The sequence below is a fragment of the Myodes glareolus genome, chromosome 16, assembly GCF_982192425.1.
Source record: "Myodes glareolus chromosome 16, mMyoGla1.1, whole genome shotgun sequence".
NCBI lineage: Eukaryota > Metazoa > Chordata > Mammalia > Rodentia > Cricetidae > Myodes > Myodes glareolus.
The window spans coordinates 70,140,272-70,284,450 of record NC_142041.1 but is presented as its reverse complement, the minus strand read 5'-3'; positions in this window follow the sequence as shown (position 1 = coordinate 70,284,450).

Sequence of the window (144,179 nt, the reverse complement as noted above, 5' to 3'; positions counted from 1 at the left end):
GTGCAATCACCCACTGATACAAGGGGACTGATCTAATGAGAGTTCACCAAGGCCAGTGGACTGGGACTGATCCAACCAGATTTTCTGAATGTGGCCGGATTCTCTGAATGTGGCTGGCCCGGAGCCTTTCTGAAAAGCCATTGACAATGACACTGGGACTTGTTTCCTCTGCATATACTGGATTTTTGGGATCCAGTCTGTTTGGATACTCACCTTCCTGGACCAGGAGGGAGGGGGGAGGAACTTGAACTTCCCACAGGGCTGGAAGCCCTGACTGCTCTTAGGGATGGAGAGGGAGGAGGGTGTGGGGAGGAGGAGTGGAAATGGAAACTTTCATAATTTAATAAACTTTAAAAAAAAGAAAAGAAAAAAAAGAGTTTAAAGAAAGAATAAAGTAATATAAAAGAAAAAGCCACTCAAAGATGAAAAAAATATATGGGGAATCTGGATCCTGTATGCTGTTTTGTTGTCTTGGAATTTTGTGATTTCTGATGAAGGAAAGGTAGTTACTAAGACACATTGGATTATGGAAAGTGCTGGGTTAAACAAATTTATATATTTTTAAAATGTCTTCATTTCAAAATATGAGTAAAAAGATATGTTACTTTGGGGGAAAATGTGTGCTTATATTTTCACAAGAAATAGAGGGAATGGATTAGTTGATATGGATCAAGTTTGTCTGGGGAAAACTTACGGAATATCCTGGCTACAGACATAAAGAAATAAACCTAGAAGAACTAAGACATGTGATGTATATTTTACCTGCTCGAAATTAAAACAAAAAATAATCTTTCATTGACTTATGAAAAATGCATTAATGTAGATATTGCATTACTTTAAAAAGTTAATGTGTTTTTAGAGCAAAGAGACCAGACACCAATAAAAACAGATGGCCCAGGTGATCCAGCATTGAAGACATTGAAAAATTTGGCTTATTGATACAAATTTAAAGTTAATTTTATTATACTCATGTTTGGGATATTATGTTTATGTAGCTCATTTAAAATTGGAATGTATGATTAATAGGTAAAGATTAATAATCATCGATAATAGTCAAATTTATAGTCATATTAAGTATGTTTTCAATGTCATACACAAATATATCAAGATAGACAGGTGGTCGTTAGGCACTGTAAAGGCCTACAGAATATGGCATTTAATATGTTTAATAACATAAGTTTTTTATTTTTGATGGAGAGACTTGTCTGCTCTGGACAGCACCAATTTATTTCAAAAAATGATGGTGAGCATCAAAGGAACTCTATTTTTGTATGGTAAAATTTGGTCATTTGGACAAAGAAACTGCCCTTGCCTCAATTTCTGACAGTATACTATCCAAATTCGACCAACAGGATACAAAAAAGGGCAACTGCTAAATTTTGCCGAGACAAGGTAGGAGCTCTTCAAAATTTCCTGCTTCTCAAAAATGTCTGTAAAATAATTAGGCCTGTAGGCCAAACTTGGAAGCCCCAACATTATTAGAGGAGCCAAGGCTGAATGTTCAAACAGACAGCTATTTCTGTCATTTCTCTTAAATTTAGAGACTGCTTGCTCTATAATTCCTATTTGCACAGGTAATATTATATCCTTCTCAGTTCTTTGATGGGGTTGAAGACAAGAGAGTTATAGTTACAGTTTTACCTCACCATGGTAGAAAGAAAATTGGGTATTAAATTTTGGACTCTTCAGAAAAGAACAGCCTATGGTGTATTTTCTCTATTTAGCCAAATGCAAATAAACTGGGTATCACAGTTGTAATCCTTACTTGATTACTATTTGTGTTGCAAATAATTTTACTATGTTAAAGTTAAAAACCTTCCTCTTTGACAAAGACAAAAGAGGGGAAATGTGGAATATTCCTTTACAATGTGCAAATACACATCAGACTAATTGCTTTAGTAAAGAAGCTGACTGGCTTATAGCTAGGCAGGATAAGGTTAGGCAGGAGAACCATGCTAAAAGAATGCTGGGAAGAAGAAGGTGGAATAAGTTGTCAGACAGATTTGGAAGAAGCAACATTGAAAGTACATAGATGAGGCAAATGAGCCTCTAGGCACATAAATTAAAAGAAATGGGTTAATTTAAATTATAAGAGCAGTTACAAGTAAGTCTAAGCTATAGATCAATCATTTATTTTTAACACAAGTCTCTGTTTATTTGAGAAGTGATTGGAGAGACAGAAAAGTCTACTTACAAACATTCAACCTCAGTAAGGTAATCCTGACTCAGAAACACCAACAGAGTAGGCACTAATAAGCAGATATTAGCAGTAAACTAAAACATAACCATGCTAAATTCCACAGAAGCAGAGATGCGAGATAACAAGTAATGCTCTAATTGGGGCACGGAGATATCCCTGGAAGGGGAGTCGAATTGATGACTATGGGTGAGTAGGGATAGGAACAGGAAGAAAGAGGCTAGGGGTAGAGGATGAGAGTGCTGGGAATGGCGACTGACACTGGAGGGCATTTGGGGAAGGGGTGATAGGAAAACCTACTCAAATAGAAATTCTCATCATTCCATAATGGTGGCCATAGTAGGTATTACTAGTTATGGTGAATTCAGAGCCTGAATCACCCATCCTCTGTAGTCAGGCAAGACTTCCAGAAGTGTGATTGAAACAACAACCAAGTCATATAACTTTCAACACATAATCTACCCGGCCTGAAAGATGTGCTGGGGGCCTGAAGGCACAGAGCTTGTGGGAATGGCCAGTCAACGAGGGGTCTATTTTGAGGCCCACAAGCCCCTAGAGGAAACCATGCCTGACACTGCCTGAATGAACAGGAATTAGAGACTGCATGTTCTAGACCATCTATGACAAAAGAAATCAATGAAATGATTCCTAACGATATCCTATATACTCATAGAGAGGTACCTAGCCTAATCTTCATCAAAGAGGCTACCACTGGCAGATAATGGGAGCAGGTGGAGAGATTCATAGAAAAACATCTGGTGGACAGAAAGTCAAAACTGAAGATGCCCTTTGCTTCTCTCTACTTGGAGCTCATGGAACTCCATGGAAGATAAGAAGGAAGAAATGTAGAAGCCTTGAGGACATCAGGAGAACATGGCCCAAAGAAAATCAACTAAACAAGCTTCATAGGGCCTCACAGAGATGGAAGCAGCAACTACAGAGCCTTCATGAATCTATGATATGTTTTCTGAATGTATGATACACTTGTTAGCTGTTAGTTTGGAGTTTTTATGGGACTGTGGGAGAGGGGGTGTCTCTTACGTGTTTGTCTATTCTTGAGATGTTTTCCCCCTACTGGTTACTTTGCCCAGCCTTGATATGAGGATTTGTGCCTAGTCTTATTGTATCTTTTTATGTCTACTCTTTTCTGAAGGGAAATGGAGGGGTGGATCTGGGGGTGAGGAAGGTGGGGTGAGGGAAATAAAAAGAATGAAGGGAACTTACAGTTGGGATGTATTAAAAACAAAACACAAAAAATATATTTCATGTAATGATACAAACAATGTCTCAAGAGAATTGTTTACAAACACTGCATATATATTTTATCTTACCATTAGAATCAACAAATTAAAAATATAAAGAAATAATTTTCCCCAAAACACAGTAATTACCATTGCAAAGGTTCAGCTAAGGATCCTGAATTAAAGAAATTAATTAAAGATCTACCATACAACATACATTGTTAAAATTCTCACATCTAAAACTGTAGGCATGCACAAGTTAAAGTTCATGTCTCACATTTGTTAAAAGTTTAACTTGAAGCAAAGTCATTCAATCTATTAGTATTAGATTACTTGGAAAACAGGAAAATGATTATAATGACTATTTCATCAGTTTAGTTAATAATGGAATTCATCTGTAGAAGGGGGTAGAATTTTAATGTAACAATTCATTTCTCAATAGTATTTCATATTTGTAAAAATATTTATAAGTTTCATTATTAAATACCAATTTTATTGAATTTCTATAATAAATAATATACATAGTCGATGCCTCTTTCTTCATAAACTACAACTTTATTTTCATAAGTTTACTGAACATATAATGCTAATTCCAATGCCAAAATGTTTAGATCAATATAGCTTCACACAGCCTCCTGAAGCTTGATCATGAGTAGCTTTCTGATACTTTGGGGAAAAGGAAATAAACCTTATCAAAATATATTACATGGAAATTTTTAATTAAAAAAATTTGCCTATTTCTCAGAAGGCAGAAGCAGGTGGAACTCTGTGGCATACAGATCATGTCCCATGATGGCAGGGATACACAGAAACCCTGTCTCAAAAATACTAAAAATTATGGAAAATTAAAACTTGAAAAAATGTTCTAAAAGTTGTTTTGACTGACTCTACAGACTCAGAATTTCCATATAAACATTACAAGCATCATTTTGGCCTTTTCTCAGAAGCATTTTTCAGAGAAGATGTCTCTGGTTTATCATTTGTATGTGTGTGAGTACATATATATATATATATATATATATATATATACATATCAAAATGAATAAGCTAAATAGAAGTTTTTAAAGTTTACGGCAATTAAATATATATATATATATCTTTATGTACATTTGTGTCTCTCTTCCTTTTGTTTTTGGTACAGAAATCTTACACAAATTCTGATAAATATATTCCCATTTTCATTTTAGTTGTTAAAGCATTTTTAATCATTTTAACTTTGAATTTTCACATAGGGATTAACTCTACATTGTCTTCTAATGTTCAAAACCTTTTCAACTTGAGAATTGAGCCTCTACATTTGTCAAAAAAACTCTTTTGCCCTTCTTCAGCTTCTAACTACCATTCTGCTTTATATTTTTAAGTATCTCACATAACAGAATTCTACAACATTTGTACTTTGTGACTGGCTTGTACCGTTACACATTTTTTTCTGTGATAGGAGTGTCATCACTGTGTTACTCAGGTGCAAGATTCCCCAGAAGCCTTCCTTCCTGTGGTGGGCTATTTCTCATACCACATGAATGGTCACTGTCCTTTCTGCAGGATAGAATTGTTATCTGTAACAGTTTTAAAAGATTTAAATTCATGTTCTTTTCTATTTTGCTTGTTTTCCATAGTATACACACCAGGAAATTAAACCACTCCCGGTCTGCATCCTCAGCTCAGCATTTATGTCCTTAAAAGTTGAAAACCCAAATCTGTTCTTAGTTCACAAGCCATTGCTAAGTGTTTCTCATTTTCCTCCTCTAAGAAGCCACCCTCTAAAGCACCTAATCAGAACTCTACAATCCCTAAGCATATGAAGCTTTCCAACTGTGTAGGTTCCATCCTTATCACCTCTTGAAGCACTTCTCAGGAAAAAATAACAATGGCGGTGATGATGAAGATGATGAGAAGAAGAGAGGAGACAATAAGAAAGAGAAGAGATAGCTCAAGAATGGTGAGGGAGAAGAACATGGAAGAGAAGGGAGAGGCCAGTGAGAGACAGGTAGGACTTTAAAATTAAATTAGTTCTGCAGGAACTTACTCTGCCTTTGTGGGATGTTAGTAAGGAATAATTGGTTTTAATTAGTATTAGTATTAAGGTGGATGCCCTCTTATGTTGGTGAACTGCACTGCATTGGCCTAAAGACTTGAAATCACTATGATTAAACTATTCATTCTTCTACAGGCGATAACTTTCTGAAAATATTAAAGCTATAAGCAAGATCTTCTACAGGTCTATGAATGGTTATCCTCCAACTTTCCGTGGTTCATGAATATTATTTATTCTCCAGACATTGCTTCACAATCTACCAGACAATACCCAAATTACCCCAATTCTGGGTAACAGTGGCAAAAGATCCTAGGACTTTAAAATGAGCAAATCTGGAATGAGTGAGATGACTCATTATGTAAAGGCTTTTGCAAGCAAAACTGGTGACCTGAGTTTCAACCCAATAACCTACCTAGTTAAAAAGAGGACTCATTCTTGCAAGTTTCCTCTTACTTCCAGATATTCACCATGTTATACCCTCATAAAGAAATGTATAAGATGTAATGAAAAGACTGAACCTTTATGTATACTAAAGATAAGATTCTTTGGAAACAAAATTTAGAAGTAAAAAAACAATTCTGACATCATCTGACTTGTTAAAAGAATATTTACCTGGATATATAAAAATGATAAAACTTCAAATATTTAATAATTGTTCTCATGGTGAAAAATCACAAAAAATAACTCAACAATAGATAACATATTCTGTCTGCCAGAGATTAGTAAAGTTAACAGAGAGAAAAGGAAAATTCCTCAAGCACAAACACTCAATTGTTTTGCCTGTAGTCATTTTAAAGAAGATAAAAATATATAGCTTGTAATCACACACACAGGCAAGGCTAATGCAACTGTACCAGTTCCCTTGGGTTGATTCCCAGAAAGTACATCCCACAGAAAGATGCAGGACCCAATTACAAAGTTCCTAAATTACAAAGACAGATAATAAATCTACAGTGAATGCATGTGAGGAGAAAAATTGTAAGGAGAAAACTGCAAGAACAATAAACAAGATACAAAAAAAGAATGCATCATGGCCACCAGAAAACACAAAGGAGACAACGGCTCCTAGTGACTGTGGGGAATCAGGAATGTTCTTTCACATTACGTAATTATCTAAGCATATTTTATATGACTTATAAAAAGTCACACGTTCATCTCCTAAATCACAGTCATGTGACAACCCCTTAATCGCAGATGATATTGTGAGACAGCATTGCCTGAGGAAAATGCATTTTGTGTTTTTTCATCATCATGTTCTTTTATTGAATATTTCCCTTAAACAATGATTCAAAATGATGGCAACACATTAAATCACCAACTGGGGCTTCAAAACTGAGGACCCTGTGTTCCTCACTAGATATTCTGCTCTGATCCCTAAGAGGTAACGGAAGTGCTGACCTGTCAGGACATGTTCTTCATGATTCTTCACTGAGCAGCCGCAGCTCCTGCCACTACTCAAGAAGTTTTGTTTTCCATTTCTTAAACTCTCTAAATTGAAAGGTAATTTTAAAATTATATTTGCTACATAACTTATTTCCATCAAAAATAACTATACTGTTATTTTTAATGCTGACTGTGAAAAGGTTCATCTCTGTTCATTATTTGGGTACGGCATTTGTAGTGGAACATATTTTTTCTAATTATGAAAATTTCTTTTTTAACCTTATTTTACTTTTTAAAGGGAGAACAAGTTATCTTTTTTCATATGACATACCAATTCCAGTTCTGACTCGCTCCCCTCCTCTCATTCCCTCCAACTTCCCCATGCTACCCCTAACCACTCCCCCGGGAGGACATGATCACTACTCAGAGAAAGGACCAAGACCCTCCCCATTTATCCAGACTGAGCAAGGTGTCCATCCAAAAAGAATGAGGTTCAAAAATCTAGTACAAACAGCAGGGACAAATCCTGGTGCCACTACCAGTGGCTCCACAGTCTGCCCCAGCCATACAACTGTCACCCACATTCAGAGGGTCTAGCTTGGTTCTATGCTGGTTCCTTCCCTGTATAGCTGAAGTTGATGGGTTCCCATTAGGACAGGCAAAATGTTTCAGTGGGTTTTCCCATCATAATCTCTTTGCTCATATTCTTCCCACTGTTTAACTGGACTTTGGGAGCTCAGCAGTGCCACCATCAAATTAAATGGAGAGAAACTCAAAGCGACTCCATTAAGTCAGGAACAAGACAAGGCTGTCCACTCTTTATATATCTTCAACATAGATCTTCAGTTAAGGCTAGAGCAATTAGAAAACAAAAGAATGTCAAGGGAATACAATTGGAAATGAAGAAGCCAAACTTCTGCTATTTGCAGATGGTATGATAGTATACATAAGCAACCCAAAAAATTCATCAAGGAACATCTATAGCAGAAAAATACCTTCAGTAATGTGGCAGGATACAAAATAAACTCAAAAAGAAATCAGTGGCCCTCCTATATTCAAATGATAAAAAAGCTGAGAAAGATATCAGAGAAACATTGCCCTTCATAATAACCACAAATAACATAAAATATCTTGGGGTAACACTAACTAAAGAAGTAAAAGTCCTAATCAACAATAACTTTAAGTCTTGAAGAACAAAATGGAAGATGTCAGAAAATGAAAATATCTCCAATGTTCTTAGTTAGGTAGCATCAACATAATAAAAGTGGAAATCCTACCAAAAGGAATCTATAGATTCTATCAAATCCCTGGCAAAATCTCAACACATTAATTCACAGACCTTTAAAGAACAATAATCAACTTCTTATGGAAAAACAACAAAAAGACACCACAGAATAACTAAAATAATCCTGTACAATATAGGAACTTCTGGAGGCATCACCATCCCTGACATCAAGCTCTATCATAGAGCTACAGTAATAAAAACAGCTTGGTATTGGCATAAAAACAGACAGATTGACCAATGGAATTTAACTGAAGACCAGGACATTAATCCACACACTTATAAATACCTGATTTTTGACAAAGCAGCTAAAATTAAACATTGTTAAAAGAAAGAATCTTCAACAAACGTTGCTGGTGTAACTGTATATTATCATGTAGAAGAATGCAAATAGAGCCATTTCTTTCCCATGTACAAAACACACGGCAAAATCAATTAAACACCTCAAATTAAATATGAATATATTGATCTTGATAGAAGAGAAAGTGGGAAGTAATCTTCAATGCATAGGCACAGAAGACCACATCCTAAACATAACCCCAGTAGCACAGACACTGAGATTAACAATAAATAAATAGGAACTCCTGAAACTGAGAAGCTTCTGTAAAGCAAAAGACACAATCTTTAAGACAAAAAGGTAGACTATTGAATAGAAAAAGATCTTCACCAACCCCACATCAGACAGAGGACTGATCTCCAAAAATATATAAAGAACTCAAAAAATTGAAATTACAAATAATCCAGTTACAATTTCTGTTTAATGTATGTGATTCTGGTGCACATTTTGGCACATGCACCCTGGCTGATATATGGAGGCCAAAAGATAGCTTCATAAAGCAATTTCTCTTATTTTCCCTTTACATTAGATTTAAGAAGAACACTCAAGTTATCAGTTTTTCAAGAAGTAAACATTCCCCTTTGAACTATCGCACCTTCTCTCAAATCAGCAAATAATGTTGAGATGAGTTCAATTTGATGGTCAAAGTCATACAAACATACGTCCTGTCAACAGATGTTCTGCTCTGAACAAGTGAGTTTTCTTCTCTACTTTAAAACAGATAACTTATATTTCTTCATTTGTATTCCCTGCCTATATATAAATTTCAAAATATAATACTTTGTAAGTATATTTAAATACTTCTGTTGGTCACCCTTATCTGATTTGGAGTCTTTATTTGTAATTAAAAGGATTAAAATGTGGAATTTCCAGCCTATTTTTAAGATAGAAGCACACACATGTTCACAGAACGAACGCACACCCCTTCCTTCCTCCTCTCTCCTCAACATCCTCATTTTCTTCACTACTTGTCATTTTTCTTTGAAGTAAAACAATTCAAAGATGCAAAAGTTTAGCTATTTTAACCTCATGCAATGATTAGAGAAATGAAAGAAATTCACAAGAAAGAAAACTTAAATAGAGATTGAGAGAGGTTATAAAAAATAAACTATAATTAATTCAAACTCCATAAACATTCATTAAAATTTCTCCAAGGTAATAATGACAGAAACCAATATATATATATATATTATACATATGTGTATATATACACATATTATATATATATGTACATATATATATATATATATAATTAACAGTGGCTCTCTACTTGAGGTTCCTAAAATTTTCTGAAAAGATGACCGATGTTCTTCTCGCTGACATGTGCCTTTTGAACTTTCAACACATAGCCCCATATTGACAGATTAACACAAGCATCACAATGATAGAAGAATGAACTGGCAGCAATACAAAGCATTCCACATTATATTAAATTTATAGCTTGAGAAGGCTTTTAAAGCAAGAAGATAGGTCTTTAGAATTACTTTCAAAAAGAAGATTTTCAGAGAAGACAGTTAGTGGAGGGAGGATGTTTGGGGGGTATTGTAGAGTATATTCCCTCACAGTTGATAGCCTGAATAAAGGCCCATAGTAGAAGCTACACAAAGCATGCCAGGCATTTAATACACAGGGCCCTTGCTCAGAGAACAGTGTGCCTTTGGTTAAAAAACAGGTTCTTCACATAGCATTGTGGGGCATCAGTTTAAGAGTTATAAATATCAGAGAGAGAACACATCATGTACTCCTCTAGTCCTAAGATGTCATAGAATATACAGAGCAGTTTCATGAGGAGATCACAGGTGAATAGGGACCCTGTTAGACAGAAGAGTGATGATAGGCACGAATATAGAAATGTCGTTACTATGAGTGACAGACTATACATTGAATAGATTACTCATCAAGGTGAGTAACAGGCAAATCACTAGTTGATGAAACATGAGACATGAATACTCTGTGGTTTCAGCTTCTGATTGCAGATAGGGAATGTCAACAGCTCTCAATTTGCAATAAAGATATGTCAAACATGATATTTAAAAAAAAACATTATATAAAATCTGGTTGAGAGTCAAATCTTGTTTTTAATTTTTTATTGATTCTTTGTGGATTTTGCATCATGTATTCCAAGCCCACTCACCTCCCTGTAACCTGTTCTCCACCATTTGCCTTTGCAGCACCATCACAATAGTTCAGTGATACTTGCTGTCCAGCCCCACAACCGGAAATCAATCCCTGGGTCCTACTGGTGGAAGGAGGACCTGTCTCCTGAGAGCCAAATCACAGAGGAGTCGTATGTACACTTAATGTTTATTCAGAGAAAAACACAAAAGAATGGAACGATTACAGTCTAGAAGATGAGTGTAGTTTCTTTCATTTGGGACCAGACATGGTTATTCACCCCTCTGTTACACTACAGCACATGCCTGTCACCTTTAAGATACAAGTTCCAGTTAGGTGTGTAGATACTTTGCTTATAGTTTAATTTCAAAATTCTCTTTGCTTCAAATGCTTCTGCTAACTACGTCCTGCACCATGATCATTCCAACCATGGTGTGAGGAGTCAAAGGTCTGGAGAATATTAGGCATAATGCATATACTATTTGGGAAATTTAAAATAACTTCTAAAGTAGGGCACATAGGGATAAGGCTGAGAGATGGGGTAGAAGTTAGTAAATAATCTTTACATTTAATATGCTAAGTCATTTTTTATTTCCTATATCATGTGAGTTATTTTAGGTAGGAAATATTTTTAGAAAAAGGATCACCTAGTCAGAAAAGCTCCTAAAAACCATTATACAGGATAGTTTATATGCAGACTAGAAGACTGTAAATGCTAAATACTGAAGCCACTGCTTGAGTATTGGAAGAGTGGATGAAGATGAGGTGATGGGATGTGTTGAGAAGAAAAGTGAAAGATGCGCTGAATCACTTGAGAGTAATGACTGACTGTATGTGAAATCAGGGTGTGGGGAGAGGATGGAGGCAACACAGCAACTCAGACACGGCACTGACCTAATAAACACAAACAGTGCATGCTTTAAAGTGCCTTATGTATCATGTTGAGAAATGTCTCTAGAAGTTTGTCAAAAGTCCAATTCGCTCTTTCCTTTATATAAAAAAATAAAGCATGCATGATAATTGCTTTAAGGCTTCAAAAAGAAAGAATCAAATTTATCTCATTTCGTGACCAATAATTCCTATTAAAAATAGATATCACAATAAAATGCATGATGATGAGAATGATGTCTTGTCTCTTCTGAGCTTTCCACATCAGGGTTTCAAATAGTCTTGCTTTGATTTTCTTCTTCATTAAAGGTGTTTCATTGGATTGAATTTAATCTCTGTGCTGATCTAAAATACAATTTACTAGACAGTGGTTATAAAGGAATTCACTGGTATCAAGTTCAGAGTCAGAGTAGTCTTTGACTGAATCTCAAGCACTGCAGTGTGCTGAAGATTCCAGGAAACTCAGTTCCTTACCACCGCCCATCTCCATTCACTTGAACTGAGAGAGATGCTATGGATATCTGTTCATGGATAAAGGTGGGAAAATGGAGGCTTCTTCCTATTGTATCCACTTCCTTCTTGGATCTTCAGAAGCATTTCATAACAACCAATCTTACCGAGCATCTTTATGTGCTACATGTTCTTCTCAATACATAAGTGATCTTTGGTAGCAGAATTATCTCTGTCCTGTAGATGAGGCCAAGGGAGTTCTAAGTTGCTTCAAATGACAGGTTCATGGAAATGTGTGGCTGGAATTAAAACTCTGACACCCCATCCTATAGTTTTTTTTTTTAAATTTTGGTTTCATTTTACTGTGTGTCTCTCTATCTCTGTCTCTTCTTTGCTGTCTCTCTGTCCTTTCTCTGTGTCTCTCTCTATTTCTGTTCTTGTGTCTCTGTCTCACTCATTACCAGGGAGTGTGTGGATTCTCCTGGAGTCAGAGTGAGAGGTGGTTGTGATCCTCCTGAAGTAGGTAGAGACAAATGTCCTCTGAAAGCACAAAATGTACTCTTAATAGCTGCGACCTTTCTTTTAGTCCAGTTTTGTTTTACTATTAAACTGTGCTGAATCATTTATCTAGACAAACTGTGCTATGTAACTTAAAATATATTTTCACTGTGTAACATGTAAGAATTTTTAAAAGAGGTGTTCTGTCTTACAAATTAAAATAAAATATGTTCTCTGACCCTTTTTTAGTTGGACGCATCCTTTAAAAGATCATTTCTAAATTCAGGCTGAACTTTGATTTTTTAGTCTTTATCCCAATCAAGTTTAGATAGCTAGAAATGAATTTTTAAGACTAAACAGCATAAGTCAAAACCAAAAGAAATGAAATGAAATGCACCTGAAATGCATGAATCATGCTAAAAAAAATAGTTTGTCAATAGGATAAAAATAGAAAACCCAGAACAGGAAGTTTTGTATTTGTGACTGAGTCTGCCCATCAGAAAAGGAAGTAAAATCATTGAAAATGAATGACAGAATGTCACTAAAAGCACATTTACAAATGTGACAGTACTTTAATCACCTTTACTGTAGCCTTGGAGCCCATGATCTCACATTTCCACAAGCAATTTCAGTGTGGACATTTGAGTTACTTTGGAAGGGAATAAAATATATGATCCGTTTCTACTCACTTCCTACATTGCTTCAAGTTTAGGCAAAGCATCCATCTGTAATTTTTAAAATATTTTATTATAAATCATTTCTCTCTGTGGCCCTTTCCTTTTTTCCCCATCTCTACATTTATTGGGCCTCGGGGAATTATGTAGCTCTGGCAGCCAAAGGCTTACACTTCTACTTGCATGATAAAATACACCATCTCTATAGTCACAGTGTATTCATTCAAGCATTTCAGACTTAAACACAAATCAGTCTTTAGCTGACAGACTGTATTACACTCCAGGAGAGAAGCAGCCCAGTGCTGGCCACTGATTTCATGCTACATTAGAAAACACTTCCAAACTCCTAGCCTTCCTCACTATTTCCCATAGCACATATTTGGGGTGAAAGAAAGCTGGGGTGAATATGACCAAAATAAATACTAAACATGAAATTTTCAAGTGATAAATAAAATGTAGAAAAAAAAATAAAAATTACAGATTGGACATTTTCAGTGAGAGAAGAATGATGAATAACTACACCAAAATGATGGTAAAACATCTATATCAAACACAGAAGAGGAGAAAACTCACTACAAAACAACCAAGATTTACTCAAATAGCTAAAAGCACTTCAAGTTAATTGCCTAATTTTAAATTATTTTCTTTTAATTTTTGAAATAATTATTAAATTTCTCTCTTTCTTTCCCCTCTACAAGTCTTCCCACATATCCCTTCTTGCTCTCTTTAAGATTCATGACCTCTTTCATCAATTTTTTATTACATGCACACACATATATGTCTGTTAATATTTACATACATATCATAAAATTTGCAAATCATATTTATTTAAGAGTATGTTATATTTAATAATATGTTCCAAAATATAATCTGTTCACTCTGTACAATGGCGCTTGTACGCATGCTTTCAGGGATGACCGCTGGATAATGGGTAAGCAATGAGCATGTTTGTCCCTGGGTAAGTTCTTGCCCTGTCAGAATTTCTTGGTTGCTTGTAGATGGTTGTGTGGGGTTGAGGCCTCTTTCCGCTTTCCTTATCCAATTTGGCATGTCTATTGTTGCCATCCTTCAATGTAACTATCATTTTTATCTGATTTTGAGTAAATATCATATTGTTTTCTGCTACAGGTGCACCTTTCTACAATTTCAACAGTGTTAAAGGGTTCTAATTTCTTCAAATCTTTGCCAACTGTCATGAAATTATATTAAATCATTTTTTAGTATATTTTGCTCTTTTTGTTTTTCCTTAGAAACAGGGTCTGGCTGTATATCCCAACTTAGCATCTAAATTGTGACACTCCACCTATGACTGGCATATGCTGGGACTCTAAACATGTGTTGCCACAAGGACACTTCTTATTTTGGATGTTTTAAAGTGTACCTATATTAACATGTATAAGATAATATTATAATTTTGATTTTTATTTTCCTATTGTGTTAAGTTATGTTATGTTAAGTACCTTTTATGGGCTTAGAAACTATTTGCGCATCTTAGTATAAATTAGCTATTCAAACTATTTACTCATGCCTGAGTCTATTCTCTTATTGCATTTTAGGATTTCTCTGTGTATTCTGGAAACTTGTTTCTGTGTTATATGTTATTAAATATTTTTCTTCTAATGCATTGCTTTTTACTTTTGGTTATGCTTCTTCATGCCCTTATTTTTTTAGCTGTTAGTGTTCTGAAGTACTATTTTACTTTATTTTCTTTTTGTTACCTATACATTTAGCATTATCTTCAACAAACTATTGACAAATTGGATAAAAATGATTGCCCTACATATTTTCTAAACATTTTACAAGATATATCTTACATTTAGACCTTTGATGTATTTTGATTTAGTCTTTTAGATGGCCGTAGAGAAATAACCAAACTCATTATTATTCAGGAGGGTTTTCAGATTATCTAGAACTAGTTCTTGAGAGGAATTCTCAAGACATAGGCACAGGAGACCACTTCCTAAGTAGAACTTCAGTAGCACAGACAATAAGAGAATCAATGAATAAATGGGACCTCCTGAAACTGAGAAGCTTCTGTAAAGCAAAGGACCCTGTCAGTAAGACAAAAAGGCTACCTTCTGACTGGGAGAAGATCTTCACCAACCACTCATCAGACAAAGGTCTGATCTCCAAAATATACAAAGAACTCAAGAAACTAGACACTAAAACTCTAATTAACCCAATTAAAAAATGGGGTACTGAACTGAACAGAGAATTTACAACAGATGAACTTCGAATGACCAAAAGACACTTAAGGTCATGCTCAACCTCCTTAGCGATCAGGGAAATGCAAATCAAAACAACTTTGAGATACCATCTTACACCTGTCAGAATAACTAAACTCAAAACACCAATGATAGCCTATGCTGGAGAGGATGTGGAGTGAGGGGAACAATCATCCATTGTTGGTGGAAATCTTTTGGAAATTTTTGTAACAAAATAATTTTCATATGTGTGTGAGTGGATTTTGTGTCTTACTAGTTTATTCAATTTGTCTACATGGTTGTCTTTGTATTAAAATCCCCATTATTTTAATAATTGTGAATTTGTATTGAGTTTTGAAAAGACACCATAGCTAGGATGTGGTGACACACACCTTTAATCCCAACACTTGGAAGGGAGTTCAAGGCCAGCGGGGTCTACAAAGTTAGTTCTAGGATAGGCATCAAAATTACAGAGAAACCCTTGCTCAAGACCACTATACTCAAAGAAAGAGACCATAAATGTATCATTTTTTTTATGTACAAAACCCTCCCAGTTATTTAAGGTTCTTTAAGATTCCATGCAAATTTCATAGTGTTTTTTTTCCATTTCTTAAAAAAATATCATTAGGATTTTGATGAGGATTGAATTAACAGATTGTTTTTGGTATTGTTGACATGATAATAGTTCTTCCCAATCCATGAACTCTTGAGATGCCTTTTAATATTTATGGTACTTTAATATTTTCAACAAATAAGTTTTACACTATACAATTTCCAACATCTTTGGCAAATTCCTAAATGTTATATTAGCTTCCAAATAAGTTGTTTTAATTTAATAGTTGCTAATTTTTAATTTGTAGAAGCACAACCAAAGTTTTCATGTTAAATGTTATCCTACCCTGTTGGTGAAATTTCAATACTTTTGTGTGTGTATGTGTGTTTATTTTTACACTCTTGGTATAAAATTATGTAATCTATAAGCAGAAAGTTTTACTCTTTTCTTTCCTCCTTTGTAACATTTCTCTTGCTTAATTTCTGTCTGACAAGTGAAGATGTGGAATAAAAGAGGTAAAGTGGGTAATTTTGCCTTGGATACACAACTTCAACAATGAAAAGAAAGCAATATTATATTAATTATTTCAATAAGAGATTTTAAATATAATTTTGGCAACTAAAATTCAATACATGATTTGATCTATGTTCTTATTAACCTTGGTGAACCATTTCAGATTACATGAAGATAACTGAGAAGTCATTGATAATGACACTGGGACTTGTTTCTACTGCATGCACTGGCTTTTTGGGACCGTAGTCTATTTGGATGCACACCCTCTTAGGCCTGGATGGGGGGGGGCTTGGACTTTCCACAGGGCAGGGTACCCTGCCTTCTCTTAAGACTGAAAGGGGGAGGGAGAATGGGGAGGGAGGAGCAATGGGAGGAGGGGAGGAAGAGGAAATTTCTGAATGGAAAAATAAAATTAAAAAAAAAGAAAACAAAAGAATTTGTTGGATTTAATGCTTTCTTTGACCTCATCTATTAAAAATTAACAATTTAAGAGATAAGCTCTATTATTTAGAGTTGTTAGAAAGGACACTTAGATAAGCAGATCCAATGAAATTACAAAAAGTTACAATAAAGTAATATATAGCACACACAAAACACGCTTTGGTTGTTATTTCCCACTGTACTTAGGTCAGAGAAATATATGTACTGATATGAGCTAATAAAATCTTTTAAATTGCATTTTACATACATTGGCATTTACCAATGCCAGTATCAAGTAGCATATGCCATTGTCATCACTATAATAAAATATTTAAAAGCAGTAACTTGGAAAAAATATTTAGGTGCCTCACAGTTTCAGAGTTTTGGAGCATGGCTGATGCTACTGTAGCTTATGGTAAGGAGGAATACCAGGGCAGAAGGATGTGGAAGACCAAACTGCTCCCAACATGGGGGACTGGAAAAAAAGAAACAGAGTAGTTCCAGAGAAGCTTACACATTTTAAAGACATACTCCCTGCAAAAGATGTAATCTCTTTATCCAAACTCTACCTTCAACTAGAGCATGCTCTAGAATAAGTAAATAAAATAGGACCTTGAAGTCAAAAGCCTCATGATGTAATCTTCTTTAAAAGTTTATCAACTGGAAACAAAACTCAGAATATATGAACCAAAATGGCCATTTTATAATTCCAACTGTAGTAAAATTATCTCCACAAAATGGCTGTTGAAACTTCAATTATCAATGCTAAGCTGATAGAGATGCTTACTCATCTGAAAGTGCTGCTGGAAAACAAGAGAGTGTAAAAATATCTATTCCAAATATTCATTTCCAGAATATTAGACTCCTTCATTATCTAAGGCAGAGTACCAATATGTCACTCACCAAGTCAAAATGTCAGTCTTTATTGAGACTAATTATAATATATTATAAAACATGCTTAATTTGACAAAGCATTTTTACAATAATTTTCAAATAATTTATACCTAATATTAATTGATTTAAAACTGAGTCAAGGAGTGATACAATTATTCTTCACATTGTCAGTGAGTGAAAGAAATGAGTGTTCAATGAAGAGAGGACGATAACTATATTGATTGAAAACTGAATCGCTGTTGAGAAGAAACTTTTATTTGTTTTATCATAGAAAGGAGTAACTATGTAACCACATAGTGACAGAAATTTACAATTCTTCATAATTGTTAGGCATAATGGGATTTATAAATTCTTTAAATAGTTTGTGATATAATGCTTTGATGGAGAAAGGGTAATATGGGGCAGAGATACTTAACTGCAGGAGAAAGTAAAGAACAACACAGTGGGTAAAGGAGGAAAAGGAGTAAATAATACTGAGGATATATGAAAAATCCATAGTGAATTATTATCTTATGATTACTTAAATTTACATATATCTGTGTATGTATTTTTTAATAAAATTATACCACTTAGATAACAATGCTTTCTCCAAACTTCATAGAGTCTACCTAACAATAGCAGAAAAGAACAAAATTATCAAAAAAATGTACAAGGCATGAGAAAACTTCATTAAGTTGTCTGTCAGGGGAGTCCAAAAGAAAGCCCTCCCCAGTTAAAAATAGAGAATATTTTAAACTGTTGTCATTGCTGTTGGTAACTTCCAAGGACTTGAAAGTAATATCCTATTGTTGAAGACACTTCAGCTAGAAAAATTAAAGGACTATAGCTGCAGGATACCTCCCCAGTGAAGACTAACCCTTAATACTGCCGCTTTCCTAAACCAGTATACTTTCTGACTACATTCTAAGTATTTATCATTTTATTGATGGATAAATGTAGCACTTCCACCTCATCAAAGAAACATATTTTATTTTTTGCAATAATCACAGACTATTGAAGAACACCATAAATGGTCAAATTGCAGACAAAAAGAGACACGGGTGTGGCCTTCCCCAATTGATACGTTGTCTTTATTTTCTGACAAGATTTTATTCTTCAGAATCACTTTAATGATTTGTGTTCCATCACAGTATGACAGTCAACCAATAAGAGAGAGTCTTTCAAATTCAGCATTGTCATCAACATGAGTATAAATAGCCTGTGGGAATGGTTTTGACCTTCCCTGGGTAGACTTTCTTGACCTTCCCTGGGGAGGGGGGGTTCACCATTTTGCAGGATTTCTTGGTGGTGGAATCTGGACTGCAGCCAATCTCAGAGGAGAGGGCATGGAATGGAGTTGGTATTTTGTCATTGTTGCTATTGCTGTTGTTTTTGTTGTTGTTGCTTTACCCAACATTTTAAAATAGATGCCAGGGGATTAGGGTGAAGCCCCACAACTAAAGAGAGAGCATGGCAGATTCCTGCTGCCATACACAGAGATAATTCCAGGCCACACAGTGTGCTGCATGGCAGATTTATCTATTATTCAGATAAAAAAGGTTTATGTGCTGCATGCTCCTTCTCAGAGTTAAACTAGTGAGTGTCAGCTCCTACCTGGCGGGCCCAGAACTGGTAGTAATGGTGTGTCTGCCATTTTGAAAAGTGGAGACAGGAGGAGTTAATAACCAGGGCTGCTGTGACCAAGCTGCTTACCATTTTAGAAGTGCTCCTGGTCAGAAACTAATTATATATATGACAGATTCAGATAGATATATACCTCCAAATTGGTCACAGAGTTGGATATATGTATGTATGGACATAGGCTTGGGAGAGAGAAGGAAAAGAATATAGACATGTATAAAATGAAGTAAATCATTTATAAAAAAATAAAACTAAGTCTTTAAATAGACAGAGTACAGACAGTCTTCAATTAAAGGAGTAAAGTTAATAAACTACATATCAAAAAGTAATAGAGTAAAATCAAATAAGCCATATAAAGATGGAATATAAACAGAGAGTCTGGATTATGCAAAATATTGTGTTTTCTTTGAATTTTTTGACTGCAGAGAGAAATTTAATTCTAGTGACTGCTAAACTAAACCAACACATATGTTTTAAAGGTTTCTTGACCTCAAAATTTGTGTCTAAGGTTATATTGTTTTGAAAAAGAGGTTCTTCTTTTGTTTCTCAAAAAAAAATGAGAACCTGTGGATTAATTTCAGACTAATGTGGTTTAATATACCATGACCGTCTCAAAGGTCACCTTAAACACCCCCAAAAATTATTTCACCAAACAAAAAGCAGAAAGTGGTTTAGAGAGAACTATAACCAAGTTCCCTAGATGATTGTTTATAAATGTTTGTTTACATTTAAAGGAAAATATGCTATAGAGATTTGCATTGGTATGAATCTTGGCTTATTGACAAAAATTTAAGATTAATCTTATATATATATATATATATATATATATATATATATATTTCTGTTCCTTATTAAGGTATATTGTTTGTACAGCTCATTTAAAAATGTAATTTATAATTAAGAAATATAGGTTAGTAGATAGTGATCTATAATAGTCAAGCTTATACCATGTTAGTTAGGTTTTCTAGATGTACAGAGATATATTTTAGAAAGAAAGATATTCTTCAGATATTTCAAAGACTACAGAATATGGCATTTAAAACATTTTTAAAAATTAAGACTTTTCATGACAATTAGACACATCTGCTCCAGGCAGCACCAAACTGCTTCGAGAGGAAGATGGACATTGAAGAGACTTATGAAGTTTGCTAGCCATTTGGACAAGAAACTGCTCTTCCTTGGACTACTTGATATTATGCTGTATGAAGTGAACATGCAGGACCCACAAAGAAATCACTGCCAAACTTGCCTAAAAGTGAGACCATCCTGCAGGGTTCCAGCTTCATGAAAAAACAAAAAGTGTCTGCCAAACTTTCTGCAGGACACAGAAGGAAGTGACTGACAAACTGCCAATTATATAGGCATAACTGTCTGAAATTTCCTGTTTCCTGGAAAAGTCTGAGGGATACTATGGGTCTGTAGGCTGAAGATGGATGCCCCAGTGATACAGAAGAACTTTGGATGACTGTCCAGGCAGCAATGTCTCTGTCAATTCTAGAGTTTTGAAAGTTGCTGACAATACACTATCTTTTTTTTTTGTATCTTTCTGGAGCTTTTGATGGAGGTGAAGAATAGATAGTTGTAGTTTTCCTTAGTTTTGAGAAAAGATAAATATTGTGACTGTAATTCTTGCATGATACCTGTCTTATTATATAAAATTTTACTATCTTAAAGTTAAAAACTTCTTTTTTACTTAGACAGAAAAGGAGAGAGGGTGTGGGAAGTCTTTCTGTATATGTGTTGCTTTTATTATATAATGAATAAAGAAACTGCTTTGATCCTATAGCAGGGCAGAACAGAGAGAAAATTAAACACAATTCTGGGAAAAGGAAATTATAGTTGAGAGACACCATGTATTTGCCAGAAGGGAAAGACATGAGCTCCCAGCTGGAAACTTGCTGGTAAACCACAACCACATATTGACATATAGATTAATAGAAATGGGTTAATTAAGATATACTTGCTAATAAGAAGCTAAAGTTCATGGGCCCAGCAGTGATTTAATTGGTATAGTTTTTGTGTGGTTATTTTAAAGCTGAACAGACAGGAACAAACAAGTGGCATCTAACTCCCTGGGGAAGAATATTACCCCAGCTCTCAGTATTTCCTATTTGCCTATAGTTCTTCATTTAGTGTTATTACCACATGGGTAGACTATAATCCCTAGATATCAAACAATCATTAAATAATTTAAAATGTAGATGTTACTGCTATGAATACTGACAAGAAACTGATGATAAAATAGTTAGATATAACAATATGAATCACCTGATCCAAGAGGGATGTTTTAATAATACAAGGGTGGTTTCTCATAGGAAAAATAAATTCTGCCTGTAAACTACTACTTCAGATTTATCCGAGGAGTTTCCAGTCTTCCATTCCTTTAGTTACTGTTGTGCTCAACTTGCCCATCTGGTCTCTATAATCAAATAAGCCATTTCTTCTCTATAAATTCTAATGAATCACGTTGTGGTAGGAGAATGTTGGTTTCCTAGTGTAATAAAAACAAAATCATTTCTGTGACCTGAGCTGTATCCTAACAGGATACAGAATTTCACATTTCTTGTACTAGATTTTATCTCTGTTTATTTAACTGAGATATCTGATATTTGCTTTTTAATGATGCTGTAATCTTTTTGTTTGGTTGTATGAGGTTTGAATTGAGGATTTTGTGAAAGTGAGACACCTTTTCTATCACTGATCAGTTCTCACTGTTCTGAAACATGATTTTGACATATAACTCAGGCTGAACTTTGCATCAGCACAGTGCTGAGCTGTGTCCCAAATCCTGGGATGGAAAATGTGATCTACCACTCTAAGCTTAGTTTTAATGGAAAGGTAAACAAAACTTTGAGCTGAAAAAGTTGTTTATGTCTATATCTAATTACAAACAATGTATTAAATTATTCATTGCAAGCAATGAAAAATTTATTGGAACAATTTAATCCAAGCAAAACAATTATTCTTTCATGAAATTACTTAACTGACTTTGAATATCTATTTTTTATTTCATTGTCTCATTTTCTCTTTCTTTGGTTGAATATTTATTGCATTAATAATACTTCAAAATCTTATTGTAATGTTCTATTTTTATTCAGAGTTTATATAATGTTTTATGTTTAACAAATTATGGAGGTAAAAGAGATTTCAGAATTGCAAGTTTCATAAATCAGCACATTGTTCTTTGAGCACATTTTAGTTTCCCTCAACACTAAAAAGATCTTTGATTCCAAAAAAAGTAGACTACAATAACAATTAACTTTATTTCACCTTTACAATTTATCATCCATATACATCAATTCTTCTTCAAAATATTTATCAGATGTTTGTCTGATAGTCTAACAGTGTGTGTCCTGCCATTATCATATTGATGTGAAATTATCTATTAACTTAAAATTGATTTTAAATAGACATGATTAAAATATCAAGCTGATAATTAGAAGTCAAAGCAACAAGAGGCACCTAGTAGTGCATTATTACATAAAGTACCTGAAAGTGGTGTGTGGTGTGTGTGTGTGTGTGTGTGTGTGTGTGTGTGTGTGTGTGTTCTTACTGAAGAAGATAGAAACTCCTGGGATGCCGAGACCACAGGTATCCTGAGGATAAGTGGGGCATGGGGAATCTGCCTTGATCTTCAGAGGTATCAGAGCAAAATAGGGCCAGAGAGAAACTTTTAGTGACTTTTGCGAAGACTAACTGGGGATGTACAAATAGGGGTAACTGACCCAGAAGCTAGACGTATAATAATTGAATCTTTGGCTTATAAGAATGCCAACATTGAGATCAGATCAACACCCATGGATGAATGGGTCTTGCATATTATGAATGTCGAGACACTTGACTATGGTTCTGAAGTGTGGAAAGGAGAAGCAATTTCCAATGGTAAGAGAAGACATCAAAATATCAAATGTTTTAATTGTGATAAAATGGGACATCTGAGAAGGGATCACAGACAAGGAATTCCTAGGAATAATGTCTCTTCTAGGAATAGCAAGAATAGGATGACTCAGCCTTCAGGCATGTGTAGGAGGTCTGGCAAAGGCTGACATTGGACCAATGAATGTAGATCAACGAAAGTTAGACAAGGCAACTTGATATCATAGGGAAACACTACTGGGGTCTCTCACAAACCCCCATGATGAATGTGGTGCTGTTATCCCCAGTTACTGTCCATAGACGATGGACACCAGCCAATCGAGCTGTACAAGAACATAGAGAGATTGATAAACCTTCAGAGATACCAACAGCCCTACAATTAAAATGATTAACTGAGAAACCAATATGGGTTAAGCAGTGGCCTCTAGCTGAGAAAAAGTTGCAGGCTTTAGAACAGCTGGTACAAGTGCAACTAGGTGTTAAACATATAGAAGAATCTACCAGCCATTGGAATTCCCCTGTGTTTATTGTAAAATAGAAATCTGGAAAATGGAGAATGGTGACAGATCTTAGAGTTATCAACAAGGTTCTTCAACCTATGGGCCTTCTGCAATCTGGAATTCCTCTGCCTCTCTATTACCAAAGGGATGGCCTTTCATAGTTATTGATTTAAAGAATTGTTTCTTCACTATACCTTTACATGAAAAGGATAGAGAAAAGTTTGCCATCACAGTGCATACTTATAATAACTCTCAGCCAATAGGAGATAAAAAATGGATCATCCTCCCACAGGGAATGCTCAATATCCCTACCCTGTGCCAATACTTTGTCAACCAGCCATTGGAAATAATAGGCAAGCAATTTCCTAAGTCTATGATCTACCATTACATGGATGACATTTTGTAATCTGATTCAAATACAGATACTTGATAAAGGATGTTTGAAGAAGTAAAGAAAGTTTTGCCTAAACGGGGGTTACAAATTGCTCCTGAAAAGAATCAAAGAGGAGATTCTGTTAATTACTTAGGTTACAGAATAAGTTTACAGAATATTAGAACACAGAAGGCACAAATTAGGAGAGAATGGTTGTGGACACTTAATGACTTTCAAAGATTATTGGGAGACATTTACAGTCTATGACTGACTATTGGGATAATACCTGATCTAATACTTCATTTAAACAAAACCTTAGATGGTGATAAAGACTTGAATAGTCCCAGAGAATTAATACCTGGAGCAAAAAAGAAATTGATGATTGTTGAGGAGGAATTATAGGAAGCACATGTGAATAGGGTGAATCCAAATCTTAATTGTATTTTAATAATATTGCCTTCCAGAATTTCTCCTACAGGAATTTTAATGTAGAGGGACAATATTATCTTAGAATGGATATTTTTTCCTCATGAACAAAGTAAAAAAATAAAAAAAATATTTGGAAAAGGTCTATGAATTAATTATAAAAGGTAAATTGAGACATTGTCAATTAGCAGATATAGATCTAGCAGAGATTATAGTGCCTTTCACTACTGATGAAATAAAAACTCATGGGAAGACAATGAACCCTGGCAAAGGGCTTGTGCTAATTTTTTGGGAGAAAGTAATAGCAATTATCCCAAAAGTGATAAACTTAACCTTATAAAAAAAAAAACTTCTTGGATTCTTCCCCGAATTGTACATCATACGCCAATAACTGGAGTCCAAACATTTTATACTGAGGCAAATAAATCAGGGAAAGCAGGTTATAAATTAGAAAAATTGAGTAAGGTGGAAAAAAGCCCTTATAATTTTGTCCAGAAGGCAGAATTATATGCTGTTCTTATGGCACTAAGGGATTTTAAAGAACCTCTTAATATAGTTACTGATTCATAATATGCAGAAAGAGTTGTCTTGCATATTGAAACCACTGAATTTATACCAGATGATACAGAATTGACTTCATTATTTATCCAGGTGCAAGACAAAATCAGGAATAGGTTTTGTCTTTAATATATATATATATATATATATATATATATATATATATATATATTACACACATCTGAGTCCATATGGGTCTGCTATGTCCTCTAGCACAAGGTAATGCAGAAATTGATCAATTAATGTTTGGAAGTGTGTTGCAGGCCTCTGAATTTCATAAAAAAACACCATGTCAATAGTAAAGGTTTAAATAAAGAGTTTTCTATTACATGACAACAAGCAAATGAGATTATAAAAAGATGTCCTACTTCCTCTTTTTATAACCAAACACCATTGCTGGTACTAAAAAAAATGAGATCTGGAAGATGGATGTATTTCACTTTATGGAATTTGGAAAATTAAAATATGTACACCACACCATAGACACATATTCAGGTTTTCAATGGGCAATTGTCTTGAGATCATAAAAGACTGATTCAGTAATCACATACTTAGTAGAAGTTATGGCCATCATGAGCATTCCTTCACAAATAAAGACAGAAAATGGTCCAGCATATGTATTTAAGAAAATGAAATGTTTTCTTGCTTATTTTAATATAAAGCACATTATAGGTATACCAAATAATCCTACAGGTCAGGCAGTTATAGAAAGGTGAAATTATACTATAAACGATATGCTGAACAAACAGAAATGGATAGAAAATATCCCCAGAAATAGATTGCATAATGCTTTATTAACCTTGTATATTCTTAATGCTAATGAGAAAGGAACAACAGCAGCAGAGAGGCATTGGATGATGGAAAAAACTTCTGAATTGAATCAACAATCTTATTTCAAGGATGTGTTGATGTCACAATGGAAATCAGGAGATTTTCTACGTTGGGAAAGGGGTTCTGATCTTGTTTCCACAGGAGAAGAAAGATTATGGATACTATAAAAATAACAAAGATTTACTTTGAAAAGGAGAAACCTCTTAAAACAGAGAAATGATAGCTCATCCACAAAGGTAACAACCATACAGATTGTAAGAACAGTCATATAGGTTTGGGGCAGGGATCTGCTCATATCTTTCCAGGAAAATACACATCATCAAAAATTCAAGAGACCCTGAATGTTTGAATGCTGACAGAAGAAAAATAACTATCCACTAAGGAGCATCTAGAAAACAGAATATGGTTTATGAATACAGATACTGTTCACACTTACATTTATATAGAAAAAAGACTCATATATATATGGTTTTAGAGTTGAACAATGGCTCGATACTTCTCTAAATCCAAGCTTGTTGTTAAAAGAAACATTCAGAGTTTCTGCCTCATATAGGAATCCATCGGGTATGGTACAGAAGAAAGACTTTAGAAAAAATTCTACTTTCTCCATGCCTACTTTGTCTATATCATATTCTTCATTGTATGTATGTTAATGTGAATGATGTTTCAATTTTCCATGATGAACAACTGATTTTTATACAGATCCTTTTCCTGCAGTAATCCTTGAAGTTTCCACGAAAAAGATGGAACCCCGTATCAACAACTCCACCTAGTTGAGATGACATTATGATGCTAACAGTGCTATTATAAAACTGTTGGGGTTTATTTTTGGTACCAGCTGTTGAAATGGTGCACCTTCTCATATTCTGGCAGGAACTCCAAATGAAAGCTTGAAAAAACATAACCTATTGACTGCTTGGAAATTGTTTGCAAGTATACTAGACAGTAATTTTGAAACTTAACCACCACTTAATTTTTGTAGAACCCCTGCAACAGTGGAAAGCAAATCAAGGTGACAATGCCTCCTATTCCAACAAAATTTGTCCATAGGGTTGGGAACACTGTTTCGGGGTTGTTGATTATTACTTGTACTATATAGAGAGTTGGAGTAAAAACTGTATTTGTTCAAAAAAGGGGGGATAGTAATAGTGGGTAATAGAGTAAATACTTTTGAGCTATTATTTATGGATAATTTACATAGGTATAGTTTTTGTATATTGATAAAAGTTCAAATTATATGTTATCTTTGTTTACATTATTTGTACTCTTATACAAAGTTATTTTGTCAGATTTTATATATGCATGTTTCTATCTTGGTTTAGGACATTTTTATATTGATACAACTTTTAGGGTATAATTTCATATTGCATTATATATTACCCCTACCTCTGATAAAGATCCTTATGCATTGTTTACATTTTGAGGTCATTGTCCTCATTTGTTTACAGACTATTTAATATTCTGACATGAAGTTTTACTCTTTAAGTTATATAGGTATTAATTTTTATAGGTCAATTGTTGTTCATGTTTGTTGTAGATACAGTCAAATCAATTAGGTTCTTTAGATACATAGAGATCGTATTCTGTCTAAATAGGCATCTTCAATTTTCAACCACTTTAAGGATCTGTGGAACATGGAATTTAAATAATTTAGGTTTAGTTGACATGAGACATGATTGCTTCTGAAAGCACCAATCTAACCCCGAGAGAATGTTGAACACCAAAAACACTCTACTTGGAGTTTGTTTTCTTCTTGGAAAAATTGGCCTTTGGAAAGGAACTGACAATGCCTCAACCACTGATAAGTTACATAGTATCCAGAAATAAATAATAAGCTTTTCCCTTAAATAAATAACCCCTTTTTATCCATTTCTGCAGGACTGTCAAATCTTGCCAAGACAGAGTAAGATGGTTTTGAAAAATTTCTTGTCTCTTAAAATGATTTGTTAATTATGCTAGGACTTAGCCAAAGTTGGTTGCTTCAGTGTTGCAAAATGAGACTTTGGGTGATTGTTCACTTAGCTAACTGTCTCCATCATATAATGTTTGCTTTGGAAGCTACTTGATTGTATCTCCTGCCTGATGAAGTAATATTATCTCCCTTCTCAGGCGTTCGATGGGGTTGAAGATCAGATAGCTAGAGTTACTGTACTCTTATAATCTATCCAAGCCATTTCCTATAAAAGACTTAGACTCCATAGGATAGAATGTTTATTAAAACATTTAGCATATATTCCTTGCTTAATGTTGTTTATGCTGGTTGTAATTCTAATCATACTTGATATCTGTTCCTAGTGTATATAGTTTTTTATTGGGTGTGGAACTCTCTGATTTAAACAAAATGGTGAGCTGCTGTGGGAGCACATTCTGCTCCTTCAGCCAATAGCCTTTAAGAAACCAGCCCACTTGGGCATGGTCTCTTATATTGTAAAAAGCAGTGGTAACCATGTGCCTGTTTTCTTGCTTCTGGCTCCCACTTCTGGCTGTAAGTCTTTGTTCCTGTTCTCTCAGAGGACTATTGTCTATGACAGTGATCTGTAAGTTTTCCCCTTAAATAAAGAACCCTTTCATTATTCATAATTCTGAATTGGTGTGGGATTGTTTTATGACTTACTTCTTAAGTTCTCAAAGACATAGCTGTAAGGATTGGACAAAGAGGCAAAGACACTGACTGTACCAATTGAAGGGAGAGATGGGTAGGTGTCAATGCTAGAATTCATTCAACAACCTAAAAAACAACATGGTAACACCAGAACCCAGTTGTCATACAACAGGAAGACTTGATCATCCTAACCCAGAAGAAGCAGAAGAAAATGATTTTAAATATAACTTTATGAAGATGAGGGAGACCTTTAAAGAGGAAATGAAAAATTCCCTTAAAGAAATAGAGGAAAAGACAGGCAAAAACTGGAAGAAATTGATAAATCTCTCAAGGAAGCCAAAGAAAAAAACAATCAAACTGGGGAAGCAAGTAGTTCAAACAGTTCAAGACTTGAAGACTGAAATAGAGGCAATAAAGAAAATATAAACTGAGGAAATTATGATTATGAAATATCTGGGTAAACGAATGAAAACTACAAAGGCAAGCATAACCAACAGAATACAAGAGAAAAGAGATAAAGAGATAGTCTTATCAGGTGTTGAATATACTATAGAAGAAATAGATTCATTAATCAAATAAAACATTAAATCCAACAAATTATTAACATAAAATATTCATAAAATCTGGGACACCATGAAAAGACCACCCTAAAATTAATGGGGAAAGAAGGAGAACTCCAGCTCAAAGGCACATGAAATATATACAACAAAATAATAGAAGAAAACTTTTCCAACAAAAAGAAGGATAACCCTATGAGGGTACAAGAAGTTTACAGAACACCAAATAGACTGGACAAAAAAAAGTCCACTCACCATATAATGATCAAAATACAAAACATAGAGAATAAAGAAAGAACATTAAGATCTGCAAAGAAAAAAAGGTCAAGTAACATATAAAGTTAGACCCATCAGAATTAAACCTGATTCTCAATGGAAACCATGAAAGCCAGAAGGTTATGGAAAGATGTGACACTAAGGAACTATGCAAGCAAATCCAGACTACTATACCCAGCATAGCTTTCAATCAACATCAATGCTGAAAACCAGTTATTCCATGACAAAATACCTATGCATAAGTCCAGCCCTACAGCAAGTAGTAGAAGGAAAACTTCAACCTAAGGAGATAACTGCACTCACAGAAACACAGCAAAAACTTCACACCAGCGATCCCCAAAGAATGGAAACACATAAACACTACCACCAAAAAAATAACAGGAATTAACAATTTATCATTTGTCATTTATCAGTCTTAATATCAATGGTCTCAATTCATCTAAAAAAAGGCTAAGAGAATGAATACAAAAGCAGGATCCTTCCTTCTGCTGTATACAAAAAATGTAGAAGAAGGAGAGTGGCCTTTTTTTCCCTCCTGGCTGCCTGACTAGCTTACACCCAAGATAATCACATACAAACTGTATTAATTAAAACACTGGTTGCCATTAGCTCTACCCTCCTATTGGGTAACTCTTTTAACTTTTTAAGAATATTGCATGTCTGACCTGGCGTCTCCATGACAGCTCTCTGACTCTGCGTTCTTCCTTCCAGAATTCAGTTCTGCGTTCTCCACCTTCATAAGTTCTGCCCTATCAACTAGGCCAAGGCAGTTTCGTTATTTACCAATGAAAGCAACACACAAACAGAAGGAACTCCTATACAAAGAAAAAAAACAAGCCCCAACCCCAAAGACAGACATTACCTCAGAGTAAAGGATTAGAAAAAAAAATTCTAATCAAGTGGACCTAAGAATCAAGCAGGTATCAGAAGTAATGGAAAAAAAACTTTATACTCATCACAGAAACAATCCATCAAAATGAAGTCTCAATCCTGAGCATCTATGCCCCAAATACAAGAGCAGGCACATATGTAAAAGAAACATTACTAAAGCTTAAATTGCACATCAAAACCTACACATAACAGTAGGAGACTTCAACACCCACCTCTCCACAATGGACAGGATAACCAGAGAGAAACTTAACAGAGAAATAAGAGCACAAACAGGTAACATGACTCTAATGGACTTGATAGACATGTAACTGGAGACTGCTCAGACCAGAATAATCACACAGAAACTCTATTAATTACAGCACTATTTGGCCAATAGCTTAGGCATATTGCTAGTTAGCTCAAAACCCATTTCTATTATTCTGTGTATCGCCATGAGGCTGTGGCTTACCAAGTAAGGTTCTAATGTCTGTCTCCTTTGGTAGTTACATGACCTCCTTCTGACCCTGTCTACTCTTTCTTTTCTAGCCTGGTTGTTTTCTGCTAAGTCATTGACCAAGAGCAGCTTTTTATTTATTAACCAATAAAAGCAACACGTATACAGAAGGATTTCCCACACCACTGACATACACAGAATTTTTCACCCAAACAGAAAAGAATATACCTTCTTCTTAGTACTTCATAAAAACTTCTCTAAAATTCACCACTGACATGTTAACACAGCAACCCTCGACATATATAAAAAAAAAATTGAAGTAACCTCCTATGTCTTATTGGATTGCCGTGGCTTAAAGTTAAGATTTAACACATAACACTAATCACAGAAAGCCTACAAACCCATGGAAATTAAAAAGTGCTCTATTGAACCACCTCTGGGTCAAGGAAGAAATAAAAAAAATTAAAGACTTCTTCGAATTTAACAAAAATGAAGACATAGCAAACCCAAACCTTTGGGACACCATGACAGCAGTGCTAAAAGAAAGTTTATTGTACTAAGTACCTATGTAAAGAAAGGGGAGGAATCTCACACTAGTGACTGAACAGCATACCTGAAAACTTTAGAACAAAAAGAAGCAAACTCACTAAAGAGGAGTAGATGACAGGAAATAATTAAATTGAGGGCTAAAGCCAATAAAATAGAAACAAAAAATCAATACAAAGAATCAATGAAACAAAGAGCTGGTTCTTTGAGAGAATCAACAAGATAGACAAATTCTTATCTAAACTAATCAAAAGACAGAGAGAAAGCATCCAAATTAATGAAATCATAAATGTAAAGGGGGACATAACAACAGACACAGAGGAAATCGAGATAATCATTAGTACAAAAACCTGTATTCCACAAAATTGGAAAATATAAAAAAATAGATAATTCTAGATAGGTACCACATTCCAAAATTAAATCAAGACCAGATAAACAATTTGACCTACAACCTGCAAGGATATAGAAGCAGTCATCAAAAATATCCCAACCAAAAAAATTCCAGACCTGGAAAATTTCAGTACAGAATGCTACCAGAACTCAAAGAACAGCTAATGCCTATCCTCCTCAAAGTTTTCCACATAATAAAAACAGAAGAAACATTTGCAAACTCTTCTTATGACGCTACAGTTACTGTGATAATGAAACCAGTCAACCAAGAAAGAGAATTACATACTAAATTCACTAGTGAATATAGATGCAAAAAAAAACCTCAAAAAAATACTGGCACACTGAATCCAAGAACACTTCAAAAAATTATCCACCATGATCAATTCAACTTAATAGAAGGGTTGCAGGGATGGTTCAACATACAAATATCTATCAATGTAATCCAGCATATAGAGTGAAAGGAAAAAAATATGATCATCTCATTAGATGCTGAAAAAGCATTTGACAAATTCCAACACCCATTCATGTAAAAGGTCCTGGAGAGATCAGGGATAAAAGGAAGATATCTAAACATAATAAAAGCAATATACAGCAAGCCAAGAGCCAAATTCAAAATAAACGGAGAAAAACTCAAAGCGATTCCACTAAAATCAGGAAAAAGACAAGGCTGTCCACTCTTTCCACATCTATTTAATATAGTTCTTGAAGTTCTGACTAGATCAATATGACAACAAAAAGAGATCAAGGGGATTCAAATTGCAAAGGAAGAAGTCAAACATTCGCTATTTGCAGATAATGTGACAGTATACATAAGGATCCTAAAAACTCTACCAGAAAACTCCTACAGCTGATAAATATCTTCAGTAATGTGACAGGATACATGATCAACCCAAAAAAAAATCAGTATCCCGTGTATGATAAAGAATGAGAAAGAAGTCAGAGAAACATCACGCTACATAATAGCCACAAATAATATAAAAGATCTTGGGGTACTAGTAACCAAAGGAGTAAAAGACCTGTTCAACAAGAGCTGTAAGTCTTTGAAGAAAAATATGAAGGAGATACCAGAATGTGGAAATTTCTTCCATGTTTTTGGATAGGTAAGATCAACATGAAAAAATGGCAATCCTACCAAAAGCAGACTATATATTCAAAGCAATCCCCAGAAAAATTCCAACACAATTCTTCACAGATCTTGAAAGAACAATAATCGACTTCATGTGTAAAAGCAAAAAAACCCAGGAGATAGCCAAAATAAATAATCCTGTATAATAAAGGAAATTCTGAAGGCATCACCATCCCCGACAATAAGTTCTATTGTAGAGCTGCAACTTGTTATTGTCCACCTGATTTTTGAAAAAGAAGCTAAAATTATAAAATGGAAAAAAAACATCTTTAGCAAATGGTTCTGGCATAACTGAATGTTAACATGTAGAAGAATACAAACAGAATCAGATCCATCCCCATGCACAAAACTCAAGTAGAAATGGATAAAAAACTTTATATAAATCTGACTACACTGAACTTGATAGAAGAGAAAGTGAGAAGTAGTCTTCAATGCATTGGCACAGGAGACCACTTCCTAAATATAACACCAGACACTGAAAGCAATAATAAATAAATAGGACCTCTTGAAACTGAGAAGCTTCTGTGAAGCAAAAGCCACAATCAATAAGACAAAATGCAGCCTACTGAACAGAAAAAGATCTTTACCAACCTCACATCAGGCAGAGAAATGATCTCCAAAATATATAAAGAACTCAAGAAACTAGACATCAAAATTACAAATAATCCAATTAAAAATGGAGTATAGAACTAAACAGAAAATTCTCAACAGAGTTCCAAATGACTAAAACATACTTCAGGAAAAGTTCAACATCCTTAATCATCAGGGAATTGAAAATCAATATGACACTGAGATAACATCTTATACCAGTCAGAATGACTAAGATCATAAAAACTAATGATAGCTTATGCTGGAGAAGATGTGGAGTAAGGGGAACACTTCTCCACTGCTGGTGGGGATGCAAACTTGTACAAACATTCTGGAAATCAGTATGGCAGTTTCTCAGAAAACTGGGAATTAACCTACCCCAGGAACCAGCAATACTATTCTTGGGCATATACTCAAAAGATGCTCAATCATTCTACAAGTACAGTTTTTCACCTATGTTCATAACAGTATTATTTGTAATAGCCAGAACCCAGAAACAACCTAGATGCCACTCAACTGAAGAACGGATAAAGAAAATGTGGCACATTTACACACTGGACTATTACTCAGCGGTGAAAAACAATGACATCTTGAAATTTGCATGCAAATGGCTGGAACAAAAACCAAGCATCCTGAGTGAGGCAACCAGATCCAGAAATATGAATATGGTATGTACTCACTCATAAGTAGATACTAGCTATAAGGCAAAGGATATTGATCTTATAGTTCATGATCCTAGAGAAGCTAAGTAATAAAGTGAACTCTAAGAAAAACATGCATAGATCCACCTGGAAAAGGGAAAGAGACAAGATCGTCTGACAAATTGGGAGTATTGAGTGTTGGGGGGAACGGAAGAGTGAAAGGGGAAGAGGAGGGAAGAATGGGAATGGAGGAGAATTTGAGGGAACAGGATAGTTGAGATGGAGGAAGGGCAGAGATAAGAGCAAGAAAGAGATATTTTGATTGAAAGAGCTTTTACCGGGCTAGCCAGAAACATGGCTCTAGAGAAATTCCCAGGAATTCACAAGGATGACCCCACTAAGACCCTAAGAAATAGAGGAGAGGGTGCCCAAACTGATCTTGCCCTGTAGACTGATGAATATCTTAAATATTGCCTTAGAACCTTCATCCAGCAACTGATGGAAACAGAGGCAGATAACCGCAGCAGAGCACTGGGCTGAGCTTCCAAAGTCCAGCTGAGGACTGAGAGTATTGAGAAAATGAACAAAGAGGTTAAGAATATGATGGGGATACCCACTGTAACAGTTTACCTGAGGTAATGGGGGCTCACCAACTCCAGCCAGACAGGGAAGGAACCAGGATAGGTTCAAACTGGTCCCTCTGAATGTGGATGACAGATTCACGGCTGTGTCCGACTGCCAGTTCCACTTACAGTGGCACCACGATTGGATTTATCCCTACTTCCTTTACTGGCGTTTTCGGAACCATTCTCTTTGAATGGATAACTTGCTCAGTCTAGACAGAGTAGGGAGGGCCTTGGACCTTCCCCAGATCAATGTGCCTTATACTCTCTGAGTAGTGGGTGGCTCGTGGGTGGGTGAGGGAGGTAGAGGCAATGGGAGGAGGAGAGGGAGTGGGAACTGGGCTTTGTATGTAAATTTTAAAAAAAAGATAGTTTGTTTTCTTTTTAAATAAATAATTAATTAAATTAAAAAAAGAAACATTGTTTCACAAAGGTGAGTGTGAATGACTGCATGGTACACAGACTGAAAGCTAAGGAGTAAATGGGTGATAGTCTTGGCTTCCCAGACTTTCTAAAAGTTTTTATCAAATTATCTCCTACATAAATTTACTGATTGTGTAAATCTCTCTTTAAGAACGGCTATGCATAAACTAAAAGATAATTTCAATATTTTGTGGTAAACATTGTTCAACTAAATTAAGAATAATTTTATTTGTACCTGTATTCTCACCAAAGGGGAATGAGCTATTTTGCATTTGCTTCTTGGTGCAAAGAAAAACATTTAATTTCTAAGGCAAAGCATGGTAACTTAGAATAATGTGCAGACTCTAAAACAGAAAACACATACAATTACAAGATGAGTGGACTGTCTTATTCACAGACAGTAACCAGTCCTCAGTGACTCATTTTCATCTACACAAACAAAATAGTGTGACAAAGATAGGAACTGTTTTTTTCCCACAAGGAAAAAAATACCTGTAGAGATATACTAACCGTGTTTGTCTGATATGACCGTTTGTTGCCTATCATTTTCATTCTGTGTCAGAATGTATCTTATTATTGTTACTGTGTAAGTAAAATAAAGGGATGAAGAATTCTCTGATGAAAAGGGATTGTCTCGTGGGCAGTGCTTGTGTTCTGAGTCCTAAATTGAAAATCTGAAATAAATGACAAACATCTGAACAGAGATAAAGCCTTTGTTCTTTGTTTTATCCTTTTGCTTGTGCATTTTACCAGTATGTCGGTTATTGTTAACTCAGGATTACATTAGAAATAAGAATGTTTATTTTTCAGATCATAAGCATATTTAATTTTCATGTAGTACATGCAAATCAACCTTTCATATTCTGTCCATTTCCTTAGAATATTTGCCCTGAGAGTCATGTGCAGGAAGAATCGTCCTTGATATCTCTGCTGTCTGATGGCTTTAGTTATGTTCCCGAGCCCTCAGCCTGACTCCTGTCAGTCTTTAGGCCATTTTCCCAGCTGACATGAGATACACATGCGCCAGTGCTGACTGAGCCGATGGGCTGCAATGACAAAGATTCCCATACATTTTTATGTTTTCTCCCCTTAGTTTGTCTTCATCTCAGATTGAAAACTCAGTTTGCTTAGACAGTTTTTTTAAATGAACTCCATAAATTTCCTCATGTAAAATACAAGCAGCAGAATGAATGAATTGAAAGTGGAGAACTTTCTCTCCCTATACACTTTTGCAGATTTCGCCAGAAAAAGAATCAGTCTTAAAGAGGCAGGACTGCTTTCCACTAAGAAAAGATTAAATTTCTACATTTGTGTGCATGTCGCAGAATGATGAGCTTTCCATATGATTTCTACCTGCGTGATGCTCATTTAACACTGAAAAAAATCACAGGTGCAAAGGAAGGTCAGGAGGTACGGGGAGAGCAACAGAAATCAAGATGAACTGAAAATGATTTAATTTCCATACATATTTCATGCTAAGTAAGGCCTCTGGAGAGAAAAGTACTCACTCATCTTACATTGCCCAAAAGCCTTCCCTGCAGCCACACTTCAGCTAAGCAGGGCTGAAAGAGCTTTGGCATTGAGCTCCCTTAGCATTCTCATTCTGTCATCACAAGAATGCTCTGCACCTATGGCCCACTAATCAGCAGGGCACCTGAAAGAGTGGTGGTAGTGGTCAGCATAAGGGAAGGGCTTTTGCAAACACCCTAGAATTTTGCCACACTTGTGCCATTTAATCCTTGCAAAAGCGACCACCAAAGATAATTTTATAATCACTGATGAATAAACCGTGCCTTGGCAGGCACAGAATTCAAAATGGAATTTGCAAAAGAAGAGTCAATGACAGAGAATCTTTGTTTTCAAATTCTAAAGTTGTTATTTTCAGACAAACTAGTTTTTTCCTTCCTGTCTTTGTGTTTGGTTCCAGATTCTGTCCAGGGCTTCTGTGCTGTTTGACACATTCATATCTTCTTGGTTTCCTCGAATAGTCTTTCTTTGTCTTTCAGGATTTTACTTTTTTGGAAGGCCCTGGTATGTGACTTTAGTGTTGGAGGGTCTAATGTCTCCTCCTGACTAGGGGATTAGTTTCAGTGGGGCCAGAGCAAAAGTGATGTGTTTTTAGAGCATTATACCAAGGTACACACATGATGTCAAAAAATCTAATTGGGCTCTTCCTTGAATCACTGTTTAAGTCCATGCCTATAGGCTTTTCCATTGTACCATTTCCTTTACCCTTTATGGTGAATTGAAATATTTAAGAAGATATTCTGAAATTATGCCAATAACATCCTTCAAATTGTCACACATATTCCCATATCAATTAGCTGATCTTGAGTACAATAATTATTACCATGTTTTATTTGCCCCATTACTTCTACATTCCTGGACTAAAATACTCGAGTGTGAAAAGTTGTTCTTTTTCCTCCATTTACCATTCAATAAAATATACATTTCATCAATTTTAAATGAGTGATATTTAATTCAATCAATAACAATTAATTCAATACTTTTATGAAAAGCAGAATAACAGCTTGTAACCAACACCTGATATGTATATGCTTGGCACTGTAGCTGCGAAAATATATATTGCAATGGATGTACAGAAGGACAAATCTAAGGTACAGATAAATGTGTGTGTATGTAGGTAGGTAGGTATATACACAAACATATACACATAGTAATCCAAAGTATCAAGTGAAACCAATATAGTCACACAGGTCAGTGGACTTTGAGGGCTATAAGTCCAGTCCCCCTTCTGGCACCAGCCCCAGTTCCTCTTCTGCTGTCTTTAAATATTTAAGCAAGTTTCTTCTACAAGAGTGGTGAGTACTCCCACTGTCATGACTCCCTCACAGAAAAGGGGGGCTATATCGACCATGAATAAAAATATCAAACCATGAATAAAAATTAACCTTTCTCCCTTAAGTCTCTTATTATGAATTTGGAGGTGGAGAAAAGCAGATGCCCATAAAAGGTGGATTTGTTTGTTTGCTTGTTTCGGTGAGGGGCAGGTTAGAGACTGCAATCTGAATAAGGGTTGTCTTGTCCTTTCCAGGATTTGAATTGAAGGAACAAGAGCACAAACGCAGCAATGAAGTAACCTCTAGGAGCATGATCGACTCCTGATGGAGAATTCTAAAGAAATTATAAAACAGCAAAGAGAACAAAGGAAGATATTCTCCCCTAGATGCATCAGAAAGGCCTACATTATGTTAGAGATTTAGACACACAAATTTAGCCAGCTGCATTGATACTGTTCAATATCATGCTAAGAAGTAAGGTTGTGTAAAAACAGTAGTGTGTGTGTGTGTGTGTGTGTGTGTGTGTGTGTGAATGTGTGTTTAAATAAGACTATTTTTCTGTCATCAAATAATCTCAGTTTTTCATTGCTGCAGCTAGAACTTTTGATTACCTGGATGGCTGTTAGCACATCCTCTTTTAAATCACCTATGCATACAAACTCCTGAGCAGAAATAAATTAAAAGTCTGATCTTTTCATACACATAGACTTCATCAAAGATCTTCCCTAAATGTTCAGAGGCTGACTAAGGAGGATGCAGATTAGCTGTCACTGCCACTAAACCATTAATTTGAATACTGAAGAATGGGGGCACTAGAAATTATATCGTGTGCCAAATGTATTAGGCCCAGGTGTGAGTGTGAGTTTGTGTGTGTGTGTGTGTGTGTGTGTGTGTGTGTGTGTGTGTGTGTGTGTATGTATACACATGGGTCCATACATGCTGTGCCATGTTTCTCTTTTCCAGATGAAAAAGTGTCTATAAAAGTAGAAGGATTCCCTGTCCCGTGGGAAGTCCAAGGATAGGGCTAGAGAGGGAGGGGGAGATGGGGAGGGGGAGGGAAAAGGGAGGCAGGAAGGAGGAGGAAATTTTTAATAAATAAATAAATAAAATAAAAAATAAGAAAGAAGAAAATTCAAGGTTAATAAAGCATTATGCAATCTAAAAAATTGTAGAAGAAGGAAAGAATGTAGGATAAACTTTCTTTTCTCAGTTTGTGGTGGCTACAGATGATGATGCTTTAGACCTACTCTATTGCTTATCAATTTGATGGGAACAGTCAACATTTTGGAAAGAGTGAATTTCCAAGATTTGCACAATTTGCAATCAAGTTTAGAGGTAAAATTCTAAAAAATAGTTAAACAAACATACAAGTAATATTATGTAGACTGAGAAGACTAAATACATTCAAGGATACATTTCTATATTCACATATATAAGTATATGTAAAATTAACTAATGAGAAAAATTGAAAAGAGATCAAGAAGAGATATATAGGAGGGCTTCAAGTGATGAAAGAAAAGGGGTGAGTGATATAATTATAATCTTAATAATAATAATAATTTTACCAGGAACTGACCAAATATTTCTCTCTCTCTCTGTCTCTTCCCCCCACACAATTGACTCATTGCTGCTAATGTAGTTTAAACAACTAATGATGTTTAAGATCTAACCATTCTGGGATGACTGAGGTAACTCAGAGTATGAAGACCTAGCTATCAAGCCTAATGACTTGAATTCTGTCACTGGAATTCACAAGATAATAGCAGAAAACTGACTCTGGCCAGTCTCTACATGAGCATTGTCCTAGTTAGGGTTACTGTTGCTGTGATGAAACACTATGACCAAAAGTAACTTGAAGAGGAAACAGTTTATTTGGCTCACACTTCAAATCACAGTTCACCATCAAACTAAGTCAGGGCAGGAACCTCAAGGCAGGAGCTAGACAGAGGCCATGGAGAGGTGCTACATGCTGGCCTGCTCCTTAGCGCATGCTCACCCTGTTTTGACTATTTTCTATCTTTTCTCTTTCTTTCTTTCTTTCTTTCTTTCTTTCTTTCTTTCTTTTCTTCATTCTTTCTTTCCCTCCTCCTCCTCCTTTTTTCTATCTTTCTTTCTTCTCTCTTTCAACCTAAACTCAGTATTTTTTGGTGTAAACAACCATATGAAAGCAAAAGTTAGGGAAAATACTGTCATGATGCACCCTTCCATCCCCAAAACCAGTCCCCATGTGCATAGTTGGTGGAGCAATATAACTCATACAGCTGGTACTTGAAGTGCATGTCAGTGATAATTCCCAGGTCCCAATTGTTTTTGGTGTTGAGTGGCATTTCTGGAGTGCCAAACTTCTCCTTTCCTTATTCTCCATGCAGAACACAGTGTTCTAGTGTGTGTATTGGAGATTCTGGACTGGTAGAAAATTAATCCTCTTCATAAACTGTCACCAGTGCAAGTATGTCCTCATTCCTCTTTACTTGTAGGCAAAAGAAATGCATGAATGTTAGGTCCTCCTTGACCTTGTAGATATCCACCTCCTTCCACCTCCTTTAGGAAACAGGCACTAGTGAGCAGCTGCTTAGGGTCCTCCAGATCCACAAGTGACTTCCTTATAGAAATCTGGATCACCAGTCCAGGGGTGGTACCACCCACAATGGATTGGGTCCATGTCCAGCAATCATTAATTAAGTAAATGCTCTACAGAGTAACCTACACACCTACCATATGGAAGCATTTCTTTTCAATCAAAGTTCACTCCTCTCAGATAAGGATAGCTTGTGTCAAGTTAACATAAAACTAGTCAACACAAAAACACTGAGCTACAGGCATTCGATTGTATACAGATGCACACACACACACACACACACACACACACACACACACACTAAGGGGGGGATAGAGAATAAAAATAAACAACCAGCCATTCTGAAAGATTAAGTTTTAAATAAGATACTGTTACCACTGTCTTTTACTGGGCGTTAAAATAAGGAGAGGTGCTACATAGAATACAAAAAGACTCTATTAAAAGGAAAGCGTAGACATGATGATCCCTAACTGTCTACATTTTGCTCAGCCTTGTCAAAATGTCACATGTCTCCAAACTGCTGAAGTAAAACTTGATTACGTTAGTATCAATGTGTTGCTTAAGTTTCTTGAGGACAGAAACAATTCCCAATTTTGCTGAGATTTACTAAACCCATCTCCAGTGTGCTCAAACTGTGATTCCTGTATGTATTTGTGAGATAATTGACAAAAAATAAATAATAATTTTAAATAACAGAATATATGTGAAAACTCTGATATGAAATTTTCTTCACAGTACCTCTAACATCTGAGAATGTTGGATTCATGTTTTATTAATTCCCTCATTCTATATAACTTAAACCATACAAGCAAAAAAATTTCAACTGTCATTTCCCTTAAAATGTGTAGTTAAGAGAGGTAAGTAAAATTATGCAACTATGTGTGTGCTATCACATGATAAATTTGGCATATAAAAATAAAGTCACATATAGTAAATAAATTCACTCATTTGTTAATATGTATATATCCTATAGGAGAATAATTACCATTGATATGAATACATGTGATTGAAGAAATACATGAAACTAAAAAGAGTAAGTATGAAATGAGTAAATCAAACACACATCTCCACTTCCACTGAGAAGATAATGTAAGGGTATGATTGACATACAGAGTGCCATCAGCACAGCATTAGCAGGACTGTCGTTTACTGTGCAGAGACACAGGGCCATTTGTAGCGTCTTAGCTTGACAGTGGTCTATAGAAAGTCAAATCCAAACATCCCAATTAAGTCACTAGCTCCAACAAATGATTCATCATTTTAGAATTTATTTTGCTTAATGGCTTTCCTCTTTCAATGTTTTCTTCTTCTCTTTTTATGGATGTAGTTTTCTTCTCACTGAAACTCTCAGAAAGTGTATAAAGTGTGTGCCCGGTTCAGTACTTTACATATTTTAGGAATTTGAATGAGTAAAAATGATCACTGTAAGGGAAAAGTCAGAAATGGGCAACACTTTATCAATATCAACATTGTAATCACGCGATTATTGTGCTTGTATTTTATTCTCAAAACAGCACAAATACCATTTCAATGTGTAACTCTCAACAAGACATCAATAATTAATATTTAATCTCATGTACTATGTTTGGCTAAGACAATATACTTATTTCTGATTAGTAGTTTATCTGCAGAGGATATTGTCTTAGACCTATCAGCAAATGCTTGAAATTTTATTACTAGAGACTGTTGATGACTCTGTGTACTGTTCCTATGCACATCACCTTGTGGTAATGCTAAATTCATGAACTAGATACAACAAGATATTCATATAAACAATGATAAAATAAAGCACATATATTAGTTATAATAAAAACTCTATAAATATAGTCTCAAAATGGGGCATTTTTCGTGAAAGAGTTTTAGAACCGAGTTGACCTCGGACATCAGAATAACTAAAAGTGAAGTTTAGTGCTAAAGATAATACACATACTCATCATTTTAAAAGAGAAGCATGCTGAAGTGTAGCTCTCCACACCTGATGACTTCTAACAGGGGTGATGTAGGCAAAATCTCAGTTTTCCTTAAGGGGTGACTATGGAGAGTTTGACCATATTCCAGTAAACAAATGGCAACACAAATTAGACATATTTCTTCTTCTTCTTCTTCTTCTTCTTCTTCTTCTTCTTCTTCTTCTTCTTCTTCTTCTTCTTCTTCTTCTTCTTCTTCTTCTTCTTCTTCTTCTTTTTCTTCTTCTTCCTCTTCTCCTCTTCTTCCTCCTCTTCCTCCTCCTCCTTCTCCTCCTTCTCTTTCTCCTCCTCCATCCCCCTCCTTCTTCTTTATGGGCAACTGATAAATTGTGGGTGGAGGTCCTGGGGAATTAAGAAGAGAATGTGATTATTATACATGATGTAAAATTACAAAATAATAAACAAAAATCTTATGTTTGAAAAAAAAGATAACTTTCCCAGCCAAATATAGTGCCTTCTGCCTGAAGTTGTAGCACTTAGGGCATGAAAACAGGAAGATGGAAAGCTTCTATATAGCCTGGGCTAAACAGTGTATTCCTGGTAAGCTCTGACCACTCATGAGGACTCTGCCTTAAAATAATACAATTTTTAAAAATTCTATTTTCTTTTTTCTAATTCCATTTTCTTTGCTTTATTCCTGCTTGTGAGTCTTATTGTCTCTTGTACAAATTATAGCAGTAATGGCTGTGTAATGACTTTTCCCTTGCAACTACAGAGCTCACAAAATTATTTATAAGTCTTTCCCATGTGTTACTATTTTAGCCTGATGACAAACTAAACGACCTTCATTAACTTGAAAGTTTTCCAATCCATTTCCTAAATCATAACTCATCAGAATTAGTTAGCCCTTAAATTTCACAAGTTATATTTTCTTACAGCAATTATTAATGCACACAACAAAGCCCAACTTTAAATAAGCATGCAATAATTACAGAGAACAAGAAAAAAGAATATAATTTATAAGATATTAAATTTTACATTTATTTTCCTACTAATTATGTTCTTGGAGTTGGACATATGTGAAAGCCCTAATGATAAATGGTAGCCTATCTTAGAAGTGTGTAATACACTCTTCCATTCTTCACTCCTAACAGAATAATGTGACAAAAGAGGAAACTAGGGTGTTCATGTGGCAATCAAAGACTCTACTGCTTTAAGGACAGTACAACGTTTATTAAATATTACTAACAATGCACCAGTATACACTGTTCCATTCCTGTTGCCTTCTTTTCAATTGACAGTATCAATTGCAAGCATATTTGACAGTCTCTCTCCTCTTGTCAACAATTCATCTTGCCTTTCAAAAATAAATTTCTAAATAAAGTTATCCTCAAAGTTCAAAGAGAACATATGGCTTGTGGTCCGACAAACAAGGATTCTGCAAGATTGCTGACCTCTTGGTCCAAGTTTGAGGCTTATGAGTCAAAATGACATAAAAAGATGTTGAAATGTCGTTCCTACTGCTAAACACGTTTTATCCTGTACCTATATATCTACTTTTAAATTCAATTAGAGGACTATCAAGGTCATGATAAATTTAAATCTTTATTCTCATCTTTACTTCATAACTGAAATGTCTATTATCTTCTCCCAAATTTATCACTTAAAATTTATTGATTTTTATTTTTTATTAGACCTATTAATTTATTTTACATCCCGTCTCTAGTTTTCCCTCCCTCCTCTTCTCCCATTCCCTCCACAGACACACACTCTGTACACTATCAATGCAGGCCTCCCTTGGTTGTTAACAAAGCATGGCATACAAAGTTGAGGTAGGACTAAGCTCCTCCCCTGTATTAAGGCTGAGCAAGGTAACCTAGTATGAATAATAGATTCCTGGAAGTCAGTCAAAGCAGGGATATGCTCTGCTTCCACCACTAGGAGACGTACATGTAGATCAAATTACACAACTCTCTCACATATGTATAGGGACTAGGTGGGTCGTTTCATGATCCCTAACTCTCAGTACAGAGTCTGTGAGCTCCTATGAGACCAGATTAGTTGTTTCTGTGGGTTTATTTGTGATGAGCCTGACCCCCACACACACTGACTAATACAATACTTACATACTCTCTTCAACAGGATTCCTCTGGCTTGGCCCAGTGCTTCACAGTGAATCTCCACCTGTTTTCACCAGTCAATGGATGAAGGCTATCTGGGGACATTGGGATAGCTACCAAATTTATTACAGGAGATGGCCAGTTTAGGCTACCTATCCACTATTGTTAGGAGTCTTAGCTAGGATCATCCTTGTAGATCCATGGGAGGTTCCTTGCACCAGGTTTCTACTGACCCCAAAATGCACCCCCTATCAAGACATCTCTTTCATTAACTCAACAGTTAAGATCATTGACTGCTCTTTCAGAGGACTCAGGTTCAAATTCCAACACCCACATGGCAGCTCACAACTGTCTGTAAGTCTTCCAGGGCGTCTAACACCCTCACACAGACATGCATGCAGGCAAAACACCAATATGCATAAAAATACAAATAATAATCTAGCTGGTTGTGGCGGTACATGCCAGTAAGATTTGCTGAGAAGGCAGAGGCAGATGAATCGTGAGTCTGAGGCCAACGCGGGCTACACTTAGAAAATTTAGAACTGTGCATTCAAGTGTTCTTTAAGGACACTGTCAAGGTTCTCTGGAATATAGTTAAGCACTGTTACCTTCTTTAGTATCAGTGTGTTGGTGATTATATCCAGCTCCCATGTCCTGTTTTACTCATAAATTCATCAAAAGCAAGCCTAATCCAGTGTTCAATCCCATCACACATTTCTTTGGGAAACCTTTACACTTTATCTTTTTCAAATATCCTTGGACTTTCTACCTGAATTTTGTTTTAGAACAATTTCATCCCTCAAGGCCACCTCTAAATTAAAAACCATGAAATGTACTCTGATGAGTGTTTGTGATCACAAATCACTTTTCAAGTGTCGCTCTGATTACAGATTCTTCCCATTTGTGCTGATTAACGCCATGAATACACTACCTTCTAATGACAAACTGCATCAGCCGTCTCTTCAGTTCTCCTTCATAGCAATAAATTATGATGTGTATGATTCAGATGTTAAGGCTTTAGATAAATTAACAAAGGGGGCACTTGCACTTAATAATCCTAACCAGGGTTGTTTGTTCTTTAATTTCTTTAAAACAGTAAATCTGTGCCAGGCAGTGGTGGTGCGCACCTTTAATCTCAGCACTCAGAAGGCAGATGCAGGGGGATCTCTGTGAGTTCAAGGCCAACCTGGTCTACAAAGCAACCTACAGGACAACCAGGGCTAAACAGAGAAAACCTGTCTTAGAGGGGAAAAAAAGTAAAACTATTTGTTTAACGCATGTGTACTTGCCATTTATAAATATATAGGAGTGATTTCTAAGTACTATCTTCCCATGAGAAAGGCATAACACTCGTTCATGTGGATACGATGTACATAGCAAACACTTGATCCTGAACACGTACATCACTGACATCACAGTATGATTAAGGTTCTAACAAAAATAGTAACGCCAATGTGAAAACTGGTTCTTTGAATCTCACATGCTTATTTTCTTCCTCAGTGACTCTACGGCTGCAGTTTTTAACAGGACCTACTTTAAGGGAATCGGAGTTACAGCTATGAAACTTTATAATGAAATATCTTATAAGATTAATCCTGGCCCTATAGCCAGATGACTGTAATGTTACATTTTCTGGTTAAGTTTGTATTTGAAGTTACCTAAAGACAGCAATAGACATTAATGTTTTCATAATTTTGAATATAATGAATACTAATATCTTAAATGTGGAGGACAATATTTAGAGAGAAATAATAAAATAAAAATAATAGACTTTTAACTAAAACAAAAGTAATGGCGCTGTTGTTTTATAAAGTGGAAATGAAAGGATTAAATAATTTCTCCAAAAAAAAAGTTAATTGAGAGTTCTTAAAACTAGGAAGAAAAGGTAAAATTAGCAAAATGTGAATTCATTCAACAAACCATTGAATGTGCTCTTACCTGCTGCATTCACCCATATGACTTTATTTCTTCATTAATGAAGTGAACTAAAGAAACTTCATCTTCTCCGTCTCTCCTGTTTGTAGCTTCTCTCTTCTAATACAGAAATTCAAATGAGAGGAGTGTAGTAAGACATCACACAGAATCCCCAGGGGAAAGGAGCTAGCCTAGAAGATGGCTGAGAAAGTTGCAGACTCAAAGGTTAAAAGTACACAGTTAAGTTTCAGAAAAGGAGTGGAAAATAGAGGAATTATCTCAAGTTTTAGACAGAGAATAGTCAATGATCCCAATCTCAAGCTTTGGAGCGAAAAAACACTGCACTGTAAGTCAAGAACATTTAAATCACTGTGAACAAATTGATTATTATCTCCGGAGATGAAAAGAACAAAATAAAACTGAAATAAATCAGCTTTGGTAAGTTAGGGCAATCATAGTACCCTAGACTGAGGACTTTAGAATCCTTTATCTTGACAGCCTAAATAAAACATACTGCTTATCCAAAGCAGAAGTGCATTAAAAATGATATCCACATACAAAACTACAATCATCCTTAGAATTGCTTCACATTAAATATGAATATATAACCAGAAGTTTATGATAGATTTCAGAGAGCCATTTCATGACAAAAAATGATCAAAACATAATCAAATTGACTAAATGGAGATAATTCAACAATGAAAGAAATGTTGATGAAAATTGGAACACCTGACCTTCCAGACCTATTCAGTCACTGTTTTGCTCTGAATTAAATCAATTAGCCTTGGCATTGTGTTTCCATTTATTAGGGTGAATATTCTATCTTTGTGTGTCTGTTTAAGTCACTATCTCTTCCTCTCTCATTTGATTACTTTTTTAAAAAGGTGATAAAGAGAGCTATAAGAATTCAGAATCATCACCCTATATGCCTTACTACAATATTAAAGCAAAAATGGGAAATTCATATACAAAGTTAAAGGTCAAATATAAAACTGAATATGTGAGAATTGAAAGAATAGATATAACAAAGAATAGATAGAAGAAATGATAAGCTGATAATATGCCCATTGTCAAAGTGTGGCAGTCAAGAGACACTATCTATTGAAATGCCATGGAAAGATGAAGGGTACATTTTATTCATTACTCCTCTTTTCTGATTTCCTTTAGCACTGATTTTAGAAGTATTTTGCACATGCAAATTCCAATTCTTTTTGAGTTCCTGACTCAGCCTGATTCAGCACTGGCCCTGGGGCTGACATAATTAATTTGCTAAGGTCTGCCAAGTTTGTTACTACTTAATCTTCTGCTTTCCAAATGTTGCTGTCCACCTCTTCTCTCAAGTTTTCTTTACCTCTCCAGAACTAAGCCTTTATAAAAATTCTTATGGCTGTCTTTTTTCTGGTGAGTCAAAGAGACTAAAAGTAAACTAGTGAATTTTGCCTACCATGTTCAATTTGAAGTCCTAACATTTGTTTCAAAATCGTCTGTATCTGCAATTTAGAAACTATCTGTGCTATAAAATTTAATTACATTCACTTCTTAATTTCCCTCCTACACAGTTTAGATGATCAGATCCATCTTTTCAAACAGCTTATCTAATTTCTCTTACCATCCACCTAACCAAATGCCAATATCTCCTTTGAGTACATCCAACCTGGGGAGGAACGCTGCTAATGAATACGTAAGTAACTCAACATTGTGAGAATTTTGTCATCAGACTCATTCGCCATTGACTGGCAAATATTGACAGGCAAATGAAATTCATCCATTTCCCCTTCATTTTTGTTCCCCAATTTATGATATTCAAATCTCAAGTCAAAGTGTATTACCCCAGCACACACACTTTTATGAATGACACATTTAACTAAGCCTTATTTCAGAAAGAATGCAACATACGAAAAAATATCAACTTCTCAAAACTGAAACGTTGTTTCTTTCATCAACCACCTAATTGGCTGGTCCAACAGGAAGTCTTCAGTACTGAATGTACCTGTCTTTCCAGCAGCGGGTCCCTCTCTTCAGTTCTTCAGGCCTGGTCAGTCCTTTCAATGAAGACCCATCTGCCTCCAACCACTCCCACTTCTCAACACTCTGCTGTCCATGAATGTTGTAATACCTCATAGTTTCTTTCCAGAGCTCATCTTCCCTCATCTCCAAGTGTAATTACATGGCATACACCCGCCCCTCTGGCTTCGTACAGTCTCAAGTCTCCACCTGCTCCCACTTCAGCCTCATCCTTTTCCTTCCTCTCTTTAAGAGGAATCAACTCTAGACTCATCATCTTCCATGAGTATTTTATTTCCAACCAAACATGTATCTTTCTGTGATTCAATTTTATGCCTAATTATTAATGTCTTCTTCAGTCTTGTTCCCTACAAAGCTGCTGAAGGGAAATTTCAATTCAAATATATCCATGATCCCTGTCCTCTCTAATTTCATTCTGAGCTTGCCACACATAGAAAGCTGTACTGAAGAATTACCTCTATCAGACTGGCCTGTGGTTATTTCTGTGGATGTTGCTATTGTATACTTTTAGTTAGTATTGGGGATTTTTTGGATTTTTAGGAATTTACACATCTCACTTTCACTGGATATGATTATTCTTTTCTGCTCTCTTGCTACCAGGCCCATCTTACCATGGCCAGTGAAATTTGAGAGAAACTTTAAAGATTCAATGTTTGATTTATTCAGTTTGTTTCTTTCCTGAAATAATATACTCAGAGGATCCTTCAAGTTCCAATACTGGATTTTTCTTTGTGATTTAATATTTAAAATATATGGAAAATATAAACACATTTTATGTTTCTACATTTGCACAAATAGATATGTATGCATATAAAGTTTTACCTATATTTTCAAAAATGGTAGCAGAAAAACATGCAGAAATATGAAACTTTTTAAATGTTATGCATTAAAGTATCTTAAAACTAAAGTAGGCCTAAACAGTCTGTCACTATTTGCTAAGCCTTTTTCAAGAAGCTTAATCCTGACTTTGTTTTTCTGAGTGATGCATGGAAAGATTGTTCCCCTCCACAGGCTTCCACAGGATCAGTATTCACAGGATGCCTCTGAGTAGGGCACAGCAGTTCATCTAGGATAAAGCACTCAGGGGCGACATCTCACTGCCTCCTTCTTCACTATGCAAGAATGGCCTGAATTCCCTTTTTCAGTCCTTTCTGATTACCTGTTCAACTGCTGTCACTTTTTTTTCTTAAATGATAACACTGAAAATACAGAGAAGAACATGAAACATATTTTAAATATTTTTGCCTAGACATCACCAGTTTTGACTCCTAAAGTACAAATTACGTGAAAAACAATAATGGGGCTTTTGAATCCATGTTAGTACAACTCTGCACACCTTCAGTCTTGTTAACAATTGCAGTTAAACAAAGAACCAGTTCAAGTTCAATCTCTCCTTCCTGTAACAGTATTGAATAAACTTCATAAGAGCAAGTTCGATATTAGACAAATGTATTCTGAAAGTTATTGACCCGTTTCCTATCTGAGAGACAGCCTGCTGTTTCCAGCAACTCTCCTTGAAGAGGTTGCACTTATCAGAGATAATACAGTGTGGCTTTTGTTCTTTGATTCTACCACTAAAAACTCTGTCTTTCTTGAACGTGTAGCTCCTTAGGGCACAATTTTTGAATCAGAAATGAAGTTCTTGTCTCAGATAGACATTCCCACTCAACACTAAGCTCCACTACTAAAGAAAGGGGAGACCTTAATAACTTTTCTATCTAAGAGTAAAAGCAAGGACTGTATCAGAAATGAGTTAGAATATTTCACCTAAATGAATGAGTGCTAAGACAGGACATCCTAAAACCATAGTTTTTATAGATGAACATGGATAGCATTAAAATATGATCTCATCAGCAAAAGAAAATCTAAACTATCTTTGGATAATTCTTTTTGCTTATTTATAAGAAAAGTAATTAAGGTTTTTGAATAGATGTGTCTATTTAACCAAAGATAAATAAACAACTTTTAATAGTAAAACATACCATTTTTAATGTATATCATATTACAATTCAACATAGAATATGTTGAATAATAGTATAATTCAAAGGTGAAAGATACCTAATACATATAAGTATGTACGTATAAATATATACTATATTTATGTATGTACAAAAATACAATTTATACATTTTGTCTCTGTATATTTACACACAGACATGCACACACACACATTTAACTAATACTTCTAATATTTTCCATGTTTTAATCTAATGAGTATCAGTTAAAATATTCAGAAAGTTCATTGCTTTGTTTATACGTTTTACTTGTTGCTCTAGTATTAGTTCTACTTTTGCTTTAGTATTAGCGATGCTATCAGGATACATGGTTTAGGTTAGTTCAGAATAACCAGGCAAAGTCTCTGTAATGAAACGACAGGAAATCATTCACAGTCTACATTATTATGGCATTCAGGTTTCACTTCTTTTTGAGCTCAACTTCATCCTTATATTGAATTGTGAAGTTATCTTTCTATTTAGGAATAAATTCTGAAACCTTATATTTAAAATTTTAATATTTAAAATCCCTTCAATTTTTTAGTTTAAAATGTCTTTCTATTTTCTAAGAGGCTGGAAAGTGTTAACTGATTTAAGAAAAGCAAGACTTTATTTTTCCTTCAATCTTAACAAATATAAAGGAATATGTTCTTCTGGAGTAAAAGCAGAATTTAGTCAACTTACATAGTAGACAAACACTTTTATGTGATTAGTTCATAGAATGGTTACTCTTGTACAAAGCAAAGTAATATTTAAATAGAGCATAAAATTTACTCAATGTGCAAATTATTCACTTATTTTAGATAAAGATAAACGAATGCATTTCATTTTCTAATCTGTTTTGTAAGCCATCGCCTAAGCATTTCAATAAATAGGCTATCATCCTGCTCCCAATTGCCAGCCAATCTAAAAGATTAGCACACAAGCTCTCGTCATGCAGGATGTGAAGAAATGGGAAGTTTTTCATCATTTCCAAGTAGGTGATTTCAAAGATAGCCTGTGGAAATGCATAATTGAAATACTGTTGTGCATTACTTTAAGCAGGCTCACTTTGAAACAGGTGAAATAAAACCCTTTAAACTAGAAATGTTTTTCTCAATCTCCCACGCAGCATCTCATAGAATTATGATTATCGTAATTTAGTGATTACAGGACTTTTAAAGTGGGTTGTGATACGCCAGGAACTATTGTTATCACTATTGTCTGAATTAAGAATAGAGCACAAATATTGCACCACTCAGGTACCCCGGCGACTGCTGATATGAACACTGGGAGAAGAGGAGAATCCTAACAATGATACATACTTAATAGCGGCCTCACATAGCAATGCACATAGTTGTGGGCTGCATACCAACACTGCAATCTGCAAATTCCAATCTTGTGATAATGTAGAAGTAAATCTTCCTAGATTCAATTAAAATTCTATATGAAGACTCTATGGATAATATGTCCACAGGATGTTTGTACATGGATGATAATGGAAAGGGACCACTCTAATAAAAGGATACTGAGTTCATAAGAAAGTGCTAGAAAGCAAGCTCACATTGAGTAAAATGAGGTGCCTTCTTGCCATTTTCTGAATGTCTTTTTGCTAGGATGGGAATAGATGTGGCTTTAATGGTATTTTTTTTTCATTCAAGTTCATGTTTTTCAAATGCTTTTTATGGCATGCAACTGAAGATGTTTTTATTCCCGGGCTTTCAATAGTAATGAAATTTTAATGCCTCTTTAACAACTTTTTTTTTTCTCCAGGCCTTTGCAATGGAGAATGTTCATGGCTTGCTATTTATAACTTTTATGGAAGTGCTTTTTAAAGAGAGTATTTCCCAACAATAGTTGTCTAGTTACAATTAGTTTGGGGACTAAAAGTGTAGTAAAATGTAAGTCCCTGCATTAATATACATGTAATATACATACATACATATATATATATATATATACATATATTCATAGGTTATAAGATATGAGGAAAAAATAAAATTTATTCCCTTGGTGAGTGAGGTATTATCTTCCTAATTCTCCAAGAATAAGATTGTACGGAAACAATACAACAACAGAGAGAATGACCTGCCAGTTCAACCACTGAATAACAAAGGTACTGGCAGGGAATGATACTGACATATTAGTTTGCTGAGAATGCCAAAATCCTGGGAGTTTGGATATTTTCTACTTCACAGTTCTGGAACACTGAAGAACTGGCTCCAATGACATTGATAAAAAGATCAAGCCCAAGACACCCTTTTGAACTTATAAATGTCCATCCTTACATTCAAAACATGTCCTCCCTGTAAGTGAATCTGTCACCACCTTCTCATCTAGGACTTACGCTAATGGTCCCGTTGTCACTTCATTGACTCAAAGGAATCTATGAATGAAGTCATGTTCTAAGGGGAGGAGGTCTACACTTAAAGATTTTGGAAACTACAAATTTTGAATCTTAGTAATGGTGTTTCCTCTTTAAATTTTGATGACTTAATAATCTTGAGGAAGAAAATGAGCATTTCTCTAGATGGTTACTATCTAGCTGTCCTGGACACAGATCAGATCAAGACTGTTCCTCTAGACGTGATCTAGCCAGATTCTCGGAATTTGGCCGGATTCTCTGACTGTGGCTGGCCCGGGGTCTTTCTGAAAAGCCATTGACTATGACACTGGGACCTGTTTCCTCTGCATATGCTGGATTTTGGGGATCCAGTCTGTTTGGACTCTCACCTTCCTGGACCTGGAGGGAGGGGGAGGGAGCTGGAGCTTCCCACAGGGCAGGAAACCCTGACTGCCCTGGGGGACGGAGGGGAAGGAGGGGGGGAGTGGGGGGAGTGGTAGGGTGTTCGGAGGGGGGGCGGAAATGGAAACTTTTATAATTTAATAAAATTTACTAAAAAAAAAAAAGAGTGTTCCTCTAGTTCCTCTTTATCATGCAGACTTTCTTACATTCATTTAGAATATTCTTTTTTTTTTGTAATTTTATTAAATTATAAAAAGTTTCCATTTACGCCCCTCCTCCCAACGCCCTCCCACTCCCCCCCTCCCTCTCCTCCTCCCTCTTTGTCCCCTAGGGAAGTCAGGGTCTCCTGCCCTGTGGGAAGTCCAAGTTCCTCCCCCCTCCCTCCAGGTCCAGGAAGGTGAGCATCCAAACAGACTGGATCCCAAAAATCCAGTATATGCAGAGGAAACCAGTCCCAGTGTCATTGTCAATGGCTTCTCGGAAAGACTGCAGGCCAGCCACATTCAGAAAATCCGGCCACATTCAGAGAATCTGGTTGGATCACATGCTCGTTCAGTCACGGTCCATCTGGCCTTGGTAAACTCTCATTAGATCCGACCCCTTGTATCAGTGGGTGATAGTATCCCTCGCAGTCCTTCGTCATTTTCTTCCTCCTTTTGCTCCTCGTTTGGATCTTGGGGGGCTCAGTTCGGTGCTCCAACGCGGGCCTCCATCTGTATCGTCATCCAACGCCAGATGAGGGATCTATGGTGATAAGCAAAATATTCATCAGTATGGTCACGGGCCAAGGCCGGTTCAGGCACCCCCTCCTCTGTCCAGAGAACAATCTGGGGATCTCTCCTTGGACCTGGGATCCCATATATAATCAAGTTTCCTGTAAACTCTAATATGACTCCCTTAGTTGAAATATATTCTTCCCTGATCCCACATTCATCCTTCCTCCCTTCCCCCCATCCCGGTCAACCGAGCTTTCTCCATTCCTCCCCTACTCCCTTCTCTCTAACCCTCTCCCCTTCCATCAACCCTCCCCCCCCCATGCACCCAAGGTTACCTGGAACTCTTGACTATTTCCTACCTCCTGGCGGATAGGTAAATAATCTTCATCAGGTTCGTCTTCTTATTTAGCTTCTCTAGGATCACGAATAATAGGCTCAAAGACCTTTAATTATGGTTAGAATCCACTTATGAGTGAATACATACCGTGTTCCTCTTTTTGGGTCTGGCTTACCTCACTCAGTAAAGCGTTTTCTATGTCCATCCATTTGCATGCAAAATTCAAGATGTCATTATTTTTTACCGCTGAGTAAAACTCTAATGTGTATATGTTCCACACCTTTTTTAACCATTCTTCTATTGAGGGGCACCTAGGCTGTTTCCAGGTTCTGGCTATTACAAATAGTGCTGCTATGAACATAGTTGAACAAACGCTTTTGTAGTATGTTTGGGCATCTCTAGGGTATATTCCCAAGAGAGGAATTGCTGGGTCCTGAGGGAGGTTGACTCCCAGTTTCCTGAGAAACCTCCACACTGATTTCCAAAGTGGCTGCACAAGTTTGCATTCCCACCAACAATGGATGAGTGTTCCCCTCATTCCACATCCCCTCCAGCATAGGTTATCATTGGTGTTTTTAACTTTAGCTATTCTGACAGGTGTAAGATGGTATCTCAAAGTGGTTTTGATTTGCATTTCCCTGATCGCTAAGGAGGTTGAGCATGACCTTAAGTGTCTTCTGGCCATTCGAAGTTCATCTGTTGTGAATTCTCTGTTCAGATCAGTACCCCATTTTTTAATTGGGTTAATTAGAGTTTTAGTGTCTAGTTTCTTGAGTTCTTTGTATATTCTGGGGATCAGACCTTTGTCTGATGAGGGGTTGGTGAAGATCTTCTCCCAGTCAGAAGGCAGCCTTTTTGTCTTACTGACAGTGTCCTTTGCTTTACAGAAGCTTCTCAGTTTCAGCAGGTCCCATTTATTCATTGTTTCTCTTATTGTCTGTGCTGCTGGGGTCCTACTTAGGAAGTGGCCTCCTGTGCCTATATCTTGTAGACTACTTCCCACTTTCTCTTCTATCAGGTTCAAAGTGGACAGATTGATATTGATGTCTTTAATCCATTTGGACTTGAGTTTTGTGCAAGGTGATAGATATGGATCTATTTTCATTCTTCTACAGGTTGACATCCAGTTATGCCAGCACCATTTGTTAAAGACGCTTTCCTTCTTCCATTGTATACCTTTAGCTCCCTTGTCAAAAATTAGGTGTTCGTAGGTTTGAGGGTTAGTATCTGGGTCTTCTATTCGATTCCATAGGTCGACTTCTCTGTTCTTATGCCAATACCAAGCTGTTTTCAATACTGTAGCTCTGTAATAGAGTTTGAAGTCAGGGATAGTAATGCCTCCAGAACTTCCTTTATTGTATAAGATTGTTTTGGCTATCCTGGGTTTTTTGTTTTTCCATATAAACTTAATTATTGTTCTCTCAAGGTCTGTGAAGAAGTTTGATGGGATTTTGATGGGGATTGCATTGAATCTGTAGATTGCTTTTGGTAGAATTGCCATTTTTACTATGTTGATTCTCCCAATCCAAGAGCAGGGGAGGTCTTTCCATTTTCTGGTATCCTCCTCAATTTCTCTTTTCAAAGGCTTAAAGTTCTTGTCAAATAGGTCTTTCACATCCTTGGTTAGAGTAACCCCAAGATATTTTATGGTGTTTGTGGCTATCGTGAAAGGTGATGTTTCTCTGATTTCCCTCTCCGTTTCTTTATCCTTTGTGTATAGGAGTGCCACTGATTTTTTGGAGTTGATCTTGTATCCTGCCACGTTACTAAAGGTGTTTATCAGCTGTAGGAGTTCTTTGGTAGAGTTTTTGGGGTCGCTTATGTACACTATCATATCGTCTGCAAATAACGAAAGTTTCACTTCATCCTTTCCAATTCGAATCCCCTTGATCCCCTTATGTTGTCTTATTGCTATTGCTAGAACTTCAAGCACTATATTGAAGAGGTATGGAGAGAGTGGACAGCCTTGTCGTGTTCCTGATTTTAGTGGAAAGGCTTTGAGTTTCTCTCCATTCAATTTGATGTTAGCTGTCGGCTTGCTGTATATTGTTTTTATTATATTTAGGTATGATCCTTGTATCCCCAGTCTCTCCAACACCTTTATCATAAAAGGGTGTTGAATTTTGTCAAACGCTTTTTCAGCATCCAATGAAATGATCATATGATTTTTTTCTTTCCGTTTATTTATATGATGGATTACATTGATAGATTTGCGTATGTTGAACCATCCCTGCATCTCTGGGATGAAGCCTACTTGATCATAATGGATGATTTTTCTAATGTGTTCTTGGATTCAGTTTGCCAGTATTTTATTGAGAATTTTCGCATCGATGTTCATGAGTGAGATTGGCCTGTAATTCTCTTTCTTGGTTGTGTCTTTGTGTGGTTTTGGTATTAGGGTGACTGTAGCTTCATAAAAGGAGTTTGGCAGTGACTTTTCTTTTTCTATATTGTGGAATACATTAAGGAGTATAGGTATTAGCTCTTCCTGGAAGTTCTGGTAGAATTCTGCATTGAAACCATCTGGTCCTGGGCTTTTTTGGTAGGGAGATTTTTGATAACAGCTTCTAGTTCTTCACGACTAACAGGTCTATTTAGATTGTTCACCTGGTCTTGGTTCAACTTTGGTATATGGTACTTATCTAAAAAAATGTCCATTTCTTTTACATTTTCCAACTTTGTGGCATATAAACTTTCGTAGTAAGATCTAATGATTCTCTATTTCCTCTGTGTCTGTGGTTATGTCCCCCTTTTCATTTCTGATCCTATTAATTTGCAAGTTCTCTCTCTGCCGTTTGATTAGTTTGGATAGGGGTTTGTCAATCTTGTTAATTTTCTCCAAGAACCAGCTTTTTGCTTCATTGATTCTTTGAATTGTTTTCTGTATTTCTATTTTGTTGATTTCAGCCCTCAGTTTGATTATTTCCAGTCTTCTACTCCTCCTGGGTAAATCAGCTTCTTTTTTTTCTAGAGCTTTCAAGTGTGTTGTTAAGTCTCCAATGTGTGCTTTCTCTGTTTTCTTTAGGTGGGCACTTAGTGCTATGAACTTTCCTCTTAGCACTGCTTTCATTGTGTCCCATAGGTTTGAATACGTTGTGTCTTTGTTTTCATTATATTCAAGGAAGACTTTAATTTCTTTCTTTATTTCTTCCTTGACCCAGGGGTGATTTAGTAGTTGACTGTTCAACTTCCATGAGTTTGTTGGCTTCATGGGGGTACCATTGTTGTTGAATTCTAATTTTAATCCATGGTGATCTGACAAGACACAGGTGGTCACTAATATTTTTTTGTATCTGTGGAAGTTTGCTTTGTTACCAAGTATGTGGTCAATTTTCGAGAAGGTTCCATGAGCTGCAGAGAAGAAGGTATACTCTTTCCTATTTGGGTGTAGTGTTCTATAGATGTCTGTTAAGTCCATTTGATTCAGTACCTCCAGTAAATCTCTTATTTCTCTGTTAGGTTTCTGTCTGATTGACCTGTCCATTGGTGAGAGAGGAGTGTTGAAGTCTCCTACTATTAGTGTGTGTGGTTTGATGACTGCCTTGAGTTCTAGAAGAGTTTCTTTTACATATGTGGGTGCCTTTATATTAGGGGCATAGAAATTCAAGATTGAGACTTCTTCCTGATGAATTGTTCCTGTTATGAGTATGAAATGTCCATCTCCATCTCTTCTGATTGATTTTAGTTTGAAGTCGATTTTGTTAGATATTAGAATGGCCACACCCGCTTGTTTCTTAGGTCCATTTGCTTGGAAAACCTTTTCCCAACCCTTTACTCTGAGTAGGTGTCTGTCTTTGTGGTTGAGGTGTGTTTCTTGTAGACAGCAGAATGTTGGATCCTGTTTTCGTATCCAATCTCCAAGTCTGTGCCTCTTTATAGGTGAGTTGAGACCATTGATATTAAGTGATATTAATGACCAGTGATCGATGACTCCGGTCATTTTTTTGGGTAGTAGCGTGTATGTGTTTTCCTTCTTTGAGTTGTGCTTGTGGAGGGTCGCTAAATGTCTGAGTTAATGTAGGCAGTGTTGGGAATGTTGGATTCCTTGGGTTGTGATTTTCCTTCTAGTATTCTCTGTAAGGCTGGATTAGTAGCTACGTATTGTTTAAATTTGTTTTTATCCTGGAATATTTTGTTTTCTCCGTTGATAGTGAACAATAGCTTGGCTGGGTAAAGTAGTCTGGGTTTGCATCCATTGTCTCTTAGTTTCTGCAGTACCTCTATCCAGGACCTTCTGGCTTTCATGGTTTCCATAGAGAAGTCTGGTGTAAGTTTGATAGGTTTACCTTTATAAGTTACTTGACCTTTTTCCTTTGCAGCTTTCAATATCCTTTCTTTAGTCTGAATGCTTTGTGTTTTGATTACTATATGACGAGGGGATGTTTTTTTCTGATCCAGTCTATTCGGTGTTCTGTATGCTTCTTGAACCTTCATAGGAATATCGTTCTTTAGGATGGGAAAGTTTTCTTCTATAATTTTGTTGAGTATATTTTCTGGACCTTTGAAATGCAATTCTTCTCCTTCTTCTACTCCTATTATTCTTAGATTTGGTTTTTTTATTGTGTCCCACAGTTCCTGAATGTTTTGTGATGAGAATTTGTTGGATTTGCTGTTTTCTTTGGACAGAGTGTTTAATTTCTCTATGGTGTCCTCAGAGTCTGAGATTCTTTCTTCTATCTCTTGTATTCTATTGGTTAAGCTTGTTTCTGAAGTCTCTGTTCGTTTACCCAGATTTTCCATAGCCAGCCGGCCCTCGGTTTGTGATTTCTTCATTGACTCCATTTCAGTTTTCAAATCTTGAACTGTTTGTATTACCTGTTTATTTGTTTTTTCTTGGTTTCCCAGAATTTCATTTACGGATTTACTCATTTCTTCAAACTTTTTGGTATATTTCTCTTCCATTTCTTTACTCATTTCCTCAATTTTTTTGTTATACTTATCTTCCATTTCTTTATGGCAGATTTTCACCTCCTGTTTAATTTCCTCTATTATTTTCATAAAGAAGCGCTTAGAGTCAATTTCTTCTATTTCTTCTGGCGTAGGGTGTTCAATTCTTCTAGTTTCGAGCTCCCTGGATTCTGGCGGTGTCATGTTGCCTTTCAGGTTGGTGGAGGAATTCTTGCATTGGCGCCTGCCCATCTCTTCCACTCTGGATGAAACTCCTCAGCACTTTCTGGATAGAACTCCTTAGCACTCTCTGGGTAGGACTTCACAGCACTATCTGGATAGAGCTCCTCAGCCCTCTCTGGGAAGAACTGCTCAGCAGGGCAACAGGGCTAGCTGGTCTTCCCAGGACTCAGGAGACAAAGGGCCCGCAGCAGTGGGGGGAGGGGAGGGGTCCCTTGGAACACCAAAGACCCTGCTGCAGATGCTGGAGGGGGGCTGTGCTCTCTTCCTGGGCAGTGGTGAGCACCCACTCACCTCTCTGGGAAGAACTGCTCAGCAGGGCAACAGGGCTAGCTGGTCTTCCCAGGACTCAGGAGACAAAGGGCCCGCAGCAGTGGGGGGAGGGGAGGGGTCCCTTGGAACACCAAAGACCCTGCCGCAGAAGCTGAGGCGGGGAGGGCTGTGCTCCCTTCCCAGACAGGCAGGCAGGCTGCCCAGGCTAGCACCCACTCACCTCTCTGGGAAGAACTGCTCAGCAGGGCAACAGGGCTAGCTGGTCTTCCCAGGACTCAGGAGACAAAGGGCCTAGAATATTCTTTAGTGAATTCTTTTTTATCTGCTGAGTAATTGTTTTTAGGTTGTAACTTATTGTATAACTATGCTGGTTTTGAATATTACTCTTGTCTTAACCTCCAGAGTACAGGGATTTCTGGAATGGGCTACTAAACTCATTAATTTATGTACAAAACTGCATGAATTTATAATTCAAGAACATCAAACATGATCAAAATGTTGTTATTTTCAGGAAGTTTTCTAAATATATACTAACAAAGACTAGCAAGATGGCCAGTGCATAAAATCCAAAGACCTTCAAACCTGAGAATCTGAATTTGATTCCAGAGTCTCACGCAGTAAGTAGAAGGAGATTAGACTCCTACAGTTTCCTGTGTCCTCAATGGGCTCAGTGTGTGCAGCTTACAAACATACACACAGAAAACATCATTAGGCAGGTAGGGTAGCAGAGAAAAATGTAGAGATCAATAAAAATCAATTTAAAAAGGAGGTATATACTAAGCAAAGATTATTCTATATGATGAAAATATTTGTTCTTTAATTATGTTTTCCAAAAGGAAAGCTGCAAGTTCACCAGTCATGTTTGCTTTAAAAAGACAAGATATAATAACACAAACTTACATTAACTTTGTTAAAATGATCTCAAAACATTTTTTAAAACACAAAGCCAAACTTTGTCAAGGGGTTCACAGTAATAGAAAAACCAAACATAAAAATGCTCCAGTCTTAGAGAAGGAATCTCACCACATGACCAAACAAGAAGCTGTAGGCAGAAACAGAAGATTTGAGGCTGGAGACAGAATTCAAGTGGCAAAGTCCTTGCTATGCAAGCATGAAAATCTGTTTCAAAACCAGGTGTGGAAGAGAATTTTGAGATCCCATTGCTGGGTAGGCAGAGAAAGTCAGGTCCCTGGGACAGTGTGGCCAGACAGTCTAGCTGAACACTGAGCTCAAAAACAATGAGGTAGAAATCAATTGAGGAGGACATTCAATATACACCAACATCTAAATCCACCCACAATACATACAAATGTACACACACATTCATGCACACACACACACACACACACACACACACACACACACACAATATGTGTGTATGTTCTTACATAGTGTGTGTGTGTGTGTGTGTGTGTGTGTGTGTGTGTGTGTGTGTGTTCTTACAGAAGAAAATAGAAACTCCTCGGACGCCAAGACCACCAGGTATCCTGAGGATAAGAGGAACAGGGGGAATCCGCCTTGATCTTCAGGGGTATCAGATATAAAGATAGAGGTCCAGCTAAACTGACTCAACAGAGACCCTGGTTATAATTTAGTTTTAGAAAGAAACATAAAAATAAGTGTAAAACAAATTTAGAAGCCAGGTTAAAGCTTGACAATGCATAGGATATTTTCACAATTGTCAGCACTTTGATGATACACGAGAATAGAAAAATGACATAAACTTACAAGTTGCTAAAATTTTTTTGAATTTCATAATATGACATCTCTTTTTGAATGTTTACTAACATTTTTGGGTTTATTTTAAGATATATTTTAGTTAAAATATAACTACATCACTTTCCCTTTTGCCTTTCTTGCCTCCAACACCTCTCATGCCCCCTTTCAGTCTCCCTCAGAGTGTTGACCTCTTTTTCTTTGATTTAATGCTTTACACTTATTGGAAAGACAGAGTTTAAAACAGAGTTTAAAAGCAAAGTACCATTGTCCTTACAGTTTTTGATCTGTGAATGCATAAATATTTTATTTCTGTACTTCTAACCCAGAAAGACAAGGGGGTCTTCATTTAACTTCTTGAAGCTTTTGTTTCCTCTTGTGTCAACTTGAAAAAATAAGATATATGAAGCTTTTATGAGGGTTTCCACTTCATGAGAACTGGGTACTGACATTTTTTTTTATTTGTGGGATAAAAATAAAATTTCTAGATATTTAGTTTGTTACTTTGTTTCTTATCTCCACTGTCAGAGAAACTGCACTGTTGTTACAAGCTTTAGGGAGGGAGCTAAATGTCTACCACATCTTAAGAATATATTTCTCAGAGATAATAAGAAATATATAGTAATAGTAAGAATTAGATGACCTAGAGTAGAATATTCCTTATGTAAGATTTAATTTTTCAAAGAAAACAAATATAAAACAGAAAGAGAAGCCTTTTATTACAGCTTACATATCAACAATATGTGGCATTAACCAAGGTCAAGTTTTCTCTTAAAGAAAAATCGTAGGCTGTAATTCTGTAGCTTATTGAAAACATAGAAACCTTGCTAGAAAGAGGCTTTTCATATATTTATTACTTGCTTTATTTTAAAATCTTTCTTTTGTTCCTGCTGCGATTGTCAAAGATATGTCATGAATGTAAAGGCTAAAAATCTTAAAAACATAAGATCAGGGTTGTATCGGATCTGAGAGCCCTATAAAGCTTTGCACTCAGTGACATTTGTCAGAAGTGGTATTTAGTTATAGAGTCAGAGGTGGAATACAAAGTGAAATTGAAAGCAGTAAAAAAAAAATCACTTATTGTTCCTAATAAGTAAGTCAAGGAGGGTGCTGAGCAAGGTTTTCTGTCTTGAGATGAGGGCTAAGTCAAATACAGAAAATCCAAACATGTTTGTCTGGATTTTCACAGAGTGAGCATAAGAAATCAGCACGAAAAAGGCCTCGTATTTTTTTTATTGTACTGTCTTCTTGTGTCTAACGTGTTCTTCTGTTGACAGAAAATGCAATCTCACTCACATTTATTGTTGGTGCTGCTATTTTTTCTTCCCTGGAGATTCTTAATTTGTTGAGGAAAGCCTTTAAAATTTTTGCTCCTATTGTATCATTAAATATACATAACCATGGACTTTTTATAGGTAACCTCACTGGATACATTTTCTTTCTTTTTTTTTAATTAAGAGAAGAATCCTTAGTTTTTGCTGACATTTCTTACCCTCAAGAATGCATAGAAGTTAGGTGTTGCTTGCTCCAGCAAAATGATCCTTGAAAGTTATCAAGTTGAAGCCCTGTAGACATTTGTGAATCTACAGATAGTTTGAGAGAGAACATGGGCATACTGAAATACCTGTCATTTTATTATCATGTGTATTTAAATTATTGTATTATTATACATGCAAGAACAGTAATAAATCATAGATACATTGTTTTCAAACTGTTTCTATCTGAGAAGTATATGGTTTAAACTACCTGAGAGAACTGATTTGGGCTATTGATATTTTCTGTGCTTGTTCATTTATTTCATTAGAGAGAGTATATTAACTTTTTTGTTCACAAAATGTTAGTAACATCTTTAAGATAATTAAGTTATAAAATACAAAAAAATATTTTGGATCATAGATTTCAAAACTGCACTGATACTTTAAATATCGGGGGAAAAGGTCATGGGCTTCAGTGAAGGAAACAGCCTTGGTACAGCAAGTGTGTCCCACTTTGTAAGGCAGAATAAACCGTGAAAAAAGAACAAGAATTAGATCCCACATCCTTTATATAGGATAACATTGAGGATGTGATGATATCCTCTATGTACTACCTCCTAAAGGACCCATGATCAGCCAGTGTCCCATGCTAAGACATTTGCAAAGCAATACAAATCCAAACTATAGCAATAACTAGCTGTAATCCAGGTCTAGAGGCTCATATCTTCTGTCCCAGCACTAAGGGGATTGGTCTTTAGGACCATTTGTTTAAAGGTTGGCCTACGGCTCATAAGGAGACCTGTTCTACCAACAAACAAAAAAGACTGATTTGTCAACATTTAGGTGAGCTCAGTAATTAGATGGGTCATAACTTGTGCTTCGTTGCCCCACCCCTCATATATATATATATATATATATATATATATATATATGTGTGTGTGTGTGTGTGTGTGTGTGTGTGTGTGTGTGTGTGTGTGTGTTTGTGTGTGTGTGTGTGTATATACATATATATGTATGATCATTTATATACACACATATATACATATATATGCTATATATTTGAGAGGAAACAAGGGGTTTGACACAAGAGGTTTTAGAAGGAGGAAAGAAAGGGAAGAAATGATGAAATTATATTTTAATAAAAATTTTTAAATTAAGAAAAATCCTTTTATAGGAAATTGAATTTTATATGACTGTGACTAGTTTTCCATGTGGAATATTTTCATGCTACAACAGCTTAAAAATCTCTTGTACATGTTTCAAATACACATATCATAATTCAATCTATTTGCCTTCTATGAGAATTGGATCCAGTAATGTAGTTACTGTATTTTCATCTATTGTACAAATATCTTCAAAGTAAGCATATATCCTTTCTCCCATTGCTCTGCTCATGAAAGTGTTACTTACCCCACAAAAATTATTTCAGTTTATTATAGTCCATTGTGATCCACACTGTGGACCTATCTCTAAAGCGTCAGACTTTACCAACTTGACCTTGAAAGAACCTTATGCCAGAAGTAGTATGAATATCACACAAAACATGATAGTAATTAGCGTACATTAATAGAGAAAACCACTACAAGTCATTTAATTTGCCTAAATTAAATATTATTATTAAATAAAATATGTCATCATTATGTCATTCATCCCATTAATGAAATATGAACATGCAGACCTATATCTATATTTTTGTAGATACTATTCTCAGTTATATATGAAGTTGCATAGTATGTTTTTGTTTGATATTATATTACAAGTATTTTGAAAGCTAGCTTTATTTTCTGTAACCATATATTTTAATAACAAGACCTTTGTCAAGAGGAGTTAGAAGATCTTATCTATTTTCCAGTTATTCCTAGGAATTCACTGCAGTTTATCACAGCAGTAACACTTGGGTTCCCATTCCCCTGTATTCATTGGATAGACTTCCCGGTGTCACCACTGACTTCAGCCTCTATAGAAGGCAAAATGTCTACTCTGACTATTTCACTTTCTTTTTACCCTGAATTTACCCTGAGTAAATTGGATCTTTGCTTACGGATGTGAATTCAGATATACACACACATACACACACACACACACACACACACACACACACAGCTGGATTAATGATATGTATATATCATGTGCATGTACTCCTACATTTACAGATGTGAGAACATGGCAGGGAACACCTGTTGACAAAAGGACAACAACAGTGATCCTATGTTCACAGATGTGAGAACATGGCAGGGCACACCTGTGGAAGGAAGGACAATCACAGTGATCCTATGTTCACAGATGTGAGAACATGACAGTGCACATCTGTGGAGGACAACCACAGTGATCCCGTGTTCACAGACGTGAGAACATGCCTGGGCACACCTGTGGAGGACAGGACAACCACAGCGTTGATCCAACCTCCTACCATGTTTACACAGAGTCCCTTGTTGTTAGTCACTGAACAGCGGGCCGCCTGTTTCCATGATCTTCTGGGATTATTTTGTCTCCACCTTCTACATATTTTAGGAAAGGTGTGTTTATAGGTGAACATTTCTGCATCTCATTTTATGTGTCTTCTAGGATTTGAATAAAATTCTAAACATTGTATTCTACCATTCTTTCCAATGAGTCACTTTCTCAGTTCAAGGTTATATTTTTAAGAATATAATTTCCATTAATTCCTTGAGAATTTAATGTAGCATATATTCAGCTCTCACTTCACTCTCAACTTCTCCTTGACTCATCCACCCAATATTACGTGATATCTTAGTCCTATATGATACACAGCCTTTTAGTATTAGTGGTGTCTGCACACAATGTTTTAGACAAACATTTTGAATAGATGTAGCAGGAACCATGAATTTATCTTCCCCATACTCTATTTCACATCTTCCTGATGAGGCATTGTGTATAAATGAAATTCTAAGTATGTTCACGACTTGTAGATGGTTCCCCAATTATTTTTTTTCAAATTAACATCTATGAATAATCTGAGTTTTCAATATGAGTGAACACTTTTTATAGCACATGTTACTCTGCAAGGTCACTTCTGAGCGTCTCCATAGGCAGTCCTAATAAGATACAGGCAATCACTGTTCTCTTCACATTTCTCAAATACAGAAAGATGTGTATGCAAAGAAAAGATACATATGCTCATCAGCTTTTGTGTTAGTTGCAAATCCTGAAAGCACTATGATTCCTTTTAGTCAAGCATATAAAATGAATGTATAAAAAAGTAATCATTAGAAAGAGTAGTAATATTTGTCTGTTTGTCATGGCAATTGTTTCTGGGCATTGGAAAGAGTGTGTGGCACAAACTTGGCAGCATGTTTAGAGGATTTAGTTAATAGAATCTTTCTAATACATGTAGGAGCTATTCTTAGCAACTTTTTTTTGTCATTCCACTTACTAAATTGTTAAGTAAGTGTTGTTACCTAAAGTGACATCAAAGTTTGTTTGGAGACGAATGGAAAAAAGATTTCTTTGTCTGCAGCTACATAGGCCATCAGCCATTTAAACACATTCTTAGGATAATGTATAATAATCTAAACACTAATATTGCTCTTGTTATATTCCTTCGAATGAAATTATATTAGAAAAAAATTATAGTCAAAGAAATTATATTCACTTTTGAGTCTTCTCACCTAACTATATAAGAAAAAAAGGTATCGTTCCCTTCCATGTTGGTGTTCATTTTTTCATTAGCTATTAAGCAGTATACAATCTCAAAAATTACTATTGCATTATACTATATTTCATATTAATACTATATGTAATTTATTCCATAAAGGACACACAATACTAGTTATAGTTCCCTGTTACGACTGCTGAGTTACTGCCTTAGTGGGTAAGAGTCATTGTTTATCCATTCTGCATTTTGTCTAATTATTACTGCATGATATTCACAAGTGATAGCTGTCTATAAAATAAAATATAATAAAAGCCTTGGAAATAGTGTTTTCTAGTAAATTAAGGCAATTAACTTTTGCTTAATAATGTTAGTTTTAATGTCCTCCCACAAAGAAGTAAATAAAATTAATTTATTTCTAAGATATGCCATTCAATATCTTTTATTTTTCATAAATTCTTTGCATTTACAGTTACATTAAAAAATATTAGGTGAAATTTTATGAAACAGCAAATGTGATGGGTTGGATTTTTCAGTTTGTTACAACTAGAATCATTTGGGAAGGGAATTTCAATGAGGGATTCCCTAGATCAGGTTAACCTGTGGTCATAGCTGCAGAGGGTTGTTTTGGTTTCCTAACTGTAGAGGGAAACATGGCCTAATATTGGGTGGCAACTTATCCTATGTTGGGGTCCTGGACTGTATAAAGAGTGAATTGAGCAAAGGCATGTATGCATGCAGTCATTGTGTCTGCCCTTGACTAGAATGTGCACAGATGCTTCAGTTCCTGTCACCTTCTCTTGCCCACTATGTGGAGCACCATCTGGAATTGTGACTTAAAATAAATCATTTCACCCTAGCGTTTGCTAGTACTTTGCCACATCAACTATAAAGGAAACAGCTACAGATATTTACACAGAGTTTTTACAAACACACTGTGTGTACATCTGTGTCACAGACATAAAGCTTCTCCAATGCCACACTTTACTCAACAAACCAATTTTCTGTCAAAGAAATCATGTTACTGTCACTTCATTCCCTTAGCACACCAAGCAATAGCGTAGTTATTTCCAGATTCTCTTAAGCTTCTGTGGTGATAATGTTCATTTTCCGTAGCTATCCAAAAGTATCCTCAATTCTATTACCCAATCACTCTTAAACAACTTAATAAAATTTACTTCTGAGCTCTGAGAGCCTCACCTCCATTCCCTATGAATTTGATTTCACTTACTCTCATCTTAACACTAGCTTCCTCATTTCTTTTTTCTGGTTACTTTTCATGAATCACATTAGTTTTCTTGATGTCCAGAACAAAGTAACACAACTAATTTGCACATGTAAACAATCTCATTAATGTAAAGAAAATACAGGCAGTTTCTGAGTATACCACTTGTCCCATAGTTTATGTTTAGCAACATATTTTTGACATTAGTTTACTATACTTATAAAATGTATCTTACAATAGAAAAAACTATTAGGCTTTCATCCCTGATTTATCCATATTATCTAGAAACAAGTGCAAGATCTTAAGTGTTCTATCTGCAAAGAAATAGGATTCAAATAAAAATTTTGCTCAACATTTTATAGTTGATGGCCTTCATGTGTTTTATCAAGTTATTTAGTAGAAGGAGGAAGCTGTGTTCTACCTATGGGTTAGCTTATCCCCTGAAATAACCACACAAAAACTGTATTAATTATATTACTGCTTGTCCCATTAGTTCTAGCTTCTAATTGGCTAACCCTCACATCATGATTAACCCATTTCTATTAAATTTGTGTATCACCTCATGACTGTGGCTTACCAGCAAGATTCAGAATGTCTGACTCTGGTGACTCCATGGCAGCTCTCTCTGCCTGCCTAATTTCTCCCAGCATTCAGTTCTCTTTTGCCCGCCTATGTAAGCTTTGCCCTATACAAAGGCCAAGACAGTTTCTTTATTCAACCAATGAAAGCAACACAAATACAGAAGGACCTCCTACACCATTTCACCTTTTCTGTTTAAACAAAAAAGAAAGGCTTTCACTTTAACATAGCAAAATTACATATAACAAACAGTTATCAAGCAAGAATTGCAGTCACAATATTTATATCTATTTTATCTTTTATCATAACAATGGAAAACTATAATAATAACTATCCATTCTTCAACTCCATCAAAGACTCCAGAAGGATATAATATTAGCTAACTAAACAGGAAGTACATTGTAAGCAGCTTCCAAAACTCTAGAAATGACAGAGAAATCTCACTGCCTGGACAGTCGCCCAAAGCTATTCTGTACTGTTGGGGCATCCGTCTTCAGTCTACAGGCCCACAGTATCCAGCACACTTTTCCATGAAGCAGTGTAGTAGAAAGAAGCAGGCCACATTCCACTGTCCAACTAGCTTAACCCCTGAAATAACCACACAGAAATTGTATTAATTAAATTATTGCCTGGCCCATTAGCTCTAGCCTCTTATTGGCTAACCCTCACATCTTGATTAACCCATTTCTATTAAATCTGTGTATCATCACATGACTGTGGCTTACCGGTAAGATTCTAGCCTACATCCATCTCAGACCGGAGATTCATGGTGTCTGCCATACTTCCCTTCTTCCCAGCATTCTGTTCTGTCTACTCCACCCTCTTAAGGGCTACCCTATCAAAAGGCCAAGGCAGTCTCTTTATTCAACCAATGAAAGCAACACATAAACAGATACACCAAAGCAGGAAATGTCAAAGACAATTCTGTCACTTTCTTGTGTATCCTGCAGAATGTCTTTCATGAATCAGGAATCCCAAAGGATCATCTCACCTTTAGGCAAGTTCAACAGTCTTCTTTCTACAGGTTCTTTATGTACAGTTTATGCAATATTCCAGGCAAGAGCAGTTTCTTGCCCAAATGGCTAACCAACTCCATAAGGAGCTTCTTTGATGCCTATCTTCCTCTTGAAGTAGATTGATGCTGCCAGGAGCAGACATGTCTCAATGCCATGAAAAGCCCTAAGCTATTAAAATATTTTAAATGCCACATTTTGTAGTCTTTGAATGATATGAAGAATGCCTATCTAACTGAAATATATCTCTATATATCTTAGAAAATCTAACTAACATGACTACAAGCTTGACTATTATTGATGATTATCCATTAACAACCTATATTTCCTAATTAAATACTACATTTTTAAATGAACTACACAATCCCAGTACCTTAATCAAGAGCAGAAATACATATAACAAGATTGACCTTAAATTTATATCAATAAAGCAAAATCCATACCAATGTAAATTATTCATATATATATGTATATTTAACTTTTATATATATATCATATATTCATATATATATTTAGCTAATATATATATAAAAGTTAAATATATTGTATAAGCCAAGAGGGTCAAGGTCTTCACTAAGAAACCCACAGAAACAATTAACCTCAACTCAAAGAGCTCAAAGAGTTTGGACCAATAGCATGGGGCCATCCTATGATATAGATATAAATATATAGATATAGGTATACGTATAGATATAGATAAAACAATTGTGTAGCTTGAACTATATGTGGGACTCCTAGCAATGGGATTAGAGCCTGTACCTATTGCTTGATGTAGCCTTTGGGAACGTATTGCCCCTACTGTGCTGTCTTGCCCACCATTAATACCAATGGAGGTGCTTAGTCCTACGTCAACTTGAAATGCCATACTTTTTGATCCCCATAGCAGGCCTGCCCCTTTATCAACAGAAACAGAGAAGGAATGGATGGCAGCAGATGGGAAACAGTAGGATGAGAAAGGAGGGTAGGGGTGAGGGGAAACTGCAGTCATACATGGAATATATATATATATATATATGTACAAGGAGATAAACAAAGTTAGAGGAAGTGAGTCACAAAGTTCAATATATTAAAACCATTTTTCTTGACTATGAAATGAAGCAACCTGTTAACAAAGGAATAAAAGCCCATGAAGTTAGAACTATAAGAAGTAATTCTTTTTTTAAAATTTATTTATTTATTTGTTTATAAAAATTTCCACTTCCTCCCCTCCTCCCCATACCCTCCCATTTCCCCCACTCCCTTTCCTCCTCCCCTCCACTTCCTCTCCTCCTCCCTCTACAGTCCTAAGAGCAGTCAGGGTTTCCTGCCCTGTGGGAAGTTCAAGTTCCTCCCCTCTCCCTCCAGGTCTAGGAAGGTGAGCATCCAAACAGACTAGGATCCCAAAAAGCCAGTACATGCAGACAAAACAAGACCCAATGCCATTTTCAATGGCTTCTCAGTCAGCCCCCATGTCAGCCACATTCAGAGACTCCGGTTTGATCACATGCTCGTTCAGTCCCAGTCCAGCTAGCCTTGGTGAGCTCTCATTCGATCAGTCCCCTTGTATCATAGAACCTTCATCTGGCGATGGATGGAGATAGAGACAGAGACACATATTGGAACACTGGACTTAACTCCCTAGGTCCAAATGAGAAGCAGGTGGAGGGAGAATGTGATCTAGGAAGGCAGGATCAGAGGGAACCTTCATCCGACGATGGATGGAGATAGAGACGGAGACCCACATTGGAGCACTGGACTCAGCCCCCAAGGTCCAAATGAGGAGCAGAAGGAGGGAGAACATGAAAAAAGAAATCAGGACCGTGAGGGGTGCGTTCACCCTCTGATACAAGAAGTAATTCTTAAAAAGCATCTTGTTGTCCAGTAAATAAAAACAGTCATTTCAAATTTCATACACAACACCCACAGAGTTTAGTGTTACTTTAAAATAAGCTATACCATTTTCCCTTAGGAATTTAAAACAATGTTCAATAATAAATAATAACCTGTAGCATAAGTATAAATGGAAACAGAATGCTAATCTGTATTTTCCCAGGCTCATTTCCAAGGGGTAAGTTGATCTATGTTGATTACTTTTGCTATACAATTTGTTTCTACACATAATAGCAAAACCCCAGCCCTTCCCCCTACCTACAGACCTCAAATGACTTCTGAGTTTACACTGCCTTTTATTAGGCACCAGAAAGGGACACTCTTTACTCAACTAATATTTCAGTCTATGATATAACCACATCCTGAAAGTCAAGCAGCCCACATAGAGGTACATACATACATCTGGTGTATTTAAAAGCAATCTGATTACAGAGTTTTGTCTTAAAGTTATCTACACCTATACCTATCTATATAAAACATAGCCAATAAAATAAAAAATTAATATACACAGAGAAAACTACATGGAAAGGAATCTTTTGTTTTTAAAGCATGGCTTTATATATCTACATTATTAGCAAGTAGGAAGACCATTGTGATTCTCTTCTTCAAAATCAACAGCTTGTAAAACCAGAAGCTAACTCTGCCAGAACTTTGGTAACTGGTCAAAGGAAACATGTCAATGCATCATTGGCCTTGTTTGGAGACATTGCCATAAAATTGCCCCCAAAATAATAAGATATCTGGAGACCGCTGATAAAGAATGAAGACCTACAACTGACTCCTCCCTGGAGTTAATCCAAATGGGATTGTTAGTCACTTGAATAAAGAAATTCTCATGATGAAAATTCCTGTTCAGAGATTTAAGAAAACAATATAAAGTCTACCTAAATATTTAGATCCATACAGTGGTTTCAATAGCTCTTTTCTGCATCTACGCTCTAAAGATGTTTTCTCCACAGGTGTCTCTGCTGTTGCTACACTCACCCTTGACAGTGTTTCCATTACTGTGGGATAAACTCTGTATTCTACACTACACTCTGAGGTGCGTCTTAGCAGGTTCAATGGTGCTGATGAGGAGCAGAAGCCATAGCAACCCCAGAGCAAGATCCTACCATCACAGTTAATGAGATTGATAAAAATTATTTCTACAATTTCCTATCTGTGTGCCAATAAAATCATTTTGATTTATTTTAAGTCTTCAAAGGCCCTAGAGACAAATGGAAATGTTTAAGGAAAAAGAAGAAGAAAGTTAGCCAAAGATGAGGATTGGAGGAAAGGAGATGTGCCATAGAAACACAGTGTCTGAGTTCCATCCCTAGTATCTATGTGAAAAGTCATGCATAGTGACATGTTCTTGTAAACATAGATGTGGGGAGATGGAGTCAGAAGAATGCAGGGTTTCTCTGGCCAGTCACGCTGATATAATTGACAAATTCCAGGTCTGAGCAAGGAACTGTGTTTTAAGAAACAAGATATATAGCACTTGAGGAACAACACCTGAAAATAACCTCTGACCTCCACTTGTACCTGTCTTTGTATACGTGACCCTATATCATCATAAGCAGGCATACACACACATGCACATAATTAAATGAATTAAACAATTTAAGTAGCGCAAAAAATTCTTAGTTTTAGGGCTTGAAGATGCCTTGGCAGTTAAGGAAATGTACTGCTCTTGCAGAGGGCTGGAATTTAATTCCAAGTACCCATGTAGTGTGGTCCAAAGCTACCTGTAACTTCAACTCCAAGGCATCTAACACTTCTGTCCTCCTCTAGTCGCATATCCACACAGGCAGAAAAATCCACAAATGTTTAAAAGTAATAAAATAAATATTTTTTTGAAAAAAATAGTTTTTTAAAAGTTCCACACTACTATTATACCAAAGTTTTCAATAATAATTATTTTGATGAGTATAGGAAGTATGAGTTTTAAAAAGCAGGCATTATCATTTATGCATATCAAATACTTCCAACCTTCCATGTCTTGAGTTTTATTATTACTCTCCTTGTGTTCTTGCTATGAACACCACCAACCTAATTCTACCCCCTGAATGAGCTAGAAGTATATGCTTTCTAGTGCCATGTACAGATCTCAAGTCCAAATGGATCCATAAAACCAACCACACTGAACCTCATAGAATAGAAAGTGGGAAGTGCACTTGAACGCACTGACACAGGAGACCAATCCTGAATATAACCCCAGTAACACAGACATTCAGACACTGGGATCAACAATTAATAAATGGGACAGGGACATCCTGAAACTGAGAAGCATCTGTAAAGCAAAAGACAAGGTCAACAAGACAAAGCATCAGCCTACAGAATGAGAAAAGATCTTCACTAATCCCACCTCAGAGGGCTTATCTCAAAAATATAAAAAGAACTCAAGATATTGGTCATCAGAAGAACAAATAATTCAATTAAAAATGGTACACAGACCTAAGCAGAGAATTTTCAACAGACAAATCTAAAATGGCTGAAAGACACTTAAAGAAATGCTCAACATCCTTAGCCATCAGAGAAATACAAATTCAAATAACTGATATTCCATCTTACATCTGTCAGAATAGCCAAGATCAAAAACGCTGATGAAAGGTTATATTGAAGAAGACATGGGGTAAAGGGAACACTCCTCCATTGCTGGTGGGAATGAAAACTTGTACAGCTCCTTTGGAAATCAGTATGGCAATTTCTCAGAAAATTAGGAAGCAACATACCTCAACATCCAGCAATACCACTTTTGTGTATGTATCCAAGCATACCACAAGGACATGTGCTCAACTATGTACATAACAGAATTAATTGTAATAGCCAGAACCTAGAAGCAACCTAAATGCCCCTCGACCAGAGAATGGAAAAAGAAAATGTGGTATAGTAACACAATACTGACTACTACTATAGTACTGACTCAGAGTAGGAAAAAATAATGGTATCTTTATATTTGCAGGCAAATGGATGAATCCAGAAAACACCATATTGAGTAAGGTAACCCAGATCCAGAAAGACAAATACAATATGTATTCACTCATAAATGACTTTTAAAAATAAATCAAAGAAAAGCCAACCTATAATTCACAATCCCAGAGAACCTAGACAACAACAAGGACCCTAAGAGAGACATACATGGATCTAATCTACATGGAAAGTAGAAAAAGGACAAGATCTCCTGAGGAAACTGGGAGAGTGAGGACCATGAGAAGGGTAGAAGGACAAGGGGAAGAAAGGGAGGGGAGCAGAGAATAATATATTGCTCAATAAAACCAATTAGAAAAGAAATACATGATTTCAAACTTCCTTGTTATCCAACAGGCTTTTCTATGCGATTTGGACTTCTCTTTCCCTTATTTTTATTGTTAAAAGATTTTAGTGTTGCAATTTTATCATATATGACAATTCTTGGACTTCTATAAATGATTTTTTACATACCAATGCTTTGTGTTCCCTGCAGCAATTAATAGTTATCACCATCAGAGTATTTATATCATGTTGTTCTTCTCTGCTTATTGGCAACTCACACAAAGAGATAAAATGTTTAAGACAGAGGTTCTGTCTTAAATACAGCTTTATTCCCAGGACAGATCACTCGTCAGGCCAATAGGAGCATTTAATAAATGAAAGGGGACATTTTTTAAAGACTGTAATCTGTCAACAAAAAATTTCTATTGTTTAGAAATGAAGAAAATAAAATAATAGTAGAAAAAGACTGCATGACTTTTCAAGTTTAACTCGGAATGAAAATGTAATTAAATGTAACAGAAAAAAAGCACAAGATGACAGCTACAATTAGTCACACCTGGACATGACTTGGGCCTTACATGCAGCAACTAATTACAATGTGGTAGCATGTCCAGGATGGGACCTGGTACCACTTCATCATCATAAGCTGAGAGGTCATGATTCCTCACCCATTAGTGCAGAACTGTTGACATAATAATGAATTTTGTATGAGACCTCATTGTCTTCAGTGGTATAGTCACTAAGAAGTCACCATGTTTCACTGAATGTACCCCAGGACTTGTGTTCATGCAAGCAAACACAATCAAAACAAAATCACACACACAAAGATGGAATATGCTTTTGGGAAAACAGAAGTGTGTCACTCTGAGAAAGATAAAAGAGGATAATCTGAAATAAAATTTCCTCATATTTAAAATTTACATGTTTAAAATAGATAAATATTATCTATCTGAAAAGAACCAAGAGCTCAGTGGTGTATGCAGAATATGTATAAATCAGCTAGATGAACTGCTCTGCATGTTGAACATTGAGACATTCTTTTAATTTTTAAAGACAAAAGTGATAAGTGACAATTTGGAACTTAAATCAGGAGATTCAGGAAAAGCCTTCATCAAGAACTTATATTTAGTGCAAACATTGAGTCTGCCTACTTAAATGCACAGGTCTATTATCACAGACTCATAAAAAGTGGTAGATCAGCAATATTTCTTTTCCTGGCTTCTAGCTTTACTCTTGAGTTGTGTTCAGCAAAAAAGAAATAAACCTAAGATAGGATGTAGATTACTTGTATGTTCCGATGCACCACACTCATGAAAACAATGAAATGGAAAACCTGCTAGCCATTAAAGTGCTTAATGCAAATATATGAAATGTAACAAAGGAAAATGAAGGATAATGTCCAGAATGATCAGGAAACACATTTTGAAAAAATGTTCTACAACCAAATTAAACCTCCACTATAATTTTTGCTATTCTTTTGACACCATCAAAAATTAACTATAATTTATGAGTGACTTACAATACATAATGAGAAAATTATCTTATTCGAGTAGCAATTATGTTTTCTAATACCATATATTAAATAATTACATGTCCCACTTATTTGAACTATCAGATCTAACACATTCACTAAAATTCCTAATTTAAAAAATGCAACTTACATCTCAAATTCAAGTTTGTTTCATATGCTCTATTTATTTCTTATATCCATGTCATGTTCATTTTTACTCATTGTAGGCGTCACTTCCAATTGCTATAAAGCAACTCAGTTATTCAGCTTGAGATATTGCAAAAGATTTGGTAATTCGTATAACAAATCTTTGTGTTCTGCTCATAGGATTATTAAAACAAGGAAAGTTTGGAGAGAAAAAAATCCATCACGGCATTTCATCTGTGATAACTAACCATGATGTTCTCTCTGGCTTGTAATAATGTTTATTTTTTATTATGTACTATAACTGATACAACATCACTGAGAGCAGACAAATGTTTTCTTGTTCTCTCCTGACTCCAGCTTCTACACAGTCTTTCTTGGAAAATTCTGCTTTCATTATGGTCTTATAGGGTTTGCTCATTTACACACAGGATATCCATGACAGCTGTTCTACAACCCCAACAGAGAAGGGCAAACAACAAACACAGTAGATAACCCATTCTAGTTGCCAAAGATATGTGGGTTTCTGAAGTATAACCCTAGGAGCTGGCCTAAACATATGTGATTAAACTGAGCTCATGGGCCTCAGGAAGAGAAAAAGGTTGGAAGTATGTTATCTGTTTTTTTTTATTATTATTATTTTGGTTTTACAGAGGATTGCAGTTAAGAGATTGGATGGATCTCAGAAGAAACTTTGAACTTTAAACTTTGTTGAAACTATGATAGACGATGGGTACATTTGAAGTTGGATGAAATTCATTTTGTGTTATGAGAGTTGTTATAAGTTTATGGGGGCTAGATAGTGGAATGTGGTAGTTTGATTGTAATTAGCCCACATAATCTTATAGGGAATGGCACTTTTTTGTGATTCATCCTGAAGATCAGAAAAGCAAAACAGCCAGCCATTGGCTCTTACCTCTACCTCAGTCTGAAATGGTGATCCTGCCTCCAGGAATCTCAGAATGAGACTGAGATTGAGAGCTGTCTCCTTCCATTTTATAATCCTCTTTAGTTCTGGGATTAAGAACATGCACTACTACTGTATGGTTTCTATGGCAAACTAGTGTGGTTACTGGGATTAAAGGTGTGTGTCATTGCTTTCTGGTCTGCAATGCTGACCAGTGTGACTGTTTTACTTTCTCATTCTCAGGCAAGCTTTACTTATTAAAATACAAATGAAATGCCACTGTAGCCGGCAGCCTTCTTAAGTACAGCAATGTATTTGCTACTTCTTTGTTTTATTGATTTTTATGGATCTCTACATTTTTCTCTGCTCCCCTTCCTGCCTCTCTCCTCCCCTCTTCAACCCTCTCCCAAGGTAACCATGATCCCAATTTACCCAGCCTATAAACCACAATCCCAGAGAATTTAGACAACAATGAGGACCCTAAGAGAGACTTACATAGATCTAATCTACATGGAAAGTAGAAAAGAGACAACATTTCCAGAAGTGGCACTTTTATGAGGTCTGGCTTTGTTGGAATGAGTAGGGCCTTCTTAGAGGAAATGTGTCACGTGTCGGCATGAGGGTGGGCTTGAAGTTTTCTCTCCTTAGGATACTGCACAGTGTCTCAATTGACTTCCTGTTGTTTGCAACATATAAGACTTTCAGCTACTTCTCCAGCACCATATTTGCCTGCATGCTACCATGCTCCCCTTCATGATGATAATGGACTGAACCTCTGAAATTGTAAGAGATATACCTCAGTTGATGTTTTTCTTTGTGAGAGTTGCTATGATTATGATTTCTCTTTACAGCAATAAAACCCCTAACTAAGACACCCTCCATTCCACAGTCTGTCAAGGCATTTGGGGCCCATCAGGGATCCACTAGAGAAACAAAGCAAAACAAATACAATCTGGAATTAGGCCTCCGTGTGGACACACCGTGACTGTGCAGTCATCTGATGCTGTGGCAACACAATGAATGTTAATTCTACTAGGGAGCCAGGAGTTTTTTAATGAAGCCTTTCAAGAGGATTTACTCAGCTCACCCTGATCTTCTTTTCTACTTAGAAAAAATTAATAGAAACTCTGGTCACAGTCATAACACACCTGCACATCAATACCAAGATGACTATCTGAACAAGTAGCTGAACCCTAGAGTCTAGTCAAGTGTGCATATCAAATTGAGCCTTGAACACTCAAAACTCAATAAGTAAGTATCAAAAAACAGTTTCAACAAAACTCATATGTTCCAGGGTAGGAACGTAAGAGCCAGCAACATAGGACAGCATCACTGGGAAGAACATTCAATGAACACTTATCCCGCCTCAATTATTTTTCCATATGCTGATATACCCCACTCCAAAAGGGGAAGGGAAGGCAAAAGACTTTATTAGCATGACACAAGGAATAGACTTGAATTCTTTGACCCTTGGTCCAGGTGAAGTGGATCTACTTTAATACTCAGAATACTAACTAACCACACCCTAGGTCAGAATCTATCATTTTTAGTCACACCTGTTGTCAACAACTTTTAGAGAGCTCAAACTCTCTGACTTTCAGACAGGGTAGAATAGGCTCACATTTTGGGGGTCTCTACAACACAAGTAAGTCAATTAACTAGAAATGAAAAGTTATCTATTTGCTACCTTGCTTTCAAAATTACAGATTATAAAATATTATTTCAGGAAAGAGGGAAGAATGTGTGAAACTAAGAATTACCAATTTAACAGCACTCCTGATCCATAACTTTTTTGAGGGGCAGTGGTGCCCAAGACAAGTTTTCTCTATATAACAGTCCTGGAACTCCCTCAACTAACCTCTGTTAGTTAGCTGACCTCAAACGAACAGAGATCCACCTGCTTCTGCTTCCAAAGTGCTGGGGTAAAGGCGTGCACCACTACTGCTCAGCATGCAGAAGCTATCTTTCAGAAGGATTCTTTCGCTATAGCCAAATGATTGAACCAACAGGACTCCCATTTAGCCTGTGCATTAAACCTGCAGAATTTCCCTCAGGTCTATATTTCACTGGGATGGCCTGTTGTACCCTGAAATATTCCTTGGCTCTTCAGCTTGAGTGTCACTTGTAAGGTGAGGTTTGCTTACAGGGCAGCTTGCTCTAGACCTACTGGGTTCCTTGGAAATTTCATCCATTCATCTTTAGAAGTATCTCCCTAATTAATCTATAAACTTAATGTGTATGAAAGCAATTTTATATCCTCTAGATGAACACAGATGCCAAAAATATGATATACATACTTATTCTTTATTAAGAAAAGCACATAGATTTGCATGGTATTCAATTTAGCTTAAAGACCATCATGGTGGAGTTGTACCAGAAATGTTCATTCTGTAAAGAGCAGGGAGACATGTTCATTTGTTAAAAGTTTCCTGGTGTGCCAGCCTCCTAGTATGCAACTCAATCTACTCTATCAGTGCTTTTTTCTCTTTACCTCCATCTCACTGGCTGTGACCAATTCCTTCAAGGAGCTATACTAACTAATACCTTTGATAGTCAGTAACTTTCACTCAGCACTCTAACCTCTGTGGCATTGCCTGACATTGTACAAAATGATAGCACCGTGTATCTACAGTCCTATCTCCTCAGATTGCTTTGTGAGTATCCAGGGGCATCCTTGAGTCTTATAATATTGTCTGGAGCTATTTTCATGCACAAAATGAACATTAAACCACTAAAGGCTTTGTAAACCACAACAGCAGTGTAGTTTTTAAATTTTTCTTTTTGTCCAGTCCTTTTCATGAACCACTGTTCCTAGTTAAATATCATGAATTTAAAAATGTACCAGCAATAACATGTTACCTTACTTTTGCTGCTTCTTCTATAATACAATCCTTCTGACCTATTTGTTATAAAGCCCAGACCCTTAATTATAACCAATTTGTGCTTCAATGTTTAACTCTGAATCACTTGTCCAGAACCCAGAATGTCTTTTCCTGTATTTATTAATGTCAGTTTCCTGGAATAGGCTAAAACAATATTCTAAGTGCACTTGATTTAGTGTGTTAGGCTCAGTATATTATAAATATGATGTCTTTTAGCATACTCCACCAAAATCACGGCCACGATCTACAATATATTACTCACAAAGGATTTCCCAACCAAGTAAGGTAGCTATATGAAGATTTTTGTAATTCCAGACTTTATTCATTGAGCATTTATATGAAACATTTCTACAAAATGAGTGTTTGTTAAACAAATGGCACATACATGAATGAACACATATCCTCTTCTATGTTACTATCATAAAGGAAAGTATTGCTTTTCTCTACCAGTATCAAGCAGAAAGAAACAAAGGAAGGAGCAGAAAAAGCCTTCTAATTATCCATTTATTTTTGCTGAAATAAACTCTCAGAAACAGTCAAACCATCATTGACATTGTGTGAACAAACTCACCTAGAAATCCCACAATTAAAGATTGAGTATTTATGTAAAGGAAGCAGTCTATATTTAAGTGATATGTTCAAATGTGAACTGTCAAAAAAGATTTTACCAAGAGAGCTGACCCATCCCGTCCTTCCAAAAATCTCAGATCTTTTCCTGTTCCCTTTTTAGGAGACTTGAATAAAAAATGCAGAACACTTAAAAATACAAGTTCAGCTAGAGCGAGAAGCTAGAGAAAATAAAAAAAAGTTCTCTTTGCTACCACAATATGAAAGGTATTACATTTCGGGGATATTCAGTTACATTATTAGATAATTTTTCTAGGAGGCTTATGAGTAATTTTAATATATGCCTTTTAACCTGTACCTCATGTTTCATTATGCATAATTATTCTGCTTGGTTATTACACCCTTTAAATTACAATGATTAATCACACATGTAAAATTAAATTGTGAAAAATGATTAATCATCATTGTATTATTGTTTAATTACATTACGTATTTCATTTTAGCTAAAAAGCAGAAAGTGTTTTAACTCACAGACCAACTAACTCCCTGTGAATAAGTGGCCCAGGTTTTATTATAGGTAAAGAAAATAAGAACCAGGTAAGTGAGTTATCCAGGGTAAAACTGGAATATTTCTGCCCTTAGTCTGTATCAAGAAAGACTCAGAATGTTGAACTTCTAATGATATAAGCCAAAACAATTTTTCTTGACTACTGAATATGATGATTTCTTTTAAATAATTTGCACTCTTCTTTTCAAAAATCCTAAGATTTACAAAGATTTAAATGAATATATACTACCAACTTTGTTAGTTAACCAAACACTAGCATAAAACCTACTAAGATGTATTTCACACTCCTGATTTCAGGCCCCAGGAAGGGACATAACATCTAGAAGAACTCAGTGTTTCCCCCACTGATGGCTTGCATGCAGACATAATGTTCACAGGTCAGTTCTAGAGACCTGGGATCCTACAGGGAAGTTTGTAGTCAGAGGCTGCTTGTTTCTTCCCGGCTGCCCAGACTTGAAATAGCTACACAGAAACTGTATTAATTAAATCATTGCTTGTCCTATTAGCTCTAGCTCCTTATTGGCTAGCTCTTACATCTTAAATTAACACATTTCTATTAATCTGTGTATCACCATGTGACTGTGGCTCACTGTCAAGTTTCTGGCGCATCTGTCTTCTCCAACAGCTTCATGACATCCCCTCTCCACCTTCATTCTCCCAGCATTCAGTTTAGTTTTCCTGCCTAGCTCTAGTCCAATAAACCACCGACTGAAACAAATGTATTCATTAACCAATAAAAGCAATAAATAGACAGAAAGACTTCCTACACCAGAAGTTCACCACCTTCCCTTTCACTTTACAAGAAAAAGAAAGGGACCTGTGGAAATTACTTTAGATAAAAATGATGATATTTTCTGCTCCCAAGGAGAAAGAGTAGTGGTCTTTTCCAGGGAACAGCATACCTATTGGCTGTACAGTACCAAACAATCCTTAAAACATGCCAACAAGCAACTGAATAGGTTATAGTTGGGAATATATTTGTGTATACATAAATATACATTCATGCAGTAATAATTAGTTTAAGGGAAGTTATGAATTTGAAGGAGAGCAGGAAGAGGTGTATAAAGGAATTGAAGGGAGGAAAGGGAAGGGAGAAATGTTGCACTAAACTATAAGTTAAAAACATTAAAAATAGTTAAATTTCTCTTCTTACCAAGCTGAACTAGGCTTAGTTTACCTTTGGGTTTTTGAAATTAGTAAGTCGTGTGTCTGGACAAGAAAAAGAACAAAAAAACAATATCAAAATATGCCTCTATTTTCATCTCTTGTAGAAAGAAATACTCATAACCCATAAAATATGATCATCTTATTCCATTTCTGTGCATTTTGTTTAATTTGAGGGAAGATAAGTTGCTTACTGGCAAATAGTCAGATGTAGGTGTTTGAAGGGGGCCTGCAGGTTCTGCTGGCTATAGGCAACAGACCTTACTTTACTCTCTAAAGAAACCTCTACGAAATGTTGAAAAAGTGTTCATAAGACTATACAATGGGCAGCTCTTAAGAAAGGAAAGTAAATGGTAGGTGGATAAAACTAGATGTATAGGCTGTGAGTGACAGAGTGCAAATAGCAAACGGATTCTTTTCCAAGATCTTTGCAATCTCAAAAAGCATAAAATTTCTTTAAAAGGCTATGTTCATACATTGGTATATGAGTGTGTGTGTGTGTGTGTGTGTGTGTGTGTGTGTGTGTGTGTGTTGTGGTTAATAAACTAAATTATCCCTCAGAGTGCTTCATCAAATACAGCTAATATATTTTTCTTTGAAGAAAAGCTGTAAAACTTAGTGTTCATTTGTAGGACATATTCACATGCTTGCAACTATTTTTAAATAAATTCTCCAAGGAAATCTTGTTTTAAAAATCAGTACAAATATTTTTTTTTTACATGTGGTTCTCTCTCATGCTCTAACAATGAATGTTCTGCAGAATCCTTGGTTGTAAAGCAGATCCAGGAAATGATCCTCTTTCTGGTGCTCTGGGTCCATCTTCGAGCTGCAAACACCATGGTTACAATGCCACGTGTTAGGAATAAAATGTCTGGCTTTAAAATGCAGCAGAGTTGATTTATTGCTTCTTAGAATACACAGCTGCAGCTACATTAGATCACATATTTGTTCCTGAAGAAGTGGTCATCTGTAAGATAAGGTGATATAGACCATTAATTATAGATGAAAGCCACGAGATAAGAAAGGAATGATTATTTATATAGCCTGGTACCTTACCAGAATGCTTTATAGTGAAAGGGATAATAAAATTGTTCTAAAAACTTTGGACCCAAGAGGTAATTTACACTTTATTGGGTGAAAGAGATTTGAAGCTGTTTGTTGCAGAAGATTAAAAAGAATGGCTATAAAGAAAGAGAGAGACTGAAGTTTGAATCAAAATGAGATTCGTGATTTTTCCTTTTGATCCACGGAATGGAAACTGACTGCACTGCATTATAACCTCCTATTATTTCCCATCAGCTTGTCTGAAAAGTGGTACTGTAAATGTGACGATGCTGAAAACAGTTGTCAAAATGTAAAGCTTTTCTTTCTCAGAATTTCTTTTTCCTGTCATCATTTAGTAATTAGAAACACAATAAAATTATATCGCTTATGTATTATTAAATATCATACCCCCTAGATTTCTGTTTCATTACTTCACACAGCTTACATTTCTGAAAACAGTATAGACCTCAGTTTCTTAGATTTTAATATAAATCACTTATATACAGTTTATTGGATGCTATTTTAAACAAAACACTCAATACTTTGTTCTCAATTATGCATGAACAAGAATATGTATTTTTCCATAATGAGAACCTCATTTTCATTTTGTAGTATTTAATTTGCTCACTGAATTCATTTTATTGAGTACTCACTGGTACAGAGTCCCATGTTAGGAATGTTCTATATTGTTTAATTTAATTAAAAAATCATTACATATTTCAGCATTTTCCACTCCTCTCATACTCACACCTAACAGCAACACTTGACAACCTGTTGACACAAATTGAAATATTTATAGAAATAAGTTATCTACTTAACATTCATGGTGTCTCAGACCTTTCACATTTGGGTGACACAAGGAAATGTGCATTTGTAGATCTTAACCCACATAGTGAAATAAGCAAAATAATAAAGTGGTATGATAAATTCAGTCTTTATAGTATTGGAATAGCTGCTGTCTCTTCAAATCTGTAGTCAATAAAAGCACCTTAGTGATTATTCTATTTATAATTTTCATTATCTAGGTTCTACTTGAGAATCCATGGACACATCCTACAAACACATCAGATGATGCCTACCTGGATGTATTTTTTCTTTCAATCCTGAATTGATCATTGCCTAATGAGTAATTGTTAATATTCTGCAATTCTGTACAAGTATTGGATTCAAAATGGATCGTTCATAGATACAGACTTAACCCATGATAATGAAAATGATTGTAATATGGTCACATAAATCTTGAAGTGCAGAGAGGAAGCCCCATAAATCACAATTAATATAGTAATATTTCAGAAGAACTGAAAACACTATGCTACTGACATCAATAATCCCCTTTTATTGGGAGAAAGAAAGCATGTGGGTTAAATATGATATCAAGAGCAGCAGAACTTCAGGGCAGAGAGCTTTTATAGTGTTGTAGATGGGGAAAACTGCCAAGGGTTAAACCAATTACCCTACACTAAACTTAATTGAGAAATAATTTATAGACTCCAAGAAATGTTAAGTAATGCAAAAACATATATGGATTGATCATTAGACAGAAAACAAAAGATTGAAGAAAGGAGGGCTTTAGTGACTTGCATCTTTAAGGCACTAAATGAATAATTCCATGCAGGAAGGATGTCAGATATAATAGCAATGGTGCACAATGTGGCCAACTCCCAGTTCTTGCCCTCGTTCAGAAGAAGATGTTTATTTTTGTGCTTCATTCTTCAAGTGGATGCAAGCATGTATTAGAAAAAATCTAACATATTGTTGACAATGACATTTAAATGCTGCTTATCCTCTAGACTTGCAAGCTAGAGACATTTAAACAGCTGTCATTTGGATGTTTGGAACACATTGGTCTAGTGGGAATTAGATAATTTTTAGAGGGCTTATAAAGCAGTTTTATTCCAAGACAGAAGTGAACATGTTATGTACTTTCATTAAGTTTCTTAAAGAATAAGAAAAATAAGTCTAGGTAAAAACAAAATTTGAATAAACAAAGGCAAAGATTACTTCAAATGCAATTTTGAATTGTATGATTTCCTAAAAATTCAGAATTTGGTTTTTCTCCTACTTTATTTGTTGATAAGTTTGACATCAGTTTAGTGACAGTTCTTATCCTAAGATGTAATGACCTGATTCTTCGTGGGAAATAGCTCTGGATCTTTTTTTTAAAGATAATAGACATTTCAGTGCAAACAGACACTATAATTTTGTTTTTAGCTTTTGTTTTGCTAGGAGAGGTTGTGGGTGCTTTCAGAAAACAGCTTTCATTTCCAATGCTTGTTTCTCCCAAGAAATCAGACTGGCACTGTTATTTTATGGGCTACTTTACGCTTTGTGGATTCTCTATGATTGACTTCTCCCACTTAAGCTAGAGCCATTTACTGGTGTTAACTGAAGTTGTTTCATTCCTCTGAAAGCAAAGGTGAAGAGGTAAACCTGAGAGTGTGAAGGTGTTCTGTATTGTGCACCTCATCAGGAGATGCATACAGTTTCCCATTATTGGTTTAGAAAATGGTTTAAAAACAAGTTAAAGGAGTACATATTTGCTAACATTCTAATTCAGTTCACTGTGAATTCCCTAAGTTTGTTAAAAAAAATATGCCCTGGACACCTCAGGTAGCTAATAATTGGCCAATTTTTATTTGAGCTACAACTAGTTTTTATGTAATATGGAAAGTCTGAACATGACAAGAAAGATATAAAATATTTGAGGCACATGAAATACCTACAAATATTTATGATTCAGACTCCAAGATGATTTAGAGTACTATCCATTCAAGTAGAGTATTTAGCTCCCGGGAAACTGTAAAATGATGGATAGATTACAAGACACTAATGAATATGCCTTGATCTGTTCATAAGCACCGACTCTTGAGAAGCCAACTATCATAAAAAGGACATGCATATATAGATCTGTGAATATAGACATCAATATTGTATTGTCATAAAATAATGTTTTAAACCATCATTTATCCATTATGACAATTGGTTGATAAACAGTCTCTATTGTTGCGCTAAGAAAATTGGTATCAGAATAATCTATTATGTAACGGTAGTTGACAAGTAAAAAGCAGCTCTTTATTTCTCCCACCTAATGTTTGTGATATGTCTTCCAACAAGTACTAGACTGGGGATTGGGAGACCAAGACAGAGTAACACGCAATATGGTGAGAAGATTAAGAAGGAAAAAAAGAAGCTGAGAGATACTTCCCATGGCAAACCATGTTACATTGAATTTGATTATCAAAGCCTTATATGTAATTCTTTAATCTGTGATTAAGTAGCATTTGTGAAATGCTTACACAAACAAGGTAGGGGAAAAAAATTTCCCTTGGTAACCTGGCATAGTGCACTGGAATTGTTTTAAGCTCTGTATTCTTTGAAGATGTGTGGAGGCTAGCTAATTCACGCTGCAAAAACATATCGTGAGAAGCAGAGTCAACTGTCTGGTCCTTGGTTGAAGCAAGAGCTCCCAGACTGACTGTCACTCTACGCGTTATAACAAAAGAAGCTACCATGGTCAAGAGTCCAATTATAAAGAACAGGAAGGCCAATAGCAAGAAAGAAAGACCTGGGAAACCACTCAAGACAGTTCTCAAATAAAGTGCACACATAGAGGTCTACACACAGAGATCTATAGCTGAGTTGAAATAATTGCACAACTGTCTCTGAGTTTCAAAAATTTCAAGTTTTATGCTCATAAAAACCATGATGTTTATTGATTGAAACGAGACGTTTTTACAGAGAAAGATAGAAGAGGTTAAAGGTAACCTGGTTCATCCAGAGGCTAGCTCATGAAGAGGACACAAAATTGAAATGTTAATTGTTCTCCATACTTCCTGACGGCACCTTCAGCAGACAGCAGAAATGTCGCTGAACTCACTGTTCCGAAATTTCTGTTTTATGCTGATGTCAAAGATTAGCTGGTGTTCCCTTAGTGGGAGATCAAATGTCTACTTGATACCTGATGTGCCAAACAGCAAAACAGCTTTTTTCTCATACAAGAGGGAAAAGAAATAAGAATACAAAACAGTCCTGTGACTCTGTCTATGATATTTTGGGAAGATGCATAATATTCCTCCAAACTTCATTATGGATAATAAGGAGAAGAAAGCTCTTGTTGCAGATCAATAATGTTCTAAAGTGCAACTCTTTAAACAGTAATTGTTCCCACACTTAGAAACAAAAACAAGATCTGTAGCAGTGGCTAAAGTGAAGTACAGAAGAAACAATATTCATCACCATTGTTCACAATTTTGTATGACTGCAAAGATAACAATTAGCCTAGGTCTTTTTTTATGAGTTTCCAATACATTTCAACAATGAAATGTGTGCTGTAGCATAAGGTCAAAGGGATTTTAAGATTTTTTTAAATTTATTTATTTGTTTATAAAAATTTCCACTTCCTCCCCTCCTCCCCATACCCTCCCATTCCCCCCACTCCCTCCCCTCCTCCCTCTCCAGTCCTAAGAGCAGTCAGGGTTTCCTACCCTGTGGGAAGTTCAAGTTCCTCTCCTCTCCCTCCAGGTCTAGGAAGGTGAGCATCCAAACAGACTAGGATCCCAGAAAGCCAGTACATGCAGACAAAACAAGACCCAGTGCCATTTTCAATGGCTTCTCAGTCAGCCCCCATGTCAGTCACATTCAGAGACTCCGGTTTGATCACATGCTTGTTCAGTCCCAGTCCAGCTGGCCTTGGTGAGCTCTCATTCGATCAGTCCCCTTGTATCAGAGGGTGAACGCACCCCACACAGTCCTGATTTCCTTTTGCATGATCTCTCTCATTCTGCTCCTCATTTGGACCTTGGGGGCTCAGTCCAGTACTTCAATGTGGGTCTCCGTCTCTATCTCCATTTATCGTCAGATGAAGGTTCCCTCTAGTCTTGCCTGTCTTGCTCACGTTCTCCCTCCTGCTTCTCATTTGGACCTAGGGAGTTAAGTCCAGTGTTCCACGGGCGATGGATGGAAATAGAGACAGAGACACACATTGGATTTTAAGATTTTTATGTTGTATTAATTTCTTCTATTTCATATGATTAAACACAATATTCAGCCTTGATATGAGGGTGTGTGCCTAGTTTTATTGCATCTTGCTATACCATGATTGGTCGATATCAATGGGAGGCCTGATCTTCTCTGAAGGGAAACAGAAGAACAGTTGATCTATCAAGGGGAGAGGGGAGATGGAAGGCTGAAATAGAGAATTGGGAGCAAGGGATGTTTCATAAGAGAGAAGAATAAATAAAAAGAAAAATAATATTCACTATATGAAAGAGAATTAGAGGTAATAATTACTTATTACAAGGTCACCTTCATAAAAGTTTTATTTATAGTGAATTATAATTCACATTTAGGTCAACTTTAGTCATTTTGTTTTTTTATGTCCCTCAAATGTATAATTTTATAAAAAAAATATTTTCTCTAGTTGCTTTAAGATATTGAGGATCTAGTATTGTAACATGATGGCCAGCTTGATGGGGTTTCTGTCCCGCCCGATACCCCACAGCTGGCAAGTCCCAAAGAAAGTCACAGAGTCTACATTAGGTTATAAACTGATTGGCTCACTAGCTCAGTCTTCTTATTAAGTAATTCTTAATCTTACGGTAACCCATAATTCTTGTTTGTGTTAGCCATGTGTCTCAGTACCTTTTCCAGTGGGGCAGGTTACATCTTGCTTCTCTGTGGTCTGGGCAGGAATGGAGGAATGGGCTTCCTCCTTCCTAGTCTTCTCCTGTTCTCATCACCCCGCCTCTACTTCCTGTCTGGTTGACCCGCCTATACTTCCTGTCTGGCCAATCAGCGTTTATTTAAACATGATTGACTGAATACAGACAATTCTCTCACACCATAGTATTATGTAAATTATGACTAAACATTTGCATTTTTAGGAAATAACAATTCTATATTTAACAGTGTTTTCATTTCCTTTTTCTTAACTAAACTGGTTTTAAAATTTTGTGATTTTATTAATTTATTATTTTGTTTATGGATTTTGTCTTTTTGAGACAGTCTCACTATGCTGCCAGTACTAGCCTCAGATTCATACATGTTGGTGACCCTCCACTTCTGCCTCCAGAAATATAGTAAAGGAGTATAGCCACCTACAGCCTAACTTGACTAGAATTATCCTTTTATACCCTATTAGAAATCCAAGTCTCAGTTTTCAATCTGTAGTTAGTGCTTAAGGCAAAAATAGTTGGATAACTGATGCCTGGATCTCTTAAATGGATCATTTTGGTGTCCAAAAATGTTTATCTTTTTAAATTGATTATACATATGAAGACATAGTTCTATGAATATTGGACTAAAGAGGACTTGAAGCTCAAAAACGTCTAGGAGACACACACATATACACTCCCTCAAGCATACACATTCTCCTGTTGAGAAACCACAGTCCTGGTTTCTCTGGCGTAATTAAATTCCTTCCAACTTTAACAAAATGAGGTGGTACCTGAATGTATGTGTGATGTAGCATATGACTTTGTCTCTGGCCCCTTTCTCTGAGATTTGTGAAGTCAATCCATTCTGTGGACTGCGGATTGCATGTTCTCTCTGCCATACATTATTTAGTAATAATTTTTTTGGTGGGGGTCAAGAAAAGCTTTCTCTGTAACTGTGGAGCCTGTCCTGGAACTAGTTCTTGTAAACCAGGCTGGCCTTGAACTCGCAAAGATCTGCCTGCCTCTGCCTCCTGAGTGCTGGGATTAAAGGTGTGTGCCACTACTGCCTGGCAGCAATGTCTTTTTTAACCATGGGAAATTTTTAACCAAATCCCTCCTGCTTGCTAAGCAAGCTCTCTGCTCCTCAGCCATACCCCTAGCACACATTATGCATTTTAAACAGCAAATTGTAGTTGAATATAATTTCAGAAAATCTATGGTTGTCTTAAGCATTAAAAGCATTTTAATGTCTAATAAAAATATATTACTCCTTACCACAAAACCAAAGTATAAATAGCTTAGATTGTATTTACATTATTTCAGTTTCCTTTCTGACCATGTCATACTGAAAAGATACTCTATAGATAAGGAAATACTTAGGTCTCCTGAGCTGTGTTGATAGTCTTCTCCCTATATTAAGATTTGGGAGTCAAAATGAGTGGTGAGGCCAACAATAACCCTACTCTATAAAAGAGGAACATTGAGCATATTTGCTTTGTAAATAAGGGATTCAAATTACATGGATTTTCAGATACATGCAACTTTTTACAATTAAGAGTTGAAATTTCACAATTTACCATTTCATTTCAATAGATACCTATCTATGAGATTCTCATATTGCAAAAATAAAAAAAAGCTTTACTGTCTTTGCAAATTATATTTTATCAGAAAACTTCCATATCTCACAGTTCTTTGAAGCTATTTGATGACAATGGAGTGTATAACTGGCATAGGGAGACAATAATAAATGAAGGACAATGGACACACAGGAAGCACTGGCGCTACCCAGACAGGATGCTGTCCAATCGGATACTCTCACTGCGCTTCGTCTCAGGGCAGAAGTAGCACTTGCTGACTGGAAATGCTTTAAAGATGCTTCGTCATAACCAGATCATTGTTTCATCAATTGTTTTAGCCAGGTAAACAAATGTGCTACTTTAGAGTCTTTAAATTACTGTCAACAAGGTGATGTTAGTGTTAGAAAATGTAACTTTAAAAGGAATCTCAATGGAGCTCAACACTGTCCCAATGGTTAGAAGAGAAAAATGGCATGCAATTATATGCGATGGAAAGACTATAATTCTAGGGCCATTTCAGTTGATCGATAGAACAGTTTCTTAAAGGGGACAGTTGTGGAGAACATGTCCTGAGAAATAAGCCCTATTAACTACAACATGGGATTAACAGAGAGACATGCTACCTCTTCCATTTATTTTCCAGGGTTAATAACATCACACAACACCAGAGCTGAGGTTTAAAGAGTAGAGGTAAATTATGCTATCATTGTAGAGGCTGGCAGTCTGAGTCTAAAGGGCTGATTTCCCTCCATGTACTGAATGGAGGAGGGATGTGTTTCAAATTTCCCATCCATTCCCTAAAGGGTCCTTGGAGGCAGGAACAGCAATGCAACCATGTAGCAAGGTGTTTCCATATCTGTCTCTATGCCCAAATTTCCCCCTTTTTATTTGAAAAGCAGATACATTGCATCTGTGTTCATTAAAGTGACTTTGTCCTAGAAAACCACTGTGAAAAACAATCCCATTTTATTTGATACTCAGTTTGAAGAATCTAGGATCTAAGACTTTAAATTATCCATTTTGAAGGAATATAAATCACCTCATAAGACCAAGAAAGGACCAGTGTGTAATTTCCAATAAAACATCAGCATGGTCATTACTCTGGTAGGTAATGGCTTGAAACTAAAATTTTAAACATTATCCCTGAAAGCACCAACTGTAATGTGGGGTGCTAATGGTGCTGAGATATGAGGGGAAGCTAAGAAAGCGTTAAATCAAAGTGCTTCACGGTAAGTGAAGACAGTGTGTTCAGTGCCATACATGTTCTAGAAAGAGATGAAATGATTACTTACGATAGTCTTGCCTCCTTCAACTCCTACCAAAAATGACTGAACCCATTATGGGAAGTATCTTTACCTTTTAATACAATATATAATATTGTATTTAAATATAAATTGAAAGTACATATAGTTATAAATGTTTAATATACTATATAATTATATTCTGTATATACAAATATATAATATAATATATACTACACATTATGTATTATATGATGTGTAATATTATTATATATTATAATATATAATATACTATAAGATATATAATATACTATATAGTTATATTCCATATATACAAAGAAGAAAGAGTTTCTTTTGGTTTATGTTTCCGTTGGCAGGGAAGTGTAGCAATAGATCCATGAAAGACGAAGTTAAAAGATTGTATTTTCAACCACCAACATAGAGTGAGCAGGAAGTGGAGCAAGCTCTCAAAGCCAGCCTCCCCTAGTAATAATGATCTACTTCAACCAACAAAACTCCACCTCCTAAAGGTTCCACAACCTTACCTAAAGGCACCCCCAGCTTTGGACCAAGTCTTCAAATTTCTAACCTGTAGGGGATGTTTCTTACTCGTATCACACAAATAATTTGACTCAACAGCTGACTGCTTCCTTGGCATTAGCTCCCACTGTTCCCTGCTCTAACCTAGCCTTCCAAATATATCTTTGTCGTTGCTAGTACCAAAACTCAACTCTTGTCCTTTTCAGACCCAATGCATATGTTACCGTAATGCTCCCTTCATGTTCATATAGGACAATGCATGGCTTGTCCGTAAACACATGAAACAGGTAAACTAAAATCCTTGTAATGCATGGCTCTTCTCTGCTGGAACTGATGTTTCTAGTGGGTCAACCATTAAGAGAATGAAACCTTAAAACCTGACGTGAAAATTTGTTTTCATTTTCTGAATCATGCTTCCTTGCCTACCTTTACTAATGGTGCTTGAGCAGGTGCATGTTCACTCCAAGACTCTGGAAAGGGAGTGAGTACAAGGAACAGAGCACACAGTGAACAATGCAATCGTCATTCCCTCCACTATGCAGAGTAGAGCCCCATGTAAGGATCAGGTACACACACTTCTAATACCACAGAAATATTCTTGCAGATCAAAGACTCTGATCAAACCCATTTGTAGCCCTTTGTTAAACAATAGGACTTTCTTCTACAGTTGATGCTCATTCTCTCGTGCTTCTGATTTGATTGCCTGTTTCATTTTCTTTTTCCATTGGATTTCCAGTCTTCACCTTTCTCAGACCTTAAGATTTAGTTATGTGGCACGGTTACTGCAATGTTGGCTCTTCTTTTCCTTCCTAACCAGCCTAGATTCCAGGAAGTCCAAATCATTGTCTCACTTACTACTTCAGCCCTTCAGGAGGAGGGTCTCAAATGTCTGGGTTAGGCACTGGTGTTCTGCTTCTCTCTACTGGTCTGAGACCGTACTTTTATATTGAAGTACCACCCTTCCTAAGAAACTCAGAGGCTCACAAACAACAGAAACCTTGTCACTCCTCTTTGTTGTCAATTAGTACCAGAGGATGAGACTCTACTGTTGAAAACACCACACAGTTTGGATGCAGGACCCAGTGAAATCATGCTAGAACTGACTGAATTCTTGGTGAGAATGTTTGGGTGGTGAGTAACTAGATTTCAACTAACAAATCTTCTTAGATTTGAGGGTAGCTGCACAGAGGAGACTTGTTCTCTGTTATTAACATAGTCAGAAGACTATGGCTAGGTTACTACCGAACCGAAGGGGAAATCTGCTACTGATATTTTGCAGAATAGATTTTTAATCAAACTGCCTGCTGAGGGCTTATGATTATGCCCACAATCTAGTATTTCTCTCAGTCCCATTAAGAGAAGGTTTTTTAATTTTATTTTATTTTATTTTTGAAATAAGCAATGGCTAATGAAGAATCATAACTGATGAAAGTGCTGAGAATACGCCTTGAGGACATCTAAACAAGACAGCTGTAGCACCCATTTTTAGACTCACAGGATATCACAGAAGATGCGGCAGAAACATGGAAAAGAGTAAGGTGGAAAAGAGTTCGATGAAATGCTAAATTCTGCACATTGCAATAATAAACACATTCCATTTCTGGCTACCTGCATACAATCTCCATCATAAAAGATACATAGAAGTAAGGGGGTGGAGTAGTTAGATGGAAGAAAAGCTCAGCAAGAATGGGAGAAGTAGGACAAAAATGGGAAAGGACAACAGGGAGTGAAGTCGGTCCTAATATAAATGTGAAACTTTCGAAAGTTAAAAAGGAGAAAGATAAAATTGCTAAGAGAACCTCTTAAAAATCTTCTTCAAATTAAAATTATAAATCCAATAAAAGATCTATATAGTTGACTAGCAAATGGAAAAGGCATTGAATGTATTCGAAACTTAATTTTCCAAGCATTGCACTTAGCCTTTCATATAGACATACTCTAATTCTCTGACTTTCTCAGATAGCTGCCAAGGCTCACAAGGCATACTGTTTCAAGAAAGAACTGGAGAAATTAAACAGCAGGCTTCAAAAAATAAACTAATGGCATGCCCAGGATATTGACAGTTTTTGCACTTTACCTGCTTCTCTCTAATCTAGGACATACGTTCACTGACCCCTGGACTTATAGAAAATTCTTTAATGGCCCAATATATCATTTTTCATTTTCAGAAACAATACATAAATGCAGATATCTGTCACTGTGAATTGCAGGTCTAATTCTACTTTTAGTTTGCTCTTGGCATGTACACAATCATTATGGAGGAGAATCTGTAGTAGACACAATCTCAAAAGCCTGGGTGTTCATATCAGGGACGCCGCAATGTCAAGCAGCCAGTAGGTGATGCCTGTGCAATCGTGTTCCAAGCAGGACCTGGAATTCTTGTGTATCTCATTCTAGATTCTCCAGAAGACATGAGTGCTGTGAGTTCACTAAAGATAACATATTATAAATAAACAAAAACAGTATCTATATTGAACATAATATGTTTTTATGATAATATTCAAAGAGCAGCAATGAAATGTTGGTCAGTGTGCAGGAGATGACTGGAGGCACAGAAAAGAAGTTTGTACTCAATGTGAGAGCTTATGCAAATGGGCAGGCATTTATTTATAAAAAGTTTTCATTTTAACATTCATTTAACCCAGCTTTCCTAGACACATAAATTATGATGTGAGATCATTTCTACAGTTGCTAATGGCACTAATACTTTTATTATAAAGTGAAAGGGGGAATAACATTATAAAATCACAGAGGATGTTAAATAACATTTTAAAAATATTATAGCAACATCATTAAAATAGTTATGCGATATGTAGATTTTATCTGGGAAGTATTATCAGGAATTCTTTTCAATTTTACATTTGCATTTACAGTATTCCCATGAGTTATTTCTCATAGGATTTGATTTTTTGCCATCTCTGAAATTTTAATACATAAAATAAATAAGAAAATAAGAACTATTTCAAAATTATTACCCATGTAAATATTCCCTATGACAACAGAATGACATCAGCTATATTATTTATTACTGTTTTCCATAGACTTCCAGCCTATTTCATTGTCTCATGTAATGTTCTCAAGCTATTGTCACAGAGATCTATGTAAAATTAAACCTAGGCAGTTCACTTCCTTTTAAAAATGTTTTAATTTATATTTTTCACTTACAAGATAAAGTCAAATCATCCTTTCAGCGGCAAGCACCCTTTCGTCTTGATCAAGTTCTACTTATCTCTGTAGTGCCCCTTCTCCACTCCCACTTCACATCTTACAATTTAGAAGTGTAAACTGATGACTTTTACAGATTATAACATCACATTCATTTGTCTTTGTCAATTGTTGATGCCTTACTCATTCTGTCTTTCTCTACACTCCTACTTTTTTAGAGGAATTTTTCCATCTGCCTCCAGGAGTCTGAATCACCTCTGCAAGAACATGTTCTAAGAAATATCCCTAGCCTTTTAAAAATACAAGCTCTACTGGCCATAGTATAAAGAGTACTGTTAACAGAACAGTTCTAGCGCTATTTTGAGCATGTTACTTCCACCAAATATGTAATTCAGATGACAAAAGTACAGTTAATACTCTCATACTATTATACACAACAAAATAAAATTCAGAAGAGTTCATTCCTCTGTCAAAGACCAAAAAATATTCAGTCCAAACCTAAGAATTTACAATCAGTCTTGTACTAGAGTCCTTTCGTTGTGACCTCTTTGCAGAGGATATTTCCAAAGGACAACTCTGCACTGAAATGAGTCTTTCAGGTATTCATCTACCTATCAAGCTTTACCAGAGGGAAAATCAGTTCATTCCTATTTTATATACACCACAGTACAGGCCAATGTCCAGTAAGTGTGTGTTGAACTTAACCATGCTCTGTTTTCCAAATGAAATCATTTTTAAATAAGTAGAACTTTTCAAGGGGAAACTATGTAAGTTGGTGATGCAAATAATATACATCATAAATTATCCTGGAGAGAATCTGAGATAAATAAATAAAAGTCACATACCTCATAAAGCTATTAAATTTTCAGGTAAGAAAATAAAGAATGTAACTTACTTAACTATTTTTATAGTCCAAAGAATCTGTTCAAAAGTGTCATGGAGTGGCCTCCCTGTAGCCACTCTGCTGCTCCTTCCCAGGCTTCCCTCCCTGTTCAGAACCAATGGTGCAAAACATGCTAATATATCAACTTATAGTATAATTATCATTCATTAAATAAAATCCTGCCTTTCTCTGCAGCAGAAGCAAAAACATTTAATATAACGGTGACTACTATGCATGACAAACTTCTAAGTTCTTAACATTTGAGAGGCTGGGTTGTTGTTCAGACGTGGACTGCATGCTTAGTACGCAAAGGTTCTAGTACTAAATCACCAGCACCACGGAAAACATTTCTAAAGACAAGAGGACATAAGGAATTGAATGATAGGACATGAGAGGCAAGGTATGGGGGAATGGAGAGAGTGAAGAAGGGCAAACATTTAATATTTGGTATTCACATTGATTTTTAAAGTTATGTGTTCACATATTACTACATAATTTGAAGAAAGAAAATTATAAAATAAGGTTATAATTAATATTTTAATATTTACTTCTCTTTAAGTGTATTGATACTTAAATTATGATATTGATAATATATAAACTTATTTCATACACATGTATGCAATCATATGGGCATGTAGTTATATTTACAAATACAGTCAAATGGAGAAAGTCAAGCATTACTCCATATACTGAATTACAAATGTATTATTGTTATTATTTACCTATTTTTGTGTTGTCAACAGTTAACTCCAATAACCAATGCCCAAATTAGGAAATTCTATATTTTTTATGTTCACTATTTTAACTTTATCAAATTATTTGGAGATAACACAGAGAATCTTGATATCTACCCAACTCCTTGTGTGTGGGGAGTGAGGGTGGGGGATGGGTTCACAAACCGGCAATTTTGTTATATCATATGAAGAGCTCTTAATTCCCAATTCTTTATATTAAAAAATTCATAATAGTGATATTTAAAATTAAAATTACTATATTTTAAACTAGGACTTCATAAAATTGGTGATTATTGTAAAAAGCCTTTGAACTGGTTTTAAAATTAATTTATGAAATGTTTAGTAAAAAAGTGACTAGATTGGCATTTAATACAGGAAATTCCAAATGTCTAATGATATGCAATACTGAATCAATACAAGTAGCTGAACATATTTTGATTCACACAGAAATAAATGAAATGAGTATGTAGATTAAAGAGTTTTTAAATCATCAAAGAAACCTGGTTTGTAAAGTAATTCCAAGTAAATTAAGGAGAATTCTGTGTCCTGATGTGATAAGAATAACTATTATTAATATTTTTATCTTAAATTTTATGGAGAATTTTTAATAATATTTTGTTATTTTTTTGAGAATTTCATACAATGTATCTTGATCATATTAATCCCAAATCTTTCCCTACTTCCATCTAGAGCTCTCAGTTCTCTAGCTCCCAACAGCCATTTCTTTCTTTTTTCAAAAATAATAACTTATCAACTTTTGTGTACTGTCTACTTAGAATTTATTTTATATGAGAGTAATACTTTTATACACACCATGATTTTCTTTTCTGTTTCTCTCTGAAAACAGGAAATATTCTGCCTTATGGTCCCATACAACATTCTAAAATCATAATTTTCTCATAAAATTTATTACAGTTATCTTTGTGAATGACTAAGAACAATAGTTAATGTTTCTTCTATATCTGGCACTCTTCAAATCAGCTAAATTTTAAATGATGATAAAAATATACAAAGTATAATTCTTAATAAAAGGATGAATTTACCTTTGATTCAAGCCCATCACAGAAGAGAAACTGTAGAAAAAGATTTGAGCTACATAGGAATGTGTGCATGTGTCTGTCTGTCTGCATGTTTGTCTCTGTCTCCCTGTTCGCTGTCTCTGTCTCTCTGTCTCTCTCTCTCTCTCATGTGAATGTGAGTAAATAAGACTGGGAATTCTAAAAACACAAATTTTGTGAAGATTAAAATATGAGGTGAGCATCTTAAGTTGCGTTCCTGTTGTGATAAACACCATGACTAAATTCACCTTAATGGGAGAAAGAACTTAAGTCATTCTGTACTTCCACATATTGGCACCTCATTGATAGAAGCTACGACACGAAATCGAGACAGGAACCTCAAAATAGAAACTAAAGCAGAGACCATCAAAGAAAATTGCTTACTGACCCCTTTCCTGGCCTCACTGAGCTATTTTCCTTATTCACAGACCCACCTGCTTAGGAATGAGCCTGCCTAAAGTGGGCTGGGTCCAACTATCTCAATTAACAACCAATAAAATTCTCACAAAGACATCTCCACCAGGCAAGGTGATGAAGCAATTCTTCGATTCAAGTTCCCTCTTGCCAGTTGTGTCAAGTGGTCAACCGAGTTTAATCATTCTAATGACCAAGGAGGAGAGAAATTACACAAGAACCTCTGACATTACAGCTGGGACCATGATCAGAGAGGAATGAGGAGGCTAACTAACAAAAGAACTGAACCAGGATGTGCCCAAAGCAGTTAGCTGAAGTGTCTGAGTAAGTGGCAAAGGCCAAGGTCTGAGGGAAAAAAAAACCAATAAAACAGGAGAATCAGTAGAAGAGGCAGAATGAGTTCTAAAGCCTGCCGTCTTCCACACCTGAAACAAGCAGGAGAGGCAAACAAATGTCATGAAACCTTCTAAGATATTGGTGGCATGTTGTCCTCCTGTGTGGTCTGTGAATACCTCAGTTTACTTTTCTTTGAAACTTCTTAATGGAATTTTCTCAATTGCTTGGAAAAAAAGGCCTTAATAGCATCAAAATCAATTATCTAATAAGTGATTTATTTTTTGAAATCTCTTAATTCCTGTACTGTGTCTTGTAATATGCAAAGTACCTAGATAAATATTGTTATATCATAAAAGTAACAATTTCACAGTTATAAAATAGAACTAAAAATCTATGACATTTTTAATGGTCCTTGGATTTGAGTTGAATCTATCAGTATGAGAAAGAGCTTATCCATTTTTATAAGGATCAGTTTATTCAGAACTTTCCTGTAATATTTCCTAGAAAGTCACACATAAACATCTCTGCAGACACAGTGACCCTGATTCACATAAAGACAGAGCAAAATTCCTACATTTATGCACAAGTACCTTTAAGAGTAATGGAAACCATGAAGGATTGTAGAGACATTTCTCTCCAGTTTTGTATTTTGCCCACACAGCACTAGTTCAAACTTTATCAAGAGGGTCATATGTTTTCTTTCGTCTCAAGGAAAGCAATAAAAAGAGTGAGACTAAAGCAGTGTATTACCACTTCCCTTCACTGATAGGGTCAATCAGTGTCAACACTGACAGGAGACAACACCAAGGCAATATAACTTATCAGAGCTCATCTTTGGGTACCTCAAATGAAAAAGTCTTGTGAAAGGCATGGAAAAAAGGAGTAAAAGGCAGAATAAAGGCAAGATGAGCAAATCACTTCGAATTTCATGATGCTTGTGTCACAAACAATGTGACTGTGACAGTCTAATGGAAATTATTTACACTTTTTGACCTTAGCTTCTACTAATATTAATTATATGGTTATCTAATACAATTGTCTTTACCTCAGTGTGAGCAAAAGGAACAGCTGTGCCTTTAGGCAGTAATAAAACAAGGTCAAGAGTTCTTTCTTATTAATATTTATATTCCTAAATAGAAAATAAATGTTAATAAATGAGATATTGAAAAAAATCAACCACAGTCTGAGAAGCAAGATAAAATTTCAAAAACAAACTGAAAATATCTAATATTTGGATAAATGCAATCTTTTTGTTACAAATAAAAAACAACAACAATATTGATTATCATTTGAAAATATTGAATAGAAGAAAATAAGATAATTAATGACAGTCATTTTAGAATAAAAATATGAAAGACATAAATGACTATGTATATATGTATGTATATATACGTATGTATATAGCATATATGTGTATGTATAGTGTATACTTTCCTAGATTGTGAGGGAGTTTGCATTATTTGAAAGCTAGAGCTGGTGCTTAAGTTAGAATTTATGAAAGAAAAATATCTTTATAACTAATGTCTTTAAAGAAATTTAAAATGAAGATTATAAATGCCGTAGCAGAGAATTTATGTGTAATGATATTATTAGATATATCAAAATTTACACATACACTCCCAGTCAAGAGATTTTTAACAAAGGTGTCACAGGAACACACTGAAGGAGAAGAAGTTTCACTAGGAAAGAACCTTAAGAAACATGTGTGTCACATGCAAACAGTGAAACCAGGTTCTTCTGTCTACTAATTGTACAAGTAACCTAAAAATAAATAATAGAGAAATCTGAAACCTGAATCTCTTTCTAACTACTGTAAGAAAAGTTGGTTGAAATGCCTTCTGACATTAAAATGGCAAAGTATATTTTTGGACAAGATATCAAACAAAAAAGCAAGTGCAGGCAAATTGGATAATATAAAACATGTGATTTGTAATTAAACCAAATATATAAGTGAAGAAGCAGTCAAAGTTTAGGAGAAACGATTTACCTCCTGTACCTGAAATACTGACATCGACAAGGCAGAGGGCACGGCAAGCCCCCAAACCTCCAACAGCACAGTTAAGGAATGACAAATGACTGAAACTGATATTGAAAGTATTCCCAAAAAAGATCAACGAGAACATGAATAATGCCTATCATCAGGAATAATCAAGAAAATGAAAATACAATTAGCAAAGACATACATGATAATGCTCTTGCAAACACAGGAGAAAAGGGACCATATGCACACTGCTGGTGGGAATACAAACCTACACTGTTTTACTGAAATATTTGCTTTCACACTCATTTTAGTAGAAGATGGTGCAGTTTAGTAGAACACTATGCTGGCAGTTACTTCCTTTCAGCACAATGAAGTTGTCGGACTGTTGTCTGACTTGTGACGTTATTAAAAGGGTATCCCTAATTCAAATGCAACTTGCTGTGAATTTTTTTTAGCAGTTTCATTACGACATGCTTCAATGTGTTTATAAAATTTATTAGCACACACTCATTGCATGGAGAGACAGGATTGACAGTAGCACTTGTATTCAAAAATATTATGTCCTGTGACCATATTCATCCATTACCCTCCCTGCATGCATAACTTCTGTCTTCTTCACAATTAGTAACTCCTAACTACTGTTAAGTATAGGCTACTTACGTGAGGGAAATGGGTAGCATTTGGCTTTCTGAATTGAGCTTATATCACTTAGCATAATGGTCTTCCATTCCCCTCTATTGTCCTACAAATGTCATTATTTCATTCTTCTTTGTGAATGAAGATATGTATACAGCACAGTTTCTTTATTTATTCATCTCTTTATGTAGCCCTGCAATGTTAAACAAGAAATAAGTAGAGTAGAATTTCTCTGAATCACCCTCCCAGAAATTTGCGAACAACACAATCCCAACAGCAGCCACTCTGAGACACATGGGTATCCTTTATAAAGTAGTATTTAAGTATAGTACCTGGCTTTTGAATTCAAAATGAATATAAGCTTGATATTTTATGATTAGCCTCACTAAGGCTTTCTTCCTTTACCTACAGTGCAGCAATCTAAAAATCTTGTGGAGAACCTTCATGTGGTCGGTATACTGGCTACTGCTTTGTGACAATTATAATAGCTTTTTATTAGTATAAATGCAGAAATATTTATATAGTTCACTGGGAAATAGTTCTTATAGCAACAGAAGTACCTAACTATATATAGCTATAGAAACTGCTTTATAGCCCCTAAATTCAGGGAAATTTTACTAGTTCCAATATTAAAAATATATTCCAGGAAGCATCCTTACTTATAATGTTCCATTTATAAAATTCTTTTTTATATTAATAATTCAGAATACCATTATGGGAGTTTATATTTTTGTTGATATCTTGGAGAAAATAAACAATGCTGCAAATATAGCACAGGAAATTTAATTTTCAGTTACTACAATTTCAGTTATACCTCTTTCCAGTTCTATAAGTCTTCATTATCTTTGCTTCACAGTCCAAATACTGAATCACAAAATACCAAAAAATGAGGGAAAAAAATCCTCTTTTTTCTTTTGCTTGTACATTTCATTCAACTACCAGATCTTAGCTGCTTTGAGTGCCCTGTACCCGTTCCATAGTCATTCTTTTCCACTCTCTAAATCTCTTTCTCTTTGTGGGAAAGAGGCTCATTTTGTAGCACATGCTGGTCTAATCTCATTCAGTGTAGGCTGGCACTGAATTTATTTTAAGTGATTTTTTTAAATTTCATATATATGTACATTGCAATATTTACTTTATTTCCATCACTTCCTCTCCCCACACACTCCTACAAGTCCCCTTTTTTAGATTTTTGATTTTCTCTTCTATAATTATTATGTATATGTATGTGTACATATACAAACCCTGTAGACAATTGATCTTTCCTCCTTCAGCAGCTTAGACCACTTAGAACTCTTCATTTAGAAGTGATCTTTGGAAATTTTATCCCAACTCCATGGGCATGTTGATAAAAAGTGTAATTTTGCTTAGTAAGGCAACCATACTATTAACAAGAGTGCAGAATTCCTATCCTGTCTTGAAGACACTGTGCCACAGTAGGTGTCTTGAACCTCTGGCTCCTACAATCTTTTCAACCCCTCTTCTGTAAAGGTCCCTGAGATTTAGGTGCTGAATTGTTTTGTGAATCAACAAAATGGAGCTAGGAACATCACAGAAACTACTACTGGTCATGAACTGTTGTTACTCCTGTGTTAAGCTCCAAATGTTGAGGTTGTAAGTCTGCACTTTCCTAACCTTCACTTTTTGCCTAAAGATTTCTAAATTGCTTACCTAAAAAGTTAAAGGCCATTGTGTTATTTAAGAACTTTCATAATGGAACTATCTGTTTCTCCAACACATCTGTTGCACCTTACATCTTTTGCTTTATCTTCCAGCCAGCCATGGTGCTAACAACTTCCCACTTGAACCTGACCCTGTGCCTTATCTCCTCTCTCCCAGAATATTCATTCCCTAATGAACACTCATGAAGGGGACCCAGCCTCTAGCAACTCTCACTCCTGTAGTTTGTCCTCAAGTATACAGTTTATGTTTCCTCTCAGGATCAGGAAGACACAGAGGTTTGAGAAAATGATATACAATGTCTGAAATGAAGGAGACAAGAGCATTTAGTACTGTTTGAAGACTTTTTCCACAGGGACATGGACTATTTCTTATTCAGTTATCCCACTTATCAAAACAAGTTGAGAAAGTTGGAGAACTTATATAATAACCTGCATTCTGTAGAGGGTCTCACTATGTAGCTGTCATTAGGATAGCTTCCTTTTGCAGCAGACAGTGATTGCCACAGAAAACAAGAACTGGTCAGAATGCAGAGAATGAGAGACTGAGAAATGATCATCCTGGATTGGAATATATAATTACTCTTAAACAGTGGGGTTCATCGCAGAAGAGGGGAGAGTGAAAGTCCAGAAACAGTAGATAATAACAGGACACAGTGTTCTCCAGACACAATCATACAGGTGTACATAGGTGTTGGTGACTTTGGACACCTAGACCATGATTTTCCTGTGACCCCCTTGCCTGCTAAAAAACTTGTTTTCTTGTGTTTGCAGCTGCTCTGAGCACAAGACGCTCAGGAGTTCCTGGTGACAGGGGAGTGGTTTCTGGTGGGCTTGCAGCTGAGAGTTAGGGCGTGGCCATTAGTCAAGGAGACCCTATATAAGCTGCTATGGAACACAATAAAGGAATATTCTTGGTTGTGTGTATGTGTGTGTGTTTGTGTGTTTCAATCTCCTTGCCTGACTCACAAAACGTACTGTAGCATGTAGACCAAGCATTGTGCTACACATGAGCTCACAATACTTGTGACAAAATGCACAAGACCTGCACAAATTCAAGTCAGAAGAAAATAAAATTTTCACCTCAAGCTGAAATGTTATTGATGATTGGTACCTTCTGGGAAAGTAAAAGTTGGCTCTCTGAAGAGGATGCCCCCTGGTAAGTTACCAATGTACCACTGGATGGACACCCATTCAAGAATATATGGACAGTACAAATTGAACTTAATTTTGAATGAGGACAGGTTAGGTGAATACGAAATGTGGTTTGAATGCAGGTGTATTCTAGAGAAGGGATGACTATGATCAAAAACATTGTATGAAATTCTCAAAGAATTATAAAACAACTTACTGGGGCTACTATCACCTTCTTAGTTATATACATGCAAAATACAGTGAATACATACATTTTTCATAAAAGTTCCAAAAGTAGACAAAAGCTTTCTCTTTTTTTGTTTTTTGGTGCAGGAGAATTATCTGTATTCTGTCAATCATGTATTTTAATAAAACGCTGATTGGCCAGGTAGGAAGTATAGGCGGGTCAATCAGACAGGAAGTAGAGGAGGGGCGATGAGAACAGGAGAAGGCTAGGAAGGAGGAAGCCCATTCCTCCATTACTGAACAGACCACAGAGAAGCAAGGTGTAATCTGCCCCACTGGAAAAGGTACTGAGCCACATGGCTAACACAGACAAAAATTATGGGTTACCGTAAGACGTAAGAAATAGTTAATAAGAAGACTGAGCTAATGGGCCAATCAGTTTATAACCTAATAGGACTTGCCAGCTGTGGGGTACCAGGTGGGACAGAAACCTCAACAAGCCGGCCCCCTCATGTTACATTTTTTATTTTTTGCTTTTTGGTTTTTTTTCAATACAAAGTTTCTCTGTAACTTTGGAACCTGTCCTAGAATTAGCTCTTGTACACCAGACTGGCCTCAAACTTACAGAGATCCCCTTGCCTCTGCTTCCTGAGTGCTGATTAAAGGCGTGCACTACCATCACCTGGTGACAGAAGTTTTCTTAAAACATGTGTGGATCTCTAAAGTTGGGATGAAATAACAGACAAAAAATAGACTTCAGAAAACCCGGTCTTTGATTATTACTATACTGCTTAATATATTAAATGAGTTATTTATCATATAAATAAATATGAGAAGTTAAATGAGAAACAGAAAATACTTTGAAAGGCATAAGATACCAAAATTATTTTTGCATTATATTAGCAATAATGACTAATTTGAAATCAATAATTTCAATGTAACTTTGTAATTCATTATATACATTTATAAACTGCATGTTTATGGCAACATAGAACATTGGAAAAATGTATTTATTCTATCTTCCAATCTGGCCCAATAGCCCTATCATGATGCATTTCCTGCTACTTCATCACTTCTTGAAAAAATAGTTTGGGCACAGAGGGTCTTCATGACCTCACAGGTAGCTTGAGCTGTAGGTACTCACCTAAGTTACTATCAAGGATTTCAGACTTTATTGTTGTATTTAGTAAGCTACAACTAAAGGGGAAATATCTCCCAGCTTCAGAAGAATTAAAAAGAAGAAGAAACTTCAAAGAGGAAATGTAATCATCTGAAAAAGTGTGATAAAGTATGCTCATTGGAATTGAAATGGTCCTTGGTTAAAAGTTTAAGAAACTAAATTAAAATGCCAAGCACAACGACTAACTTTGCAATAAAGAATGTTGTACCTTCACTCACACTGCTAAAGAAAAAAAGATCAGTCCAATTAAATATTCATGAAACAAAAGATCAAGGCTTTAAGTCTTAGATCAAATTCAAGCCTTGCCATAAACTAATGATCCAATAGTCTATACAAATATTAATCATATAAGAAAGGAATAACTCAAAAATATATTTTGGAATTGATTCCACGTGAATTTAATACACTGATAGGTTTTTTTTGAATTTTGAATAAGAAGATGACTGACATTTAGTATGATACTCAGGACTACATGACCACAGAGCGGCCATCAGCTGAGGAGTGACACAGGCAGACAGCACTGTCACCAGATGGAGGGTGCACTGATTCTTTTTTACTACATTGAGATAATACTTGATGTTCTTTTCTAAAAATCTTTTACTTTCACATATCTATGAACATTATACATACCCACTGACATGAAAAGATATATATTCTTCTATATATTCATATATATTCAAATTTAGTAACTATTATTTGTCCCCAAATTGCTACACACTTTGAAGAAACATCAGAATCAAAGTATTTTTAGTTTTTGTTGGTAATGAAGATAATTGTGTGCATTAATCATTTGAAGTGAAAACTCCCTTCAGGACCTTCCCTGGAAAAAAGGAGTAAGCAATTTCATTTCAAAAGATTGACTGCATAGAAATAGAGCTGAAAATGCGTTAACCAATTTGACATCCTCTTTGGAAAGATACAGGAGAAGGGGAGGTTAATCCAGCCCCAAGCAGAAGGCCTCTTCTGATTGTATGTCAGCTGGTGAAATGTATAGGAGCTTTAGGAAGCTGCACAGAGGTCCAGGGAAAATAATCATTGGCTCTTGATGCCTACAGGTACGGAGCACTGCAGGTGAGATAAAGGCCCAGACTCAATCCCTCCTCAGTGCTTCAGGCCTGTGGCCGTACTTTCCAGGAGAAGGTACATTGTCCGTCACTACAATTGGTCCAACTGAAGCATTTTATCTATTTATTTATTTTCAATTTGACAACCGTGTTTGAGAAGACCAAGGCAGGAAAAACTTCCTCTGCAAAGCCTAAGGGATCTGTTATTCCTTTTGAATAAAATGACCTGCAGTTATTTGCAAAACCACTAATAAAAACTCTAAGTACTGTTATGTTGACTGAACCAGAATAAAGCTTACAGAGTCGACAGTACATGGAGCACAGTGAAACAGGAAGAAATGCATACAGAGGCAAAGTAAAAAATGTAGTCACATGGGTGTATTCTCATCTGGTTAACCTACTGCTTTGCCAGGTTCTAGCATTTTGATTAAACTAAATACTAGAATTGGAAATTATACTCTATGCACTTACTGAAACATTCACAGGAAAAAATCATTCATCTAAAAACTAACAAGTTATGTTGAAGATTTTGTTGAATGTATTTAATGTTTCCTTGTCCTGTACTTACACTATGAATAGTTGTGTTATTAGTTTTCTGTGTGCTCTTTAATTTAGACAATATGCAGTTTACTATTGTTGCCATAAAATTTATGTGAAATATTTGCTAGATGTGTTAATGATAACTTTTTGAAACAAGTATTCTCATCTTTAAATTAATATAAGACAGTTATCAGATCAATAAGAACCTAAAATCATATATTAAATGATTATATTCTGCAAACCTTGGTTTTATGAATGAGGATGAAACTGCATATATTTCAAAAGATTTTAAACAACACCAAGATCTCATTTTCATAAATGATAGATTCTTTCTTTTAAAAATGAAATATAAAGATATTTTTAAGTATTTTTAAAAATAAATATAAAGATGTTTTTAAGTACTAAATACAAGACAAAGCCCAGGACTTGAAAAAAATAAAAACACAAAAACTTCACAGTCAAGTGATAATTAAAAGAATTTCTGTTAAAACAAGAACAAATCAATACTATTGGTTATTACCACTGGCTTTCAAACTGTGCTGAGGTTTCTTTATTGTGCTCTGAGAAAAGCCTTGTACAAAGATAAGCACATAGATACCATTTTGAAGAGGAGTGACATTATATTGAACTCATCAGGTAATAATCTATATAACACCTATGATACTATACAAATTAAGTTACCACAATTCATATACGTCCAACAAGATTACCACATGACAAGATCAATATGCTAATATGAGGGCAGTGTTCATAAATTACGAAGAAGAGGAAAACCTCTAATTAAAAGATAGCTAAATATAGATTATGAGAATATATTGACCTAAATATATAGTGTATGGGAAATAAAAGTATAAAATTGTAAAAAAGACAGAAAAGAATAAATACATGGAATTTTAACAAGTAGTAAATACTTAATAAATATGCCTATCATTTCCTTTAATCCCAGCACTCAGGGAGCAGAAACAGGTAGATCTTTGTGAGTTCAAGGCCAGCCTGGTCTTCAAGAGCTATTTCCAGGACAAAGAGGACTGTTCTAAATAAATGAATAAATATTCCAGTTACTTCCTTTAAGAAAGCTCAAAACACACTTTAGCGAAAACAATTATGTTGTGGTTGTACTGAATATGTTAATTATATTAATAAAAAGATTCAATTGTTTATGAACAGGTCAGATGATCTTTGATATTGTGTTGGGTAGTTGCTTTCAATTTGATGCAAACTAGAGTAGTTTGTATTTGATGCATAACTAGAAACATAAGAATCAACTTGAATTGACAAGATTTTTCCAGTAGATTGACCTGTAGGCAATTCTGTGGAGCATTTTCTTGATTAATGATTAATATGGGAGGTCTCAGAATACTGTAGAAGGTGTCAGTCCTGGGCAGGTGGTTATGGGTTGCAAGACAAAGGCAGCAACTTAGTAAACAGAATTCCTTCATAATCTATGCTTCATTTCCTTCCTCCAGATTTCTTCTTGAATTCCAGCCTAGAATTTTCTGAATTAAATGGAAGTATAAACCAAGTTAACGCTTTCCTTCCAAGTTGTATAGATGTGTTAGTGTATACATGTATACACACCTATGTATACATATTTATGTATATAAAAATATATACACTATATACACACATAAAACACACGTATAAACATATATAAAGCACATGGTTTTATATATGGTGATATAAAGGGGCTGGATTGATGACTCAGCGGTTTGGTGCACTTTTTGCTTTTACAGAAGACTCGTTCTGTTTCTAGCACCCAGATTAGTTGGATCATGAATTTTTGTAACTCTACTTCCAGTGAATCCAACCCTTCTGGTCTTAATGTACAATCATCTACTTTTATTCATACACGTAAGGGCAAATAGAAATAAAATAAGTGTATAAAAGATACAGCATCTAGAATATTATTAGATGCTCACCAATTGAAGCTAAATTTAAAAGAAAAACATGGGTACTCAGTCCATGGTAGCCCAAAAAGACATAATAGTGAGACAAGAGGAATATGCAGTTACAGTAGTGATTACAACTATCATTATCACATGGACACTGAAGACCAAGGGAGACATGACTAAGATGCTCATGCACAGAGCTTACCAGACTAAAGCCCACATCTAATACTGGAGCCCACAAGACTCACAGTGAATGCACAGCTGAGAAACAAATAGACAAATCTACAGGAAGTGTATACATTTCAATGCATTCCCCTGATGCTATGCTTAGTGGTACATTTAACATGGTAAGCCTCTGAATATATTTAGTAATTTCAAACCATAAGCATGACACATTAAGAATTCACTTGAATGTTATGAGATGGACTGCACTTATTGTATTACTTAGGAGATTGCTGGAACGCGGTCATATGGTCCTAAAAATAACAGTTTTGTCTCTACCATGATATTTTAATTCTTATTATATTTTACTTTTGTTATATTTGAGTATTATATAGAAGCCTGTTTTGTTTTTCTAATAGAGAACAGAAGGGAATGGACACATATGGGAGGAGATGTAAGGAGGAACTGGCAGAGACAGGGAAGAAGTGATCAGGAAATAGTATGTGAGGAAAATGTCTTATTTCAGTAAAAAGAGAAAAAAGTAATCAGAGTTTTTAAGGTTTTCTCATTCCTATCATTTATATAAATATCTCCAAATATTAATCTCTGAGACATACCCTCAAGGTCACATGACATAAGAAAATGGCATGGTGCTAACAAAACCAAGGCAGACTAATTTAAAGTACAATGTTCAGTTAACTGCAATAGTTCCCTATAGATAGGTTCTAAAAATCTGAAACTCAGGAGAGTTCTAGGAAAGGTATAGAAGGTGACAGTTTCAGTATTTGTATTCTTAAGGAACTTTTGTTTCTGGATTTTAATTAAAGTCATCAATAAACTTACCCAGCTGTGAAGTCTATAAGCTATGATAATAACTGAGATTTCAAGATATGCTCATGGGCATAATAGTTGGTTGGATGCTATGAGGCCAACCAACTGTTTTATGAGTGTACTTGAGAGCAGCTCTCCTGGAGGAAACACATACCTAGTACTGAGTGCCTAGCAACAGGCGCTGTCAGAAGTTCTGATCATGCCTAGCCAATGAGAGATGAGCATGAAATATCAACCGCCAATGGATCAGCACAGCTGGGTGCTGGGAGGGTATGTAAGTTTTTCCTTACTGTTAAATAAATGAGTCTGCTGACTCCCAGTATCTGTGACTGTTGATGCCGAGCCTTTTCACCCCCTCTCCAAGAAAGACATTAGGACCCAGCAATATCTTACCTCCCAGACCATGCTACTGAGAATGAAATGTTCAATTCCTAGAGCATATGTGGGACAGTTTTTATCCAAGTCACCATATTACACTCTCAATGTTGGATGGAACTCTCTTCAAACTTTTCTCTGAGTTGCTAAATTACAACAAACATATGTATTAAACATACAATACAACTTTAATTCTCTTTCTGCGAATGTAAACACATTAGTATCTGACCCAGTCACCACCTACTGCTGTTTACTTCTACCTTGCACCTTTTAATATCACTTTTGATTTGATGCTGTTAAAGATAATTCAGATTTATCTCAACAATTTTACTCATATTTCCTCTTCACAATTTCAGTGTTTCCTTTGGAACCATTTTACTTTCCCCTATAGTGCCTCATTTTTCATTACTTTTTATAATCTAAAACAGTGTAATTGTTTCACAATATCATATTCATACATATGTGTTACTACAGTGTTCCTTTATTTGTCCTCCCTTGTGCTCTCTACCCCCACATTTTGGTCCCTTTTCTCCCTCCAATCGTCCTTTCTACCTTCAGTTCACAGATATTTCATTGCCTTCTCCTCTCTCCTGCTTTCTCTATCGAGGTGCATGGTCTACTTTCACAACACACACACACACACACACAGAGAGAGAGAGAGAGAGAGAGAGAGAGAGAGAGAGAGAGAGAGAGAGGGAGTGGGAGAGAGAGAGAATGTGATTCAGATCAGAAGTGGCTTTGTCCCTGAACATGATCTCCTACTTTTCCATTTTCCTAAAATGTGAAAATATCTCCCTCTCAATGTAAAGTTCCATGTGTGGAATACACCTTTAATATTTCTCTTTGATGAACTGCTGATGAGTTTAATTTCCCTCTGGGTTTGTTGTGTCATAATCTTGGCATTTGTTTTTAGATTGTATGAAATCCTATGTCAGCCATTCTTTTCTTGTCCCTCAGCACACAAATGCCATCACTTCACAACTGGTGCTGTTTATGTTGGCGCTGAGGAATGAGCTAATCCTGAATTCAGTGAACTGTTTGCCTTATTCTAGATCCAAGATTTATTTCAACCAAAGTCACTTACATGCTCATTTTTCTTTATGTCTCCTCCTTCTGGAATTCCAGTTAAGCATATGTTGGACTTTTGTATGATCCTATTCTACCGTTTTTATCTCACTTTTATGGCTTCCTTTTTATCCTACCCCTGTATTGTATTTTGGATAATTTCTTCTATTAAATCTTGTAATTCACAAATGTTCTCTTTTTTCATTCAATTAACTGCTAAATGCATCCATTAGCCCATTAAATTTTATTTTCAATTATTTTATCTTTTCTTTGATAGCCTATTTTGTTAAGTTTCAAGTTTTTTGGTTATCTTTATTGTTTCCCACAACCTGAGGATCTCAAGCCTGTTATCTTTCCGACATAGGAAGAACCACAAAGTATGCTGCAGGATTTGAAGCTCAGCCTTAAGAGCCCTTAACTCTGTGGGGAGTTTTCTCTTGCTACTGCTTATGTTTGTTTGTGTGTTTATTTGTGTCATTTAATTTCCATTTTAACTCTATTCCTGGCCAGCTGCACTTTGACTTCACGTATTTGTGTGAATTTTTTGAGGTCACATTGTCATGGCTTCCTACACACGGCAGTCACAATCTTCTGAGAGGCACTATGAAACAAGACTTCTTTCAGGGAAACAGACATCACAAGGTATTTTGAACAAATCAAGTGATGTGGTGTGCCCTACAGATCATAAATACTCATGATCATGATGTACTGCGACATTTGCTCTGCTCAGTGGAATGTGAGCCTGGCTGTTTTCCTGACCTTAACAATTTATCGATGAAGTACAAAGAATTTCTACATTCTGTCATATAAGAGTGTAAGTTACACTATTTTTATACTACAGACATTTGCACAATTCAAAGAATCAGAGTTTAAAAAGAAAAGATACAGGATAAACAAAACATGACTGTCCTGGTTTATTGTTTTTCCATATGAAGTTTATTATTGTTCTTTCTTGGTCTGTGAAGAATTGTGTTGCAATTTTAATGTGGATTACATTGAATCTGTTTGTCAGTATTTTGTTGGGCAGTTTTGAATCCATGTTCATGAGTGAGATTGATCTGTAATTCTCTTTCTTTGTTGAGCCTTTGTGTGGTCTTGGTATCAGGATAACTGTAGAATCATATAAAAGTTTGTCAATGTTCTTTACGTTTTTGGTATGTGAAATACTTTGAAGAGTATTGGTATTATCTCTTCTTGAAAATTCTGGTAAAATTCTGCACTAAAACCATCTGGCCCTGGGCTTATTTTGGTTGGAAGATATTTGATGACAGCTTCTATTTCCTTGCAGTTTATAGTTCTATTTAAATTGCTTGCCTAGTCTTGATTTAATTTTGGTATGTGATATCTTTCTAGAAATTTTGTCCATTTCTTTTACATGTTCCAGTTTTGTGGAGTACAGGTTTTTGGTGTGTGACCTAATGATTGTCTGAATTCCTCAGTGTCTGTTGTTATGTCCCCATTTTCTTTTCTGCTTTTGTTACTTCAGATTTCTCTCTCTGCCTTTTGATTAAGTTGGATAAGGTTTGTCTATCTTGCTGATTTTTTTAAAGAACCAGATCTTTGTTTCATGGATTCTTTGTATTGTTTTTTTGTTTCTATTTTGTTCATTTCAGCCCTCAATTTGATTATTTCCTGTCTTCTACTCCTCCTGGGTGAGTCTGCTTCTTTTTGTTCTAGAGTTTTCAGGTGTGTTGTTAAGTCACTAGTGTGAGTTTTCTCAATTTTCTTAATCCTATAAAATAAAACAACTTCTGGAGGCATCGCAATCCCTGACATCAAGCTCTGCTACAGAGATACAGTAATGAAAACAGCTTGGTACTGGCATAAAGACAAAGAGGTTGACCAATGTAGTTGAATCAAATACAAAGATATTAATCCACACACTTATGAACAACTAATTTTTGACAAAGAAGCTGAAATTATACAATGGAAAAAAGAAAGTGTCTTCAACAAATGGTGCTAATGTAACTGGATGTCAGCATGTAGAAGAATGAAAAAGGATACATATCTAGCCCCATGCACAAAACTCAAGTCAAAATGGATTAAGAATCTCAATACAAATCCACCCACACTGAACGTGATAGAAAAGACAGTGGGAAGTAGACTGCAACACATGGGCACAGGAGAACACTTCCTAAATATAATATCAGTGGCACAGACACTGAGAGCAGCAATAAATAAATGGGACTTCCAGTAACTGAGATGCTTCTGTAAAGCAAAGGATACAGTCAATAAGACCAAAGTAAGCCTACTGAATAGGAAAAGATCTTCACCAACCCCACATTAGACAAAGAACCGAGCTCCAAAATATATAAAGAACTCAAGAAATTAGATGTCCAAATGCCAAATAATTGAATTAAAAAATGGAGTAAGGAACTAATCAGAGAATTCTCAACAGAGGAATTGTAAATGGCCTTCACATTACATTAAGGATTAATGTAATCCTTTACATTAATTCCTTTACATTAAGGAAATGTTCAACATCCTTAACCAGCAGGGAAATGCAATGTAGTATGGTGCTCAATCATACTACAAAGGCACTTTTTTAACTATGTCCATAGCACGATTATTTGTGATAGTCAGAACTTGGAAACAACCTAATGCCCCTGACCTGAAGAGTGGATAAAGAAAATGTGGCACATGTACATATTGGATTACTTCTCAGTGCTAAAAAAACAATGACATCTTGAATTTTGCTTGCAAATGAATGAAATTAGAAAACACTATCCTAAGTGAAGGAACCTAGACCCAAAAAGATGAATATAGTATGTCCTCATTCATAAGTGGATACTAGGTATAAATAAAGGATATTGAGCCTATATTTCATGATCCTAGAGAAGTTAAGTAATAAGGTGAACCCTAAGAAAAACATATATAGATCCACCTGGAAAGTGGAAACAGACAAGATCACCTAACAAAATTGGGAGCATGGGGGAAGGGGAAGAAAACAGGAGAAGAAGTGGGGTGAGGAGAACGTGAGGGAATGGGATAGTCGAGATGGAGGAAGGACAGGCATGAGAGCAAAGAAAGAGAGCTCTTGATTGAGGGAGACATTATGGGGTTAGCAAGAAATCTGACTCTAGAGAAATTCTCAGGAATCCACAAGGATGACCCCAGCTAAGATCCTAAGCAATAGAGAAGAGGGGGCCCGATCTTTACTTGCCCTGTATTCAAACTGATGAATATCTTAAACATCACCATAGAACCTTCATCTAGCGACTGATGGAAACAGAGACAGAGATATGCATTGGAGCACTGGACTGAGCTCCCAAATTTCAGTTGAATTGTGGGAAGAGTGAGAATATAAGCAAAGAGGTCAAGACCATGATGGCTTTACCCACTGAAACAGTCTACCTAAGATAATTGGAGCTCATCACCCTCCTGCTGGACTGGGAAGGAACGACAATGGGACCAAACTGGTCCCTCTGAATGTGGTTGACAGTTGCAAGGCTGGGGCAGACTGAGGGGCCACTGGCAGCACAGGATTTATCTCTACTGCCTGTACTGCCTTTTTGGGAACCTAGTCTCTTTGGATGATACCTTGCTCAGCCTAGATATAGTAGGGAGGGCCTTGAAACTTCCCAAAAGCAATGTGCTTTACCCTCTCTGAGCACTGGTTGGGGTGGGATGAGAGGGTATGTAGACAGAATGAGAGGAGGGGAGGGACTGAAAACTTGGATTGGTATGTATAATGAAAAAAAAAGATAGTTTGTTTTCTTTTTAAAAAATTTAAAAAGGAAGGAAAAGATAAGTAGCCAAACCCACATTTAATTAAAAACAAAGGGGAGTAGCACACTTCTTGGAACCATAATTAAAAAAAAAAAAACTAAAAGCTTAGTTAGGATGGGAGTAAAGATGAGTTGCAGTAAAGATGGCTTAGAGTAGTGGAGATGCTTGCAGCTCATAGGGGTATGTTTGCCAATGGCAGCTCATTGTAGTCAAACTCAAAACCAAAGAGCAAGAAATACTTGTAGAGTTCAGATTTAGTAGTGATACTCGAATATTTAAAACAATCTACAATGAGATGTTTATGGATAAGGAGCTATTAAATAATGTAATTTAAATGAACTGTTTTCCTTTTTAAACTGACATTTTACTTTCATATCAAATAGAGAAAGGAGCCATCAATTATAAAATTGTATTACTCTGTGGTTCTTAGTTGAAAAACAATGATGCTAATTAGTATTATTGATGGTTTGGGTTGTCATGAGAGATTTATCACAGCTGTTGACGAATGGCAGAAAGCAGGTAAGGAACTTCCCTTTGATAGCTCATGGGCCTGAGCTCACTCACCTAGTTACTAGAGAATTCTTTGCCATCTTCAAAGGAACAACTGCTCAAAGGAAACAGGAATGCTGCAGCCCTGAACCTGGAACATGGGATGAGACAAGTACACAAGAGGAAGAAGATGCATCAGAGAAGGAAAGTAGGTATCACCATAACAAAAAGATTCTGAGAACTCCTTGTGTGTCCTCCAGGCCATAGCTGGAGTCCTCTTTTGGGCCTCTCAGTAAGAACACAATTAAGCCTTACACGAAGTCCAGCAAAAATCTTGTAATCTCGTCAGCATGTAGAAACATTCTTTCCATAACCTCTTCATGCCCCTTTGGTGGAGACACTGGGAAATAACCCTGAACTTGCAGGACTCCTCTCCTTTAGTTGCAGCTGATGCTTAACTACATTCTATTCCTGCAGAACGCTCTGATTTTTTCTGGTCACTTCACAGTCAAACTAAAGGTTTTGAGAGCTCACCTGATTTCCTTTCCTTTCTGTATTATCTGAGCTTTTTGTTGTTGTTTTTAGTTTTGTTTTGTTTTTGTTTTAATGTGCAGCTTCCTTTAGCTTCACTCATGGGTTGTCTGTTATGCCTGTACCACAGTGAGCCAGAGCCATCGCTGGTTCTGTCCTATTGGGTACAGAGCCTGGAGTTCAGGGGGACAGCAGTGTTGGTTCCTTTGGACTTTTGATTGTTTCTGGGTCTGCTCATATATTGAGCAAATTATTTTAAAAAATACCTCTATATGTTCTGATTATAAAACTTTCAAACATATTCTAAACTGAATGAAAGCAATCCATGAATTGTCGTTGTGAAATAAATGGCAACAACAGTTGATTCTTGTCTTTCTTTATCCCCTTTCCACCTCTAAAAACAAAGCAATCAAGGAGATCTGGTCTAATACATTTTTTAACATGTCATATTTCACTTTTAGTTTACTGAGATGTTTTTCTTTAGAATGTTCTAGTTTTCAACGGTTATATAGATAGACAAAACAACAATCTATGACATAATATAGCATGACATTTTGAAAAGTATTACATGATCTGTGTAATTAGCTTCATGTCTCTGCCTGGAATTCTCAAGTTGATAGGTTGACTAACCAGTAAGCCCTGAGAACCTGCATGTCTTCACTTTCCTGGCTCTGGAACTGCACCTGCTGACCACCGTGTTGAGCTGTTTTATATGGGTTCTTGGTATTGAACTCAGGGTCTATAAGTGCAAGGCAAAACCTTTACTGAGTGCTTTGTCTCTGTAGCCCTTGATGTAACCACACCAGGAAAAATAAATTAATCACTTAAAACATATATTCTAACACACTAGCATTGAAAGCATAAAATTAAATTAAAATTAAAATAACATACTGGAAAGCAGCACACTAAGAAAGAAAGAACAATAGCAACAAAGACCAACCTTGTTTTTTTTTTTAATTAGATTGCACAAAAAACAGCAGCATATAAACCAAAAAAAAGTTACAGGGTTTGAACTGAAATTGTGTTTGCTATATTTATTCCCACTTGCTGTGGGATATTCAGAGTACTAGCATAATCTCCAAGTGTTAATTAATAAATCATAATTCTCACCGTGGGATGCATTTCATAACATATAGACTAATTCCCAAGGAATGCATGATTCATGTAAAACCATTGTAAATCTGTAATATGAAGCTTCTAAATACATCTTGCAAGGTCTCCATACATCGCTGCTGAGAGGTTAGAAGGATGTTAAGTACTTTGTGGAAATTTCCTGTCGTTGCCACAGGTGGCCCAGATATAAGTGGACAGATCAAGCTGAGAATAGAGGCAAGCCTTTTAAACTGTCAAAATCCATGACAAGTTCACCCCTTTCATCATGCTGATGACAAGCTGTAACTCTTGTGAAGCACAACACTGTAGTGTGGTGACATTTCTTACATGGTGAGGTATTCACTGAGAACTCACCCAAAGAATGTTAATAATCCAAAACCTGCTCAAACCTTATTGGATCACATTAGCAAATACCAATCACCGCTCTACTTCTAAATGCTAAAGAGAATAAAGAAAATCATCTCTTTTCCTTCAGCACTTTACAGACAGCATTGCATTGTCTTTTTATAAGCAATTTTTCTTGTCATCTTGTCAGTGTTACTTAATGCATGAAAGACTCCATTGGACCAATTTCTCTAACCAGGAGTTTTCTCTATACACCTTCCTCACAGTATATTATTTGTTAAAATAATGATTCAGAATAAAAAGATTAATCAATCAGATGTATGGCACATTTTTCTTATATCTCCCAAGTTGCTGAATTATACAACCAAGTAGTTCAGCCTGCTATGTCAGTGTGCTTTGTGTTAATGATGATACAAAGACCAACTCACGTTATTCTTAAAGAAAGGCCACACTATTGCTGTTCTAATTCTTTTTCTAAATAATAGAAAATTTTAATTTAGCATAGCTTTGTCCAGTTTTATATTTTAGTAGAAACAATATTTGCTCTGATACACAAGGAGATTATTTGACTTTAATGATTTTTCCCACAATTATCCTGAATGTTAAGATAGGGTCTGCTAAAGAAGCAAATTTGCAAATTTCAACCCCCTTTTAACAATCCAAAATGAACAAGTATTGATACAGACACATTAACTAATATGTAAAGGCAAATTTGAAGCATATGAATTAGATATGCAAAAAAAATTAACTAGCGGAGTTAATGAAAAGAAGTAACTCTATTTATTTCTTGTCAATGGACTAAATATGTCCATTGACATATTTTTAAATGGGGAAGCATTATTTTATATTTACCTAAAAATACATTAATACATATACATTTGTGCATATGTAGATATGTTATAAGAGAGTTATATCTTAAATGAAGTTAAGATACTTGAACTGGAAACTACTCCAACAAGAATCATAGACTAACAAAAAAATCTAATACTAACACATGAAACCTAATTTCTAATTGTTAGTTACAGTAATCTATGTGAGTCCTAAAACAATACAGCCCTTGGTTGCCTCTCTTAGGGATTGAGGGTGGGTCCCTATTGCTTCAGACAAGACTGATTATTCAATCTATACTGGACCAAAAATTCTAATTCCTGTAGTTTCACCGTTCCAGAAAATACTGTGCAAGTTGCCAAAAGAAGGAAGCAATTAAACACTGCTACCCAGGAGCAACACCTAAGTCATTTTGTTTAAACTCAAGAAAACATTTATTATCAGCATATTTATAATTTTAAAATTGGTTTAGTGGTCTATGACCATCATTGCATTAATTTCATGAATTATATACATACATCTGTGATCTCTACGTCCGTGTATATGAAGTCTGTATAGGTGAGAGGACCAGGCAGTCATGTCATTGCTCAGAAAAGCATGAAAAGAAAAACAAACCTCCACAGGGCCATGTAAAGGCTCGAGCACATCAACTCAAAGCACAGCTATGCCCTTGACAAAGAGTTCTCAAATTCAAGTGAAATGCAGCGTACCTTTTAGTAACCCTTGGGAGTAAAAAAAATGATGGTGAAATATACATTTTAAACATTTCTTTTTGCTTGTAGAATTTAAGGAAACTTCCTCAAAATCATTTTTTTCTGAGCTTATTATTTCAACAAGAAGAAATGCTCTACAGGCTTTTGTTATTAAAGAATGTGCTTATAGTGTGATAATTTATGTCTAGTTCATTAAGCAGGTGTTCTGGGCAAGATAATATAGGGGAAATGGCAAACATGACACACTGTTTTCCATTAACCCCTCTGGCACTGGCAGTCAGAAGCTTCCCTTCTAAAGGCTAATCCATTTTATTTAATGCTTAGCACTTTCATATCCCAGCTCTGGGTGCCAGGAGGTTTTACATTTGAAGTACAAGGAAAGCAGGTGGCAATTTTGAGCACCCAGTCAGTTATCCCTTATGAAAATCAGCTGATTAAAGTCAAAGCCGTGAAAATAAAAAAGGCTTTGTAGAGTGTGCTATAGAAATCAGGACAACTTGTTCTCCATTAGAAGTACTGAGGTTACAAACTCGTTTTTATTAAATTACCCAAAATATATAAAAACATAAACAAATACTACTATTTTCACCTATCACTAGTTTCCTTATCCAACACTTAGGGTCATTTAAAATTCTATTCAAGAAAAATGAAATTTCAAAGAAAAAGGAAATGAATATAAATATAATTATTGACTATGCACACCCAAAGAGTTATACACAAAGAGATGGATGACCTCCCTGGTAAATCCACTCTCTGGGTTCACTTTGTCAATTGGATGTAAGTCACTTGAACATTATACCTGATTTGCCATTTGCCACATTTCTCACTGTTCTTTTGGATTAGGATTTTCTAATCTGCTTTTCTCGGTATTTTAAGTAACCACAGTTATATGAATTAGTAAATCTTACTTAAATTTTTATCTCTGCAAATTATGGCCCATTAACCTCCTCCCTTGTCTTAATGTTTTCCAGAATTCAATAGTACAATACATAGTAGTATTATTCATATTTAAAGCCATCCAGTCTTTGGCAAAGGATCAAAGAAAATGCATCTTAGAAAAATAGTCATTTCAACAAATGCTGCTGGAACATGTGGTCATCAATATCCCCTACAGTCAGTTTTATTAGTAATGTATGTAAGCACAAACCTTACATAGTCACGGAAAGCATTGCTCTGCTCAAGAACAATTGATGAGAGACATCCATTTTACTAAAGTCTAAAACATCTCTATTAAGATAGTAGAATCACAGTTCAATCAGATAAATGAAGACTAACTGACAGAGAAGGAATAACTTCTTAAGTATAAGCACAGTAATAGAAGCACATCCCACACAACTGTAGAGAAATGCAAGAACGATTAATCCACACTAAAAGCAATGTAAGAAACAAGAAATCCCTTGAATTTATTCACTATCAGGAAAATTTCGGTCAACGTCTCTGGATTTCAAAAGAAAAAAATGAAATTGATTAATTATACAAAATATAGAATTCATAGAAAATGTGACTATTTATTTTTAAAAAGTTTTCTTATATGTCCTGGAAAATATTAAAGTAAATTACCTACAACCCTGAAAACTGGGAAATTGAACTAGGAAGACTACCATAAATTCACACTGTACAATTTAGTGTACATTGCCATGGCGGTCTGGACTAAAAAGTGAGAACTTGTCTCAAATAATAGATAAATGAATCTATAAGTAAATGCAACTATGAATAATATTTTAAAATAAGAAGCTTATCAATAGCCTCTGTGATATACATTCATAGTCAAGCTATCAACGCCCAGTATTTCAAGAAAAAGGCATAATAATAAACATAGTATTTTATGGACTGAAAATCTTTCCCAGGAACCTGCAGTTTTTTAAAAACACCCCTTTTGTGTCTTTTCTCCATGAGCAGAGTATGAGGTCATTGTTTATGTAGGTTGTCACATTACAAAAGAAATGTCATAAGGCCATTTTTTCTTAACTTTATGAATGAAAATATGAGAATTGAATATCAGACACATATTTGAAGTCAATGACATATATTGCTTCACTGATTGCATTCTTTCTCAGTCAAATAAGACATCCAATGAAAACTATTCAGGAAAAATAAATTGCTGGTGTTTTGCCTTTTATCTGCAACTGGAAAACAAGATAAGGGTGATAATTCCTGTGATGAGTCACAGCACCCAGGCTAATATTTTAAATACATTGAATTCATTTATGGAAATGTTTACCTGTACACAATAGCTTGTAATTTTACAAAATTACAAAAGTAATTTCGGGTCACTTTAATTTCCTTTGACAGCAGCACAGATCTTGACATATAAGAGAGTATCTCCACCCCCAGCATCCCTGCCTAGACCCAAATGGCAGTGACAGACATGCTGAGAGGTGCTTTTATTCTGGAAACATTTTTACGGCGTATGACAGGATTTCATGATAATTGGTTGGGATCAAGGCCAATATTTCTGGACTGCAAATGGGAAGATAGTGTAGTTATAAATGGAGCTCGGTAAGTGAGGGAGGAATGGGCTGTTAGAATGATATACAAAGGCATCTATCAGTAGCTTGTTCACCTCCCAAGCTCAGCAAAGAAATAGACAAGTGCAAAGCAGTTGTGACTGGGTGTCCTGAGAGCCATAACATGGGAGATGAGAGGAAGGGGAAGACTGTGCGTGGGTATAAGGAAAATGGAATAATAGAAAAGCATGGGCATGCAAGAGAGGCCACAACAATGGAAGGAAAGCAAGAGTTCTTGAAGACAAATAATCAAAAAGGATTTTACCCAGCATCCCAAATGTCACTGATAGTTCCAACAATAAGACACTCAAAAAATGTTTACTTTAAAAGGACTCATGATATAGTCCCCAGTCTCAGCACACCTATAAAAGAAAACAGCTTCTCACTCTCTAAATCCCTGACAAGCACTTGGATCAGAATGGAAAAGTATTTCTCTAACTTTATTCCGCCGACTCCATCTCTCAAACACTCCCCCCCCAATAATTTTCACTAGCAGTCTTCCTTAAGTAAAATCACAATCCTCAGACCATATCTGCTAGGGTGTGAGAGGAAAGAGCTCAGTAGACCAATGAATAAAGGAGGAATTTTCTAGGACTCATATCTAACAGCAATTAAACATCTTCAGCTATAAATGAACCTGCCTGGTTGTGAAGCCTAACTCCATTACTTATTAAGTAGGGGAAATTAATACCCCAGTTTGTCCACTTGTGAAATAGGAAGAAAAGTTAGTAATGCCATTACTTATAGTGCTATAGTGCTTAGATCAGTGTTTGATACATGACAAATAAATCTGCTGTTCATATAAGTGGAGAAGTTTGAAAATTATTTGCGAGGACAGTTAAATTAGTTATGCCTATGTGCTATCCAACTCCACTATATAAGAAACATAGGGTAAGGTCTAGAAATATGTGTTCATAAAACAAGTATGATGATGACTAGTCCTCTAGTACTCATTGGAAACTGCTTGTCCTTTCTCCATATGAAAGGCTCCTGATTTTACCCAACATCCCAAATGTTTCTGGCATGATTTCCTGATGTTCACCATATAGTTCCCAGTCTGTTTCCTGCAATGTTGCTCTCAATATCTGATAAGTTGTAAAGTGTATACTCCTAACACCCTGCTTAACACATAATTGTGGGATCATATGCTATAATTACAAATTTTCATTTACTACTTAAGGTTATACAGAAAGCTGATAGGAAATCACAGTTGATCTTGACCATGCCCAGGTGGAAGAGTGCTTGCTTATCATTCATGAGGCCCTGGGTTCAATCATAAGCACAGTAAAACAATAAATTAAAATACACATATATACAAATTGAGCATATATTTAAGGTATAGTATATAAATTGAGTTTAGATGGAGAAGTTCATTTATCTCTAAGACTCTGTCATCTTGATCAGAGAGTAGAATGTTTACTGAGAACAAAAAATGTAACCAAAATCAAATATATACTATGAGACCAGGTTTAGAAGAGAAGTGGACAAAGAAAAGCAAAACAAATGTAATCTAACTGAAAGAGAAGAACAAACATCTGAAAATAAGGAAAACTGTACAATAAAGCAATAGATATCATACATCTAAGTAAAAGAGTTTCGTGTGACTGTCAAGATTCTATTAGTTCAGTATATTCATCACCAAAATAAAATTGTAGGTGAGCTTATAAAATTTATTATTGTATATATAACTAATTATGAGAGAAAAAGTATACAGTTAAACAAAGGAAATAATTATAAACATATCAAAACTCAGATTGAAGCCACTATGGTTATATTTGCACATATGAGAACACACAAACATATACATATATATATGTATACATACATAAATGTATGCATACAAACATACATACTCTTATGTGATGTTCTGTACTGGAGTTCCAGTAGTATACACATATGTATACATACATATACTTACAGAATGTCCTTACTAATAGTAGTTGCTCCTCTTACCATCTATATCCTTTCCACTTTTTAACTAATATGGTTATTGAAGACACAGATCCTGGGTATGTACTCTTGTCCACATATCACAACTCAGATGAAGTCATCTATCTCTTGGAAGTCACAAAGCCTATACTTTTTTAAGGTAAAAAAGAAATGTTTTCTATACAATATATTCTGATAATGAGTTTTCCTTCCTCCTACTCATGCTACACCTTCCAACCTTCTTCACCACCTTTTCTTTCTGCCTCTCTCTTTAAAACACACAAAAAAAGAAAAACAAGAAATTCAACAAACACATGCACACATATACAGAGAGAGAAGAGAAAGAGAGCGAGAGCACACAAAGCCCCCAAAATCAGAAACAAAAATATACAACCAATAAATCAAAAAGACAAAAAAGAAAAAAAATGTCCAAGAAAGCAATATGACACAAAAACTCTACAGGAATACCACTCAGTTTGTTTTGTGTTGGTCATCTATATATTCATAGGCTTGGGGTTTGCTCTGCAGTGTGGTTAATACACACACACACACACACACACACACACACACACATATATGTATGTATACAATATTACGCACACATATTAATATATTTACACCCAGTGAGACTCTATTGTAGAGCACTAATTTTTCTTTACAAGAGAGAAATCCTAGAATTCTGAAGAGGCCGTTTGTGCTCATGCTCTGCTTCCCTACTTCTCCCTCCTTTCTCTATGACTAATCTAGACGGACTGACTGTGACCACACTTCCTCTAGACAGACTGACTATGACCACACTTCCTCTAGACTACCAAAATTTTTTCCAGGACCTTCCAGTTCCCCCTCTTCCTCATCCATTGCGATTTTCCAGTAGACATGCTGATGTTTTTAACTCAATATTTTTGAGATAAGAAGCTGGTGAAATGGAAATTCAACAAGTAGGAAAACCAAGCAGAATCTAAGTGAAGTTATATTCCCTATAAAACCAAAAAAATAATAGGATATGCTTATAAGATCATTTGATAAAAAAGTATTTAACATTAAACCCCAGGTGAGGAATAAAAGATATATTTAGCAAAATTCTATAGAGTTCTCAATATATCCTGCATGTTTTACAAAAAAAAACTAATAAAACTACCAAATGAAATGGATGTGTGTCTTAGCTAAACACATATATTTACCTTATTTTGTAAATAAGAAAATTGAGTCAGAAGGTTAGAAAGACTGGTAAAAATGAAGCTGGATTCCAGTCCAGAGCTCACTCACATAGAACAGCTCATACAAATAAAACAAAGGGGAGTGTGACTGGCATGGCTACACAGGCCAGCACGCAATGCAGTGAGGAACCTTGGAAGGGAGCATTTATAGGTAGAAGTCTATCTACTGGTAAAAATAATAGCAGTAAATCGTGAAAGAGGATTCGGAAACCTTTCCCAGGGGAGCTGGGATTTCAGTCAGTGTGGGATCTTCAAGAGAATGTGAAAGAACTTATAAAATGAATTATCAGAGGCAAAAGCATAAGTATGAAGGCAGAGGTACTGTGCATAGTCCAGATATCTCTACTGAGACAAGAAAATCCTATCAAATGAAATGATATTGACAAAAGAAAATGTTTAGTAATGTAAGAGTTTAAAATATTCCATCATAAAATAAATTGTCATATTTTTAGGCAGACTGTCAAAACAAGAAATGTATTTATTTGTAGAATTGAATTAAAATTTAACCATTTCTAGTGCCAGGTGTGTGCCAAATATATATTCTTTATATATATATATATATATATATATATATATATATGTGTGTGTGTGTGTGTGTGTTTGTGTGTGTGTGTGTAACACATATATATAATATATATGTGTTCTTATAGACCTGTATATGAATCATAAATAATCAACCTTTTGCACAATTTTAAAGTAAGCTTGTGAAAAAGGAAACAAATTCAAGTAGCTCATGAAAATAGAATATATTAGATCCATTATAATCTTTAAGTACATGAAGATAAAAAGAGAATTATGGATTCTAATTTATAAAATTATACCCAATGTCACATTTTGGCACCTTAAGGGTGGAGCATTTGAACACAATTATGTGTTTATTGGGTACTATGTTTTGGATTGACATATTAACCACTGTAAAAGAAGGATGAAAAACAAAAGGATGTGGGAAATTGTAAGAAAAGAGATCTTAAAAATAGGTTAGTATAAATTTAAAGAGACATATTCTAATTGATATAAAATGTGGCATATATTCACTATTATTAAGTTGCAAAGAAAAATTAAACAATGAACTTTGAGGTAAATGAATGAAATTAGGAAAAAAAAATATATTGGGTGAGGTAACCCAACCCAGGAAGACAAATATCCCGTGTTCTTTTTCCTATGACAGTCCTGCCTCCAAATCTTCATTTGTGAGTATATATCCTGCTGTAATTTTAGAAACTAAGAAAGTAAAAAGGAACCATTGTCATGGGGAAACAAAGAAATTTTAATTAGGGAAAAAGGAGGCAGAATGGTAAAGCAATGGTAAGGATGTCTGGAAAAGTCATAAGGAATCATACTGTAGGTACCCAGGTCTTTTTCCCTTTTCTTGGCATTTCGCAGGGCTATTTGACCTCTGGCCCCTGGAGATTCTGCACTAGCACTGGCTTGAGGGTAGCTTAGAAAGAACAAGGCTGTTTTGTTATGGTAATTTCACCTGTAAACAAGGTTGCAGCTGCGGGCCCTACATGCCTCCCATGCCTGCCTCCCCCATAGCTGACCCTGCCTGAGGCTCTGGGAATGTATCAATCTATTCTACTGCTCCTGATGGGAGGGGGCCATGCCCTTTTGAACCCTCTTGCCTCCTGGTATATATACCCGACCTGAGTATAATAAATAGCAGCTTTTTTTACTCTCTGGCAAGCGAGCAGGTCTCTTGTGTCTTTGTCTGCTTAAACCCTTAGGACAATTATCCATTCTCGTGGCCCTGGTTCAGGAAAGCGCGCTCCTGGATTAGGCCTGGGTATCCACAGAAAAGTGCGGAAGCTAACATCATACTATTAACTATCTACTAAAAATTATATGTGTGTGTGTTTATAAATCTGCATATATAATTTAAATGAAAATTTCTCATCTGGGCTGACAATGCTCCTTCTAAGAGTGAAAGAATATCTAACATAACCCCAATATCAGCAGTCAGAAGCCCTCTTTTGAGCTATTGGTAAGGGTTATCCAAATATAGTAGGATATTAGTAATGCCCCTAGTTGTTCTCCAGAAGTAAAATGTAAGTCCTATTGCTGAAAACACCATTTACATCAGACCCAGGCTTCAAAAGCTTTTGGGCTGTAACTGACATGAATGTCTCCTCACTGAGGACAAGTTTTATGGTACCAGAAGGCAGAGTGAAAGCTTCCAATGGAAGGAAGCAACCAATCTTCCTACCCAGCAAAGATACCTATGAACTACACAATCATGATAACCTAAGGGTACATTAGTGACACATGGAACTTGGTAGTAACCAAGAGCTCAATAGTTGTACTTAAGACCTTCTCAAGAAGAGGGAAGTCATGCCCTGTACTGAAAATGTAATTAACTACCTAGAACTAGTGAAATTTTGGATCTTGAAGGAGAACCTACAAGAAGAACCTACATTACTAAACCAGCACAATTTCCAACCACATTCTAAACATGTCTTGATACCCATAGACAAATGCAGTTCTTACTCCTCATCAACAAAACTTCTCTGTGAAATGATAGAGACCATTACAGGAAATTACAAGCAATCAAAATACAAAGCTATGTATCCAAGTCCCAAATGATACATCTTCAGAACAACTCCAGAACCTAAGGCTCAGGCAACAGTGTGGAAATCATAGGATCAGGGAGTTCAATGTGAGATTGCATCTCTTAGTAATAACAGAAGTTGCATCTATAAAGTCACAACACGACTACCTAAACATGACCTGAACAGTGCCAACAATAGACATTGTAAAGTTGACAGGAGGGAACCCGTTATAGCTCAAGTCTATACCTAAAAGAGGAGTAAGAAATGCTGAGAACAGGAGAAACAGTCCTCCCCAAAGGAAAGCACACCAAGTATTTATCAAAGACCAAAGGCTGTCCTTGAAACATGTTTGAATGGCATTGTACAAGCTGAACAAGTTGTATTTATATATTTAGGTATATGTATGTATGCATTATGTATGTATGTATGCAGCAATGAACAAAAAAGAGGGCATGAATTTGAAAGGAAGCAGGGTATATGGGAAAGTTTGGAGAGAGGGAAGAAAGAGAGAAATGTATTTATAATCCCAGGAAATAAAAGAAATATTTTTTTAAAAAGGGATATATTTTAAATAAATAAATTTACATATTTCTCACATAGTTAATTCTAGAAAATCTTGCCTTTCCCAAATTTTGAGCACTTAAATAAAAGTAGAAAGTGTTAGTTGTTTAACCACTGGTATCTTTATTAAGTGCTGTATTTAATTGGACTGAATAAACTCCTCGTTGGTAGTAAAAGAGATGTGAATGAGGCATGCTTTAACCACCTTAGGTAGAAACAGGCCATCTGTCTGTAAAGGAAAGTCAGCTCCTGCTATGTAGCACCCTCCTACATCCAAACAGGCGTTAATCCAACAACAATGGAAATTTACCCATACATTTTACCAAAGAGTTTACTTGATGACCTGAGCTACCACTTAAAGCCAAGTCCTTTGCCTACTGAATCAGCTGGTGCTGTCTGCCACATGGTGGACTGCTCTTCATCATTAACCTTTAGTCAAAGTGTACTTCCTCAGAGAAGCCTCACTTGATCACTCTGAGGAGCATCTTCTAACTAAGAAAATCTCATGTATGCACACCTGTACATACGTGCATGCAAACTCATTTAACTCCAGAATATGCTGACAGAGGTTTCTGTTCCCCCAGTCCTGCAGCCGTTAAGTTCCAAAGAAATACACAGAGATGTACATTAATTATAAACTGGTTGGCCTATTTGCTCAGGCTTCTTATTAATTCTTATATCTTACATCTTAACCCATAATTCTTTTCTGTGTTAGCCACGTTAATTGGTACCTTTGTTAGTGAGGCATTCTCATCTTGCTTCCTCTGCATCTGTGTTACAGGTGCAGAATTTGCTTTCCTCTTCCCAGAATTCTCCAGTTCTTGTTGCTTTACCTCTATTTCCTACCTAGTCACCCCACCTCTATTTCCTGTCTGGCTACTGGCTAATCAGCATTTTATTAAAATAGAAGTGACAAGTCTTTATAAAGTACAAGACCATTGTCCAGAGCAAGAATATTAGTATATCAAATCATGTGATGATTCTCAAAATGTGAGTCAAAAACTTCAAGGAAACTGTAAATTTTCACATAACTATAATTCCAACGTATGTGGAAGTAATACTGAAATGTTATTTGCCTTTTGAATTCTCATTGTCTCATAACTGTGCAAAGTTTAAATGCTTACTAATAAAGTTTTATAATCAATATTACAGCTAATCTTAGAGTTATAAACTGTTTTTCAATGAAAAATTACAAATTTTACATACTGATAATGTGTCATGAACATACCTTAAATAATTAATGCATATGCAAATACACACATATATGCACATTTAGCATTTAAATATTATATATTACACATATATATGGCTTAACTAAATATTATTGCTATGTATATAAGTATTTATAGATATTTCTATAGTCACAAACATTCAAATTTCTATAGAGTATGTAGATTATAAATTTTAAAGGAAATAACAGAAGATTAAGTAGTGTAAAATTGTAGAATGTTGCTGTCTTTTGGCACCACTAAATCATTAAAATTTTCATTTAATAATAAAATAAAATCTATGACATAAACTGACATTAATGAGAAGTATTATCTTCTTATACAAATGTTACCTTTAATGAAAAGAAGCATTTTTGTCTTTTTTTCTCAGAACTTTCATCTTGAACAGGTAATACAAATAGCCATCTGCCACAAGATCTTAAATTGAAATGTTGATGGTAAATCAGTAGCCTCCTCATTCACTGGGGACAGGAGTACCTGCAACGTGAAGCTACTTAGTTCCATCAGCTCAGAACTGAATGGAACCCAAAAACAAAGAAAGGGATTCCTGACCACCTGCAGCCCCCAAGAAGATAAATAAATCAGCTGCCTACTTGTGCAGCAGCTCCGTGTGTGATCAGAATGCACCCTGCTCTTTATATCATGGATGAATTCTATGTAAGGCATTGTTGCCAACTGGCACCAACTGTTGTACTTGGCAGTCAGTCAAGGAAAAGAAAATCTTCATTGTTGTGATTTTCACCTTAAGTGATTTTACCATGTTCTTGACATACATACAAGAAAAACAAGGAGAGATTCACGTACAATATTTAGTATTATCAGACAAAATAGGACGTGTCACCTTTAAAAATAGCCTGTCTTAGTTTTAGATGATTTCAAAAATGTGGTGATTTGAAGAATTCACCATTTCTAATGCTTTCCCTCAGGAAGAAGTTCTGAGCCTCTCACTACCCTTTCTAGCCCATCCCTTAATACACTACTCACACATAGGCAAGAAGTTCAGTGTAAGAAGGCTTGAAGGAAGATTCATTTACCTCACAGAGAGTCCTCTCACCAAATTCAGTTTGGAGAATCCATACAGAGTTGCTAAAGAAGTCAGTCCACAGTGAGGGCCCACCAAGTCCAAAGACTGGCTGCCTCAGAGGCCAGCAGGTCAAGCTGAAGCAGGCCTTCCTTCACACATCCTGGAAGGTTCTGTTTCTTCAGGACTTAGACTTTTAATGAGCATTCCATCACTTGAAAGCAAATATACAAATGAATAAACATGAACCATTGAACTTTCTTGTCTGTAACATCAGGTCAGTTTTGATAGACTCATTCAACCAAAGGTCACGGAGTGTTTAGCTAATACTCCAGTAGGACAAAGGCCAGACAGTGAGATCTGAAGAATAGCCCATCTACGATCCTACTAAGACTGTGCCTGCCAGGACTCCAGGGATGCTTTATTTTTCTATTGTGAGAAGACAGTTATAGAAAGTAACTTTGTTCAAAATAAATAGCACTCTGTTTTAACATAAGACAGATGTTCATAACAGTCAATGACACTTTTTAAGGGGGATGCTGCTGGAAAAAAATGACAAGGAGGAGGCATCGCCTCTACAGCTGCCTCTGTCGGCACCAGTCTCTGCAGCTGCACAGAAACCGTGAAGAATGACAAGTGATTCCTCTCACTCACTCTGCTATTAGTTCTCCTCTTCTGACTCATATTTCATACTTCAATGTCATATTTTTTTCTTACGGGGATGCCAGAAAGGTAAAAATTGCTTTTACTAAAGGTGAGAAAAAGTAAACTATTTTTCATACTTCCAAATGAAAGGGGAAAGTCATCAGAGGCTAAGCCACGATTAAAGAAGTGTTTTGCACTATTTTACCAGGGTCAGCATGTGATCTCTTGAGAGTTAATAACAAGTCCCAGATTTTATAATCAAGATGTGAATTGTTGCATGCCGTGGAAGCTGTTAGGGGAATGATGTCATATAGCAAAATTAGCACAGCTTGTAACATGACGGCTGGCTTGTTTGTTTGTGTTTTTTGTCCTGACCAGTTCCCCCAGCTGTTTAGTCCCAAAGTAAAATCACACAAGAGATCTCTATAAGTTATAATGCTGATTGGCCCGTTAGGTCAGGCTTCTTACTGGCTAACTCTCACATCTTGATTAACCCATTTTTCTGATCTATGTTAGCCATGTGACTCAGTACCTTTTTCAGCTGGGCAGATCACATCCTGCTGCTTCGGTGATCTGGGCAGGAGTGGGAGGAATCACCTTCTTCCTCCCTAGAATTCTCCTGCTTTTCTTGCATCATTTCCACTTCCTGTCTGGTTTTCCTGCCTATACCTCCTGCCTGGCCAATCAATGTTTATTTAAAACATGATTGACATAACACAGACAATGTTCCCGTACCACTTCCCCCTCTTTAAAAAAAAAAAAACAAAAAAAAACAAAAAAACAAAAAAAAACAAAGGAAAATATCCATAGTCCATTTTTTGGGAATGTGGGCGTAGTATTCAAGGCTACTTCCAGCTGGTTGGGGGGCGCTGATAATCGTATAGGGACCTAAAGAAAAATTTAGAGTTATGATCAAGTTCTGACTGAAGTATCCTGTGAGTCTTGATCATCTCAGGCAGCAGTCTTGAACCTGTTCTGGATGAAGAACTCAGACATCTGGGCCATCTGTTTCTACTGGAGATTGCTCAGGTGGTCTCCCTTGGTCAAAGATGATTTTTCTTAACTCTGAATAAATCCACAGCCTCTCATTTTCTGTGGAAACAAAAGCAAAATCTCTTCTCCAAAGTAACAAACCTTTTGACTTCAATTTTGAAGCCAAGGTATTTTCAAAATACCTATCTTGGATTAATTTTGCAGCATTTATAAGCAAATATCTTTTAGCAGCTGTTGCTCCTTCCTCAGCATTCAAACCATTTAAAGAGAGCATAATAGCAAACAGTATCAAGATTCTCTGTATAATTTCCATCTTTACGCAGCTTTATTTTACCCTCTATTTCTTTTATTTTTACTTTTAACTTTTGACTTTTTGAGACAGGTTCTCTGCATATCTTTGTCCTGGAACTGGTGCACGAGAATTGTCTGTATTCTGTCAACCATGTTTTAAATAAACACCGATTGACAGAATATAAACACTGATTGACAGAATACAGACAATTCTCCTGCACCAACAGTTGAACCTGGAGTCTCTGACTTCCCACATGGCTAAGCAGCGCTGCCTGAAAACCAAGAGAGTACTTCACCACCAGCATACGGAGTTTTTTCTAGCATTGTCTTTAAAAGCTGGGAGCTGGGGTCTCTTTTAACTGTAAGAGTGCCTGTGTTCATTGTCTGTGCTTATTGTAAGGGAAGCAGATGGGTAACAGGCATGTTTGCCGCGGAAAAAGGGAAAGACAACAAAGTGCTGGTCCTAACCGCATCAAAGCAGTTTGTCTAGAGAAAGGAGATGCAGTTACTCTGCTTCTCGTCCCGTGAAGCTACTTTTGAAGCAGTCATTCCCTCAGTTCCTGTTCATTAAACTCCTTTCATTGCCTTCATTAAATATGCCAATTACAGAAGATGAATTTTCAAATCGTAGTTGTGTTTCCACTTAGTAGAAATGCTGTTTGCTCACTGTTTTAAATACAAAGATTCATATTAGAAAATGAAAATTATCTCTCATCCTGACCCCCAACCTAAGCACAATTAACATTTTCTCACAGGAGCAGTTCATGAAAGTTGAAATAGGCCTCCAGAACCAAAACCAGTTTGTTGAGTGATACAAAACAGCACTGAAAATGAATCTCTGTCCAGAACTCTTGACTACATTATCTGCCTACTGACTTTGGCCTTGGCAGCCCTGTGGCAAATAGAGAATTATCAAGGTCCAAGAATCCCTACTGGAAAACTGGAATAGCATACCGGAAAAAAATGAACTTTTATGCTACAATTTGCTTAGTGGAATGAAATAAGAAATTAATTGAGTGCCCCAATTAAAAGAGTTCTCCTTCTTTATTACCCCTTTAAATAGCGGGCCTGCTTAATTGGAATAATCAGCAAGGCACACTCCTAGTTCAGAGCATTTGCCAGACTCCTAACGGTACTTAACTGGCATGCACATCTCATTTAAAGGAAACACCTGGTGTTAGCTCTCATCCTTGTTTCTGGAATTGGTTCCTTGTTCTTCATTCCAGTGAATGTAAATAAGGCAGGGAGTTTATTGTCTGCTCACTCGTATCCCTTATATTTACAAAAAACAAGCAAGAAATTTCATCAATGTTTTTGATTTTTTTTATTCCTTCTTGACACCTTTATCAAGTAATTGCATATTTGACACTAAGAATCCAAAACGGTAGGCTGAGGTTAATGACACTTAGAGCCTTGCTAAAGAGTGTCTTCTTAAAGAAAGTACCTTCAATTTCATGAGATATTTATTTTGTAGCCTTACAATTATACCTTAGATGTCACATTCAGCTTTTATGGCAAAATTCAGTTGAGAAGAATGACAACAAAGCACAAATGTCAATTCAAATGAGTTTAGTTCAAATTATCCAATTACGTTTTTACTGCTATCAAGCAGATTCTCCCTTAACCTGCCTCTTTAGGCAAATAACCATTAAGACTACTGTTCTGGTAGGAATAAATAGTGTAGAATTTCAGTTCATATTGTCTAAGTTAAGATTGAAACAGAATATTTCTTTTTCAGTACCTTAACCTGAAGACTTCTTTGTGTATTCGTGATGGAGGTCTGAAGTCTGCATGCAATCATACCACTTTCTCAAGACTACGCAAAGGCATGCAGGCCTTTAACAATTTTCATATCCTACTAATGGTTCCACAGGAGCAGGGAAACTAATAAAAACCCTGACTCTCTCCTAAATGAAACACTAGAGATGTGAAAGTATCAGCTAAGGAATACTTTAATATGCGAAGGTAATGGGCAAATTTTGAGAACGTTATTGCTGTATCTGCTTATTGAAGGGAATGGCAGTCCAGAGGAGGAAAGGCTAAAGGTGTGCTTCTAATTGTGCCATTTCCATTTCCACATTGCACGGGACCTCTGCTCTACTGTGTACACACTCATGAGGCAGAGGTCAGCAAGTGCAACACAGTATTATGGTGACTGTCTCAGCAGGTGCTTGGGTTAGAGGATGCTTGATCCAGATTCACTCCTATAAAATGAGATGACATCAGTTCTAGACGACAGGGAATACAACTGCTGCAGGTGGGCAGCAGCTACTGCAGAGACTCATAACTGGCCAAAGAGCTGATAATATATGACTATGAAGGTGCAGTCCTACGTGAGCATCTGGATCACCCGGCTCACCCTCCAAATCTTAGGGAGCATCACTGTGAAGGAAGAATATAAGTGCTAGTGCACAAGAAGTAGCATAGTGAAATGCTATCTCTGGAAAACATAGAAAACTTACACTCATAAAACTACAACATCTGTAGGTATATACACAAGACTTTCACAAGACAAGCCACAAAACATCAAGCATAGAATTTTTCTAGCGTACCTACAGATGTGTCAACCTTAAATGAAATGCTAATGAAAGCTGATAGTTGCTGGCAAAGGAAGGGAGACTCATTTTTTTATTGGAGGTATAATCACTAGTAGGTTGTTCTTGCACCTGTGGATAGCCGCACACCTGTGCATACATGGACTGCACTAATAATGCTAAGTGGGTTAAAAAAATAAGGAGGATAAAAAATTTCAAGTCAAAGTTGGAAAGGTGAATTAGGAAAAGGATATTAGCATATTTTATAGACATTTATAAAATTTTAAAATAAATTCTAAAATATTTTCAAAAATATGAAAACTATATGGTTAGGCTACTGGAATATACTGACATTATCAGTAAAGGGGTATTTCTTAGTTTTCATTTTCATTATTTTCATTTATGTGTAAATGAAATTTATATGAAATTTATGTGTGCATTTTAGAGAGGGTGCCTGCAGAGACCAGAAAAGGGGATCAGATCCCTTACAGCTGGAATTACAGAGCTAGATGTGTATTCTGTAACCTGAACTTGGGTCCTTTCCAAGAGCAAAAGGAGTAAGAGTATGTTGAACCATTTCTCCAACCCAAGTGGGGAGCTTTTGGGTGGTTACTGCTGACACAGTTCTTCTGAATCTAGTCAAAATAATCAGGCATTTCATCTCCCACCTGAATCAGCCACTAAATCTAAACTTTCCTGAAGTTAGTATTACCTTGCTGAGTCTATCTCTGCTCCTGATTGTGGTCAGGGGGAACAGTGGGAGACAGCCCCAAGTGCTCTCTGCGCCAAACTTCTGATTGTGGTCAGGGGGAACAGTGGGAGACAGCCCCAAGTGCTCTCTGCGCCAAACTTCTGATTGTGGTCAGGGGGAACAGTGGGAGACAGCCCCAAGTGATCTCTGCGCCAAACTGCAGCTTCTTTCACAAAGCAGAGTATACGGGTACATCATGTGTCTATTTCAGCAGTGCGGTGCCAGTTGACAGTCTATCATAAACATATCTACACATAGACCCACTAGCAAGCAGAAAATACACATAGAAAAGAGTTGTCATTATTTGTGAAGGTTTTTTTCTATTATTTTCCTCTTACTCTTTATTTACTCTGATTTATGCCATAAGAGATTATGCTATGAACAAATGGTCATCAATCAAGTGACGAGACTCTCTTGACAATTTTGCCAAAACAAGTTGACAATGTTCACGTTTTCTCATCCAATTTATTGGTATTTATCTCAGTTACCCAATTTCTACTTCTTGAAACGGTTTCTTAATTTTGACATTGATAATTTCACAAGCTAGTCCTGGTAGTTCAGGCCTGTGGTACAGCTACTTAAGAGGCTGAAGCAGAAATATTACAAGTTTAAGAGACCCCGAGCTACTTAGAGGTCCCATCTCAAAATAAAATAAAATTTGCAAGGAAGCCTTGGACTATAGCTCCATGGTAGTGTGGTTGCAGAGCATATTCAAAGTTCTAGCTTTCAATCCCTTGTTCTGAAATAAAAACCACCACTCCTGACAGTGTCATGCCTTCGTTCTCCTCACACCTACTCACTAACCCTCAGTCTCTTCTCATCCAATCTGTATTTGTCTATTCCACCAGTCTCTGGCTTTCAGCCATTGTTATTCACTTCTCTGGGAGCTGTTTGTATGTTTATATGTTGTCTCTCTCCTATTATTAAAGAATAGGTTGTGAACTATCTGACCAGTGTCAACTCTTGTCTGCTTGATATGCTTCCTGACCATAGATGATCTCTTAGTTATTTCCTCAACTCCAAATAACTGTTTTACTTCAATAACATGATTCACCTTGCAGCTCAAGAGATTCCAGATCATTGCCTGTAATTTCTAATGTACTATCAAATCTCACCAGCCATCAAAGATGAATTCATTAAATTTTGTTGTAACCCACTGCAAATATATCCAAAATCCACCTATTTCTCACCAGTACTGCTGCTATGGTTTTTTCCAAGCCACCATCAGTTTTCCCATTTAAGGTGTGTGTAATTCTAGCAATGCCTTATTACTCATCATTCAATATCCCCACTTATTCTCCTCACAAAAGGGGGAATTTTGCCTTTGTTTTAATATGATATTCTAAAATGTTTAATATAAAGTTTAGTGGTTCTAAATGTTCTAAGCACTTATAAATCTTCCCATGTCATTCATAGTCATTTTTAAATATGTATATACATTTTAAGAGTTATTAATTAAAATAGGTTAACTTTGCACACTGATGAGTACCTCTGCTCCTGTACAAGTGGTTGATTCTAGATAACTTTGTGCAGGTGTGGAGGGGGTGCTCAACAGTACTCTTTTGCCTATTTTTTGTATATGTTAATTAGTAAAGCTTCAGGAAAGCCCAGTCTGCTACCCTATTCTACCTTACATTTTGTTGATTGGAGCAAGGGTCACAATAATGCAAGGGTCACAATAATCAAAACAAGGATCAGCATAAATATCAGCATCACATGAATAGATAATATATATACATATATAAATATGTATATATATAAATATATATATATATATATATATACACACACACACACACACACACATGAGACAGAGCGTTATCTGAATGAAACTATGTCATTTGCGGAGAAATGAATGGAACTGGAGACCACTGTGAGTTAGGCTCAAAAGACAAATGTATCATGTTTAACATCTTGTGGAAAATCCTCATTTGAATACTTGTTTTTTGTAAGAAACCAAATGGTGCAATGCAAAGAGCATAAAACTCTGAAGAGAACAAAAAGGAGGAGACAAGAGTCAAGAGGGAAAAATACAAAGTATCACCTCATCTCACATAGACAGTATATGTGTATTTAAATGCATATTACATTTCACATATACATGAAAGTATAAGGGGTTTTTGTGGAGAGGAAGGGCACCAATAGGAAGAAGGAACAGTAATAGTTGACGGTAGTGGAGGAATATGAGCAAAGTGAATTTATATTTATGTTCAAAATTTTTTTTAATGCAACCCATTTTATTTTCTGAATAAAATAATAAATGCACTAAAAAACTAAAAGGAGAAAAAATGAACTATTGTGTTATGCAAATGTAGACATGCTTATGTAAATTTCAAGTTCTGCATGTCCGTAGAGACCAGATTCCCTCATCCCCCATTACTGTCTAACTTGTTCTTGACCACAAATTCGTGAGCTTGCCTTATTGATTAGAATGATTCTTCCATAGATAAAACGTTTAACAACAAGGATTAAAACCTTATATAATAAACTAAATATAGTTGTAGTTTTAATGCTTATATTCTACCTAAGGGACTGTCAATATCTATTACAAATAAAGAAGGAGTTGTGGTCTGTCGTGCTTATGATTAGAAAGACACATACAGCAGGCAAGCAAAGGAAGCCCCTGTCCCAGTCCCCAGTATTCAGTGAGTTGCAGAGACTCTCATGGTGCTTGAAATTGGATCTGTTACTAAAGAAAATTCCTGCAAACCACATCTGTTTATATAAATGCAAAACGATTGAGCAATAAATCCCACTGTGAGGGTGATGTATAACAAGAAAAAACGTTTGAAAAGGAGGAAGACAATAATAACTTCACACCATGAAATAGTAGTTGTGGGCAGACATCATGCTGTATTGGTGTTTTTGCATTTTGGCTTTTGAGAAGCCAAAATATATTCACTTATATCAAAATCTATCTCACTAACTCCCTGCTTGACAAGAAAAGCCAGAGGGTTTGAGCTTAAAATTTTTCATTTAAGTAGTTAGATGTTATTAACTAAATACTAACATTATGATCTTGTTGAAATTATTTATATTTCTCCAATTTCACCTTCTCTTTAATTAGAAACAGTTAAGCAGAATATTTTTAGAACTACTTTATTATCTGGGGGTATTTGAGGAAAACCACAGTTTATGGTGATATTTATTCTACCGTGCTATACATGCCACTCACTCTTTTCCTCTGGGTTCTTTCAAAAATCACTTCCTTTAAGCCTATATTGCAATTAGAATTGTATTTCTTCTAATGTAACTTTCAAATAAGCCCAGAGTTACATAGCAGCATTTCAAATATCTTCACGTATATAAATAATCTAAGCGGGAATAAGCTTTCGAACTATGAAATTACCACTTCTTGAAAAGGAGAATAACAGAAATATCAGTCTTAGAAAACATGTTTTTATTTAGCTTAAAATATCTAAGCCAATATTGAAACCTAATAGAATTAATGTTCTTTTTTAATTTCTAGAAGTAGATTGATAATGAACTATACCTGAAAGAATTAGTATTTTAATAGTTCCATTAAGTTCAAAGGTCTGTTACCACCATATTCTGTTGACCCGGTTTTATTCATCCTAAAGTGCTGTGAAAATTCAGTCTGATGTATCTTCACTTAAGTACTGAGCATAAACCAAGGGAAATATTTAAGAGTCTTTAAAGAAAGATAGTAGTCAAATATTCTTTTGCTAAGTTTAGTTTAGAATGTTAATGCAAAGAATGAATTTGTCTTTGTATTTACAATTCAGTTTATTTCTTCTTTACTTTTTAATAACCTGTCACCTGGAGTTAATCTTAAATAAATAGCAAATGGACCTCAGTATTGAAATACTAACAATTATCTCACTCCCAGGGAAATACATATACTACCATTTTCCAATAACAGACTAGAGTTAAACAGTAATGGAATATGATTTCTCTAGCAATATACATCCCTCAGATCCATTATTAATTTTGTGACTTACCCAGTACATAGGGGTGCAGTTAAAATCTAAGTCCATTGGATGATTTAAAATTCATAGTTTCTTGAGCTTTTCAGAATAAAGGTGTTATATAAATATTAATAGTGATAATAACGATAATGATGAACTTATTATTCTAATCTCAGCACTGCACACAGCAGAAGTAATTCTCAAGCACTTTATCATTTGGCTATGTACACACACGTGCACAGCCAGGAAAGTGTCAGGGTTATGGAATTCCCCTTCATATTGATGGAAATGTCAATCGTTTCAGCTCATCAGGATACTGGTCAGGAAGACGAGGGAGATGCACCATGCAATGAGCAGAATCAAATCACAGAAAGAAAACACTCTATAAAATGCCTTTGAAGTAAAAAGAAAAGAACAAAACCTCTAACATTAATTTAAATAAATTAAATTATTGACATTAGATTTTGGGGAAAATAATTTAGAAGAATATACTATGATTTAGAAATAAAATAACCATGTACCTTATTTTGTAAGAAAGAAATAAAAACTCTTCACCTTTTAAAGAAAAAGATACAAACATGTTCATCTAAGATTCCAAGAAGTTTCTTAACCTGAATTGGGATTTGAAAATATCTCCTCTGCATCATCCTTGAAACCGCCTTTGTGTCTGATAAAAGAGGCAGCACAGGCAGTGCCGAGAGGAAGCTGGGAATTGTATTGACAACAGCAGCTTTCTGCATTACTGAGAACTGCATCAGCACCTGTGGCCCGGAAATCATAAAAGGCGACACCTTGAGAACAGATGTGATGAGGTGTACCTCCTTACAATTAAAAGACTGGGAACCACAACAAAACCATGTTTAATACAGAAAACAGCGCACAAAAAAAAAAAAAAAATGAAGAAAGGGTATCAGTTTGAACTGTTACCTATATAATACAAAAGTTCTCTATCCTAAATGTTATCTTCAAAATTGTCCTTAGCCTAGAGATGGAAACTGTATTTATAGAAACAATCTCTTACAGATTCTTTAAGATAAGGGGTCACAAACCAACACCTATAAATTTATAGTTTACTCAGCCAGCCAGTTACCATGGAAACAGGTTGACCATTTGCACAGAACTAGCCCTTGTGATTTTAACCCTGCCTCTCTGCCTTGAAAACAGCTAACAATGTGATTTGATTTCTTTAACTAAAAGCACATTATCTTTCTAAGAGCCAACTAACTCGTCAAACACATCTAAAATAGCATATGATAGGTTAGACTTAAAGCATGTTTAACACAAAAATGGACAAAATCTTTTTTTTTATTTTTTTTAATAAATCTTCTTCTTTGGGTAAAATAAAGTTCTGTGTTGGTAAGGCTGTGGGTTCTGGGCCATGTGTCTACATTGTTCTCCCTTATTTTGCCATCAACCTTATTGTGCTGTAAATCCTCAGAGGTACAAATTATAAATATCATTTTGTCATTTATTATAATGATAGCTTTATCCATTTTGTGCAGTTGTGAAAGAATTTCTGAGACTCGGTAACTTGCAATAATTTTCCATGATTCTAGAAGGAGAGCAAATTTAAGACTGGGTCCCCAGTATCTGGTAAAAACTTTTGTGTATAAAATTGTTTAATTATTTGAGAATTATAAACATTCATGTAATATGTGTTTTGACCAAATTCATCTGCTATTCACTCCCCTCCAACTTCTTCCCTGCCTGCCTGCCCCCACTAATTATTCCTTCCAACTTCCATATGCTCTTTTTTCAAAACACACTGAACCAACTTAGAGCCAAGAACTCTTTCTTTCTATTGTCACAAATGTATTGATATACAACATATTCCTTTGTGCATTCTGTCCATGGTAATGGTAATTTAGTCAACATACTGGAAAGATTAATTCTTTGTATTTCTACAGTACTAGATATTGGGCCTTTTGTTTTCACAGTTTCAAACATTGAAAGCCAGAAGATAAATTAAGAACAATATAGTGTTATTTTTAGTTATGAGCCTATCCTTTAATGGCTGAGCCATCTCTCCAATTCTGAGATTCCATCTTATACCTGTAAGAATGGCCAAGATCAAAAACACTGACAAATTATGCTGGAGAGGATGTGGGGGAAAGGGGAACACTACTGCATTGCTGGTGAGAATGCAAACTTGTCCAGCTCCTTTGGTTATCAGTATGGCCATTTCTCAGAAAATTAGGAAACAATCTTCCTCAAGACCCAGTAATACCACTTTTGAGTGTATACTCAATGGATGCTCAATCGTACCATAAGGACGTGTGCTCAGCTATGTTTCATCGTAGCATTATTTGCCATAGCTAGAACTTGAAAACAACCTAAATGCCCCTCAACCGAAAAATGGATAAGGAAAATGTGGAACATTTATACAGTGGAGTACTACACAGCAGAAAAAAACAATGACATCTTGAATTTTTCAGGCAAATGGATGGACCTAGAAAACGTCTATGGAGTGAGGTGACCCAGACCCAGAAAGACAAATATTATATGTACTCACCCATAAGTGCCTTTTAGGCATAAAGCAAAGAAAATAAGCCCACAATTCATAATCTCAGAGAACCTAGACAACAGTGAGGACCCTAAGAGAGATACAGATGGATCTAATGTACATGGGAAGTAGAAAAAAACAAGATCTCTTGAATAAATTGAGAGCATTGGGACCATGGGAGAGAGTTGAAGTGGAGGGGAGAGGTAGGGAGGAGAGCAGAGAAAAATGCTCAATAAAATCAATAAAAAAATGTCCTACCAGGAAAGTAACAAGGTAACATGGTGCCAAGGTGGAGGTACTGCTTTCTCGAGTTGAAAGCAAGTAATCCAGTTCACTTATTTCTGTGGTTCAATTCAATTGTTCGTCTTATTTCCACAGGTGTTATGTTACAACAAAGCCTGGTAAATGACTTGAAATCACAAAAAAATGAACAACATACTGGTTTTCTGTTTCTAGTGTAAGTTATGAATAGTTAAATTACACATTGTATTTTGAGGTTTGTAGTGAAGAGGGAAGTTAGGAAATTATCACCTTTGAGCATTTAAACAAACAGAGTAAAAATGAAATTCAGTTAGTAATAATTTTTAACTGTAACTTTCTTCATATGTAAAATCCTCTGCATGGCAAATAAAATTTGTCTAATCTTGGTACAATATTTATAAAGTATATCACATTTTATGTTTCTCACCTGTTCATATGCAGTTCCTGAAGAACAGAGATCATTCGTTATCCAGTATGTATGTGCAGTCTCAGCACAGGGCAAGGTGCTTACAAGACAGTCAATGAATAAATTTCTGAACAATATAACCTAGCAATAAATCAGATGTGTTAGTCAAGGCCGAAGATGCTAAAATGGTGCCAACTTCTCCAAAGTCAATAGAGTATGATGTGTTTATAACATGTATATAAATATTTAATCACTATGAAGAAATACGCTTTCATTTATATACTTTAAATAAAGAATTGAAATAACATTTCTCAGATGCTTATTGATAAAAGATTAAAGTTAAGAAATATAAAGAGTATCAGAAATCTTAATGCGCAACTGTATATGTTACTCAACTGATTTATAGTAAGCTAGCAGTACACTGATCCCACATGTGAAATGGATCAAATTCTTTCAAAATACTGAAATTGTATTAAAGGAGCAGGAAGATTTCTAAATAGTTCATGCAGCCTCTACAAAGTTTAATTTTTTGCACTGGGAAAAATTTATTCCCTACAAAAAGTAACTTGCTTGTCATAACTCTATATTATCAAACCCCCATGAGCTGAACCTGAGCCTGCATATGTACTTTGAAGAATATTAAGTTTAACAAGCTATATCACATGCTGACTTACATTCATAGGCACTCTTCGCACAGAGTCTTATATAAAGCTAAAGTACATACTAAATATTTTCAAAGTTCTTTATGATTTTAAAAAAAAGTTTTATGTTTTCTCTATATTTAGTATTCAATGACAGTACAATCTGAATACACAGTACAATCTAAATAACACATTGCTACATACACATCCTGAAAACCTACTATTGTTACACTATTGGGCATATGATATGTTTGTGTTGTTTCTCTGCCTAGCACCCAAGACTAAAATGAAAGTTGAGACTCCTCAACACTTAATTTGCTAGGGGAAAAATCTACTTCCGGGTTTGGCCAAGAAACCAGCACAATGCAGTCTCAAGCATTTGTTTACCTCAGATTCTGGTTTTGTTCTGGAAGTTAACCATTCCTCACATCTAGAAGATGCTTCTGGACACTTAGGCTGTTCCATCCATCTTAAGGTCCAAGAATGGACCAAGAATTCCTGTTTCTGATTGAATTCTTCCTTTCAGGAGTAAAATTATCTTGTTTTTAGATCACAAATAATTCAGTTCGACTTAACCGTATATAATTTTTGCCACAGATACCATTGGGGTCATCTTAAAATGTGTGCTTCAAAAAAATTTTAAAAATGTGTATGCTTCAAATATTATACTAAAATTTCAGTCGTTCAAAAGGTGATAAAAGTTCTATGATGGTTTTCAATAATACTGGATTTGGTTTAAAAATAAAACCAAAATAAAGTAAAATATAAACATGTATTATTTGTAAACTGTCTTGATACAACTTCTATGTGATAGTTTAATCAATATTGATATTATTATAAAATGTCTGAGAAAAGCATGTTAAAAGAGAAAACGGTTTGTTTTTCACGTACAATCTCACGGGCAGCAGTCTCTAGTGGACGAGCTCTACTGTTCTGAGGGTGAAAAAAGGACAAAAATATTCATGGTTGTAGGAGCATGTGGTGGAGGCATCTGCTTAGTTCATGGCAGTTGGTCAGGAGGACTGGTGAGAGGGGAGTTCATGACAGGGTGTGAACTCACACGATGCCCCCAAGGAACTGCTCACTTAGCCAAGCCTTAACCAAGTTCCACTTCCTAAACTTCTATCCCCTTCAATAGACCATTAAATA